Source organism: Macrotis lagotis, chromosome 1 (assembly GCF_037893015.1).
Source record: "Macrotis lagotis isolate mMagLag1 chromosome 1, bilby.v1.9.chrom.fasta, whole genome shotgun sequence".
In the NCBI taxonomy this organism is placed as follows: Eukaryota; Metazoa; Chordata; class Mammalia; order Peramelemorphia; family Peramelidae; genus Macrotis; species Macrotis lagotis.
The window spans coordinates 148,402,435-148,546,613 of NC_133658.1; the positions used below are offsets into that span (position 1 = coordinate 148,402,435).

The window sequence follows — 144,179 nt, forward strand, 5'->3', positions numbered from 1 at the left end:
GATTTTGAATTGCCTTGATTTTCTAGCTTTTGACCTTCTTCCACCTAGTTTTTCTAATTATCCTTTTTTGAAGTAGAGACAGGCCTAATCATCTCTGGTCAAGCCCCATGGGCTTTGCCTACTCTTGGTATTTCTTAAAGGATGGCTGCTCATCCTGATATCCACAGTGGCTATCATAACCTTCACCCCAATTATACAGTTTTAAGCTATTAAAATGATTAAAACTATTAAGAAATTTTAGTTTAAAACTGCATGAGACTTTTGGGGACATTCTGTTTTTCCACCCTTTGAAAATCAATTCTGTCATGCCACAGGTGTCCTGGGTAGTTGAATCATTCAGGTGAGGAGATTCAGGTTTGGCTATTTGCAAACACTAACTGGTCAGCTTATTTGATGTCATTCCCCTTCCCCTCCCCCATCCCCACACACCTATCCCCTACTCCCTATTTAAGGTTGTTGCTAGCAAAGCCTCCCATGGGAAGTTTTATTACCCACTGTGTCCCTTCCCCATCTCCTCCTATGTATACTCCCTCCCTATCTTGTGTTTTTTTTTTTTCATTTCTATTTTTGGGGGAGGGAGAGAAGAGACTGGACCCTGAAAGATTTAGTAGTCTTCTGCTGCAAGTGATTTTGTTTTCCACATCTAACCAGATCTTTCTAGTTTTTCCTTAATAGTAAGGTGAAGCTAGTGGACTGAAAGTAGCCCAGAAACTGTTGTCAGTGAATTAATTGGACTTAGAAGACAAAATGTCATTCTTTTGGCCTCTGTTGAAAATATTGAGCTGCTGTCGACTAATTTTCCCAGGTTGTGTATCTCTTTGGATATATTGAGTCTGTGAGGTATTTTCTACCAGGTTATCTTTTAAATGGGAGTGGTTCAAGTCGGGGTATGCCCTCTTAGAAGAGGGATGTGAAAAAAGAGAGTCAAACTTATCTTCTTAGGCTAAACTTTTAAGTCCCCTGAGGGGCTCTTCTAAGAGGTTTAATACTGTGTTCCTTCTCTTCTCCATCTCTTCATTCTAACTGGGATTCCATCGTCCCTTTAACTTTGAAGCAATGTGATATCATAGGACATATGGGTTATGAGATGTTCATGAGATAATCAAACCAGAGATCAAATTTTGGTGATGTTAATAATGGCACCTTTGTGGGCAAGTTATTTAACTTCTCTGAACTGAGAATATGATCTGTTAAATGTGGGAGTTATCTAGATAATATCTAATATTCCTTCCAGCTCTAATGGGGTTCTTGTCTCCATTATTTTGACCAAAATTAGTATTTCCTCTTCTTTCCTTCAGTTTTGGGCTAAAGGATCAGAAATCTTCATTAAAATATTAAGCCATTTATAGTCATGGGTCAAACTTTAGATCTTGACTAAAAGAACTTCAAAAAAGAATTGTCTATCCCCATTTTGTTGGGCTTCTTATTCCCTCTGTGAAATGCGGATACATAGATCTTGAGTTTATTGTTCTGAGACCAGAAAGCCTAAATGGTAGGGAAAGAAGAAAAAAGCTACCTGCTAGATAGTATGGTTATATTTTTCCTATATACATATATACAAGTGTTTCTTTCTCTAACTTTTTCCCTTGTGTTTCCTAGTGCAAAATAAATTTTCAAGTCAATCTTTGAACCAGCCAAATAACACTGATGAGCCACATCCTGTTTTTGAAGCCATTGGTCTCAATGAGGTACGAGAAGCTGCTTAAGTGGGGAAAAACCTTTATCAGAATTGGATTTTTCCCCCCCAGAGACTCTAAAATTTGAGCGTGTGAGTGTGACACTTTGACCACTCTGGCATTAAATTGGTTCTAAGATGGTGTGAAGCACAAGGCTTGAACCTCTGAAGAGGCTCCAGACTCTTGCAACACACCCAAGTGTATTGGGTAGTGGAAATTCAGTGCTTTGATTCCATAGAGCTGCAAGACTCTACAGTGGCCACCAGGTGGAAGTATTGTCTTGCAGCTGATCAGGCCAAAACTAGGAATGGAAGGGAGGAGAAAGATGGCAGATCTTGGAGAATTATTTGCTAGCTTAGAAGGGTACTGATCTCCTGGTCTTCCAACCCTCTTTGCAAGAGATGAATATGACTTCCTCTCCCACCCTCCAAACTCAGAATAATCACTAGGTCTTTGACAGGTCCATTTGCCTCATTGGAGTTTGGAGAACTGGAAAGGAAATTGGAATGACTTCCCTGACATAGTATGAAACCTAGATGTTGCCTGTCAAGCAAGATTGACCCTGGGGCACCGTAGGGCTATTTTAGAAGGATGTGAGGAGAGGGGGTAAAATATATTCCTGTTCTACAGGTGAAATAGATGGAGAGAAAACATTTGGGTCATCTAGTCAAGGCAATAGGGTTAAGTGGCTTGCCCAAGGCCACATAGCTAGATAATTATTAAGTGTCTGAGGTCGGATTTGAAATCAGGTACTCCTGACTCAAGGGCCGGTGCTCTATCCACTGTGCCACCTGGTTGCCCCCTGAAATCTTTTTAAAAAAAAAAATTTCCCTTTTGCATTGGTGCTCTTGAGATTGAGATAAAGAATCAGTATATATAAACATTAATTTTTTTTGCATGGGATACTGTTTATTTTAGAAGGTGAGGCAAAGTTGTAAGGGCATGTCTTTGAGATTAATATGGATATGAGTTTAACAGTTATCCTGTATAATCTAAACTAGATTATTACTTTCTTGAAGGGGGAAGGAAAAAATGTGAAACTCAAAACCTTATAAAAAATGATTGCTGAAAACCACCTTTGCTTGTAGTTGGAAAAATAAATAATAAAATATTAAGAGTAGTTTGTGGGATAATTTGCTGTATTTTGTTGGATTCCTCTTTCCTAAGTTTAGCAGTTCTTACAGGAGAAAAGACTCAGTTCCTTCAATTCATTGAATCCTAGAGTTCTAGAGGGGTTCTTTTCCTAACTATAGGGGAGAAGAAATGAGGTTATTTTGCTTTGGTTTTTGGCAGGGAATGAGAGTAGAAAGGGGGCAGTTAAGTGTGGTCCTGAAAAGGAGTTAGAACTTCTGATTGATAATAACTTTTCTTTCACCCATTTCTTTTGCCTTAGAACTCCAATATGGAATCACAGTTGAGCAGAAGACCTCAGAACTTGTCTAACAACCTCAGTAAGTAATACCCCATGACCTTCAGGGCTGTGCTGTCTTGAATCCTGGCTATGAGTAGCATAGGTGAGAGCATGTTACCCTTAGAGTCAGGAAGATCTGAGTCCAAATTATACCTAAATTATTTGCTAGCTCTGATGTTGAGCAAGACACTGAGTTTCTCTTGGACTCATTTTCTTCATCTGTTAAGAAAGGAAAACTAATAGATCTCCTCACAGACTTCATGGGAGGAGGCAGTATTGAGGAAGGAGAATATTTCAGATGGGGGCAACCAGTAGAATTACCAATTTTTAGGAAATGTCTAGTTTGGGGACCAGCAAGGAGGAAAGGAAAGAAGTTTTAGACAGTATAGGGTAGTTCTGTGCTTAATAGTTCATAAATATTCATAACAACCCCAGGAGGTAGGTGCCATAATTAACTTCATTTAATGGTGGAGAAAAAATGAGGTAGAAATTAAGTGACTTGCTCAGGGTCACACAGCTAGGAAGTGTCTAAAGCTGGATTTGAAAGTTCAAGCCACTACTTTAAAAACATCACCTAGCTGATTCCAAAGAAGACCATGGTAAGGGTGAGAAGTGGTGGTAGTTGTGAAAGACTTTGAATGATAAATGGGATTTCATATTTGGTCCTGGAGGTGACAAGGAGCCCTGTACTGTACTTAATGGGGGATGTATCGGAATGAAGAGACACTTAGGACAGCAAACTATTAGTGTAATAGGGACAAAAACAGAGTGGTATTTGTATTGAGAGAACAGTATACATATATATACACACACACTTGAGAGATGTTGCAAAAATGAAATCAATAGGTCTTGGCAACTGATTAAATATGGAACAATGTGTGTGAACAGTAGTGGGGGAAAAAAAAAGGAAAATGAAACTTATGTTGTGTGTTTGGGTGCCGGAGATGATGGTGATATCTTTAAAGTTAATGGGGAATTTCAGAAAGGGGAAATTTGAGAAGAAAGTTAAATTTTGTTTAGGACATGTTGGGTTTAAGATGTCAATTAAATATCTGCTTGAAATGTCTGATAAGCATTTGGAGATGAGATGATAATTGAATCCTTGGATGTTGATCAGAACACCAAGTGAAACATATGGAAGAGAAGAGACCCCAGAGGACTGGGAACTCACATTAGTGGGCATAAAGGAAAAAACCCAAACTTTCAAAGGAGACTAAACAAGTCAGAGAGATAGGAGAAGAACCAGGAGAGAGTAGTACTCATAAAATCTAGAGATGAGAGTATCAAGGGAAGAGGATGTTCAACTCTGGCAATGGCTGTAAAAAATTCAAGGGTAAGAATTTGATGACTAAGATCATTGCTAACCTTGGAGAAAGCAGTTTTGGTGGAATGAGGTAGGAAGTGCAAGGGAGAGAAGATATAGATGTAGATGGACTTCTCAAGGAATTTGACACAGTCTCAGAAATGGAATTTCCTTTCTAGTCTACAATTGTTGTTGACCTTGACACCATAAATCAGGTTGGTTCTAGTATGGTGATCATGACCTATCACCATTCTGGCTGCCTTCCTCAAACGATGACCTTTAGATTATTGATGCCTTTCCAAAAATATATCCAGAATTAAGCATAGCACTTTAGATATGACCAGACTAAGGTAAAAATCTATAGTCCAAATTAAAAACATTTTTTATTCATTATATCATACTGGCTTTTATTGAGCTTACAATCTACTACAACACCTAGAGTTTTTTCTTGCTATTGCTATCAGTTTTGCCTAATACTTGTGAAACTGATTTTTTTCTTTTAAAATCTGTGTAGGGCCTTACATGTTATCTGTATGCTTCATCTTATTGGATTCTACCTAGTGCTCTGGACTGTTTAGATCTTGATAGTCCTGGGGTTAGTTCTTTCCATGAAGTTTTGTATTCTCTGAAAATTTAATAAGTATGTCATCTAGGCCATAGATAAACTTGATCAACATTCATCCCCCTGCTTGACAAATCAGACAATGCAGGACTACCCAAACAAGAGAAATTAAGTCTGTTGTGACCTATTTGTGATGAAGCTATGTTGGAGCTTCATAATTACTTTCCTTTTTTCACTGTCTTTTAAATGATCAATTCTAAATTCTTTCAAGGAATCTATCATTCCATTGGCTTATGATATAAAGAATATTTTTAAGGGTGAGAGGGAAGTAAGAGGGGAAATCCATCCAGCTTTTGCCTTTCTCTAGTTCTGTAGAATCTAACACTTTCTAATTTGTAATTCAATTTTACTTGTTTAAAATATAAAGAATTTTTCCCACATCTTTCCAGAAAAAAGAAAAACACAACTCTTGTAACAAATAATAGTAAGACTTTTTCTACATTTGCACATTAAAAAAAAATCTTATTCTGCGTATTTAATTCCTTGCATATCATACGTGAATGAGGTGGGGGTAGCATGTTTCCTCAACTAGTTCTCTGGAATCACATCCACAATCTTTCAAAGATAACTGACAATGGATTAGTAATTATCTCTGCCATAATGGCATTCCAGGATTTAACTTTTCTAGGTTTGGTAACTCCAAGTTGCTGATGCTAGTTTAATGTTCTCCCTCTTGCTCCTTTGGGGATCAATTCCCTCTGTTGTAGTTGTTTTTCTGTTCTTTCCAGTTCCAAGAACATTCTTGGGTAGAGAAGATTCATAATATAAATCATAAGACCAATGGCTCAACTTCCCTGTGCCATTGATGTCCATTCTATCACTGAAAGGCAATCTCATCCCTTTTGGAATTCTGATGGGATTTAAAACTCCAGACAGCTTTGCTTCACTGGCATCTGTTCTCTATGAACTTTAGCATAATTCTTTTGAGATGGCCTTGTGCCTTTATAGTCTTCCTCTTGATTCTGTTTTTTTCAATGTGAGATTAGAAAACTTGAAATTGAAAGAAGTTATTTGATGACTCAGGGGATAGTGGGCTGAACTTCAGGTTAGGAAGACCCTCTCAAATCATGTCTCAGATACTCAGCTATGTGATTAGCCTCAGTTTCCCCATCTAAAATGGAGATAATAATAGCAGTTCACTTCTACTGAGATTTCTATCATTTTTCTCCCAGAAAATGGGCCCATCTTCATTTTTTCCCCTTTCAGTTCAATAGTTTCAACACAATGTCATGACCACTACCTCTACTTTCTGCATTTGTTCCCAGTTCATGCTTCTTGCTACTACTATAGTCTCCTTATCTCTCCTATTACTTTTGTATAAAGACTAACCTTACACAATGATGGGATCAGGAATTCCATCCCACAAACTCTGATACCTAAAGTATTTTGTTGGACTCTACATTAGGATCTCTAGCTCATCTTACTTAGCTAAGTTTGTACTAAACCCCAAATGTTACTAAAGGTGGAATACTGAGTATTTTGGAGAATTATGTGACTACAACTGAGCTGAAACAAGAGCTAGATGTTCTTATTGACATTCAGAATATGGTTAAGTCTGCTGACAGTAGTATACTTGGTGGTTGTAGGAGTGGTAAGGTGAGGTTAGAGAAGTCTTTGGAAATAAGATCACAGAACTCATTAGGGAATGACAATAGATGTTTGGGATATGTAAAAGGTATTTGCCATTATGTTCTACCTGACAAAACATCATCCAACTTCTGGTAGCCCTCTGGTGAAAGGCAACCCACTACCTTCCAAGGCATCCTGTTCTACTCTTGGATGGCTTTAATTATTGGGAAGTTTTTCTTAACATCAAGTTTAACTCTATTTTTGTGACTTTCTAACTGAATAATTATGAACTGGGCAGTTCATCAGACATCTGGTCTATTAGCTCTATATAATAGTAGCAATGGGAGTGGGGGGGTGGGGTTGAGAGGGAGGAGCAGATGAGAAAGAAAACTAAGATTGAACAAGTACTTCAAACTGAGTGAGTTTAGGCAAATCATTACTTTAATGGGCCTCCTCTGTTAAATGGGGGGATAAAACTTGGCTCACTTTATAGTGTCAAATGAGACTATATCAGAAATATTTTGCAACCAAAAGGAATTCACAAATATTAGTAAATAGTAGTTTTTTTCCTTAGCATTGTAAAGATATTGTTCAACCTTCAGTGGGTCAAAGTGAATAAAGAAGACTAAATATTGTACTTAAGGGAAGAATTTTTCTTTCACCTCACTTAAATCACTTGTAGATCTCTAGCCTGCACTTCATCAGACTTAATCATTTCTAGGACTATAGGATTTTAAGCTGGAAAATACTTTAGTTTATTAAATCTAGCCATTCCTCCTTTCCTTCCTCTATTCTTTTGCATATATATATATATGTATATATATTATATATATATGGTGTTCAAATATATATGTTCCCATTGGATGCTTTGAAGTTCTTTCCTAACCTCTGTCTATGAGAGTAGGCTTTAAGAAATATCCCTTTTTACATATCATTCTATGTACTGTGCCCCACTTTTGTTCCCCAACTCTTTCTTTTTCCTTATAGCCTTAGTGCCCCTTCCTATTTGAAAACTTAAGAAGAATAAAAAAAAGCACAATCTAGAAGTCCACATGTCATATGATTTCTGGGATTGTCCAACAATGGGTGTATACTGAAGGTCATTCCTTATGTTAGAAAAGGGATCAAAGGAAAATGAACATGATATTGTATAACACAAAAAGTCTCACTCTGGATGTTATGATAGCTAATCCTTTCTCAGCATGTGTTGAAGTACTTTTTTCTTTGGAATTCTATGTAACTTGTAGACCTTGTCAAATTTTTTTCCCCCATTAACCACCCCAAAGCTTAAATTTACTGGTGAGGTGTTCTATGATTATAATCTAGTTAATTCTGAGACCTGAAAAAGACTGTTCCTTCAAAATTATTTTAAAGAAAAACCAGACAAGATAGTTGTGAATGGCTTAAAGAATGTCTAAGAATGTCCCCTTTTAGGAAAAGGTAAGGTTATGATTTCTAAGTAAAATGTACTGGACATAGAATAAGAATTCCTTCTCCCTCCCTCTTACTTTGCCCTCCCCCTCTCCTTTTCTTTCATACTTATCCTTAGTTCTTTCTTCTAAGAATTTCTTACCATACACAGATATGGCCAAGCACTAATTGATATTAGACCTCTGTGGCTACTCTTACAAAGTATTAGAGCAGCTTCTAAAATAGAAGGGTAAAAGGTACTGAAATCTCTTGTTGCTAGTTTTTCAGCATGAAGGTATATTTTCTCTTCATCCCACACTAGTATCCAAATTTACATCATATTCCCTTTCTCCTTCCCTCTTTCCCTCTCAATTCCTTTAATTTCCAATTCTTTGACCCTACAAAAAGAGCTGCCATAAATATTTGTGTTCTTTTCTCCTTTTTTATGATCTCTTTGTATTACAAACACAATCTTTTTGTTCTAATCCAAGACTTAGTAAAAGAACCAACAGAAGAAATGAGGAATATAGTTTTAGTCAGCTTTGTGTTTCTTCCAGATATTGCAAATGTCTCTACTTCTCCTGATAGATGGTAAGTATCTAATCTGTCTCCTGTGACCAGGTAGGTAGGTGGGCAGACTGTCCTTTACTCTGATCTTAACTTCTTGGCTCCTGGGGTTTCTCCTACTTCCACACACTTAAGGCATATAAAATGGGGTGTTTGGGAGAGAAGATGAGGTATATCTCAAACACAGACTCAAGGACTGAAAAGTCAGCAGGCCAACTCTGCATTTGAGTAGTTATGTATGTAGAGAATGTTTAGTGTTAAGGTATAAAAAGACTGATGTCTTGATTTTTAAATTTTTTTTCATGTTCCATATAGGAATTCTCTAAATGTATCACTTCTGCAGGAGGTACAAACAGATAGTCCCCCCCGAATTGATCTTTGTTTTTTAACATTTTTATCTAAAGTTTTGAGTTCCAAATCCTATACCTCCTCTCTCTCTTCTTCCCTGAGACAGTAAGCAATCAGATAGAGGTTATACGTGTGCAATTATGTAAAACATTTCAAAAAATAATTTTGTACAAGAAGACTCAGATTAAAGAAAAAAAGTGGGTGGGGAGAAAAATGGCATATTCAGTTTATATTCAGCTCCATCAGTTATGTCTCTGTCTGGAAATGGATAGCAGTTGTCTCATAAATCCTTCAGAATTGTCTTGGGTCATTGGGAGAACAGCTAATTTATTCACAATTGATATCATAAAATATTACTTTTATTGTGTATAACATTCTCCTGATTCTGCTTACTTTACTTTGCATGAGATCATATAAGTCTTTCCAGGTTTTTCTAAAAGTGTGCTGCTTGTCATCTCTTGTAATACAAAAGTATTCTGTGATGATCATAGACTACAATTTGTCCAGCCATTTCCCAGTTGATGGGCATCCCCTCATTTTCCAATTTTTACCACTACAAAAACATTTCTATAAATATTTTTTGTACATCTAAGTAATTTTCCTTTATTAGCTTCCCCCTCCCCCCCTTTATCTCTTTGGGATACCTAGTGGTAGTATTGCTGAGTCAAAAGATATGCACAGATATGCCTTTTGGGTAAGGTTCCAAATTGCTCTCTAGAATGGTTGAATCTCAACTCTACCAATAATGCATTAGTTCCCCAATTTTTCCACATCCCTTCCAGCATTTATTATTTTCCTTTTCTGTTATAGTAACCAACCTGCTAAGTATGAGGCAGCATCACAAACTCAAGAGGTTTCTGAGACAGACTCAGAGAATCAGCAAGAGGAGGTCCCTGAGCAAAGTGGCATGGATGACTCAAGACAGAACCTTGGAAATCACAGTCAAGAATCTTATAATTTTCTGGTCCCTAAAAGAAGGTAAAGTCCTTTTACTATGCCTTTCTTTGTAGAGTTTCTTAAGGTCAGCTATTTTGCATTTCTCTAATCAATAGTAATTTAGAGCATTTTTTAAATATAATTTTGATTCTTTTTCTCAAAACTGCCTGTTCATGTCCTTTGACCATTTATCAGTTGGGAAATGACTTGTTTTTTTGACTTGGTTCTGGGCAATGAATTCTTTATTAGAGAAACTTGCTGTAAAAGATTTTCCCCTTAGATTTCTGCTTTCCTTCTAATTTTGACTGCATTAGATTTGTTTGTGCAAAAACTTCTTAATGTCGTCAAAATTATTCATTTTATTTCCTGGAATGCTTTCTGTCTCGTTTTGTCCCTTATCCACAGATCTATCAGGTGAAGTCCATTTTCCCCTAATTTGTTTATAATATTGCCTTTTGTGTCTAAATTTTATGCCTATTTTGACCCTATTTTGGTATACATTGTGAGATATTGATCTACTCTTGGCTTCTGCCAGATTGCTTTTCATCCCCCCCCCCCCCAAATTTTTGTCAAATAATGAATTCTTGGAGGACATCTTCTTAATGGAAGGGAATGACAGATCTGGCAAAGGAGACTAAGAAAGAAAGATGGAACTAAGAGTATAGCATGAGTGAAACCTAGGGAGGAGGAAGTAACTAGCAGGAAGGGGGAGGTTGAAAAAAAACTCTAAAGAAAAAACTTCTTCCCAAAGGACAAAACAAATGCTAATTTGAGGATTCTTTTTTTAGGTCAGTGACTTGGCCTTAGAGCAACTTTGAAAAACCTATTTTCTATATACTCTTGGTAAGTAGAATGTAACTGGCCCTTATGACAGTCTGTTTTTGACATATAGACCCCGGCATATTTAAGCTACAACCTCTTCAAGAGCAATCGCAACACAGATACATGGGGAAGAGGAAAGAAGCTTGTATATGTAATCTAGAAGTACTTGCCCTACACTGGGAAGATCAAAGCCAAAGTAATCAATATAAATATGGCCTCTACATTTGGCCCAAGTTTTTTGATCCAGACACAAATACATATTTGAATATCTATTTTCCTGACCTACAAGTTTAATTATGCATAGAGTCTATTCTAAGACATGGCAAAGGTTGGCATTTGTCAGCAATAGTTTGCCTAGTTTTATAATATTTTAACAAAGGGACCCTCTAATAGCTCAATCTGGACCAGGCAGTTGGTCTTCAACTTGCTTCTTGGCTCTTCTTCTCTAGGACCAATGGACTACTAAGAATAGCTTGTTCCTAAAGCTGTTCAAAAGTAGGGCTAGGTTCCCTCAAGATGTTTTCCCCTCCTTGGAGGTCTTAAAACAGGAGTTGGGTGACAGTTTGTTAGATATGTTAGAATAAGACTGCCATTTAAGGTATTGGTTAAAGTGGCTCTTGATTTTTTTTTTCCCCTGACTTTTACATTCTGTAATTTCATTTTCCAGGAGGCCGCTTTCACTTTTCATGCTGAAAACTCTTGCTGGTCATGTTGATGTCTTCAGGAGCAAGAAGAAAAGTCATCCAGGCTGGACTTTGTTCAGATTTCAAAAGAACTAACACCTTCAAATAAGATTGGGACTTAGCCTTGAGGGGTCTATGAAGAATGCTGATTCTGTTCCAGATATGATAGTAATCATAACATTCACAGGTCAATGTGACTATAATTGCAGTCAAGAATTTAGTTGTCTTCTAGTTTTAACTCCTATATCAGGCAAATAACTTTGCTGGCAACATTCTGGGTCCCCTAGATAGATCCCATACATAAAATACAAAATCTATTCAACTGCTCCAGTGGGGAGATACTAAGTCAATTTAAAGTATTTTATCTGGATACCAGAGAGAGAGAGAGAGAGAGAGAGAGATGAAAGTATCCTAAAAGGAAGGGCTAAACCCAGAATAGCTTACAGCTGCAAGGAACTTCAGATTTAGGTCCCTAACTCGGGGGCCATATAGATTATCTGAGTAATTTTAGTGTATTGAAAAATTTGCCTGCATGTAGTTTTCTTTCTTGGGTGGTGGAGCAGGATAGTGGTAGGTACTGGTGGTAGGTAAATATTCATACATAACCTTTGCTTTATAGAACAGGATTAATGTGCATTAGTTTTTCTGTTTTTTTAAACTATGAAGCTAATTATCTTAATGATTTTAAGGAGTCTTTTTAATTTGGACATATTGTAATTCCTTGTATTTTAATCTACTTGCTGAATGGGAGTGGAGAAGCAAAGAACTCGGACCTTTAACTGTCTATTTTTGTAAATTTGCTTTACAACTAACCTCTTAAATAAATAAATTTCAACTTGATAACCTTAACTTGTCCATTCATTGCTGCCTGAGTCAGTATGGGCTTTCTTACTTTTCTCCATATTAGATCAGGACAGTAAGCCTATTTAAGGTACTATCTATTGAAGTTCAAAGTCTTTATTGACTTTTAAAAATTTGTAAAAAAAAAAAAAAATGACTAACCTAAATGCCTATTGGGGCTCTTCTAGATCAGTGATTTTCAAAGGGTATTCCACAAACTTCCCCATCTCTAGTCCAGCCTACTCTGAACAACTTGATGTTGAGATGAAAGTTGCAGTTCTGTGAGGTGAAAAGTGACTTCTCCACTGAGACTTCAGTAGAAGTGAGATAATGAATGATTGTATCATCATCAATCAACATCAAATAACTTGGGAATCCTAGGTAAGTCCTAACCTCTCTGGACTCAAACCACTAAGGTCCTTTCCAGATCTATGATCTTAGAATCCTTTCTTGTTGCCATCTTAGATGGGTATTGTGCTACATTTCTTATAACAAAGGAAACTGGCCCATGAGAAAAAATTCTGAACTCTGCTGTAGACCCTACCAGGTTGTATACCACCCAGGTCAGATTGGATCAGGTCATCAAGCCCTACCCATGCTTCAGTAACAATTTCTATTCCCCATTTCCATGATATAACTCACAGGGAGTCATATAGTTTTATGTGGAAGACTCCAGTATACAGAAATTTATCACTTTAGGACAACAATTATGATGAACTACTTCAATCCCTACTAAATTAGTCTTTTTTTCAATTTCTACGCATGACTCCGACCTCTGTCTTCTGATCTTCCAGTGAACAAGCATATATTATGTGCCAGTCTAGAGATACAAAGGGAAAACTAACAAAAAACACCTCTCTGTCCTCAAAGAATTTATATTCTCTCATCTCATTGGGGAGATGGCATGCAAATAGTTACATAAAAGCAAGATTTATATAGGATAAATTTGGGATACTCTCCAAGAGAAAGCACTAAAACTGGAAGGGATCTCAAGAGTCCATCTGGTTCTACCCTGCCATTTTACAAATGAGAAATCAGACCTAGGGAAGTGAAGTGACTTCGTCTTGTATAGGCATACATGCATCAGTGGGGGAAATCCATACCATCACCCCCCCCCCCCCATAATTACCAAGAATTATTATGTCTCTCTTCTTTCTATTCCCTCATTCCATCCAGGGAAATAAAGTTTTTAAAAAGTGAAATGATCATGCCTATTGACTCTAGCTTTTAATCCACTGTGTAAGTTTCTTAAAATACTAATAGTATTAAAAATTTGCTTTTAAATTTATCTCAAAATAGGAAAGAAATTAAATGTTGCCCTTTTGCTATATAGAATGACATTTATATTCTAATCTTATCTATGTCAGTCATGGAATATATAATATGACATGGAATACATGAAGCTTTTAAATGATAGCATAGTGATAGGGGTAATCAAAAAGAGTTTGGAGGTGACTGGTATCTGGTCTCAGAACAATGGTAAGAATTAATTTATTGGGGCAGCTAGGTGGCTTAGTGGATAAAGCACTGGCCCTGGAGTCAGGAGTACCAGGGTTCAAATCTGGTCTCAGACACTTAATAATTACCTAGCTGTGTGGCCTTGGGCAAGCCACTTAACCCCGTTTGCCTTACAAAAACCTAAAAAAAAAAAAGGAATTAATTTATCTAAGCTAATCAAGGTTAAGGAAAGCATAGTCTCTTTAAAACCCTCCAAATGTTATTTTAGTCATTATATTAAATTCTTTTTATCAGGTATACTAAAAACAGAGCAAAATAATTCAGTCTCTTCCCACAATGTCAGTTGATAAGTAAATTTTTTTTAGGTTTGAACACTTTTATTGCATGAAATTGAAGCTGTAGAGCTGTAGAATTAAAATTGTCAGCCACTATAACACTCTAGGAACCATCTGAAAGAAAAATCTCCCCTCCCCTAGTTTCTAGCCTTCAATTAGGCACTCTTCATGACTGGGTGTTCTTTGAAGGTCACCCATTCCTAATTTATTTCCTTTTTTTAAAAATCAGTTTTATTTTATTTTTATATATTTTCTTTCTCCCTTTTTTCCTATTTTCACCCCTTTGAGAAAGCAATGAAAAATCTTTGTCATTCAAAATAAATTCCTGATTTGCCAAGTCCCAAAAAACAAGGAACAAGAAAGAGAAGATAATATTTGCACTCTGAGTTCATCATCTACCAGGATGTGACCAGCATATTTCATCATGAGTCCTTTGGAATTGTAGATGGTCATTTTGTTGATCAGTAATTAAGTCTTTCAAAGTTGATTGTATGTGCAATATTGATGCTATTGTATAAATTATGCACCTGACTCTGCTCACTTGATTTTGTAGCAGTTCATGTAAGTCTTCCCAGGCTTTTCTGAAGTCATCCTCTTCATCATTCTTTTTCAGCATATTTGTATACCATAACCTGTTCAACCATTTCCCAACTGAAGGTTACTCCCTCAGGTTTGAATTCTTTCCAATTCTACTTCCAGTTTCTTAGTTCCAGTTCTTTGCCATCACAAAAAAGAACTGCTAGAAATATTTTTGTATATATTGATCCTCTTTCTTTGATCTTTTTGGGTTATATACCTAATAGAAATATTGCTGGATCAAAGGATATGCATAGTTTAATGGCTTTTTGGAAGTAGTTCCAAATAGTTTGTTGGACTACAATTCCAACAGAGAATCAGTTTATTTCTTCTACATTGCTTCCAGCATTTGTCGTTTTTCTTTAGTCATTTTATACTTTCTCAGATGGAGTGATCTTTACCACCAGAGAATGGTGGTAATTCACAGTTGATCATTGGACAATATTATTGTTTCTGTGTACAGTATTTTCCTGATTTTCCTGATTTTACTTTGCATCAGTACATGTAAGCCTTTTCAGGTTTTTCTGAGAGCATCCTGCTTGTCATGTCTTATAGCACAATAATATTCCATCACAATTCTATATCACAGATTGTTCAGTCATTCCCCAATTGATAGGCATTCCCTCAATGTCTAATAACTTGCCACCACAAAAAGAGTTACTACAACTATTTTTATATACATGGGTTCCTTCATCTTATTTCCTCCCATTCATCCTTTACTCCCATTTATCCTACTCTCTTCTTTCACTCTCTCCATCCTATTTTGCTTCTACCACCTCCTCTAATCTGTTCTCCCTTTTATCAGTCCTTCTCATAACCCCATAACTCCTACTTTCCTATAGAGTAAGATATATCTTATACCCCACTGAAGGTGTAAATTGTTCCTTCTTTGAGCCAATTCTGCTGAGAATAAGGTTCAAGGGCTCCCCACACCATATTTCTCATTTTCTCCTCTATTGTAAAATTTCTTTTTTGGTTCTTTTATGTGAAATAATTTACCCCATTTTATTTCTCCTTTCTCCCTTCTCCCAATTCCTCTCACCCCTTAATTTAATTTTAGATATCATTCTATTATATTCAATTCATACCTGTGTCTGCTATGTATTCCCCTTCTAACTTCCCTACTACTGATAGTTTCTTGGAGTTATAGTATCACCTTCCTATGTAAGAATCAAACAGTTTAACTTTATTGATTCCCTTATGATTTGTGTATCTTTTTATGTTTCTCTTGTACTTGAAGAACAAGTTTTCTGTTCATCTCTGGTCTTTTCAGGAAAATTTGAAAGTCCTCTATTTCACTGAATGTCCATATATTCTCCTGAAAGATTATACTCAATTTTGCTAGGTAGCTGATTCTAGGTAGTTGATTCTTGGTTGTAATCTAAGCTCCTTTGTTTTCTAGAATATCATGTTCTAAAACTTCCTATCCTTGAATGTAAGTTGCTAAGCCCTGTGAAATCCTGATTATTGCTCCTTGAAATTTGAATTGTTTTTTTTCTGACTGCTTGCAATATTTTCTCTTTGATATTATAGTTCTAGAATTTGGCTAAAATATTCTTTGGGGTTTTCATGTTGGCATCTCTTTCAGGAAGTGATCAGTGAATTCTTCCAGTGCCTATGCTGCCTTCTGGTTCTAGGATAGCAAGGCAATTTTTCTTGATAATTTCTTAAAAGATTCTGTCATTATCATTATTATTATTGTTATTATCATTCTTGACCATGATTTTCAAGTTGTCCAATAATTTTTTTTGCAAGGCAAATAGGGTTAAGTGGCTTGCCTAAGGTCACACAGCTAGGTAATTAGTATCTAAGGCCAGATTTGAACTCAGGCACTCCTGACTCCAGGGTCAGTACTCTATCCACTGTGCCACCTAGCTGCCCCATCCAATCATTCTTAAGTTATTTCACCTGATCTAATTTCTGGATCAGCTGCTTTTCCAATGAGGCATTTTATATTTTCTTCTATTTTTTTCATTCTTTTGATTTTATTTAACTGATTCTTAATATCTCATAGAATCAGTAGCTTCCATTTGGTTAATTCTTATTTATTTTTATTTTTATTATTGTTGTTGTTATTTAGTTTTTGCAAGGCAATGGGGTTAAGTGACTTACCCAAGATAACACAGCTAAGTCATTATTAAGTGTCTGAGGCTGGATTTGAACTCGGGTCATCCTGATTCCAGGGCTGGTGCTCTGTCTACTGTGCCACCTAGCTGCCCCTAATTCTTATTTTTAAAGAATTATTTTCTTCAGTTAACTTTTGTGCTTCCTTTTCCATCTGACAAATTCTACTTTTAAAGGAGTTGTTTTCTTTAGTGATATTCCCCCCATCTTTAACCAATTGTATTTTTTAATGAGTTTTTCTTCAGTCAATTTTTGTGCTTCCTTTTTGAGTCTATTGACTTTTTCCTTAATTATCTTGCATAACTCTTGTTTCTTTTCCCATTTTCCCATTTTCTTCTGCTTCTCTTACTTGATTTTTGAAATAATTTTGAACTCTTTCAGAGGACTTTTTGGTCTTGTGAACAATTCAAAATCCCTTTTTGGGGTTTTTCATGTAGCCATTTTGATATGGTTGTCCTTTCCTGGGTTTGTGTTTTAATCTTCCCTGGTACCATAATATCTTTCAATGGTCAGGACTCTTTTTTTTGGTTTTTGCTCATTTTTAAAAGTTGAGCTCTCCTCCTGTGGTACAGGGGGCACTGTCGCAAGCTTCCTACTCTAGAGGCCTGGAGCCTGGACTCTGGCTTTCTGCACCAGGGTCTGCTGTACCACTAGTCTACTGAGCCACAGCTGTCAAGCTTTGGTTGCTAATCTAGAATGTGACTAAGAACTTCACTGGTTTGCCTGGACACTGACTGCACCGGATGCTGTTCCCCTTTTGCCCAAGTGATTCTTTTTAGAGTTTTGATATATTATTATTTCCAGTAGAAACTGGGGAGAGCTTGGGCAATTTTCTGACTTTTCTCCACCATCTTGGCTCTACCCCTACCTATGATAACTTAGTAAAATGTAGTCTATTTATCTTTTTAAATTAAGGTTTTTTTTGCTTTTGCTTTGTCTGAGATCATGCCTGCCATACCTCCCTGTTTTATTTTAGTTGAAACATTTTTATTTTATTTGTGTGTATTTTATTTTATTTTACTGTATGTATTTTAGTTGTGTGTATCCTTCTGTTTCAAGTATATTTTTTATAAACAACATATTGTTGGATTCTGGTTTCTAATCCATTCTGCCATAATCTCCCCCCATATTATGGGTGCATTCATTCCATTCACATTCACAGTTATGATTGCTATTTCCTTCTATCCTATTTTCTTATAGTTATCCTTTTCTTCCTCATTCCTTGCCCCCCTCTTTAAAAGTTTGTTATGCTTTTGAATAATGTCTCTCTTAGTCTAACCTCCCTCTTATTTCTCCTTTCCCCTTAACTCCTTTTGTATTTGTCTTTTGGAAAAGTTTATTCCATACCCACCTGAGTATGTATGTATTCTTCCTTTAACCAGTTTATGTAAAAGTGATATTCATGTGTTATCTGCTCCACTTTTTACTGCATTATTTTTATTGTATAAAATCCTTTTTTGTATATATTGAAGATAATTTTTCCTAATCTTTTTCTTCCCCCCCCCAGTACATTCTACTTCATCACTCTTTCCATTCTTGTTTTGAGATCTTTCAGATAATAGAATCACACCGAGGCCCTTTATCTAATTATATACAAGGGATGATAGAGTTCTGAGGAGTCACATATTTCATTACCCTATATAACAAGAATGTAAGAAGTTTGATTTTGTTTAGTCCTTTATGATTTCTTATTCATGTTTACCTTTGTAAGCTTCTCTTGAGTCCTGTGTTTGTATACCAAATTTTCTATTGATCTCTGATCTTTTCTTCACAAATACTTGAAAATCCTCAATTTCAAAGGACAATTGTATCCCTATAGGATTATACTTAATTTTACTGTGTTATTTATTTTTGGGTGGTAAGCCTAGATCTCTTGCTTTTTGGAATATCATTTTTCAAGCTCTCTATTCTTTTAGTAATGCTAGATATTGTATAACCCAATTGTGGCTTCTCAGTACTTGAATTCTTTTGGAATACTTTCAGTCTATTTTTCCCTTGACTTAGATACTCTGAATTTTGGCAATAAATATTCTTGAGAATTTTCATTTGGAATTTTTTTTAGCAGGTGACTGAATTCTTCTACTTTCTCATTTGGCTACTGGTTCTAAGATATCTTGTCAAGTTTTCTTTTATACGTTTTTTTGAAATATGACTTTTAGGCTCTTTTTGATTCTTGTTATTCTTATATTATCTTTTCTTCTTTTCGGGTCAATTATTATTTCTATGTGACTTCAATTTCTTTTTAGTCAATCTTTTGACTTTCTTTTATTTCTTGAGGATTCATGGAGTCATTAATTTCAATTTGGTCAATTATAATTTTAAAAGTTATTTTCTTCAGACAGTTTTATACTTCTTTTCCAATATGTTAATTTTCTTTTAAATCTTTTTCCCTTAGCTCTTGCTTCCTTGCCCATTCTTTCTTCTATTGCACTCTTTCATTTAAAAAAAAAGCATCTTTAGCTCTTTAACTCATGTAATGAATTCTTTTTGGACTTGTGTTCAAGCAACATTAATCTTTGAATTTTTACTGGTAGATTTTTTTTTTTGAGTCATCTTCTGTATTTTTTTGTCTTGAACTTCCCCGCCACCACAATAACTCTTTATGGTCAATTTTTTTATTTGTTTACTTGTTATTCTAGCCTACTTCTTGACTTACAATGTTCAGTTTACTGGGCTATGTGCACCTCTGGGTCAGGGCAAAGGGGATATCTTGTTTAAGTTTCTGTCCTCTTAGAGCCTTTCACTACTTTAACTTCCCTGGTTGGGTACCTAGAGGCTGTCAGCGCTCCCAAAATGATATGATCCTAGGAGAATTGGAAAGAGGAAAGGGTTTGGAAGTAAAGATAATGAGTCAAGTTTTAGACATTTGTCTGTAGAATATACAGCTTAAGATGTTCAACAGGTAGTTGGAGATATGAGTCTGGAGATTTGGAGAGAGAGTAGAGATTGATAAGTAGATTTGAGAATCATTAGTATCATGAGATCATAAAGCAAAATAATATGACAGGAGAAGAGAAGTGAAGAGTTCTGTAAACTGGACAAAGGTTTAGCAAAGAAGACCAAGAAGGATTATTCAGATATATCGGAGGAAAACCAGGTGAGAGTAGTATCATGGAAACCCAGAAAGAAGAAAGGTGTTTGGCAGTATCAAAGCCTAAAGAAAAGTCAAAAGGATGATAATTGAGAAAAAGTCTAGTATGTTAGGCAATTAAGAGATCACTGGTAACTTTAGAAAGTGAAATTTCCCTTATGAGGTTAGAAGTCAGATTGTAAAGAATTAAAAAGACAGTCAAAGCAAAGGAAGTAGAGGGATTGATGATAGATCTCCTTCCCTAATTTAGCTACAAAAGGGAGGAGATATGGGATGAAGTATATATATCAAGAGTGTTTTGTGAATGGGATGATATGGGCATGTTTATAAGTAAAAGGGAAGCAGTTTTAGACAAGGAGAGTAGGAAGATAAGTAAGAGAATAGGGATGGTTGAGGGGACAAACTGTTGGAGAAGACTGAATATAATGGAATCATTTGTGCATGTAAAGGATTTAGCCTTGGCAAGAAGAAAGTTTGCCTCATGTGACACAGATCAAATAGGATCAAGGCCTATGAATGTTGTCAGATGAAGAGGAGAGGAGAAAGGAGCTCTTGGTTAATGGTCTCTCTCTCTTTTTTTTTCAATGAAATATGAGACAAGACTCTTAACTGAGAGGGTCAGGTGTTAGGGAGTTATGGCAAGTTTGAGGAGAAATGGAAAAACAATGGTTGGGGGAAAATTACTGTGATGAATGGGACAGTGAATTAATTACGGAAATATAAAAGAGTTGTCTTGCTTTAAAGTGCCCAGTTGAGATTATGTAGCAAACAGTTATAATGGATTCAGCATGGTTTTATGATTACCTCTAGCTTTTTTCAACAGTATAGGAGGAGTGAAGGAAAAAGACAGTGGGTATAATTCACATCTCACTGTCTCTCCCTCAGAAGGAACATATTCTCCAGATGAGGAATGGATACAAACCTCCCCAGACAATCCTTATTACCTCATCCTCTGCTAGTTACAAAGCACACCACTTAGGGGAAAGGAGTCCTTTCCTCTGGGGTGCTATGTTCTCCCACTTTCTTAACATGAATTTTATACATTAAACTCTGTGTTAAATATGGCTATGAGCTGCCAGAGAGATGACATCTCATTTCTTTTAAATCTCTTTGGTGTACTTGGATACTCACTTTAGGCACTCAAAAACTGACATTGGGGATTGACTATGGGAGAAGGGTCTTGTCTGAATCATCTGTTGCTCTATCTCCCAGTCTATTTCATCTCTACATGTCTTCCTTTTCCCCCTTGGGTGCCCTATTCCCTTTCCAGTTATACACCAGTGGATGAAACTACCGTGAGTCCTACTTAATAATTGGTTAGCTCTTGTCTGAAACTTCAAACTGTGAGAAGGTTGAGCCTCATTGCTCATTCTTCTCTACATTCTAGCTTGCCTCACCTTCACACAGCTGCCTAACCTCCTGGAGACCTGATGATAACTTCTCTGAATTTATTTCTCAGTGATAAAAACATACTCTCCCCCTTCCCCTATTATGCCCTCCCCTTCCCAACCTTTGATATACAAGCGATCTTATCTCCTCCCACCATCCATTCCCTTTTTCCTTTCTCTCAAGTTGACCCCACCTACTCTAAAAAACACGTCATATCTCCCACTCTTTCTACTCTTGATACCAAGGAAATACTAGTCAAAGTCCAAATAGTTCAATTTTGTGTCTTTCTTTTCTGACCTTGTATATCTTAAGAAATTAGATTATAGAAAAACTTTATTTCACCATCCCTGAGAAAAGTTTCCTCCCTACTAGATATTGGAACTATCTTGGGTACCCTGTGTCTAGAAAGTTCACCTGACCCTGCTACTGGGAAGGTCCTACAAGGTCAGAGAGGTAGAAGCTAGAGCCCAGTGAGATAATAAACTATTAACCAAAATGAACCTGGGCTCAGTGGTAAAGTGGAGGAGTTAAAAATACTCTTTACTCCTCATTGTCATTCCTAGGTCTATTCTGATTCACCATCAATTTCTCCTGATGTGAGGTTGATTCAATTCAGGTTTGTCCATCAAAATTCTGCTAGTTGTTTTTTAACCAATATCCAGTACACCTTCCTTTCTTCCTAAAAACTTCTCATCTTCTGCTTTCTTTCCATAAGAATGGATTTCAATAAACATATTGATAATTCTTCATTCAACTAGTTCTAACAATTCCATCCCCACCCTACTTATCCATTCCTACCATCATCCCTACCAGCTAAGCACAGAAATGACAAAACTTTTGCTATTAGTATCTTTTTATATTTAAAGAAATTGAGGAAAACTTCTCTTTATCTCTTTATCCTTAAAATTTGCTGTATTCTTGTTAATCCTCCTCCTCCAGAAGAGCAGGGACTATCCATTGTTTGTAAAGTGCCTGTGGTGGCACAAAAGATAGAGCACTGGCCTTGGAATCAAGAGGATAGGAGCTCGACTCCAGCCTCTAACACTAGCTGTGTGACCTTGGGTAAGTTGCTTAACCCTGATTGCCTTGCATCCAGGGCCATCTCCAGTCCTCCTGATTCACATCTGTCCACTCCCAGATGATTCTGGAGGAGAAGGTGATACTTAGTACAGCACCCCTTCACTCAAATCTAATGCATCACCTTGCCTGCCGTGGCATCACCTCCCTGAACAAAGGACAAAGACCATCAGTGTCTGACCAAATGCGGGTTGATTTCAAGCACCTTGAAACAAATAAAACCCTTTGTCAAGTGTTTAGTGTGATGCAAAAGCGAGATAATCCCTGTCCTTAAGGACCATTGGAGGAAAGGAAATGGTGGGAGAATCAATGGCAAGATGACAAACTGGGTCAAGGGGAGAACTTTTGGCTATATACAGTAGGCAAGTTGACTTTGTGCCTACCCACTAACCAATCAAGCCATCTCAGAGCCTTTGGCAGGAGATCCAAGACTGAGTTGTTTGATTCCCCCAGAGAATGAGAACATTATTTTTTTTTTTCTCCAGTGGTTTGGTCAGGAGAGGCTGATTGGAGTGGGAGAATTGGAATAGGGGTAGAGAGTGATCTCAGAAGCTTCTAGTTTAGATCTAGAAGTGACTTTAGAAGTCATCTCATTCAACTTCTTCAATTTAAAGGTAGGTAAACCTGAAAGCTTATCTAAAATTTTCAAGTTGAAAGTGGCTGAGTCCATATTTAAACCCAATTTTAACTCTAAGTTTGGCACCCATTCATTCTGCTTTTCTGGGTTCACTCGTTGGGATTCACCTCTTTCCTATCCCATCCAACCTTAGACACTTTTTGGTTATGTGACCCTGGGCAAGTGATTGAACCATTTTATACCTCAGGTTCCTCCATTGTAAAATGAGGGACCTACCTCACAGGGTTGTTGTGAAGGTCAAATGTGTTATTTATAAACACACAATAGGTGCATAATAAATGACTATTCTCTTTCCTATCTTATTTCCCTTTAGAACTTCTCTCCTTTCCATCCCCAAGAGGCAGCAAAAGGCAATCTGCCTTAGATTAAAATTAAAAGTCACTTTCTCTAACTAGGCTGAGTGGAAGCCCAGTGTGTTAACTTTCACCTCCAAAGAGTGTAAAAGCAGCCAGGGATCTAAGGGGGTGGAGAATTGGGTGCATAACTCACTCCCAGTGACTTAATCTGGATTTGTTCTGAGGGAAAATCAAAAATCCACTGTCTGCCCCAAATCCCAGGAGTGGGGAACTATAGGGGAACCTCCCTTTTGAAGTGCAAATAACCTGCCATTTCTAATAGGTCTGCTGCCCTCCAGGGCTGAATAATCACTGCGGCTTCACATCTGCCAGGCCTAGGCTGGCCCCTAGAGGAATAGAGGGAGGGACTCCTGGCTAATGTTTGTTCTGTCCGGGCCGGAAGCAGGGAGCTGACAGCTGCTCTCAGCCTCTCCAAGGGACCCCAAGAGCTGAAGTCAGGTGGCTAGAAGGGATCAGGTCCCTGGCAGGCTTCATTAATCACCACTTAAGGGGGTGGGGGGTGGCAAATTAAGAAAGCAGGAGTGTTTAATATGCTAGGGAAGCAGCTGGGGAGCCAGCCTGTCCCCTTTTCTCCTTTTCCTTGTTACCTGCTTCCTCCTGCCTAAAGAAATGGGGACTGGTTATTTTGTCTGAACTTCTCTTTTCACTCATTCTTTCTATCCTTTGTTATGTTTAGTCCTTGCATTTCCCTTATTAGGAAATCTAGAAGTGACCTTCCTTAAAGATCACTGTCTTTGTATTTTCTTTATATCTTCTGTGTCTTGCTAGCAGAAACAGAAAAAATTGGTTTGTTTGAACTACATTGAGCTCTTTAGAAAGTAGTATCCCATTCACTATATTCTGACTAAGGTATATTAATAACACAAATGGAAATAGGATTTATAATATGATTGGGGAGCTAGGTGGCACAATGGATGGACTGCTGAACCTAGAGTCAGGAAAAGACTCAACTTCCTGAGTTCAAATCTATCTTCAGACACTAGCTGTGTGACCCTGGGCAAGTCACTTAACTCTGTTTGCATCAGTTTCCTCTTCTGTAAAATGAACTGGAGAAGAAAATGTCAAAACCATTCCAGTATCTTTGCCAAATCCAAACTGCTAAACATCAATTAAATGAAAACAAAATTATGATCAAAAGCTGGAAGGACCTTCAAGATAATTGGTCAGACCTTACCCTTTCATAGATGAGGGAATTAATGTCCAGAGAGAGAGAGTGACTTGTTTGATGTAAGTAGCTAGGGAGTAGCAAAATTAGGATTTAGGACATTAGACTTCCTTCTAGTGTTCCCTTCTAAAAGAACCTTATCCCAATTATCCTTAATCTTTTCTTAGAACCTATCCTCCTGGGGTGGCTAGGTGGCTTAGTGGATAAAACACTGGCCCTGGAGTCAGAAGTACCTGGGTTCAAATCCCGTCTCAAACACTTAATAATTACTTAGCTGTGTGGCCTTGGGCAAGCCACTTATAACCCTGTTTGCCTTGCAAAAACCAAAACCAAAACAAAAACAAAAACCAAAAAACAAACCTATCCTCCAGCAATTAGTTCCAAATAATCCTGTAGCATATAGCTTGCTTGTACATGGCTATTTATTGTCTCTTTTATTAGACTGTGAACTCCTCGAGGAAAGGGACTGGATTTTTTTCTCCCTTTTCTTTATATCTCCAGAACTTAGTATTGCACCTGGTACATAGTAGATGCTTAATAAAAGCCCCTTGTCTCATCTTTGGAATTCTAGACTAAAACTCTCTAATGCTACTGAAATTGCTCTGAAGCTATTGGTGACCTAATAGTCAAATCTAATAGCCAAAAAAGTTGCCTTTTCTTATCCCTCATTCTCCTTGTCTTCTTCTACAAGATTGTTCACCACTAACCTCCTGTTTGATATTTTCTCCTAATTTGACTTTTGTGACCCCTACTTCTGGTCTTGTATTTCTTTGTTTCCTTTGGCTAATCACCATCACTATCACCATCATCATCATCATCACAATCCCAACTTCATCTCTACTACCACCAATTTCATCACTACCATCATCATCACCCCCCCACTCATCATCATCATCATCATTAACAGCAAGCATTGATAAAGCATCTATTATGTACCAGACATTGTATAAATTCTCTGAAAACAAAGAAAGGCAAAAATGGTCCCTGACCTCCAGGAGTGCACATTCTAAAGGAGGAAACAATATGTACATAAAAAGGTGTAAACAGGAATTAATCTCACTAGCAGTTGTGAGTCTAGGTGGAGGGGACAAGGAAAAAGCTCCTGCAAAAGATGAGATCTGAGATAAATCTTAAAGTAAGGAATTTTATTTACTGGCACAATTTCAACTCTTCCTATGTGGATAGGTGTTCTAAATTTGAATCACTACTAGTCTTTGCTGTAGGGTCACATTTCATTTTTCTTCAGTTTTCAAAAGTCATTTTTTGGTGAGGTTTTGAGTTTCACTCCCTTCTTTCTCTCCCTGCTCCCCTAGACAAGGAGTAGGGTCACATTTCTAACCACTTTTTGAGAACCTCAAACTAAAAGTCCTGTCTGTACCTTAAGCTTACCACATCTGAAACACTTTCTCCATTTAAAAAACTATACTTCATCCTGGCTTCTCTCTTAGAATCTTTACATTACCCAAAAGGTCAGGGTCCACACTGGGACTTCCCTCATACTTCTGCTGCATTGTCTCTATTTAGAAAATCTGGATACTATTGGATACCACTCAACATGTAGTTATCAGCTTCCCCTTTTAAGCACCCTGCTCACAAAGCTAAGAGAAGGATTAAGAGTGTTGTTTACAATTCAGAGAAAATAAATAGGGTTCACAACAGAGTTCATGAAATGTTACAGTCCCAGACCTAAGAGAAACCACTCTTTAGTGGCCTATATTTACTTAGGGTCAAGCTCTGTATAGGATTCTATACAGGTTTTGCCTTTGGTGAATTGAGGATGAATACAGCTTTAAGGAGTGGTATACTTATTGGTCTTCCCTTCCACTGATCTTTAAGATTTCCTGGGCAATTCATCAGTTCACCCTGCCCATAGCACCCACAGCTTCTAGCAGATGGCATCAATAGTTAGATGCTTTGTCTTGCTAAATTCTGGCCTAATTTGCTAGTGGAATACGATACTTCAGAACTCTGCTGATTGTCCAAGAGACTTCTTCCTTATGTAAAGCTCTAATTGTATTAAGCATTGGACCCAGTTCTGAATCTCTCTCTTGTATAGTCTTTAGATTCATGTGAATATATGTGCCTAGTCATCGAGAATACACACACTACTTTTTTTTTTTTTTTTTTTTTTTTTTTTTTTTAGGATTTTGCAAGGCAATGGGGTTAAGTGGCTTGCCCAAGGCCACACAACTAGGTAATTATTAAAGTGTCTGAGGCCGGATTTGAACTCAGGTACTCCTGACTGCAGAGCCTGTGCTCTATCCACTGTGCCACCTAGCTGCCCCCCACACACTACTTTCAAGAACTCTTATCACCCAATCCACTGAGTTGAGTCAGAGTGACTTTACAATCCAACAATCCAACATTCCCCACATCCCCTAAACCAGTGGTATCAATCACAAGCAATTGCAGAATACTCAAGTGGGGTCAAAGTAGATTAAAATATAATTGGGAAATGTTTAATAACAAAAATTAAAATATAATATAGATAATATAAATGTGTGAATTTTTAAACCTCAACATGCAGTTTGTAGGGATCAGTTTCTATTTGAATTGGAAAACACTCCACTTTCCTTTTTTGACAAGGTTAATGGATTAGTAGATTGATCCATTAACCTTGTCAAAAAAAATCATTTAGTTTCCTAGCACAGCATATGATAAGGTCCTGGTCAGAAATACTTAGGTGTGTGACCCTGGGCAAATCACTTAACCCCCAATTGCCTCAAAAATAAAATAAAAAATCTCTGGCCTTTTTGGTTTACAGAAAAAAATGTTCATTTTATCAAGAACAGTGAAAGTGTCAAAGACTAGAATTAGACATCAAGAGATGAACCTCCACCAATTCCTGATATTAAATCAACCATGTGGCCTTGGTCAAATCCTACTAATTTTCTGAACCTCAGTTGCCCAATCTGTGGAATCTAAAATAATATTTGCAAGGTTATTATGAATAAAGTGCTTTGTAAACCTTAAAACATTATATAAATATAAGCTATCATTCTCATACTGTGAATCAATAACAAATATGGCTATAATAATTTACAGCACAATAAAGATTCCAGGCTTACTTAACACCTGTATGACTCTGGGCTAGTCAACAAAATCTCTGCTCCTGAAGTTTTTTTCATCTGTAAAATGGGGGAAGAGAAGTTAGAGTAGAAGACCTTCAAGGTTCTTCCAACTCTAAATATATGATCCTCTAATCCTTTTACTGATGCAGATTCAGTCTTAGTAAATGGTCTTCGAGAATTGCTATGACTTGAAAAATACATTATCTAGGTCTGGTGATGAAAATGACAAGAAAAGCAGCAGCAGCAGCAAAACAATAATGAAAATTTTAGATGATGCAGAATGTGGTATCACATTCAAATAGAAATGAAACCACAGAATCATATATTAAGGAGGTTATTACTATATTTTTGTTAATTTTGTTAAATATTTCCCAATTCCATTTTAATCTGGTTTAGCTGTTGTGGATTACTATGGCCACATGTAGCCTTCAGGTTATAATTTTGACAACTGCTTAGATGAAGAGCTGGGGACAGGGAGACCTGAGTTCAAATCTTGTCTCAGATACTTACCAGCTGTTTGGTCCTAGGCAAATCCTTTAACTTCTCTTATCTGTAGTTTCCCTGTCTGTATAAAGGAAATAACATCCCATTGTGAGGATCAAGTGAGATGACATATGCAAAGCATTTTGCAAAACCTAAAGCCATATATACAAATACATAAATCCTAGCTATTATTATTATTATTGATATGTTCCTATGCATTGCTCTGTTTGAGTCTGGGCATCTCCTTCATACCAAACATGTTACTGTGAATCTCAGCCTACATACTACAAGAGGGAATTTCAGAACCAGTTTCCTATAGAGTACCAAGTAAGACCACTTTTGCCTAGCTCCATCTTTCAGGGCTGAAGCATCCTTTAATGATCTCCACTTGCCTAATTAAGGCAGCTTAATAGAGAGCCTTCCAGTCTCCCCCTTGTCTTTGTCTGAGTCCAATTGTCTCCTCTCACAGTTCTCTTTGTGTTGTTACAGAACTGAAGGGCCTCTTCTGTGGGCAAGACAATGGGGCTGGAAAAGACCAGTTCTTCCTCCCTGTGTCCTGCTGGCATGGTGGGGCCTCACTTCACAGTCCTGTGTCCATCCATCCATTCACTGAGGGGTTATTCAGATCAGCCTGCTGCATCAGAAGGAGGCAATGGGATGTCATAGATTTGGAGTCAAAGAGACCCATATCTGAATCCTAGATGACCTACTTTCTTCTCTACAACCTGTACAAGTCACCTTGCTTCTCTTTAGACCTTGGTTACATTAACCTCTTTCTAGAATTCATTCTGGTTTGAAATCTATGATCCTAGACTTTTTCCTTTTATATTCTTTCCATCTTTTAGATTCTGAGGCTGACTACTCCTTCTCATGTACTTACTAGAATCCAGGACCAGTAGGAATTGAATGTGTCTGCTTCCTAGGGCCATCCTGGGAAAGTTCACCACATACTGTCCAGATCCTTGTTGCCAGCATTTAGGGACTTTGGGATCTGCATTCTCCCCAATAATTTCAGTTCATTTCATATATACATATACATATATATGTATATACATATATATTTAGCTCTACCCCTCAACTTGAACTCAAGCTCAATCCTTATCCTTTCCAGAGTACTTCAACCACAGAACTGGTCAAAGCTTCAACCTCCTCCCACCTTCCCTAGCCCTCCCTCCTCAGCTCAGTTTGCTTCAAACTCTAGAATTCCTGGTTATTGCTTTGATCAACTTCCTCATCTGCGACTGTAACTTTTCTATATTTATGTGTCCAATGGACCCCTTTGTTGGTCTGAAGAATTCCTTCTCAGAATAAAGTTTTTTAAGATCCCAAATAAAAAATAGAATACCAAAAATTTCAAAGAAATTAAAAAACAAAATACAGGCCAGTCTTGTGTTCATTTTATACCAAGATCCTTATCACTCTCCTTTCAGGGCCCAGCTGTGCTTCTCCAGACTTATTGGTTCAGAAACACATTTTTAGGTTTGAATCATATATAAGAAAATCCATAAATACTAGTTTGGGATTATAGGTTTGAACTTGCATCTCAGACTATAGAGACCATAAAATCTAGTTCTGTCATTTTACAGATGAGAAACCTGAGGCACAGAGAAGTTAACTATTTTTTCCAAATTTCCCTAATTTTCCTACAACTACAAAGTGTCTGGAATAGGATTTGAACTCAGGTCTTCCTGATTCCATTTCTAGTATTCTATTTGAGATTGTCATGGGGGTCAGACTAACTTTGAAACATTATAGGAGACATTAAACTTAAAATTATGGGATGAAAAGAAGGGAAAGATCTTAGAGAAGTCATTTGGTCCAAACCCTACCATGGGCAGATGAGAAGTGATTTACCCAAAGTCATGTAGGCAATAAGTAGCAAAAACTCCCTGAACACAGATCTTTCTGCCCCCAATCCAAGAGATCTCTCCGTTATACCAAGATATATATCTAGGTTCATATTTATATTTTCCAAATTTCTATGTATACAAATATTTTTGTGCATCACAGATAATTTATGAGAAACCAGAGATAGTCTCAAAATTCTCTGATTAAGCCTCTATCCTAATGGAGCAACAGGATTCCCCTTCAAAGAACCATTTGAGAATTGATGTTTTGGTGCAATATTGGACACCACCACCCATTACCAGACCATTTTGTTCATAAGAGACCTGGCTGGTTGGCATTTGGATTAATATTCCTCAAATAGGAAGGGGGTAGATTTTAAGAGCAGTAAACAGTAGAGAAAAGTAGAATGAATCAATTCTATCTAACCATCTCAACTGTTCTTTTGAGAGTGAAGAAAAAGGAAACATAATAAGGATTTAGGAGACTGCCTAAAGATATCTAGGTGGTATATTGGACCTCAAGTCAGGAAGCCCTGAGTTCAAATTAAACCTCAGATTTTTACTAGCTGTGTGACCCCGGGCAAGTCATTTTACCTTCTCTGCTTCAGTTTCTGTAAAATGGGAATAATAATGACATTAACCATCCAAGGTTGTTGTGAAGGTCAAATGAGGTAATATTTGTAAAGTATTTGGTATATAGTGCCTGGTACATTTGTTGTTTAGTTGTTTGAGTAGTTATCTGGCTCTTTGTGACCACATTTAGGGCTTTCTAGGCAAAGACAATAGAGTGTTTTTGCCATTTCCTTATCCAGCGCATTTTACAGATGAAGAAATGGAGGCAAAAAGGGTAAAGTGACTTGCCCAGGATCACACAGCTAGGAAATAACTTGCCCAAGGTCACACAGCTAGTAACTATGAGAGGCTGAATTGAACTTCCATCATCCTATTTCCAAGACCAGAATTCTATCCACTATGCCTTGGAATCAGGAAGATGGGAGTTCAAATCCTCTGATACTTACTAGCTTCTGACCTTGGGCAAGTTACTTAACATTGATCGCCCCACATCCAGGGCCATCTCTTGTCGTCCTGATTCATATCTGGTCACTGGACCCAGATGGCTCTGGGTCTGGTGACAGCACAGTACCCCCTCACTCAAATCTTATTCATGTACTTGTCATGGCATCACTTCCTTGATGTCATGGTCTTCTTTGAAAATGAAGGACAAAAACATTAGTTCAACCTCCTTTTTTGATAAAAAAAAAAAGGAAAATGAGATCTGGAGATATTAAGTGCTTTGCTCAAGGTCACATCAGTAATATATGAATCAGTATTAAAAACCCAGATACTCTGACTTTTCCATTGCTCTTTTCAATATCTCTCCCTCTTGCTTCACAGAGACAGATACTGACAGATAATAAGTAATGAATAAGGACTGAACTTTCTGATAAGTGTAAGTAGGAAAAATGTCCTACTTAAAGGAAATATTAGATTGAGCGACTTCTTCTACAGGCGGAGACAAAACATGGTAAAGATGGGGAGGGAGAATCAATACACACACACACACACACACACACACACACACAAAACAGGCTTGGTCTTTGGGTCTCTATGTGAGGAGGAAGAAAGGGAGGAAATTTATTTTTGGGTTTGATTTTAAGCTGTATCTATTCATAATGCCAGATTTCATTAACAGGTGGCCAACTGGCATCCCTCTGGCCAGTCCCCACATTTCTAAATATAGCTCTTGAGGTTGAGCCAAAAGAATGGAGCCAGAGTTTCCCTGGAAAGTGTCTGTTTCTGTAGGGAAAGAAAGAGGAAAGCTTGATAAATAAGCAATTTAGGACTGAGAACTTTTGTGTTAGGGTGATGGGCCTCTTCTCTCTCTCTGCCAATAGGACTGAACTTTCTCAATACCTTCACCTCATCCTATAGATTCTTTTTAAAAAATTTATTTTATTTTTAATTTATGGAATAAAACAAGGATTTCCATAACATAGTATAATAAAATAAGATGATCGCACACAGCTTAAATACGGTCTGTACTATACCTAAACATCAACCTCTGCTTTAAAATCTCTTACAAGTGTTCATACAGCCTCTAGCAAGGTTGCCCATTATTTTTGGATAGGTCTAATGTTTAAAAAGTTCTTCTTTACTTAGGCAGCTAGATGGTAGAGAAGATAGAAAAGTGGGAAACAGAGCCAGGGAGATTTGTGTTCAAATTCCACCTCAGACACTTATTGGCTATGTGACCTTGGACAGGTCACTTAACCTTTCTCAATTTTGTGATTTATAAAACAGCTTTACTTAACATCTACTGAAAAGATAAGTAAGATATCCAAGGAAATTCTTTTGCAATCCTTAGCTATTATCATTGTTATTGTTGCTAAGTATTCAAATGGATCTATTATTTCATCTATTCCTTTCAGTGATGCAAATTGTAACTCACTTTTGAGTGACCATCCCATTTGATTGAAGGGGTCAGCTAATGTAGACCTTTCTTAATTTCTCCTTACATGCCAATGGAACACCTGGGATGTTCATCCATTTATCCTCTGTTGTCCCCACTACATGACAAGAACAATCTCCTTTTCCTCTTTTGCTTTTCCTTGACAACACCTTTCCTTTTCATTTTCCATTGGTCATAGGTTGTGAATTGCTTTATATCTACCACAAGCTTCTCCACTGGCCTCTGTGTGGTACTCATGCTATTGCAATTACTGGATTTCATGTCTCCCTATTATATACTAACATTTGAAATTTTGGTATTAGAAAGATGAATCTTTGTTTATGGGAAATAATTGGCAACATTAAAAGAACTGCAATTCCCTGAAAGCAATCCAGTCACTCTTTTTCCCTCTTTAATTCTGGGTTCTAGTGTGCATTTGTAATAATAGTGGACATTTCTATGTATTTTAAAGTTTGCAAAGTGTTTTACAAATTTTATCTCATTTTATCCTAAGAACAGTACTAGAAAATATTTTATATATAAAGAAATAGAGTCAGGAAGAGGTTGAGTGACTTGCATAGAGAGTAAATGTCTAAGGACGAATTTGAACTGACATCTTTCTGACTCCAGGTCCAGTGCTCTATCCATTCTACTACCTAGCTACATGTTAGATATTGATATGAAGGAACAAACTTTTTAGAGTTATAATCTATCAGTCTGGGTTATCAACATTCTTCATCCATTTGTATTTTCTGTGTGCCTAGTCAGTTTAAAGTTTTAAAGATAGTCATGGATGTTTTTTAGGTGGGGTTCACAATGATCCAAGGCTTGCTATCACCAACACAATGATAAATAGGAGCATCTGAAGGACTTCATAATTCATAAGAAATTACTCCTCAGTTTGAACTCTGTCTGATTTCCAGCATGATGGTGATCCTATTTAGCAAGTGCATATTTCCTCATTCTATGCCTCATCTTTATGATCAATATTGAATAAGAATGCTAATATGGCCATATTTTTCATGGAATCTTGAATGATTTGAATGTTTGGAGGTGAGATGGATTGTTGAAAAGTATCTTTAAGGAAATATTTTGTTCTGCATCAAATGCTTTTTCATCTTTAACAAACTGTGAGTAGAGTGGGATCTTATGTTTCCACATCATTCAGGCAAATTGTTTGTTGACAAAGATATAGTTCATTATAGAATATTGTTTTTGAAAGCTTACTAACACCCTCATTAAGGATGCTTTTGAAGTGTGTGTATGTAGAGGAATCTCATAATGATTTTGTATGGATGGGAAAATATATAAATTTATAGCTATTGATGTTCTCTCAGGCTCCTTTCTTGAAGGGTCAAGGATTTATTCCCTTGGCATCTTCCCATCCTTCAGATACCTTGTCAATTGATCCCTCAAAGCCCTCACAATTGTGTTTCCTCAAACATGGAGGATATGGTCCATCTGGCTACTTTCTCTGCCTTTGTTCTTTTTTTTTTTTTTTTTTTACCTTTCCACACTCTTCCTATTTCTTCTATAGAATATGCAGGGCCATAATGTTGTCATCAAAATATGATAATTTCCTTGTCATTGATAGTAAAAACAGTTAGTTAACAAATCATTTCCATTTTTTCTTTTATTTATTTATCCTTCCATTTTTATTCTTAAATCTCTTCTGGATGACTTTGCTAGTTGGGCCTCTTATTAATTCTCCTTTATTTTCTACTACTTTTTAAAAGTACATTCCAGATATGATGCCAAGAACTCAGTCAGGATGTAAAGGTATACTCTGACTTTGGCAGGGTATAATTAGGCCATCATCTTACTTGCACTGTATACTTTTCCTACTGTGGTCTATGTTGTTCAGATGTTTCAGTAATATCTAAATCTTTTTTACCCCATTTGGGGTTTTCTTGGCAAAAACACTGGAGTGATTTGTCATTTCCTTCTCTAGCTAATTTTATAGATGAGGAAATTGAGCCAAACTGAATTAAATGACTTGCCTTAGATCACACTGGGCATATATATTTGAAGCTGGATTTGAACTCAGCTTTTTCGGACTCTAGATGAGGCCATCTATTCACTGTACCATCTTGCTGTCCAATCTAAGTCAATCTTATTCAAAAAGCATTTATGATGTAGCTACCATATGCAAGGCACTGTGCTAGTCTCTGAAGATACAGAAACAAATGAAAAACAAGTCATTCATCTCAAGTAGCTTAGATTCTACTAGGGACATATCACACGTAAACACTTAAAATATAGTAACAATTTGAGGAATGTTTGGTTATGTGAAAGGATGAACATATGGAATTCAGAAAAGCAAGATTTGTATAAACTGATACAGAGAGGAAAAATGCAAAGCTGACAAATATATATAATTTTAACAATACACATGATAATGTGAATAATCAGATAAACTCTGATTAAGTATATTAATCCTAATCTCTGTTTAAGAGATAGATGATGAAACCTAACTTTATCTTCTCAGCAGAGAGGTGGTGGGTGGCTATAGATTTGAAATGTTGCATGCCATGTAGACTGAGATAAATATGTTCATTGGTTTTTCTTAACTATTTTTCACTTTTTACAATGGAGGTCTTGTGTTTGAATCCTGGCTTTGTTATATGCCACTAAACATTTTGGGGGTCTCAGTTTCTATAGCTGAAAAAATAGAAAAGATATATATATACCATAATTTGTTAATCCATTCCCAATTTATGGGCACCCCCATAGATTCTTTTTCTTTTTCATCTCAAAAAGGACTACAAATATTTCTGTTCATTCTTCTAATTTGTTTTCCTTAGAACTAATCCCTCCCTCCTTCTAATTCTTCCTTCTCCTTTCTTCTCTTTCCCATTTCCATGTTGAATGAAATGTCTATTTGAACACCCTAATTATTGCAAATAATTTTCCCTAATCTTCCTTTCCATCTCTCTCTTCCCTCTATATTTTTCTTCTCTTTTTCCATTCTTTTTTTAAGATCATCAAAATAGAACCATTCCAAAGTCTTGACTCCCTCTTTGAACTCTGAGGATGATGGGGTTTAGAGCATACACATATTCAAATGTAAGCAGTTTATCCTTGTTTCATTGTTCATTCATATGTACTCTTTTCTATTTCTCTTCATTTCAGCAGTTGATGTTCGATATTTTTCCATAGTTCTGATATTTTTATCAAGAATATTTGAAAGTACTCTGCTTCATTAAAAATCAATTTTTCCCCTTGTAGCATCATATTCAGTTTTTCTGGTTAAGCTTTTCTAAGTCATTTCCTTGGCCTTTTGGAATTTTATATTCTAAAGTCTCGGCTTCTTTATAGCGGTGGCTGCTAAATCATGTGTGATTATTAACTATGGCTTCTCTGCACTTGATTTCTTTCTTTCTAGTTGCTTGCAGTATTTTTTTCCTTTTACCTAAATGCTCTGGATTTTGACTAGATGGTTCTTTAAGTTTTCATTTTGGGGTTCCTCTCAGAAGATGACTAATGGATTCTTTCTATTTCTTAACTTTTTTTTTATACAGCAATTTACCTCTAGTTCTAAGAGATCAAGACAGATCTTTTCATGTATCTTGAAATATGATGTCTAATATCTTTTCTTTAATCATAGATTTCAAGTAGTCCAATGATTCTTAATTTTTTCTCCTTGACCTGTTTTCTAGGTTCATTGCCTTTCCTATTTTTTTTAAGCTTTTGTCTTTGTTTTAGCATTTCTTGTTGTCTTATGGAGTCATTGACTTCTAGTTGGTCCATTCTAATTTTCAGGGAATTAGTTCTTTGGGCAAAGTTTTCTATCTCTTGTGGAAGGCTATCGATTCCTTTTCTAATTCTTCCTTCTACAACTCATATTTCTTTTATATTTTTCCTCTCAAGTGCTTTTATTTCATTTATCAAAAAAAATACATTGTTAAACTTATTTTATCTCTTACAGAAATTCTAGTTTAATGTGCATAGCTGTGTTTTTCTCTGAGGCATTATTTGTAAATTCTTTTCATTTGTACTTGTGTCATAACTGTCTTTGTCATCATAGCAGCACAAGATAGTATGTGCCTTTTTTGTCTGCCCATTCCACCAGCCTACATCCTGCCTTTGGATTTGATGTTATGACTGGTCCCTGCTACATTTCTGGAGATCTGATCCTGTTCCTGCTTATTTTGCATATTGAATGATGAGATGATATTCTCAGATCTCAGGGACAGGCTGAATTCTACAAGCTTTCAAGGATCCCAAAGTAGTCTGAACCAGGACAAAGTCTCATTGCTCCCCTTCCTCTAACCCATTTGAACTCTGCAAGTTCCTCATATAAGTTTGAGTTTATGCAAGAATAGAAAGCTGCAGCATTCCACACCATCCACTATTTGGAAAGCTCTTTTGCTTCATAGTGGTAGAATTGTAGATTTCTTATTGATCTAGGCTTCCTGGTTTAGTTATTCCTTTTCAGGTAGGGGTAAATGCTGGAAGTGAAACTTTGATCTGATCTTGGGTTCTGAACTGGACCAATGCTGCTAGTGGCTTCTGAACTTACCCTTCCTTCATACATAATCCAGTTACTCCCTCCTCAGGAATGTTAGTTCCATGAGCACATCCCTCTCTCAGTCTACACTGGATCTCTGGCATTGAATTTAGTAGTAAGCAACAAAAGGTGCCAGTTCACTCTTGTCCCCATCATAGTGCCACATGGGTCTGAGAAGTATGCATATGGGATCTTGCCCACTGAGTGTAAGTACTCTCTATGCAGCATGCTCCTAACCAATCCTGTCCTCAGTGACTATAAATCTGTCTTCCTTTATCGAGTTGGACTGGACAAAGGACTCTGGTAATTTTTCCAGATTTTCCCATCAGGATTCTGTTTGTTACATTTTTCTAACTGTTTGGAAGAGTTTGTGGCTCAGTACACTGAAGTCTATCACCCCAGGAACATTGCTGAGATACATCCTTATAGGCAAATAATAACAGCAATGACACTCAATATTTCTGTACACTTACACTTTCCTCCTTTACCCTAGTCTGTGATGAAGAGGTGACCCTTCTCACTATTTGCACCTGAATCTTTGTTCTCTTCCTACTTTCCCTTTTCTTCCTGATGATTGCCTGGAAAGTCATCCCTACCTTTACCAGGAATATTTAAACTCTCCTTATATTCTGGTTCCATCAGTGCTGCTACAAACATACTCAACTTTGCTCCATCCTATTTAAAATAATAATAACAGCAACAATAATAAAAACCCTTCACCTAACTCTACCATTCTCTCCAACTGTGCTCCTATTGTTCTCCTCATTTTCATGGCCAAATTCCTATAAGAAAAAAAATAAGCTTTCCATATAGTTTTTTTCTACTTCCTTTCCCTCTCCTACATTCTATTGGAGTACCAGTGCTTTATCCACTGCGCCACCTAGCCGCCCCTTATTGGAGTACTTCTTATCAGCTTTCTTTTCTCTTCATTCTTATCGTGCTCCTTTGCTGAAATGGACCCCCCCAAACTCTATCTTGGGCCTTCTTCTCTAATAACCTCTCTATTAGTGATCTAATTTGCTTCCATGATTTCAAGAGTCACTTCTAAAGCCGATGAGCCCTAAGTTTATTTATGGAAACCTGGCCTTGCTCCCAAATTCCAAGTGTATACTGTAGACTACCAATTGGCCATCTCTTACTGAATTTCTTTTAGGCATCCCAAATTTAAATGTCCAAATGTAACTCATTATCTTTGTATGTCCTTCTCCCTAACTTCTGTTTTTGTTGAGAACACCAGGAGTGTGCTAGAAAATTTTAGGAAGCAGTTCTCTGAAGAGAAAAAAATAAGAGACACACCCAACACACTTTGAAGGTTAATCTATAGCTACATGACACAGATGATAGAGCACCCAGACAAAGAAGATGGGAAGACCTGAGTTCAAATGTGACTTCAAGACCCTTCTTAGTTGTGTGACCCTGAGAAAGTCACTTTCCTTTTTTGCCTCAGTTTCTTTATCTATAAAATGGAACTGGAGAAGAAAATGGCAAACCACTCCAGTATCTTTTCTAAAAAACCCCAAATTGAGATCCTTGAAGCATCAGATACAACTGATCACTAACTTGTATGGTACGCTCTTTCTCTGGCTAGATGGCAAGCACTTTGAGAGCAGGACTGTCATAGTTTCTGTCATAGCCTAACTTATTCTGAGAACTGTGCCTGATGCATAATAATAATAGGTTTAATTTTTATTGATTGATTGATGCTATAAGGTTTTTCAGATGGAAAGAACAAGCTGGGAGGATCCAATTATTCCTTATTGTTTATTGAACCCAAGCCTACTAAGCCCTCTCTCCTACCTCTTTTCCTGCCCCTCCCCTAAATACAGATCTTTTCTTCCCTTTCCTCCACCTGCCCCTAGCAACTCAAGAGGAGGGCCATTGGAGTGACAGATCATGGCAGGCAAATTGTGCTGTTATTTTTGGTGTGAGGAATTTAATTTGTTTCACCTGTCACTGATTACCAAGGTTGTCGTGAGCCTGCTTAAGGCTCAATTACCCATAATTGAGGCAGCAGGGGGAAACAGAAGGGAGGGCAGTTGAAGGGGGGAGAGGAACAGAGGGAAAGCAGGAGATATCAGAGGGGGAGGATGCCATGGGCATTGGGTAGGGGCAGGGACTTGGTCTGGGATTTGGCTTTTGTCCAGATGACTGTTGTCGAATTTGGGTCCTAATTGGCTTCTGCTTGTGGGCTTGTTAGTCTTCTGGTGTCTTTATTTCCAGGCTCTCTCCAAACTCTTTCTGGAGTCAAATACTTTATTCTCCTCTCTACCTTTTTGTTCCCCTCCATCCAATACTCCCCCCCCTCTCTCTTAGGATCAGTCTCAGCATTAGGAGGGACTTTAGAAATGACCAAATACAATCCCTACCTGAATAGAAATCTTCTCCCTCTCAGGTTTCCTGTCTGGTCTTTGCTTGAATATTCCCAGTAATGGGTCTATCCTTACTGATCTGGTAGTTCATATTATACCAGGGTAGAGATTTGTGTGTGTGTGTGTGTGTGTGTGTGTGTGTGTGTTTAGAGAATTAGAATTCCTTTCTTCTCTGAACCACGAACTCTAGGATCTATAAAAATAGTTTTTGGGAAGGGAGGAAGCTAATTGCATCTTGTAGGGAAGAAGTAAAGCATTATTGACCTAAGAGGCAAAGTTTTGTCTAGGGGTTGTTGAATTTGAGGTTGGACTTTGTTCCTTTATCCAAATGGACCTTGACAGCCACTTAAAACTCTGCTTTGACAAAATACTAGACCCTTTTAGGTGCCCAGTCCTTGTAGGGAAGCCCATGTAAGGATAGTATTGACTGACAAGAAGAATAACTATTTTACATGGCTCTTATTGTACAAATTAAGATTTTTTGGGGGGTAGGACATGATATGATCAAGAATGATCAGTACATCTGAATATTTATGCTCAGTACAATAGGCTTCAGATCAAACTGTCAGTTCAGGATCTTTGAGTTATTCATATTTCTTCAAGAAACTGAATAAGCTCTATTCACAAGATTTCAAGGTGATTGGACAAATTTGACTTCCAGACACTTACTAGTTGTATGACCCTGGGCAAGTCACTTAACCTTCATTGCGTCAGTTTCCTCATCTGTAAGATGAGCTGGAAAAGGAATTGACAGCCACTCTAGTATCATTGCGAAGAAAACCCCCCAAATAGGTCATGTTTCTTCATGAGACTGAATAGTCTCTATTCTCAAGATTACAAGATGCTTGGAGGGGTGAGAGGTCTCCTTGGACAAAATATACCCTTATCCACACACTTGGTAGAGAGATTTGATTAGCCAATGCTAGATTTCATGCTCTTTGAGGTCAGGGATCAGGTTTCTAAGACCATTGAAACCTTCTCTTAATTTCTTTTACATATCCCCACAACCATGGAGTGCCCTCTACACAGAAGAGCTATTAAAGAGATGAAGAAGCAGAAAGATAGGTGAAGGGGTGAGTAGTACTTTTTCAGGTGACTCTATTCAATTTAATTCAGTTTAACAGATCTCTCAAGTACCTGCTATCTAAGTACCAGAGAGAGGGAATACAAACATGAAATATTGCAACTGTCCTTGCCTTCAGAGATTAGATACTCCTGGGGGGGGGGGGTTGTGGGAGGAATGGCATATGTACAATAAGTACATTTGTGTAATAAGAAGAGAGAGAAAGAACCAAAAACTGAGAATAGGGAGGGAAATTAGGCAAAGCTTCAGAAAGGATGTGGTACCTGAAATGAATTTCTAGAGCAGCTTCAAGGACTGGTAGATTGTGAGCTTTTTGAGGACAAGGATTTTGGGGGGGGGTTGTAAAGGCAGATGGGGTTAAGTGGCTTGCCCAAGGCCACACAGCTAGGTAATTAGTAAGTATTTGAGACCGGATTTGAACCCAGGTACTCCTGACTCCAGGGCCAGTATTTTATCCACTAAGCCACCTAGCTGCCCTGACAAGGATTTTCTTTTACCTTTCTTTGTATCCCTAACAGTTGACATAGTGTCTTGACTACCTTAGGTACTTAATATTTATTGATTGTTAGATAAGGCCAAATCTCCTTGACCAAGAAGGGTACTCCAGGTTCTCCTAGAGATGGTAGTAGGGAGTGACTGTTTTTAAGTAAAATTCTCTATATCCTTTATAGGAGAATATTCTCTTTCCTTTTGAGATGGTAACTGATGGAGATAGATTAAGGAGAAATCTAATAGCCAGGGCCCAATCAAAATCTTAAGTAAAGTTAGTGGTCTCCAATCATTTTATCAGGAGACCTGTCCCTGACTTCATCTATCATTTGTTGAGTTAACCTTCCCAGAGCACATGCATATTTTAATAGGAGCTTTTATAGGATCATAGATTTAAAAGTCAATTTAGAATTCAGAAGTCAATGAGTTTGCCCTCCTTGTCATATAGATGAAGAAACTGAACTCCAGGAAGATTACTAAATATATGAGGTAGATACTTGTTGGCTCCTACTCAAAGGGAGGATGAAGTTGTAAAAGAGTCTACCGCTGGGATGGTAGACTTTCTTACATCTTAATACCTGATTTTAGACAGTTTTAGAGACAGGGAGACTTCCCAGAGATCATTCAAGTAACACCACCAAGAAGATTATGTGTGTATTCAGCCTCTTGGTTTGGACAGTGATGACATGACTCTATAAAATGCAAAAACAAAAAAACCAAAAAAGCCCAAGCCCTACTGTAATCATATACTTCCAATTCTAGCAAAGAGTGAGAATGGACTATTCCTTATTGGGGAATTTTTTTTCTTTTTCTCTTGTTCCCCCTCCTCCTTCCCTCAATCCCACTCTGACACTTCTCCAGTTCCAAATTAATAAGCAGGTTTGGGGAATTCCATTGAAAGCTTGTATCTTTACTAGCATACACTATCATTAAAAGCAATAGGTTTTAAATATAGATCTGGGAAGAACAGTCTTCTCTGATGAAGCAAAGGGGAAGCCTTCTGCCCATTAGCCCTTTTAGCCTTGGAGAGGGAGACAAAATTTGGGATCTGACTCTGGGGAAAAATACATACACACACACATATAAACATACTTACATATATGCACACATATGTGTGCATGAATATATTCTATATTACTAACATTTTATCCATCACTTTCTTAAGCCTAGATAATTGACAAGGCAAAAATTAAGCCCTGTTTTGTAGCATCTGCTAATCTCCAACATCTAAAATTAAATGTTCACACTGAAAATTAAACAAGTGGCTCTCACTAGCCAGTCCCAGCTGGCTCCCACACACCCTTGGAACTTGGATCATAGATCTATAGTTAAAAGTGACCAAAAAGGTCATCTAGTCCAACCTCTTCATTTTACAAAAAAGGAAAATAGTCTTAATGATGTTTGAATGACCTGAGTGACCAGGAGGTGGTGTTTCCTATGCCCAGGGTTTAAAACTGGAATAACCATCTTCTTTTCTTCTTACAACCCTCTCTCCCTTTCCCACCCCCACCTCTCTGCTATGTTCCCCCAAATCAGATAGGAAGGGAAGGGAAGAGAAAAGGAAAGGGGAAGGATATCAGCTAAGTGCCAGTTAAGTTCTTCCAGTGAAGGAAGAATTAGATACCAGTTAAGAAAGAAGGCAGCAGAATTAAGACTGTCAACTGATGTCCAGATAGGAATGCTATCATATTGTTCCCCCAAACATGCCTGGCTTCTGATCTTTCCCTTTCCTGGGTATATATGACACCCTTTTATTTGAATCCTACACATTTCTCCAAATCTCTGGTCCTCTGTGAAACTTTCCATGGTTACCTCAGCCCACATCAGCTGCCTCCAAGATCCCACTACACCCTTCTCTTCCCCACTTTCCATCTCCATCTGAGCTCTGACCTTGGTTAGAATTAGGTTCTAGCTCTACTCCCATTGTTTACCCACAGTGTGATCCTTGCCTTAAATGGTGATATTTAGTCCTGGTTCATGTGTTAAATGAATTACACGGTATAGTGAAAAGTGTATTTAGTTTGTGTAACATTTTAAGTAGATAACTAGTCCCATTACAATGTCCACTCTCTCTAACCCAATTAACTCCAAATAGCTCCCTATCATCTCTAGGATCAAATATAAAATTCTCTCTTTGGTGCTTGAAGCCTTTCATAAACTGCTCCTTCTCCTTCCTTTCCAATCTTCTTACACATTACACTGTATCATGGACTATGCAATCCAGTGATTTTGGCTTCCTTGATGTTTCTCAAACAAGATACTCCATTTTTGAACTTTGAATAATTTTACTGAATGTCCCCCATGACTGGAATATTCTTTTTCCTCATCTCTGTCTCCTGGCTTTCCTGGCTTCCTTTAAGTCACAACTAAGATTCCACCTTCTCTGAGAAATCTTCCCAATCCCTTCTTAATTTTAGTACTTTCCCTCTGTTAATTATCTTTAAATTATCCTTTATATAACTTGTTTATACAATGTGCCAACATTGTCTTTTCCATTAGATTGTAAATTCCTTGAGGACAGGGACTATCTTTTGCCTTTCTAGTGCCTGGAATACAGTAGATTTAATATATGCTTATTGACTCACTGACTCTATCCTTGTATCCCTTTTCTTTCTTTTTTTGGTCCATATATTCGTCAATATGGGAAATTGCTTACACAGATATAAATCAGCAACTCTTCTGCAGTTTATAGTATAAACCCGGGCCAGTACATGACTTACCCATTAACACATTGAGTGTAACAAAGATAGAACTTAAATCCTTCAAGTAACACCACCCCTAAGAGCAGCTACATGGCAGGGTAATAGAGTGCTAGATCTGAAGTTGGGAAGAATCATGTTTCTGAGTTCAGATTTGGCCTCTAGACACTGTGTGACCTTGGGCAAGTCACTCAACCCTGATTGACTCAGTTTCCTCATCTGTAAAATGAGCTAGAGAAGGAAATGGCAACCACTCTGGTATCTTTGTCATGAAAACCCCAAATGGGATCACTAAGAGTTGGCTACAACTGAACAACAGTATACACACATATGCATCCATACACATATACATAAACATATACATATGCACACACACATATATATATATATACTCATATAAATACCTTGATTCTTATATACATCATATTTATATATATTTATCTATGTAGATAGATAGTTATAGATATACTCTCCCTATGGGCAAAGTCAGTGGTAATATTTCCAAGGTCATCATTGGCAAAGTAGACCTTTGTATGCACTGAGATCTTTCTACCACTAAGGTTAATCCAAAATTTACCATAGCCATGTTGCTTCTACATTCACTATTGGAAGGGGTCTTGGAACTAGTCTAGTCCAGCCTGTCACTAAACAGTAATCTTATTTACATCACCCTTGACAAAAGGTCAGCCAACCTCTCCTAGAAACCCTCCCTAATCCACTTTAAGCAATTTTTCCTTATATGGAGCTGAAATCTGCCTCTGGGCAGACTCACCCCATTGCTCCTGGGTTCTGCCTTCTGGGGCCAAGGAGAATAAATCCAATCCCTCTCCCACATGAGAAAGCTCTTTAAATTCTGGAAGACATCTATCATGTGCTCAGCTGTAAAGTGAAGGGGTTAGGCTAGATGACCTCAGAAGTCCCTTCCAGATCTAATTTTATAGCTCTATCATCCTCCCTAAATCTATTTATCTGCAGACTAACATGGCCAGTTCCTTTAAATAACATTTTTACAGGATGACTTTCAATCCTCTCAATATCTTGATCATTCTCTTCTCTAAACATGCTCCAGCCCACCAATGTCCTTCCTCAAATGAGATGCCAAGAATTAAACAACCCAGGTAAAAAAACAGCAAGTCTGTGCTATACTATGGTCTAACCATTTCTTCCCCTTACTGTATTTGTGAAATGCAGAACTTTTATCTAGAAAGACATAATCATTTATTAAGTATCTACCATGTAACAAGCATCATTCTAAGGAGGTAGGTGCTATTAGTATTTTTTAGAGGTAATGGAGTTAAGTGACTTATACAGGGTCATATAGTGAGTAAATGTCTAAGGCTGATTTTGAACTCAGGTCTTATTAATCCTTAATTTCATTGCTCTACTTCCACTTAACAGTCTGTGTGCTGGTAAATTAGTCTTTCCATTACTCTTGAAATCTCCAGAGGCAGCATGATAAAATAGGAGAATAGGACCTTGGTCCAGAGCCCTGGGTTCAAATGCTAACTCTCCCACTTAATTCACACAAGATATTGAACTGACTGTCTCCCATCTTGGGGGTTTATGTATACAATAAAGAAGTTGGATTAATACCTTTTGGGTCCCTTCCAGTTCTGATAATTTATAATTATTGTCATGAATTGTTCTCAAGGCTTGTAATCTCTTTGTTTATCCAAATCTTTATTCTCTCAGACCTAGGTCAAATTCCACTTTAATAGAAATAATAAAAGTTGGTATTTAGATAGCATTTTTAAAGCACTAGAAATGGTGTGGGACAGTGAGAAGAATGCAGTGTTAAATGCTGTCTTTGCTACTTAATACTTCTGTGACTAAGTCTAAGTCACAACCTCTCCGGGCTTCAATTTGTTATTGCACAGTTGTTTCACTTGTATTTGACTCTCCATGATTCCCTTTTGAGTTTTTTTGGCAAAGATGCCAGAGTTGTTGGCCATTTTCTTTCCCAACTCATTTTACTGAGTCAAATAGGGTAAGTGACTGCCCAGGATCATGCAGTTATTAGGTGTCTGAAGCTAGATTTGAATTTAGTTCCTCCTAACTCCAAGGGCTAACTCCACATAAATGTCCCTTGAGCTTCAATTCCTTATTTAAGGGGGAAAAAAGAAGCTGGACTAGATGCCTCTTGAGATTCCTTCCAGATCCAAACCGATTATTTCACTTAATCCTCACTACTACTCTGTGTAATACATATTATTACCATTCCCATTTTATAGATGAAGAAACTGAATCAACATCCCATAGGATTACAACCCAGGCCTTCCTGCCTATCAAGCCAGGATTCTATCCCCAAGGTCAAGCCACCTCTTGATAGAGAATGCACTGATCCAAAGGGACAGCTTCCTTCTCCAATAAAATTACTGTCTATTACTATGTTTAGGGTCTCATGACATCCTGAACTTATTTATTTTAACTTATGTCCATACTGTATTTTCCAATTAGATTCTGAGCTCCTTAAAGTCAGAGCTTATTTCTTGGCTCTCTGCACCCCCACACAGCTGAGCCTGGGCCCTGGTGCAGGAGCAGGTGCTCAGGAGATGGAACAAAGACAGAGTTGGCCAGGCAGTTCAGTTAGAAAGGCAGGACAGATGGCTTCTGCAGTTACCTCCCTCCCTCCCCCAGACACCTCTATTCCCTTCCAGGACAAAGGGGTTTTGGCTAAGGGAAGGACCAGAAGCCTCTGGCTAAAGGGGTAGTGTTTTCTCATGCAAATAGTCCCACAAGTTGGCCAAGAAGGTGAGAAATCAGTATGCTTTGAGTGTTGAGCTAAGGTTGAGAGGAAGGAGGTTGGGAACCTCTAAAATCATTTTGTATGCCCCGCTTCTTTCATTTTTCTTTTATCTTGCTCCAGATAAACACACAGGTCTGTGTTAAAAGGAACAAACCAAAATAAAACAAAATAGTTTAACCCTTTGAGTGCTAATTATCAGAGGAATTATTCCAAACTCTTTCTAAACCATTAGGAAAGAATGTCTCTTCCCTACCTCCCCACAACATAGTTTTATTTCTCTTCCTGAGAGAATGAAAATATATAGTTTTCATGAGGTACCCCAAAGACAGGCTTCTTCAGAAAAGGGAAGAATTCTTATGTCCCAGTTATATTGCAGCAAGACCCTTGGGGTAGCCATGCCACACTGAAGGGGTAGGGAAAGGTAGAGGAAGGGTAAAAATCAGGTCTTACAGCTTTCTTCATTTCTGTCAATAAATGACTTTTTACTGTCTTTATGACTATTTACTATCTCCAGGGCAGAAAACTCAGGAACAACTTCAGAAAGGGGAAGCAGGAATAGAAACTAGAAAATGTGAGGAGCAGACACATCCTTGAAGGAGATATGGCATTCTTTATTTATAAATTAAAACATAAAATTACAAGGAACCATTTACATGACCGGAAAAAGACATGAAAAATAGAATAAAATAGAGTTGCCAAAACCCCCCCAAAACAACGAAGGGAACAAAGTCTATTTACATGGCCAACAAAACATGGGCCTCCAGAAGCTGGAGGTGGGGATGGGGAGAGGGGGAATGTCCTACTGGGAGGGTCCCTCCGCATAGTATGCAGTGACAGCAGCAGTCATAAGCCAGTGCTGCCAGGGCATATTCAAAGGGTACCCCATAGGCACTGCCCATACAGCTCTGGGGCATTGGCTCAGATTACAGTTGTTGGGCAGGCAGGAGATCCTGCACCCAGGTGCCTTCTCTAGGGACAGTTCCAATTCTTTCTGCCTGTTGTCTCACCAGGTTCCTGGAGAGAACTTTAAGGAAGGAATGGCTTCTTGAGCATATGTCATAGACATTCACTTAGATACTTCCCGATCTGCAGCTGGGGCTGGCCTGAGGGACCTTCTAGTTCCCAACCCCTGGATCTTGGAGCAAAGACAGCCTCCTGAAACATCACATTTCAAGTTTAACATATAGGTTTGGGGCCTGTTGGAGCCAGGTACCCAGAACTGCAGGTCACAAGGGAGAGGGCAAGACATTCAGGAAAGACATCCAATCATTGCAGTGAAGACAGAGTCTGCAGTTAAGTTTTCAAAGCAGACAGGCAAAGTACCCTTCTTGGTGAGAGGATGGGCATTCTGGGTTATGGCTTTGCTAATCTTCATTCCTCTGGGAGTATAGGGAATGACTTGGAGAAAATAAGCAAGCAGTGGGGGATAGGAGAAGCAAGAATTCTGCCAAAGAACAAGGCCATGGGGTGAACATATCACACTATAAAAGGAACTAGAAGAATTAATCCTCTTTACCTCCTCCCATCCTCGACTTCCCAAAGGACAGGATGCTTGCCCACCTCTATCAATTCTCCCTATTTTAGAGGTGCCCAGGTTGACACAGTCCAAGTTCATCAAGGACTTTTCATCCAGTGCCAAGGAAAGGAAAACCAATTCCATCTGACCTAGCAATGTTACAACAAGCAGCAGCACCCTTGTCAAGACCTTAGCACTGGGCTATGTCCTCAGGGAAAGGCATCTTTGTACCTAAAAATGTTGGCTCTAAAGGCCTCAAAGATCATCCAGTTAGGGCCTCCCTCCACTCAAAGGCCCAAATCCCTAGTATAGCCTCAGGTATGGCTGTTGGTTAGATTGAGAGAGCTCTCTTATTTGTTGAGGGTTTGTTAACATATTAGTCTTTGGGTTCAGAGAAACCTTTTTCAAGGCTGTGAAGCATCCCCCTCTTCTTTGTATTTGTACCCCTAGGGTCTAGGATGATGCCTGTCACAAAGTAAGTGCTAATAAATACTTATTAGTGGATGAGATGAGATCTTGTACAAAGAACCCTTGTGTTGGGGGGGGGGCTGCTTTCTCTTGAGTAGGCCTCAGTCCAAGGGGGAAATGCTGACTCCCTCTTTCTGCCCATTTCTTTTGTTTGTTTTTTGTTATGATAGAATGGGAAGATTTGGAATCATAAAAGGCACAGGCTGGCTTGAAAGGGTTTGGGGTTGGGAAAGTGAGGTCTTTTACTTACTGGTTGGGACTTGGATGCTCTCGTAGCAAAGGAAGAACATTTGGTCTTGGAATTCTAGATTCAATTGGAGTCCCAAACCAGCCATGACTATCAAAGACAGTAAGAATTGAGTTCTTGAGCAAATTCTTCTATGTCAAGGAGCCCTATTGTGTGTAGGCTTGGGGAAGGGGATTCTTTCTTCTTCTAGCAGGTAACTCCCTCAGAGCCCTAATACACTTGCTCTGATTTATGGTACTTGTCACCAGAGATTCAAAGGAGTCATGGGGACTCCATGGACAGACCATGGGGAACTAGGCTTTTAATCTTCCATCCTGGACTGAGGATTGAGGGAGGAAGTCCCTAAAAGCAAAGAGAAAACTGTGAGAGGCATTGGGGAAGAAGCAGGTCAATAGTGAGGAAATGAGGGAGTAGGGACAGCTGCCTAACCTCAAAATTTCCAGAATTTCAGTTGCTACCTCTCTACTGTTTTCCTAGGAAACTTCTCCCTGGGAAGTGTTGGGTATACAGTTCTGAGATTTGGAGGGAGATGGTTGTTACAAGTACAGCATCTGCAGCTAGAGGCAAAAATAGACTGGGGAACAGCCGGCTGCTTGCTAGATCTGCTGTTTGCTTCTGAGAGGGGGAAAATATTCTTTAACAACTTCCAAACCAAGTAATTCAATGTCCTAGAAACTGAAGGGGTGGGGGTGAAACAACTCACAGATTTTTAAAGCTGGAAATTACCTATTCCATTCCTTTCATTTTACGGAAGAGGAAATTGAAGTCCATAAGAAGGGAAATAATTTCTCCAAGAAGAGAAATAATTTCTCCAAGGTCACCCAGCTAGTTAGCAGCAGTACTGGAACCAGAACCCATTTTCTGATTTCCAGGTCTCTTGGATTCTGACTGATTCTGGTGGCCTGACTTTTTGGTCTCCATGTTTCTGTAGGGTGGAGGGAGGATCAGGGGAGTGTTTTGGATTTATTCAAGGGACTGGGGGATGGTGGATGTGAAGTTGACTTCCACCTTCAGCTCCAGCATCATTGACCCAATGGCATTTTGGGCATGATACTGAAACTTGTTTAGAATTGGCACTGAAGATACTACCCAACATTTGGGTTGGATTGGGTGTAGAAGAATGAATAAGGCCAGGGGATCAGGAGCCAGCAGTTACATGGGAAATGGCGGTATCCATTGATGAATCTGGACACTAAGGGAATACTTCCAACTTGGGTTGAAAGAATGGTCAAAGGCAGCAAGTTTCTAGCTTGGAACCAGTAAGGAAATTCACTCTCCTGGTCTGCCTAGAAAAACATTGGCAGCTCTCCTAAGGGAGAGTGGGAAATCAATAAAAAATCCCTGCTGCAGAATACCTGGGAAGATACCAACTCCAGAAATTTGTTTTTCCTCTCTGAAGTCCAGTCCTTTGACCTCCAGAACTTTGGGGAGGCTGGTCACTGAGGTCAAAGTATAGCAGTCATCTTTGGAGATAGACTAACCAAATCTCTGACCAGCTAGAGTCAGCATGAGTAAGCCCCTGGCTTTAGTTTTGTCATGGACTGGTCATTCCTATCATTGCTCCCTGTGTTTGATTCACCTTCATTCCTCTTTCATTCATTTTAGGTTTCCCTAAACTCAGAAGCTTCTTCCCTAATTTTATCTCTGGCATCCTTGGAGCCATTCTCCCTATCCAGTCTTCTTCTTTGGGACAGAGGGTCTGCTGGACTTCAAAAAATTCTGGAACCTCTGAGAAAACTTCTTATTATTTATAAATGAGAAATAATACAGGATATCCTTGAGAGCTTCTCCCTAGCAAGGGTCCAGTTCCAAGGCTCCTGATCTGTAATGGCTTTTCTCCATCCCAAGGCAAATTAGTGTCTTCATGAGATAATTTTTTTTTTTCAGAGCAAGAGGAGAATTCTGGGTATCTGAAAAGGTAGAAGTGAGATATAATACCCCTGGGAGGGCAATCAGGGGTAGGATGACCAGCTCAACTTAGGCTACCCCTCTGATGCAGACATCTTAGGGAAGGTTTGGCCACAGCATCAAGTCTCACTTGTCTCTTCTCTTTTGGAGGAGCTGGCAAATTGCATCCTACCTCTGGTGACTGGGGGAGAGGGAGAAGGGAGATGGGAGTGGCTTGGCCAACAGTGAAGAAGAAAAGGCTTCTCCAAATATAGCAAAGTTAAGCAAGGGCAAGGGAAGTGTGCTTTTGGATGGGTCCAGCATTTCTGCCTCCCCAGCCTCCCACCCCCAGGGCCCTCAGATCTCTGTGGCAATGATATCCTCATAGGGGACATCAGCCCCCTGGATGTCAATCTCCAAGGGCTCAGCACCCCCCTCCCCCCTAGACAACTGCTGCAGGGCCTTCTCCAGCCTCTGATTACGTTGGTACATGGCCAGGTAACTCTGCTGCAGCTGCTTCTGATAATGAATCACCTTCTCCTTCTCCTCCCTCCACACCAGCCGCTCATGCTGGAAGCCGGAGGACATCTGGTCGTGGCCCTGCCGCTCCTCCTTCAGCTCCACCCGAAGCCTCTCCAGCTCCCTCTGCAAGGCCGGGATGTCCTCTGGGCCAGCGGCCGCCGGGGAGGCGCTCTCCCACTCCCCCTCAGCCCTGCGGCCGCGCTCCTGGCGGAGGAGCCCCGCCTCAGTCCGCAGCTCCAGGAGCTCCTGTTCCAGCAGGTTCACCTTCTCCCGCAGCAGCTCCGCCTCGTTCTTTTTGCGCTGCAGCTCATTCTCACAGACCTCCAGCTCCAGGCTCTTGGTCCGTAAGGCGCTTTCCAGGTCTTGGTTCTTCAGCTCCATCCCTTCAAGCTTCCCCCGCGTGTCCTTCAGTTGGGCCTTAAGGCTGAGGATCTCGCTGGCCTTGGCATTGACCTCTGTCTGCGACTCCTTCAGCTGCTGCTTCAGGAGGGAGATCTCACCGGACTTCTGGCAGACCTGCCAAGAGAGAGGAAAACCATAAGAGGAATCGCATCCGCTCAGCTCACGGAGCCGTCCCTGCTTTCTGAGGCGTAGCAGCCTTATCCAAAGGGAAGGAAACCAACAAGAATTTATAAAACAGGCCCTCTGCTTTATGAATATTCTCTAGTATTATCTTCATTTTATAGTTAAGGAAACTGAGTCGGGGGTTAAGTGACTTCCCCAGAGTCACACAACTACTCAGTGAATTTGAACTCAGGTCTATCCTGTCTTCTGACTGAGGATCTGAACGTTGCTGTCTAGGTCGTTTCAAGGGCTAGAGCTGATGTTCCCCAGCTTTTTTTGGGACAAATAGGGAATTCATTCAGCTTTCAGACTCAGGCATAGATATATCCATATGCCTATTTCATCCCCAACCAAATCTTTTTCTGTAAAGTCAAAGACTGGAGGGAAACTCTTTTTGGAGGGCAACCAGGGTTAAGTGACTTGCTCAGGGTCATACAACTAAGGCTGGATTTGACCTTGGATCCTCCTGACTCCAGAACCTATGCTCACTCCACTAGAGAGGGCTTCCCTAAATGATTTCTAAGGTTACTTATATGGCATTATGGGAGAGGGCTGGCCTCCTTGCTGCTCTAGATGGTTTCCAAGGTTTCTAAGGTTATTTAGCATAGGGGAGAGACAACTGGTCTCAGAATCATAAAGGCCTAGGATCTAATCCAAATTCATTGCTTAAAAACTAAGTGTGCCTAGTGACACATCATGTAATTGCTTGAATCACATAGCATTAATTTCTTCATCTGTAAAATGGAGGTCACACTTAGAAAGTTCCCACCTCATAGGGTCATTGTCTAGATCAAATGAGATAAAAAAGTGTAAAACGCCTTACAGGACTTAAAGCTCTATGTAAATTTCAGTTGTCATCATTAAGTTTAACACCTCTGTGTATAGATCTATGACCTCTATCTGTATGGATAGCTATGACAAATATTAGGATTAGGATAAAACTTGGATTTGAATCACTGTTCTGACTCTTATTAACTACTGAGCTACACCTAGAAAGTTGAACTTGATGATCTTAAAGGTTCCATAATCTAATAATAGCAGTTCATCTGGTACTAAAAGGTAGGAGTGGTGATGTAGTCACCTCCAACAGGAAAACTGGTGGTTAAATTTTTAAAGTGAGTGTTTATATTTTGGAAATTGGCAAATGTTGCAAATCACAGTTTGATTTATTATTTTGAAAGTTGCCTAGACATGAAAATGATGGATAAAATGTTACTAATGAAGATTCAACTTAGAAGAGTATGTTATGCAGCTGATTGTTAAACTTTGACCAACATAGATTTAAGATTTACAAAATGCTACATGTTTGTTATTGCATTGAATCTTCACAACAATCATGTGTCTATTATTATAACTCCATTTTAGAGGTGAAGAAACTGAGGCTGAAAAGGTGAAGTGATTAATCTAGGGTCAAATATAGCTAGCCAGTGTCTGTATCAGGTCTTCAGAGAAGTCCAGTGTTCTATTCATTATACCATTTAACTGTTTCTTTTATATCTTTAGATAGGCTTAAATGTTTATCATCTATACACAGATCTATAGGATTATACCAGTAGCTATATCTAAATGCAGTTCTATCTCTAGATATTTTACATTATCTATTTATTACATTATGTATTAAAAGATACCTTTTATGGTCATAGAGTATAGAGATAAAAGGGATCTTTGAGAACATCTAGACAATAGGGTCCACAGACTGTGAATTTTTAAGGAGTCCATTGACTAGGATGGGAAAAACCATGCTGATTTCAATTATTACTTTTCCTTTGAAATCCCATCTATTTAATGTAATTAAAAATATTACTCTGAAAAAAGGTGTCTTCAGGCTTTTTTAGACTGCTAAGGGGTCCATGATATACAAAATAAAAAAAACTAAGAACCTTTCATGTTGTCCAACCTCATTTTACAAATGAGGAAAAGATACCTATAATGAGGGATATTTTTATTACTTCAGTTCACTTTAAGGATCTCTCTCTCTCTCTCTCTCTCTCTCCCTCTCTCTCTCCCTCCCTCCCTCCCTCCCTCTCCCCCCCACCCCCCACCACTCCCATCATTCTACAGCAAACCCTGCTGATTGGCCTCTCAGAATTTAGTTTGATCTTCAAATAACAAGTAAAGAATCTAACTAAATACCAATATACTCAAAATGCTTCTCAGCCCAAAAGGGTCTGTCACAGCTTATGTTCTAATGGAAGACTGCCACTAATCTTTAAGACTAAACTAGAACAGCTCTGAAATACCACCTCACACCTATCAGACTGACTAATATGGCAAAAGAGGAAAATGACAAATGTTGGAGAGGATGTGGGAAGATTTGTACTTAATGCACTGCTAGTGGAGTTGTGAAATGATCCACCTATTCTGGAGAGCAATTTGGAATTATTCCCAAAGGGCTATAAAATTATAGATCCAGCAGGGGCTGTTTTCCAAAGAAATCATGAAAAAAGGTAAAGGACTTAAATGTGCAGAAATGTTTATGGCAGACTCTTCATGGGGGGCAAAATATTGGAAATTGAGGGGATGCCCATCAATTGGGAAATGACTGGATAAGCTATGATTTATGAATGTAATAGAGTACTATTTTGTCCCCAAGAAATGATGTTCAGGTAGATTTCAGAAACACTTGGAAAGATTTATATGAACATGAAAACTTAAAAGCAAAGTGAAACCTGTAGAACTTGAAAAGCATTGTATATACTGTATTGTATATTGTATACGTTGTATACGCTGTGAATGACTCAGTTTTTCTTAGCAACATTTAGGCAACTTAGAAACAATAATCCAAGACAAGTTAAAAGGACTCATGATGGAAACTGTTATCTATATACAGATAAAGAAGTGATGGACTCAGAGTGCAGATTGAAGAATACTTTTTTATTTTATTCTTTTTTTGTTTTTTCTTCTTTCAGGACTGTGACTAATACTGGAAATATGTTTTACATGATAACCCATGTAAAACCTATATCAAAATGCCTACTGTTTTCATAAAAGGAGGGAGGAAGGGAAAGAAATTTGAACTTAAAATCTTGTAAAAATGAATTCTAAGAATATTGCAGGGTGATCAGCTGTGAATGACTTAGCTTTTCTCAGCAATTCTGTGATACAAGAGAACTCTGAAGAACTTATGATAAAGAAAACTATCCACCTCAAAATGGTGTCTGAATAGAGATTGAAGCATGCTTTTTTTTTCATTCTCTGTTTCTTGATGTTTCTCTTTTTTTGGGGGGGGGTTATGTTTCCTTTTACAACATGACTAGTAATGTTTTCCATGACTACACATTTTAATCTATATCAAGTAACTTGCCTTCTCAATGAGAGGGAGTGGGTTGGAAGGATGGGAGAGAATCTGAAACTCAAGGTTTTGGAAATAAATGTGGAAATTTGTTTTTGCATGTAACTGGAGGGAAATAAAATAAAATATTAAAAAGTGAATACTAAAAATTTGCTTGATATGTAATTGGGGAAACAATGACATACTATTCAATAATGAAGTAAATATTTTAAAAATAAAATAACATCCTAAAAAAAGTCAACACAGCTTAGTACACCACAGACATCTTTGGACACTAGTGGGAAAAAGAAATCTGTCTAGGCAATGCTATTTTGTGTAGGAAAAAGAAAGAGGGCATACCTCAATCAATAGGCAACCTGGAGAAAGCAAGAGAGATTTTCTCTCCCAGACCATATCTTTGCATTAAGATTCTTTGTCTTTTAGTTCTTACCTTCATTTCCTTCCACTTCTAGGGAAAGGATCCTATTGCTGGGTCATTGGAAGTCTAGAGGTACCCCTCCCTGAAGGATTGATGACCTCTTGGGATTCTTTGGTTTGGAGATATCATAAAGTTGCCATTTGTCTTTCTACCACCCTCCACTACATAGTCTTCTCCAGTACTGAATATAGATATGCTTAGTGGGTTGCTTAGGGTGTGGCTGTAGCTCAAGATGATATGGGAAGCAGTTAGGTGATAGAGTGAATGGTGGAGTCAGAAAAACCTGAATTTGAATTCTGCCTCAGATACTAGTTGTGTGTGTGTGACTTTGGGCAAATCATATAACCCCTCTCTGACTCAGTTTCCTCATTTGTAAAATGAGGGGATTGGTCTTGATGACCTCAAAATATCCCTCAAAGGGAGCGGCTAGGTGGCACAGTGGTTAGAGCACCAGCCCTGGAGTCAGGAGTACCTGAGTTCAAATCTGGCCTCAGACACTTAATAATTACCTAGCTGTGAGGCCTTGGGCAAGTCACTTAACCCCGTTTGCCTTGCAAAAACCTAAAAAACAATGTTCCTCAGAGCCCTAAGTCTATGATGTATAGCTCTATGATTGGATAACTTCTAGATGGGTATTGATAGGGTGCTGGTGGATAGAATGCCAGGAAGATCTGAGTTCACTTGTGACCACTAGAAAAACTAGTGGTTGACTTTTCAGCAAGTGATTTAACTTCGTTTGTCTCAGTTCCCCAGTCTATAAACTGAGCTGGAGAAGAAATGGCAGACCATTACAGTATCTTTGTTAAGAAAACACCAAATGGGATCATGAAGAGTAAGACACAACTGAAAAAAGACTGAACCACATTTTTAACCCCTGCTTGCCTCAGGTTCCTCAACTGAAATGTAAGAATAATAATAGCATCTGCCTCTGAGGATTGTTGTAAAGACCAAATAAGTTAATAAATATAGAATAAGGTCTGATACATAGTAAGTAAAATACAAATATTAGCTATTATTATTAAAATGAGAATAATAATAGAGTTTACCTCCCAGAGTTGCTGGGAGAACCAAGTGAGATAATAATTGAAAAGTGCTTAGCACAGTGCCTAACACAAAATAATGCCATATAAACATTAGTTATTGTTATTATTATTATATATTATTATTATTAATCTCATTTGATCTTCATAGAAGGTCTCATTGAGGAAGGGGAACTCGAGATGGATTCCAAAAGTCCTTTTTTGCTTGAAATATGTGATTGTGATCCTTGGGTTTTTAGGCAAGACCAACTCCCTGGTAAAAAAAAAAGACCATTTCCCTCCTCTTCTTTCCTCTCTCTCCTTCCCTCCTCTTCCTCCTTTCTCTTCTCCCCTCCTCCCCCTCCTCTCCCTCCCCCCCTTTTCTCTTCCCTCTCCCTCCTCCCCTTTTTCTCTTCCCTCCCCTCCCCCTTTCTCCTCCCCTCCTCCTTTTCTCTTCCCCATCTCCCCCTTCTCCTCCCCTCCCCTTTTTCTCTTCCCTCCCCTCCCCTTTTCTCTCCCCTTTCTCCTCCCCATCTCCCCTCCTCCTCCCCTCCCCTTTTTCTCTTCCCTCCCCTCCCCCTTTTCTCTCCCCTTCTCCTCCCCTCCCCTTTTCTCTTCCCTCCCCTCCCCCTTTTCTCTCCCCTTCTCCTCCCCTCCCCTTTTTCTCTTCCCCTCTCCGTCCCCCCTCTTCTCCCCCCTCCTCAGGCACGGCCACCTGACCCCACCTCACCTCCCACTGGGTCTCCTCCAGGGCAGGCGCAAAGTTGGTCTTCTCCTTCTCGTAGGACCTCAGCTTGGTCTCCAGCAGGTCCTGCTCCTTCAGCAGGTTCTCCAGCTCCCCGCGGAGCTGCTTCTTCTCCTGCTGCAGCTGCAACACCTGAAGCTGCAGCGCCTGCTGCGTGCGCTGGCTCTTCTGGGAGGCCTGCCTCAGCTTGCTGCTGCACTTCTGCTTGAGCCCATCCAGCTCCTCCTGGCAGCGCCGCTGCTTCTCCTCGTAGGCCTGGCTGGAGGCCAGCTCCTTCTCCTCCAGGCTGCACTGCAGCTTCTGCAGCTCGCCCTCTCTCTCCAGCAGCTTCTGCTCCAGCTCCTGGATGGTGCACTCATCCGTGGACAGGGGCGAGCGGATGCAGGCGGCTTTGTCCGCTTTGTTGGGGTTGCCGATATTGCTGCCTCCATCAGAAAAGGACAGGGCCTTCAGGCTCATCATGTTGCTGTCCTGAAGCATGGCCCCCTGGGTGATGTTGTGGGCGGAGCCCCCAAAGCGATTGATGGGCCCCACAGGGGTGACCAGGGGGTCCAGTTGGTAGCTGCTGCTGGTGCTGTGAGTGGGGAGGCTGGACATGGAGTTCCGGCCCGAGTCAGACAGAGCCCCCGAGCACAGGGCCGGTTTCAGCTCCTGGTCCTTGGCTTTCTCCAGAGGAGCTGGGTGCAGTTGGTGGTTGGCATTTTCCGGGGGGGAGGAGTGGAGAATGGCTCCTGATCGTGGCAATACAGGCTTGAATGCTGTTGGCCTTGCGATGCTCTTTTCTGAGCCCTAGGAAAGAGAAAGAACCAGATTCCTTAATAGTTTCTTCCTTCAATAGTTCTCTTTCCTTCCTACCCTTCAGGCTCAAAATAATAATGATGATGGAACTGGGGCATCTGGGATAATGAGAAACATCAAGGTATAGTAGACAGAGGGTTGTTTTTGGATTATACAAGTTGATGTGTGGGGTGGCTAGGTGGTGCAGTGGATAGAGCACCAGCCTTGGAGTCAGGAGTACCTGGGTTCAAGTCCGATCTCAGACACTTAATAATTACCTAGCTGTGTGGCCTTGGGCAAGCCACTTAACTCCACTGCCTTGCAAAAACTAAAAAAACAAAACAAAACAAAAAGTTGATGTGGTTCAGTCCTGTCCAATTCAACATGACCCCATGGACATGGAGTGCTCTTGGCAAAGATTCAGGAGTGGTCTCCCTTACAGATGAAGACCTGAGATAAATAAGACTTAACTGACACAAGTAAGTGTCCACAGTCAAATTTGGATTCATATCTTCCTGACTTCAGGGCAGATACTCTATTCACTACTTCACCCATTATTCATTCTCAAAGATGACTAATGGCATCACTAGGGTGATCCTAATTAGTAAGTGAATTGAATTTAAGTGAGATAGAGGTGCTCAAAATCATCAGCCTAGTTTATCTTCACAAAAATATCAATCTGAGAGGGGAAGACTTGAAAAGTTTCTGAGTTGACCTTTTAGAGAAAGAGGGATATTTCAAGAAGGGTATGTCACAGGATCCTAGACCAGAAGGATTATGATCATAGATTGAGAGTAAGAAGAAATCTTTTAATCCAACTTTCTCATTTTAAAGGTGAGGAAACTGAGGTTCATGGAATTAAGTGATTTGTCCAAGGTCACACAGGTAGTAAATGTCAGTGGTGGTACTTAAAGCCAGGTCTTCCAACCCAGGCCAATTACTCTTTCTTTGGTACCATAATAATTCCTAGATTAAGGTTTCATTGCAAGTGCCATCACCTTCCAGGTAACTGTAGATGAAATAGCTTGCCATATAGGAGGGGTCATATTTTCCAAGACTGTCTCAAGAGGAAAAAGTTATTTTGTCCAGAAGGACTTGGTAATATCCATCCTGTGAGATTTTACCTATCATCACCTTCCTGTTTGGGAATCAAGGGATGAAGCTTGAAAACCCTGACCTTATCTCTCTTTCTGTCCTTGGACAATTTCACCTTTCTGGGTCTCAAGTTTCCTTTCTGTAAAATGTTAAGGAGTAGGAGTAAATCTTTTGCATTGTGTTCTTCATAGAACCTTCTAAGGCTGCCATGTTTGTTAACTTTTTCTCAGAAATATCCCGGAACTTATTCTCCACTTCTCACTGAGGATCACATTTGAAATTTTCAAGAGTTATAACCTTGTTCATTGATATGATGGAGACCTGTTTTCTCAGCATTTGTTCCTTATTAGCCAGATGGTAAATATATTCTATTTCCTAGGAAATTCAGGTTCAAATCTCAAGATCATTTTAAGAGTATTCTTTTTTTCCTCATGGGAATGGGGTATCCCTAACTTCCAGATAGGGCATACCTCTAGATTGCCCTTCTATAGCACTTCCCTCTTGGATTGGGTAGACTATGAACCTTACCCATGTGGCATTTCAAGCAACAGATGCTGTGTATGGGATGGAAGCGATGGAAGTTTGTCATCCTATCTACCAAGAATCATGGACTTGGGGTGGGGGGACCATATCATTTTAGGATGCTGAACATCAGGAACAAGTCCTAGGTGACATAATGATTCACAGTTGTGAAAGGTGATCAAGGCTTTAATTTTGGAAATTTAAATGAAAAATCAATCAAATTGTGATTTGTGGAGTGTAGCATGATACCAACCACCTCATAATCCTAAAAAGCAAACCCTCCCAATCACCTATCCTTTGCCCTTTGGAGACTTCTACTTACCAGTTCAAGCTGATTGGAGAAAGGCATAAGCTTTGGGGGTGTGCCAAAGTCCATTCCAGATTGACCTCCCATCTCCCCACTGGACAATGAGGTGTAGTCTGTTCGGTGGGAGCCCCGGGCCTTCTGACTGACCTTGATATAGAAGAAATCCTCACTCTTGCCGATTTTTGAACTTGATTTGCCATGACCTGAGTCCTGGGAGAAGCCAAATCTCAACAATCCGTCTGAATACCTATTGAGTTTCTTTAGATGGGAGGATTTACGAAGTTTGTACTGGGAGGCCCGACAGTGCTTGCCCTGGAAGCTATGGCCTGAGATGAGACTGCTGACACTGCCCATGGTCACTTGGGGCCAAAGGCCAGGAGGGCAGGAAATTGATTGGGTTGTGAGGGCACGTCTTGGCTCTGTGGGAAGGCTTCAGTCATAGCAAAAGTCTCAGAACTGCAGGGGAACACAGGGAGAGACAGAAGGTAGGATTTAAATTGGTGCAGTCATAGGCAATGAGTTTTTTCATCTATAAAATGAGTGCAACATTATTTGTACTATCTATCTCATAGAATTGTTGCAAGGGTAGTGTTTAGCAAATGGCAAAGGAATAGAGATTGAAATTGGTGATGGACCTATGGAGTTAGGAAGATCTGAGTTTGAATTTTGCCCCCATCCCTTACTGACATTACTTAGTTACTACAAATTACTTAGTTACTTCTCTCTCCAGAAAATGGAAATAATATTAACACAGGGTTGTTGTAGGAATCAACTGGCATAATATACACAAAGCACTTAAACTTTGCATATTAACTAACGTTATATAAAGAGAACTCCTGGCTAAGGATACTCCCTTAACCAACGCAGGCTTTGATACCTTCTCTGCAACATAAAAGATAAGAGTTGTTTAGTATCCTCTGAGGTGAAGAGACGTTCCTAAATTCATACAGTCTCTATATATTTGGATTTGAACCCAAATTCTTCTGGTTCTAAGGTCAGGTCTCATTCTGCCACAAGTCTTTTATTTCTATACTGGCTTTCAGTTACAAATAGCAGACCATTACATAAATGAACTATTTAAATGAACATTTATTTCAATTTAAGGTCTGCCTAGAGGCAGAGCAGTGACCTAAATGTATTTCCATCTGCCTTTGTTGGGCTTCCCTTCCCCACTCAATATTGGACCTTCTCCCTACCCCACCCAACCCCTACCCTCTGGCTGCTCACAGCCCATATTCAAGACCTAACTGTTCACTTTAAACCTTTTCATCCTGGCACTCACTAATGCCTATCGACTGGTCCTATGCCCTATACCAATAGTCCTTCATCAAGAGCTAAGAGCAAAAGTGATCTCTAGTAGGTGAATGTGCTATCCACATCCCAGAAAATAAAGCATAATTTTACCTCAGGGCATCAATACCTTCCCTGAATGATGATTAATTGTGAATATGAGGCTCTGTGGAAAGATGGTGGGGGAGAGATACCTGGCAGAATAGTCTATTAGGGTTACATCACAGAAGCAGCCGCCTCCTCATTTGTTCATTCATTCACTAAGAGCCTACTAAGTGGATGCAGGGCTTTGGGAGAAGGCAGAGGAGAGGAAGACAGTGCCTCCCTGCAGAGATCCAATGAGATAAGAGGGAACTGATCTCCTGAGCCTGGGGTGTTTAAAATACCATTAGAGGACTATTGGGTGGCATGGCAGTTCACAGAGGAGTGGTCAAGGGTAACCTTATGGAGGAGGTGAAAATGGACTGGGACCTTGAAGAAGGTCCACAGCAAACCAGCATTAGCCAGTGCAAAATGACCATTGGATACAACCTGATTTTCCACTATGCTTATTCATTCTGGAAGTTCAGACAATGTTGGTTATCCCCCTCCCCCAATCTTTTCCAGCAGAGGATCAGAGCCAAGGAGAACAGCGAAATGCCCTATGGGCTGTGCACCAGGAAACTAGAACATCCAAGCTGCCTAACTTACTCCCACACTGGCAAACTGTTCCAAGAAAAGCTGAGGTGGCGGAGTTCTGAGCTGTCACCTAGGTGAGGTCTCCTTCAGCCTTACAGCCTCCTAGGTAGGAGGAGCATGTGGAAGGACAATTCTTCTTTGATTAGAAATCTCAGGTCCTTGTCTCTACTCATTCTGCCATCTCCCAAGTGTGGCACTGACAAGGACATGGGGGGGTAGGTGGGACTCTAATCACAGAACCATAATAACAATTCATTTTTATATTGTTGAACATATATTATGTCATTTGAACCTCATGTTAATTCTTTGAAATTCCATTTGGTCTCTGTTTTGTAGACGAAGAAACTGAGGCACAGAGATATTAAAGTGCTTTATCCATAATTACACAGCTGGCAATTTTAAGAATTAAGATTTGAAGTAGAATCTTCCAGGTTCTAAGTCTAGCTTTCTACTTATTACTCTATCTATTCTTGAAAATAGGATTATAGATTCAGAGGTGAAAAGGAATTTAGAGATCATCTGGTTTGATCCCTTGATCTTGCATATATGGTAACCCAGGTTAGATTTGTTTTTTTTTTTTTTTTTTAGATTTTTCAAGGCAATGGGGTTAAGTGGCTTGCCCAAGGCCACATTGCTAGGTAATTATTAAGTGTCTGAGGTCAGATTTGAACCCAGGTACTCCTGACTCCAAGGCTGGTGCTCTATCCACTGCACCACCTAGCCGCCCCAGGTTAGATTTGCTGAAGTTCACATAGGCAGGAAGCAGCAGAGCTAAGTTAGGAGTCAAATTCAAGGTGGTACAGTGGGGCAAAAAATACTGGATGTCAGGTTAGTGACCTTGGGTTCAAATCTTGCCTCTGATACTTACTATCTCTGTGATCTTGGGAAAGTCACTTACCTTTATTTCAGCTTCCTCGTCTATAAAATGAAAGAATTGGGGCAGATGACCTTCAAATTTCTTTCCAGATCTAAGTCTGATGACTCTGTATGTAACATCAAATCTACTGTTCTTGTACCATGGTGGGGGGGGGGGAATAATGGGAGAGGGAATGAGAGAATTTATATGAAAATTACTTCTGACTTCCAGAGAGAGGGGAATGTCTCTAAGATTCCCCCTTGTTCCCCTGAGCTCATCTATCTCTGATGACATAAAAACTTTGAAGATAAGCCTTATTTTGCAATGCACTGGAAAGCTAACTGTCTCCATGAGTCTCCAAACCAACTTCCTCCCCAGTCTGCTGAGTGATATAGTTCACTGAACCATCTAGCCCAGATGTGTAACGTGATATCAAACACTGATGCTTCATGACCCGTGTTCTCTCTCCCTGACCCCAATACCCTTCTTTCTGGCAGTTAGAAAGGAGTTATGCAATATCTGAGCACTAACAAAAGAATGAGGAAAAATAAAAGAAAGACCAATATAAGGAAAGAAATAAAAAGAATGCTATACCTTGGAGGACACTTCAAAAATCAGCTAATTCAAGTCTTATGGAATTCTTGCGATTCCAAGCCTAGACTGTCACTTTGTACCTATATGACTTAGCCAAGTCACTTCAGACCTTAGTAACTCATCAGTAAAATGGTAAAGTTGAACTAAATGACTTTGATGTTCTCTTCTAGCTCCACATCTTATGATTTTATAAGCTTTCATTTTAATGGATGGGTACACTAAGGTTCTGAGCGGGGGAAGTGACTTAGAATCATAGATTTAAAGGTCAAGAGGAAGTCAATTGGTCTCCAGCTTAGGGCAATGGCCTTTCTTCCTTCCTCTGAGGGAAGGAATAGCCGGAAAGAGTCTAACGATCATCTGACTTCAACCCACATTTTACAGTTGGGGAATCTAAAACTTAGGTGAAATTATTTGTCTAAGGTCATACAGTAACTTAGAAGTGAGGCCAGAACTAGAACTGAGGCCTCTCATTTCCTCTAGGCCAGAGAGAGACAGAGATGGAAAGAATGAGAGAGAGAGAGAGAGAGAGAGAGAGAGAGAGAGAGAGAGAGAGAGAGAGAGAGAGAACTGGAGGGAGCAGGGCAAGATGAGGTGAGGCAAAGGGAGAAGTAAGAATTAGAGATAATGCATATAACTATTACAGGGGCATCTGTCTTGTGTCTTATTTACTTCAATCATTGGATACCCCAAGAAGATCAAGGAGATGATATATTGCAGGGACCAGAATATTCCGAAAACTTCCTTAGAATTTGTTTTCATCATGATTTTTCAGCCTCTTTATCCCTAACCTAAACAGTGTGAGCTTCTCTAATGAATGATAAGTCAAGTTCTCACCTTGGAACTTCTAATACTCTAAAAAAAGGGATATTGATGGTGATCGGAAACAACTCCTCCTACCTTCATTCCCTCTAAACTTCCTAAGGGCTTTAGGATACATCTCTATCTTCTATATTGGCTTTCCAACTCATCACTAGTTTTACATAGGGAACTGAGCAATTCATTAAAATGATATGCTCCCTTGAGCTGCCCATTATTTAGAAAAAGGATATCTCACAATAGAGTTGGACAGAAAAGTGAGTGGTCTGATTTTTTCTTTCCACTTTTAATAAAGAAAATGAGAGGCCAGATATTTCTTTTTTTTTCCCATTCTTTGTGAGTTCAAATCTAGTTTCAGACATTTAATAACTGTGACCTTGGTCAGTCACATCACCCTCTTTGCCTCAGTTTCCTCATTTGTAAAATGAGTTGGAGAAGGAAATGGCAAACTATTCCACTGTCTTTGCCCAGAAAATCCCAAATGAGGTCCCAAAGAATTATATACCCCTCAAAATGACTGAAAAACAATATTTTTTTAAACAAAGAGTTGACACTCCAGAAAGCGGACCTTCTTTCTGAGCTCTCTATCTCCACTGTCCATTCTTCTCTGAAGGCAGTGGAGAAGCAGAAACAATGACTGAGCTTAATTCCATTATGTGTCCCAGGTCATGGAAGCAGTACAGTTCTCGTTCCTTCTATTGAAACAATTCTGGATCTCTGGTGCACCCAATATACAGAGGAGCTGACCTAAGTCCAGTCTCTTATCCCACACTCTTCTTCATCTCTCTTCCAACTATCTCTTTGTCTCTTTCTTTGTGTTTCTTCTACTTCCTCTCTTCTTTCCCTCCTCTTACTTATTCCCACTCTTCTTTAAGTCTATGAGAGTGGAGAGATAGCCTAGCCATAGTTGTCACAAGTGACTGCTACACTCTGTCTTTCTTCCCTTCCTGGCACTCCTGCTTGCTTGCATCCATCATTGCCTCCCTCTTGCCTTTGCTGTTCTTGTCATCCCTGCTGTTGCTGCAGCCACTGCCACATGGGAAAGCAAGAGCCAACAAAAATGCTGAATTCCAACCCTATCAGATACCTGAGAAAAGAGACCAAGAGAAGAGGAAGGGAATGGCCAATTCCCCACCTTTCCCCACTCACCTGCATTGGTTTTATACTGCTTCTCTCTCAGCTTTGTCTTTTTCACACACACACACACACACACACACACACACACACACACACACACACACACACACACACATTGTCCATCAGAATTTTGCTTTATAACTGTCATGAAAAGTAGCCTGTAGGAAAATCCATGTTTCCTAGGTTGCTTCCCATTACTTTAATTCTATGATGATGTCTCCAACTCTGGTTAAGCAATACAAGAGCCAAAGGTCTCCGTGGTTCTAATCCTATTTCTGTCACTTGCCTCTTGAGCAAATCTCTTAAATTCTAAGTGCCTCAGTTTTCTCATCTTTTAAAAGGGGATAATATTGGCCCTTCTTGCCTCACAGGGCTACTATGAAGCTAAAAGAAAGATTTATATGAGGCACTTTGAAAAGTTTCAAGTGTCATATAGTAATAACTTATTATTAATGGTATTTTTCATGTTTTTAAGTGAATTTACCCAAATGGCATTATAGAGTCAATTTCTTTTATATATATCTGGAACTACATTTGGAAGGAGACAATATTGCCTTGGCAATAAAGAGTCCTTGAGGCTGATCACAATTACTTCTCTGAAATCAGGATTCCTGAGATCTAGTTTGTATTTGACACTGATTAGGGTTCAGGGGGTGACTTTTTTTTATTTTTTTAGGTTTTTTTGCTAGGCAATGGGGTTAAGTGGCTTACCCAAGGCCACACAGCTAGGTAATTATTAAGTATCTGAGGTCGGATTTGAACTCAGGTACTCCTGACTCCAGGGTCAGTGCTCTATCCACTGCACCACCTAGCCGCCCCCAGGGGGGTGACTTTTGACATGTCATCCCCTAAATGCTAATTTTCTCATCTGTGAAATTGGAGGAGGTGGGATTAGGCTAAATCAGAGCCTGAAGAACAAAAACTTGGATAGAGAAAAAAATAACAAAACAAAAAAAACATGTTTATATTTGACAAATCTTTAACTGAATTTAACTGAATTTAACATTTCTTTCAATTATGAATTTAAAAATTCATTCTGTAAATGGGCCCCCAGGTTTCATGAGGCAATCATAGGGGTCCATGACATAAAAGGAGGAAGCCTCCATGGATGAGATGATCTTTAAATATTCCATTTGGGATCTGAGAATTTTACAGTTTCTTCAGCTTTAAAAGTTGATGATTTGATAGCATCCCCCCACCGTGTTTAATCAGCCCTTGAACTCTGTGGCCCCCTGGAGAGGCACAAAGAATCTGCATTTAAGTTGTTGATCTAACCATTGATTTGACCCTAATGACTCCCAGGTTCTTTCTAGAGATGAAGGGAGGGAATTGAGGGAGGGGAGAAGGGTCATGGACACAAGAGAGAGCTTCTCAAACCAGACCTCTTCATTTTACCAGATAGATACCACAAAGTTCCAACTTCTCAAGATCATCTTAATCTCCTGCCTCAACTGCCATATCTTGCTATACTTGGGTCCAATGGATCTCTATTGATTTCCTGATCTCTATGAAATAGCAGAATATTTCAGGTAGTAGAAAAAATTAGAGGTGTTAAACAAACAAGGGACCTGAATTGGATTAAAATGGAATTGGGAAATATTTAACCAAATAAATAAAATTACTGTTAATATATTTAATGATTTTTCCATGTCAAGTTGCACTATCAGAGAACCAACTTCCTTTCCACTGCAGAGAAGTCTGTGTAGTCTTCAACCTGTGTGATCTTGGGAAAAGCAACTTAACATCACTGCACCTATTTCTTCATCTAAAAAATGTGAGGGACAACACTAGATCAATACTTTTAAACTCAAATAGAATTTGGAGCCTGTGCATCATAATAAGGATCACAAAGTTTATCTCTGCTTTCCCCTAAAGTTGATAGTAACATGTATTCCCCTCCCAACAGGTTCATTGTAAGAAAAGTGTTTTGCAAACCAGAAGGTTTTATATAAGCATGAATTATTTATGTAGTTATTATTATTATTGTTATAGAAGCATAGATTTAGAATTACACAGTGGTGTGCTGGAACCACCTAAGAAGTTATTACATTTATACCATAGAACACTTATACCATAGAAATTAGCAAAAGCTAAAAATCAGGACTAGATTTATTACTGTGTTGATTGATTTATGAAAATGATGGAGAAAATGTTGATTATACAGATGAAACTTAAAAGTCTGTCATGAGTACATATTTTTTCCACCAGAGAGTTGATGGTTAAACATTTACTAGCATACCCCTAACTAGAGGGGATTTAGAGATTTATCTAGATAAATTGACCTTACAGATGAGGAAACTGAGGCCTGGAGAGGAGAAATGATTGGTCTAATGTCACCAGAGAAACGGTAAGTTCAGGAATAAAAGAAAAGGGGGTAATAATATTGACTCAAGTTTTCTGATGCCAAACTAGTGCTTTTTAAAAAATTTATGAAGTAAAATAAGCATTTTCCTAACATAGTAGAATAAATAAAAGATGATTATATATGAAACTGCAGATTTATTATATATAACTTGCTATTCATTTTGAATATATAATGAAGTTATCATGTAAATTTTTCCTTTTTCCTTTCCTTCCATCCTAGAAATAGCTACTATTATACACAAATAATGTCTGCATATGCATATATATGTATGAATATATATGTGTGCATATATACATATATAGGTATATGCATATAGATCTATCTATCAAATCATTCCATATATCTATTTATCAATTCTTTCTCTGGATACAAATAGCATCTTCTTTCATATATCTTTTGTAGTTAATTAGGGTCAACTGATGCTCTTTCTGCTATACCACATCCCTAATAGTTCCATTAAGTCCCTTTTCTATTCAATATTCTTGGGAAAAGTATTAAATCTGTGTTTGAATATTGGTTCTGTTCCTATTTGTGTGACCATAGACATGATATTTTAGTTCTCAGATATTTCTTCATTAATAAGATGAAGCAATTTAATTAGATAAACTTTGAATTCCCCTCTGACCTCTAGCTAGGATTCATTATCAGCTATTACCTTAGGAGTAATTTGCTTCTTTTGGGGGAGGGGTATGTCTAAAGAGTAAAGGTAGGATATCAGGAGAGGGTCAGAGGGAAAGGAAGAAGTTCTAAAGAAAACTCACTTAATTAACAATTTTATCCAAGATCATTCCTGGGTGAAACAAAAAGGGAGAATGAAGGGTAGCTTGGCAGAACTGATCAGGAAGACCTGGCTGAGCCCCTGTGCAGAGTGAGATCCAGTGATTTTGCAATGTGGCTTGAAGGAATTTTGCATATATCTCCTGGAGCACATATAGGGAAGACTTGTTCAAGAAAACAAAACAAAATAAAAGTTCTTAATAATTCAAGTTGTTTGGGTGGGATGGTTTAAGTGGAATGAGGTCAGAGAGAGAAGTTGTGGTAGATCCCCCTTATGTAGGCTTTAAAGTAAAGCCTGTAGATCAGGAGCTGGGAATGTCTGACTGGTCAATCATAAAGATGGGTGAAATCATTTGGCCTGAGGCAGCCAAGGAAAGTGCAAGCAGGCCTGGAAATTCAATAAATCTAGGAGTGAGTTTTTAGGGGTGAATTAGTTAAATGGTTGACTAGATATAGGAAGCTAATTTTGAAGTTTTGGCCCTTGACAGAAAAAAAGTTTCCCTATCCCTGCTGTAGAGCAAGTTGTTAGTAAAGTTGGATTGAGTCTCCCTTACAGAGTTCTGTTGAGTTTGTGTGTGTGTGTGTGTGTGTGTGTGTGTGTGTGTGTGTGAGAGAGAGAGAGAGAGAGAGAGAATGTCTTTGAGAGGTCTATGAAGAGAATAGCCCTTGGAATTACCAGCAGATCTACAAGGGAAAACCACTAGCAATGAGATAGATGACTTTCCTACCCTGCAGAAACTATGGTGGCATAAAGAATAGAGTACTGGGGCTGGAGCAGGAAGATCTGAGTTCAAATCCAATTTCAGACACTTTCTAGCTGTTTTAATCTTGGCAAAGTCACTTAAAAAAAATCTTTGCCTCAGTTTCCTCAACTGTTAAATGGGGATAAGACAAGACACACTGCAGGGTTGTTGTAGATTAAATGAGATATTTTAAAGCAAATGCCTGGTACTAAATAAAAGTTTATTTCCTTTCTTCCTTTCATTACTGAATTTTCAGAAAAATAAGTCCTAGAGCCACTAAAAAAGGCAGCCCAGTGAATTGAATGTTGGACTGAAAGAAGTCCTGGACATGGGAATTCAAAACTCTCCTCAGATAGAATCTGACCTTGGAGAATCTTCACTTTTTTGCCTCAGTTTCCTCATCAGTAAAATGAGGACAATTATTATGTTTATCTCACAGTCTTATTGTGAAGGTCAAATGAGAAAACATATGTAAGGTGGTTTGTAAACCATAAAATATCATACAATGCTGGTGACATAACTATGAGGGATCAGAGTCAGGATGAATTCATCATGGCAGAGGAGAGTCAGTTACCTAATATAGAGGAAATGGGTGGCAGGGACTTTGTGTTTGTGTGTGTGTGTGTGTGTGTGTGTGTGTGTGTGTGTGTGTGTGTGTGTGTGTGTGTGTGTGTGTGTGTGTGTGTGTGAGATATGCTGTGAGATACACTATCATCCTGCAAAGTTTACTGTACCTGGGATTCTCAGTGTGTGTTTCCAGGTTTGTTGAATTCTTCACAGATTAATTATTGTTTTACTTGAATTCTCTAGCTTCTAGCAGGAAAATATCATTTGGCTACCTGGAAAGATGAGGCAGTAGTTAGGTAAGTCCAGGGACCAGCATTCACCTTCCTCTGGGTGGTCTTTCAGGGCTGTTCCCCCCAGTGTAGGGGGTAGGTAGAGTGCTGGTTATGGAATCAGGAAGAATCATCCTTCTGACTTCAAATCTGGTCTCAGACACTTTGTAACTGTGGGACCCTGAACAAATCACTTAACCCTACTTGCCTCAGTTTCTTCATCTGTAAATGAACTGGAGACAGAAATGACAAACCATGCCTGCATCCTTTGCCAAGAAAACCCCAAATAGGATCAGGAAGAATTAAACACAACTGAACAGCAAAAAGCCCAATAAACTCCTAATATTATCAATAGTATGATGGCACTTTAAGGGTTACAAAACCTTTTTTTTTTTTAATAGTAGTCCTGGGAAGCCAGTGAGAAGTAATTTGGCAGATTGAAGGATGTGCTGGACTTGGAGTCAGGCAATTTTACTAGCTGTGTGATTATGGGCAAATGAAATAAACTTTCAGAGATTCAGCTTCTCCAATGGCAAAAGAGTATTATAATAATACCTGAACTTCACAGAACTTTTGTGAGTAAGGTACTTTGGCAAATCTTAAAGCACTACAGAAATGTGATTATTTATTATTATTAATTCTTGTTATTTATGTTCATATAACACCTTTTTTTCTGCAGTGCTCAGGGACATCTGGTATACATCTTATCACCAACCTCCACCCCCCCCCATTCATATCCTACCCATTCTTTATTTTATTTTTTTTAGATTTTTCAAGGCAGTGGGGTTAAGTGGCTTGCCCAAGGCCACACAGCTAGGTAATTATTAAGTGCCTGAGACTGGATTTGAACCCAAGTACTCCTGACTCCAAGGCCTGTTCTCTATTCACTGTGCCACCTAGCCGCCCCTTATCCTACCTATTCTTAAAGGTTTAGCTCCCAGGGATCCTTCCCGGGCTACCCAGCTCCACAGTGATCTATCCCTTCTCCAGGGCAGATCTCTTCTTTTTTTCCCTTACTGCCTGAATTACTCATTAAGCAGTTAAATGACAATACCAGTCACATAATTAAACCAACCAAGATTTAACTTTTCAAATATATAGTGTATGTTAATTCTGAATCAAATTTTAAAGTCTTTCTGGCTTGGAACTGTGTTTTCATCATATCCTCCATAGTACCTAACTCAGTGGTGGATTCTCAGTAATTATTGGCTGAATGAATCCTCGCATAGGGAATCATTCATTCAGTCATTCAACATCTTACACACTCTGTTTTGTGCAGAAATGTGTTTAGTATAAGGAGGAGATGAAAAGTAAAGATAATGGATTCTTGCTCTCAAGGAGTTTACATTCTAGTTGAAAATTACCACTATTTTATGAAAAGAGAATAATAGGCAGCGTATAGCAGACTTGCCCAAAGTCAGGTGGGAGCTAAGTCCATGTCCAGACTCAGCACTAGAATCTAAGTCTCCTAATTCTTAGTTTAAGACTCAGTCCTTTAGACTGAATTTGGACCAGTCATACCTAGGGATGACTGCCTTTCTCCCCAACCCTGACCTGGCCTTGGAGAAGATTGCAACATGGCATCAATCAGGAAGAATTTATTAAACCTACTGTATGATAAGCCTAGTGCTAAGATATGAGACTATTAAAAGAAAAGGGAAAGACCCTGCCCTCAAGGATCTTATAGTTTAAGGGAATGCAGCAGTCAGCACAAAAAGATACATATGAAATATGCAAAATGAATGCAAAGTAGTTATGAAAGACAAAGCACTAGCAGGTGGTAGGATAAGGAAAGACTTCATTTAAAGGTTTTCCTTGTGTTGACTCTTGAAGGGATGGGGTAGGCAATAGTTTCTTCTTATCATTAGTCATTTCATTTTGTCAGACTCTTTGTGACCCCATTTGGGGTTTTCCTGGCAGAGGTACTGAAGTGGTTTGTCACTCTCTTCTCATTCATTCTAGCTTATTTTCTAGATGAGAAAACTGAGGCAGAATTAAGTGACTTGTCCAAGGTCACATAGCTAGTCTGTGTCTGTGATCAGAATTGAACTCAGGTCTTCCTGATTCCAGGCCCAGCACTATCTACTGTGCCACCTAGTTGTGCCATCTCAAAGGCATAAAGATAGGAGATGGCATCATGCTTGTGAAATTGCAAGGAGGTCAGTAGAGCTAGGCCATAAAGAATCTAGAGGAGAGTTATGTATGGGACCAGATTGTAAAATGATTTAAATACCAAATAGGGAAATTTATATTTTGATTTCAAGAAATAATGGAGAATCAGTGGAGGTAATTAATTGGGCAAAAGGGGAGTAAACACAATGAGGCTTGAGTTATTGGATAAAAACTGTGGGGTATATCTTGATTTAGGGACATTTAATAGGCTATTACAATAATCTTGATGATGAGACCCTGAGCTATCATGATGATTGAAGAGGGACTTTAAAGGAGAGATATTGTAGAGATAAAAATGATGAGATATGACAACTGAGAGGAAAGGGATAATCTTTTTTTGTTTATTTTTTTGGCAAGGCAGTAGGATTAAGTGATTTGCCCAAGGTCACACAGCTAAGTAATTATTAAGTGTCTAAGACTGGATGTGAACTCAGGTCCTCTTGACTCCAAGGCCGGTGTTCTATCCTAGAAAGTGTTAATCTTTATAGTAATGGGGAAATTTGGAAGATGAGTGGGTTCTGGGGAAAGTTCTGTTTTGGATATATTTATTTTGAGATGACTAAATGTGTGCATATGTGTCTGTCTGTCATCTATCTACTATTTATTTATCTATCCATCCATCTAGAGAGAGACCTCTTTCTATATATATATATATATATATATACATATATATATGTATGAATATACCATATACATATATAAATATATCTGCAGAAAGCTATCAAACCTTAAGCGACTCATGGATAGAGGGAATTCTATGGATGATGAATCAGCAAAAGAGACTGAAGGGTGATTAGACAGTAGGAGGAGGACGATGAGAGAGATTTGTTAATAACATTTTTATTTTTGTTTATTTTAAGGCATCAGGATTATTCTAGTAGTCATTTGTGATGTGATCTCTCCCCAACTCCCTCTGCTTTGGACTAGATGTTAGGAGCCCTAGATTCTGGTCCTGGCTCCACCACCTGTTCTTGAAATGGTAACAAGAAGATTCAGAGGTCATAGGACCTTAGATTGAAAACTAGAAAGGATTTCACAAGGAATCAGATGATGATTTTGAAGATGAGAAAACTCAGGCCCAGAAAGATTGAATGACAGGTCTAAAGTCACAGAGGCAATAATTAGAATATAATCAGTTCTGCTGTATCACTTGTTTTGAAAATGAGTGGTATATTAGGGAACGCTTTTTAGCATAACTCAATTTGTGAGTTTACTTATGTGTTTTTGTCCCTTAATGATAACTCACTAGTAGCCACCCTTCTGACTCCCATTTCCAAGAGCACACTTCAGGTATTTTTCATGGCAAGTTTCCATGTTTATTATATATCTTTTGGTATAGTAGGAGCTGTGAGTAGAAGAGAGCTGATCTGTACATTTCAACCCCTTGTCTATTGACTTGTGGATGCTGTTACTATTTAAATTATGTATTTATATATTTCTTAATTTTTTACATATTTAAAAATTTTCTATCATTTTTATTAGGTTCCTGGTTTTTTTTTTTTTATGTGGAGGCACCTAGGTGGTTCAGTGGATAGAGTGATGTGCCCAGAAGACCTGAGTTCAAATTTATTCTCAGACACTCTTAATCCAACGAAGAAGAAAATGGCAAACTACCTTAGTATCTTTGCCAAGAAAACCCCAAGCACTGTTATGAAGAGTCATACAATACTCAACAGCAATAACTTTTTAATGTGTTAGTGATGAAGTAGTTGTTTTTGCCAAAGCAATCAGAGCTAAATGACTTGTCCAGGATCACACAGCAAGTAAGTGTCAAGTATCTGAGGCCGTATTTGAAGCTCCTCCTGACTCCAGGACTAGTGCTCTATCCACTGCTCCACCTAGCTGCCCTTTACTGATGAAGTTTTTGAGTGTCATGCCCCAAAATCATTTTTCTTCTAAACTGATTAAGTTGTGGTTCTTATTGTGTGATTTTGCATATCAATGTGATTTTTCAGGATGCATAAATTGCCTTATAGCAGAACTGACTGTCCATGGGATTTGGCTAAGTTTCTTTGACTAAATTTATTTAGTCTTATTTCACTGTACTATCCTCCCTCCAAGGTTCCCCTTCATTGAAGAATTTAGACAAAGGTTGTGGCCTCTTGTCAGGTATTTTGTAGAAGGGTTTGTATGGTTTTTTTGGGCCCTGACATCCTGTGATTCTGGTGCCCCTGCTTTAAGTTTTCTCTCCTTGCTTTGCTCTAAACCTAATTATCTTTTCTCCTTCATTGTTCTGTTACTTCAAATAAGCTTGTAAACTGTTCTCAGTTCTACTGACCCAGATGATTTTGGGGAGCTCTAAATTATATGACTATAATTCCAAGATTTTCCTGTAGAGACCCTGTTAGTAAAATGTTGGCATTGAACCAGGCCTTAGTCAAGGCCCCCTCAGAGGACTGAAAGGGAGTCTTACCCAGGGCTAATTAACTGCTATCTGGATGACTCTCCTCATGAACTCTTCCTTTCCCTTGAAACTGGCCAAGCTTTCTGGCTTTCCCTATTTAGCAATCCTCTCCCAGCACCTTCTGTTGCTTATATTGCTCATCTTTGCCTTGACCATTATCTCACTTGACTTGAGAATAGGGTATTTTTAGGGAAATGATGATTAAAGGGGGGAGACTGGTCACATGGCAAGTCATGAGGGATAATAGGCCCAAGAGCCCAAGGACTGCTTTGGGCTATTGGTGGTGTCAAGAGAAAAGGAAGTAGGCTCCAACCATCTCAAGTGAGCCGCCTGGACAAGCAGGGATGGCAGGATTGTGAGTTTCATCATGAGAGAAAATAGCCAAACAAATAAGAGAATCAAATGATTAGAACTGGAAGGTCCCATAAAAACCATCTAGTTTAGCCTCTTAATTTTAATGAGAGAAAAACTGATGGTTAGAAAGGCAAACTGATTTTCTCAAAGCAACACCACTAGAAGGGCACATCCTAGGTCATTTGACTCCAAATTCAATTTTCTTTTCATTACACTATGGTGTAAACTTAGCTGCAGTACTGCTTAGAGCCCAGGGGGATTTGGGGGATATACAAGAGCACTAGTTAATAATTGCAGATGACATCCACATCCACTCACCCACCCACATACAGACACAAACTTCCACTTTTCCCCCACCCACTCAATGATGGCAGATCAGAGCAACTTGGTTGTCTGGATCCAGAATGGTTTACCAGGTGGGGTGGGGAAGGAGGGGAAACAAGAAAAGTGAAAACAAGAACAGTGAAGAGATGAAAAGGAGAAATAGAGAAAGGGCAGAACCAGGGATGAATACAGAATATAGAGATGGAAAGAGTGAATTGATTGTAGGGGCAGTATTATGGGGCAGAGAATGGAGTCTGGGTAGAGCAGAGATAGTGAGAGTCAGTGACAGAGTAGAGGAAGGCAACAGGAGATAAAAGAGTACAGATCAAGAGCATAGTACAGGCAGTTCAAGGAGCAAGGGCAGAGCAGAAGCAGAGAAAGAGGGGTGCCGAATTCAAACTTCATCAAGGGATCCAGGTTGCTGGTGAGTTGGCAGCTTGGCCCATTCACTCAGTTCACTTTTAAGTACTGTTGGAGAGGCAGAAAGTGAAAGAGAAAATGGTCCATGGCTGAGTCATCCCATTGAGGTGAATAATCGGAAGCCCTTTTGCCTCCCACTGTTTCAGAGAACACGGAGCCAGACGTTGCCAGCCCATCTTTGTGTGTCAGTCCTCATCAATTTTCATGCTGTGAATGGCCCTGGATGCCAGGTCTCTCAGCTCCCATCCCTCAAGCATCTGTGAACTCTTCCTGCTTTTCTTGTACTGATTGACATCTGCCAAAGAACAAGTTTTATCACCCAATCTTAACCCCACCCCCCCACTCTTTCCAAAAATAAAGCTGCAATTGCTGCAAAGCTCATGAAAATTCAACCCCTGCTGCTCCCCCCTCCTTTCACCCTCCCTCTACCTCCATCACCTGTCAAGGAGACCAGAAGGCAACTGCTCAGGCCCAAGGCAATGCTGTGGACTAGCCAGCCGTTGCTGTACAGCATCAGGCAGCTTAATTAAAAAGCAGAGCACCCCCTTTTGTCCAACTATTTATAGGCCAAGGATTCAGACTTTAGGGAAAGAGTGTAGTGTCACAGGAAGGGATCCCCCTATTCCCAAACTGTTCATTTTAACAGAGGAAAGAATAGAAGCCCAGCATCTCAAATACATGTCCAAGATGGAACTCCTCATCTTTTTTCCCAAAACATCCCCTCTTCCCAATTTTCCTGTTGCTGTCAAAGGCATTCATTCTTCCAGCAGGCATGCAGCCTCAATGTTATCCTTGACTCTTCCTTTACACTCACCCCACATTAACCATCTGTTATCAAGTCTTGTTTCTGCCTTTATTCTACCTTTGTTCTCTTTCCTTGCACCACTCTAATGCAGGCCCTCATCATCTCTCACCTGGACCACTGCAATAACCAACTTCCCTGACTCAAAAATCTTCCCATTCCAATTCATCCTCTACTCAGCAATAAAGGTGATTTTTTTAAAGCGTAGGTCCTGATCTTGTCCCTACACCAATCAATAAATTCCATTGGTGTTCTAATACCTCCAGGATCCAATAGCAAATCCTTGGGCATTTAAAGCTCTATGCAATTGCCCCTTCCTGCTTTCTGGTCTTCCCTTCATTCTCACCAGGAACTCTACAATTTCATTCTCCTGCTAGCTGTTTCTAACTACATAACACTCCATCTCTCATCTATTGAAATGGGCCTTCCTATTGATCATCTCTCATTCCTGGAATGTTTCCTTTAAGTCTCAGTCTCAACTCATCTTTCTGTAAGAAGCCTTCTCCTCCCCCCCCAGCCTTCCCCTTTGAGGTTACCTTCCATTAAATGCCATAAATATTTCTTATGTTATATCTCCCATTAAAATGGGCAGCTGGGTGGCACAGTAGATAGAGCATCAACCCTGGAGTCAGGAAGACCTGAGTTCAAATCCAGTCTCAGAAACTTAATAATTACCTAGCTGTATGACCTTGGGCAAGTCATTTAACCCCATTCCAGTGCCAAAAAAGGAAGGGATTTCCTTGAAGGGTAGGGTTGGTTGCCTTTCCTTTCTTTGTATCCTGGCACTTCCTTACTACAGTGCAGGCTACAGTGATTATAAATGCTTGTTGGTTGAATGACAGTGGTTGGGCTAAACTAGCAGGTCTCTAAATTTTTGGTCTCAGGACCACTTTTCTGTTGTTCAGGTTTGGAGTCAGGAAGACATGTTCAAATTCACTTTTAGATAATAACTAACTTTATGAACTTGAAAAAGTCCCTTAACCTCTGTCTGCCTTAGTTTCCTCAGTTGTAAAATGTTCTGAATATCAAATAAGATATTGATATAGTATTCAACATAAAGTCTAAAATATAGTAGTACTTAATAAATATTTATTTTAAAAAATCAAGGATATATAAAGGAAGGCTTGGATAAAATGATAATACAGCATGAAGTAATGCCAAGAAAATAAGCTACACAACTCCTAAAACAATATCAGCTGAAATCAAATAACAACAACAAAACCACACAAGAACTTGAATATGATTCAATTTTCATGACCAAGCTTGGCTCTGAATAAAAACTAAGAAAGCGCACCTCTATCCCTTCTTTGAAGAAGATATAGAAAAGTGCATCCACTGACAGATAATAATGGATGTGATGGCTGACTTTATAGAATGACTTTTTTGTCTTTTTGAATTTTTCTTTAAAAAAGAAACAACAGGATGGCTTACTGATAGGGGAAGGGGCATTCCATTAGGAAATGAAGATGATATGATCAGGCAATTAGTTTTTAAAAAAAAGGAATGTAAAGGAAATGTTCCTATTAATCTGTCAAATCACAGGAGAACAATGAACTTGAGTAAGGTGAACTTTGGTCTCCAAGTCTCAGTGGTCTCTTTTCTTTCCTTCCCACCAGGTGTTTAGCCTGTTTTGGATTTAAAAAGCACCAATAGCCAATAAAATCTCTACAGGGTGGTATTTTTCCATGAGATCTTAATGAGAAATTGGGGCTTTGCAAAAATTTTGTGTGTGTGTGTGTGTGTGTGTGTGTGTGTGTGTGTGTGTGTATTCTGCCTACTAAGGAGCAGGTATAGCAGACAGCCTCTCCCGCCCACACCACCCATTCTACCCCAGTGAGGCAGCAGCTTTGGGGGAGTGAAAGAAAAGAGGAAAAAAAAACCAAGGAAACAACTCAGTGAAATGACTCTGGGGGTGGAGAGGGGGAGGGATGAGAAAGGGAAGAAATCACTGAAGACCCTTCATCTTAACTCCCAAATAATCAAGAACTTCTCAGTCACAGCCTACCATAAGGAAGAGAGTGGTGGAGTTCGAAGGTAGCAGGACTTTGAAAGCCCTCTCTTCCCTTCAATTTGTTTTACAGGCATTTTACAGGCCTGAAGATAGGAAGCCCTGGGTTCAAATTCAGATTTTCTAACCATGTGAATCTGGGTAAGAGGCTTAATTTTTGTCTGCCTCAGTTTTCTCAACTGTTAAATGGGAATAATAATAGACCTACCTTCCAGAATTGTTATGAGGATCAAATGAGATATTTGTAAAAGGCTTGGCATATCTTAATCATTTAATAATTATTGATTTTCTCCTTTATAAATGAGGAAACTGAGGAACAGAGAAGGGAAGTAATTTGTTCAAGATTTGTTGCTGTTCAGTCATTTTCTTGGCAAAGGATATGGGAGTGGTTTGCCTTTTTCTTTTCCAGCCCCTTTTATGATCAGGGGAACTGAGGCAAACAGGGTTAGACTTACCCAAGGTCACATAACTAGTAAGTATTAGAGATTAGATTTGAACTCAGATCTTCCTGATTTGAATCAAGTCTACTAATCCATCATCCACTAGCCACCCAACCTTACTACAATCCTTATTACAAAGTCAGTAATCAGCAGTGCTTAGATCTGAATACTGTCTTCAAATGTTAAGTAGCATGTTGCTATATTTTCCATCTTCCTTTTGTATCTCTACCATTTAATAAGGGAAAAAATGATTTTTCAGTTTAAGGGTGGGTTTCAAGATAAGGAATTTGGAGGTGAGAGTCAACCTGAATTCCTTGCAACAGGTAATAGGAAGCTATTTCCACATGTGGACTGACACTTTTCAATTACGTGTACCTGTGCATGCATGGACCTGGTCCTCTTTTTCTTGGTGGGGGGAGGGGGGTCTGTATATTGGATACCCATGTGTCTGCTCTGAGAGTGGTTCTACAGTGTCTGGCTGTCTCTGAAGTATGTGTGTGCATGCCTGAGTTCCTTGGAGGTCTCTGGTTGATCCCTGCTTGCCCTAGTTAATCCATCCTTACCAAAGAGGGTTTCCTTCTAGACTCACTGCTATTTAATGTGTCTATCTGGGTGCTTTGAATGCCTCCATTACTCACTGTCCTGAATTCTCACCCTTCTGGCTTCATGTTGGAGTGTGAAGCCATTGACTCTATTCCTGTCCTCCCCCTTGCTTAGTAAAATAGAACTCTCAGACTTAATGGAGCTCCCTGTAGACATTAACTAATGCCTTTAACCTCCCTGCCTGTAGCCCCAGTCACCCCCTGGGGAAGATGAGAAGCAAGATAATTAGGTTATTTCCTGAAGCCAGAACTGACCCACTCTCCAGTTCCTTTAAGACACCAGAAATTGCCTATCGTTTTCTTCCTCTGAATCCTGTGTTCATTTAGCTTAAATTTTTCTCTCCATATAGTACACATGTCCAAGATAAGAGTCATAACTAGAACTTCAGAAGCAGTTGAATGGCTCAATGAAAAGAGCTCAGAAAGACCTGAGTTCAAATCCAGTCTCATTCACTCACTAGCTGTGTGACCCTGGGCAAGTCATTTAATCTTTATTTGTCTTAAAACACTGGAAGAAGAAATGATAAGCCATTCAAGTACCTTCCCCACCATGGACAATATTGGACTGCTTATGGTCCATGGGGATCATGAAAAGTGAAATTCAGTACACTCACAGGTATTGAACAGAAGTAAAATTTTTTTTTTTTTAGGTTTTTGCAAGGCAAATTAGGTTAAGTGGTTTGCCCAAGGCCACACAGCTAGGTAATTATTAAGTGTCTGAGGCCGGATTTGAACTCAGGTACTTCTGACTCCAGGGCAGGTGCTCAATCCACTGCACCACCCACCTGCCCCCCAGAAGTAAATTCCTAGGATTTATCAAAAAGGAGTTTCTATTCAGCATATCTGAAAGGGAAAAAGTCATCCTTGTAGCTCTGTAAAAGATCCCACTTTGGGTTTATAGCTGATCTGGCTAAGACTTCTTCATAGTGATGATGGAGAATGAGTTTGGGGAGATGGGAATGAAAGAGCATTTAGACTTAGAAGTCAATAACCTAAATTTCTGGACTCAAGGCAGCCAGGTAGTAGAGTGGATGGAGCACTGGGCTTAGAGTCAGGAAGATCTGATTTCAAATCTGTCCTCAGACACTTACTACTTGTGTGAGACCCTGGGCAAGTCACTTAATCTAAGCCTATCCTTGGTTTCCTCATCTATAAAATAGGAATCATAATATAGCATCTACCTCCCAGGGTTGTGAAAATCAAATAAAGTAAGGTTTGTAAAGTACTTAGCACATAGTAGACATTTAATAAATGATTGTTTCCTTCCTTCTGGATGTAATACTACACATGTGACCTTGAGCAAGTTATTTACCTCTTAGTCTTCCAATTTCCTCACTTTTAAGACAAGGGGAGTTGTAATAGCTAGGTCTCAAAATTCCATTCAATTGTAAAGTCATGATCCACGTGCAATGAGGAATAGACCAGAATCAAAAGAACTCTGTTTCAGATACAAACCTTAATATTTACCAACTGAGTGGTTCCCTCCTGTAAAATGGAGGTAATAATACTTGAATTGCATATACCAGGATGGGAATGGGGGAGGTTATGAAGAAAAATATTTGATACATGTGAGTTATTATTCCAAAGCTCATAGATCACAGGATCTAGGAGCTAGAAGATCATTGAATTCAATTCTCTTGTTCCTTTTGATGAAGGAAATTTATACCCCAGATAGGTCCCCTAATCACTCTTTCCACTATACAAAAGATGCCTCCTGAAAAAAAAAAAGATCTGAATCAGGGATGCAATGGATGGTGGATTGGGTGAAAAGCTGTGAGTTGAATTGATAACCACATGCAAGAGTACCTAGATAGTCTACCCATTGGTTCATGTATTCAAGGGAGAGTGACATAAACTCAAAGGAGAAATCCAGGAAAAATGGAATGAGAAATTTTGGGAGGGATTAATCACTTTCTCTGTTTGCATAAGGTTTGCTGCAGGGAGAGCTAAACTTTGGAGCAGGAATTTTAAAGGAAGGTAATGAAACAAGAGAAAGGTAATACTTCTCTTGGCTACCTAGTTTGCCTAGAGGCTCAGTGGATAGATGTCTGGACCTGAGTCAGGAAAAATGTCTTCTGATCTGACTTTAGACACTTCATTAATTTAATAAAATAACCTACTTCACAAAGTTATAAGCATCAAATGAGATAACAAATGTGAAAATGCTTTGGAAACCTTAAAGAACTATACAATATTATTATTTATCTTTTGTGTGTGAATATATATATATATATATAGGAATACATATATATCTTATATTTCCAACTGTAAGCCAACAAGTCTCTACAAGTTGTAGCTATTATTTATCTTTTTTTATATGTATATGTCTTATCTCCCCAACTAGATCTTAAATCACAGAAGATGGTTTATTTTGCCTTGTTTCCACCCCCCGACAAAATGGCTTGCAAATAGTAGGTGCTCACTAACCATTTGATATTTTACTTAGACCAGTTCATTTAAAAATCCTATCTTATGAGGACCTTACCTAAAAGGCATTCTCTTCTTTCTGTTCTGACCATATCCCAGAGTAGTTAGTTTTCTGTCATGAGGTTTACTACCTACAAAATGGCTTAATATTCCAGTACTTGTCTGTGAGTGTGCATACCTTGGGTCTGAATGTTTGGCTCTACAGTTATACTGGATTATGTTGAAGTATCTGTATGTGGAGGGGACTGCCTGACAAGAGATAAGATTGCAAGTGAATGACAAAAAGGGTTGGATGTAAGCAGGGATACTGGATTAAATTTCCCTTCAGTCATTAACCTTTTCTAGCACTGGAGTTATTAGTCATCACCACTAGCAGCCTATGCAGTGAAAGGAGTTGGGGGGGGCAGGAGGCTGTCATTTGTATTAAATGGATAGCATTAATATGCCATGATGCCTTGTCATTCTGCTACTGACAAGCCCCCTGGGGTTCTGTTATTGGAAGCAAAGAAAAGATGCCGGAGCTTATTTGTTCTATTGTGTGTCATCTTTGGTTTGCTTGAAGGCCAGGGATGAGCTTTGGGAGTAGTCCTGGGATGGATAAAGAGCGAAGCTTGCACTTACCCAACAGAATTGGTGGTTGGTTTCCCAGAGTCTAGCTTCATATCAGAGTGGAGAAAGTAGATAAAAGAGAGCAAAGGCAGAGGGAGAGGGAGAGAGACAGACAGAGAGAAAGGCAGACAGAGACAGACTGAATAGACTGAAAAAAAGAAAAAGGAAAAAAAGAAAAACAAGATAGAACCAAAAGAGAATTAGGGAAGATAAGACAGAGACAGAGCAAAGACAAAGTGATACTGAGAAGGAGAATAGGGAAAAAAGGGGAGAAGGACAAAGAAATGGAGAGGGTGGAGAAAAGGAGGTTGGGGGTGGGGTTGTGGGTATGTGGGGGCAAGAGATTAGAATGGGACCTAGGGGGAAAAACACTCTCAATTATGATGCAAATGAAATGACTGGAGAGGTGGGGAGGAGAGGAGTACATGGAGGAAGGGGGTGAAGGGTAAACTGTAAGAACCGTGGTGTGAGCTGAATGTAGAGAAGATTATATCATAGCTGGTGGTTATGGAGACCCGAGTTCTCCTTTTGTGTGTATGCCACAAAGAAGGGTGAGCCCATTATTAACTGGAAAAAGTCAGAGTTTGGAAGCAAGGATGTGTGTGGCTGTGTTCTTTTAGTATAGTTTAAGAAGCTGTTCATTCTTGCTGAGATGAGTTTAATCACAAGAGTGGGGACTTCTTGGAGCCAGAATTATATTTTATTGGGAAGATGATTTCAGGTATTTCTGGAGTTGGGGATGGGGAGAGTTTTGGAAATATTAAATCGGTGGGAATGTAGGACTAAGGAGTCATCACTTTATTTAATTCATTTAAAATGAAAGCCCCTCACATATTTGAAGTTTTTAGGGGGCATTTCTAATATTCTAATATCCTAGTGCCTAGCTTTGAAGAATGAAGAGACAGGAAGTAATTAATATTTGTTTGTTGATAGTGCTTAATTATTTCACATCTAGTGAGAGGATGAGTCCACATATCAACTACTTGAGATAAGGAAAAAGATAGTTGACTAAAGAACAAATTGGAAAAGGCTCAGTTCAGCTCAGTGTTTGAAAATAGTGGGAATAGGAATAGGCAACCTACTCTAAAAACTCATTTTATCTGTTACCAGCCCAAAGCCAAGAATCAAACATGTTGGCATCCTGGCAGTGCCCCAGCATAGCCCCACGAGGGCCAGTGTCTGGCATGGGGTTGGGAATTCCATCATTCAAGTGGAGATTGGCAGGGGTGGGGATCAGGCAGCTGATCTTTGAAGATCAAAGAAGAAAGGGATAAAGGTTGTCCTAATATGACAGATTATTAGTGGCAGGATCAGAATTCAGGTGTCTTCACCCTCAGTCCAACTCAGGGTTCTTTCCACTGAGGTTTGATAACTCTCAATAGAGATTATCCCATAGAAATGCCACCTGAACACAAGTAGAGAAACATGAAGGGGAAAAGTACATAGGACAATAGATTTAGATCTGAAAGAGACTTCAGGTCATATAGATAGCAAGCTCATAATTGTAGAGATGGAAGTTCCACCTTTCCTGCCCCCCTTTCCCCCCCATCATTTTTCAGTTGAGGAAACTAAGATTCAGGTAGGTTAAACATTTCACTCAAGTAATGGTCCTATGATTCTTGATCCAGTCTCTATTCTACTCCACCATAGTAATTCACTATATTATCTTATTTTTTTATTTTACTATCTCTGACTAAAGACTTAGATAGTGAGAGAGGAAGAAGGGAAAAACACAAAAAGAGTGTGCGAGAGGGAGATGGGGAGAAAGGGAGACAGGGATAAGGAAGAGAGAGGGAGATAGAGACAGAGAGACAGAGACCAAGAGTGACACAGAGAAAAAGAGAGACACACTCACACAGACACAGAGAAAAAGACAGTGAGATAGATAGACAGAGAGGTTGGGAGGGAGATGGGGAGAAAGGGAAAAGAGAGGAAAAGAGACAAAGAGACAGCAGAGATAGTGATAGGAAAAAAGAAACAGAAACAGAGAAAAGAGATACAGAAAGAGATAGAGGAAAAAAGAAAGAGACAGAACAAAAGAGACAAAGAAGAGAAACAGAGAGGCACAGAGAAAAATGACAGACAGAAAGAGACAGAAAGAGGGGTGGGAAATAGGGAGAAAGGGAGAAAAAATAGGGATAGGGAGACAGGAAGAGAGACAGAGACAAAGGAGATGAGAGTGAGAGAGGATGAGAACTGTGAGCATGGTAGACTTCAAAGAATGCTGCAGGAATGGGAATCGAGTACCTGCCTTCAAATTCTAGCTCTGCTATTATTACAAGAATCTATGAATGTGTAGGAGGGCTTGACAATTTGTCTGAGTACTTGGGATTTATGTCCATTACAGATGCTCTTAGAATTCCCTTGTTCTGATTCAACTTTCTCTCCAGACTGAGGGTGGGTGGGTGGTTCTGTTGGAGGGAATAGATCTGGAAGAACCCAAACTGACCTTTCTCCCTGAGGCTTTCTCCATCCCCTCTAGCCCCAGAAGGATGATGATTCTTTTCTTTTATACTACTTCCTCCTCTTTCCCAGACCTGAAAGACTATTTCAGAGTAGAAATGGGATTGGAGATTGCTTGTCTGACTCACTGGAAAATGCAAGCTGAACTCTCTGGAGCTGGCTATTTTCAGTCCCCACCTAGAAGCCCACAATACAGCTCAGATCCATAGATCTCTTCTCCCTCCTCCCCTACCCCCCAACTTGCCTCCCCCTTATCCCAATCTACACAAGTAATGGCTCTAATTGGAGGGGCTTCAGCTACTTCTGCCATGCATGGTCTTTTCTCAGGCCAAGACCTAGCCTAATTTTCTGGTTGTAGATAATGTCATTGCCTCTCTCTTCCAAGGGAGTTCAATTGTCATTCAGCCCCAGCAAAAGGCCCCATTACAACACATTCATTCACTGTAATGCATTGTCCTTGTCCATTCATTGACATTCATTGGGATAATTCCCCTGCCACGAGTACATTGAGGCCCCATCCACCAGGCGCGTGCACATGTGTTTAGTCCTGATTTCCTATTAGTGGAGAGGACCCTTCAGATAAAGGCCAGCCTGGCATGAATTGTGCAGGCGGTCACTTCCCTCCAAGTGCAGGAGCTCAATGGATGTTAATGGCATTTTTGGACGTGCCAAGAGAGTTTGTTAAAATTGTTTCTCTTTCCAATCTGCTGATGGGGGGAAGGAGAAAGGGAAAGAGAGAAGGGGGTGGGTAGGGTCCTGTGGTACTGGGTACCAGGTCAGTGGTAATTCAGTTCATTAGGTTTCCTTCAAATCTTAACCTCCACCCAGAGCCAAGAAATAGATGGATACAACTCTTCTATTTCTTATAAGCCACTAGATTCAAGTCAGACCATCTCTGATTTTTTCAGTTCAACTTTCTTCTTTTTTTTGGGGGGGGGGTGTTATTTAATCATATTTTATTTTTTCTAATTACATATAAAGATAGTTTTCAACATTCATTTCTGTAAGATTTTGAGTTCCAATTTTGATCTGTCTGCAAAGGAGAGTGCCATCTGTATCCAGTTAAGGAGCTGTGGAGTTTGAACAAAGTTCAAGGACTATTCCCTTTAATTAAAAAAAAAATAGATATCTTATTGTCTGATCTTGTCACCTCTTAGAATTCTTGTCTCTTCTCTAAGGATGTGATTTCTCTCTCATCACACCCAATTTGGATCAAGGTACAACACGGAAACAAAGTAAAGACTGACAGACTGCTTTCCGTGGGGGGAGGGAAGTAAGATTGAGGGGAAAATTATAAAACTCAAATAGTATCTTTAATAAAAATTAATTAAAAAAAGATTTTGAGTTCCAAATTTTTCTCTATTCTCTCACCTAGATCTTGATTGTCCTTGCTTATGTCTTATCAGGGTCTTTCTTATAATGACTGAACTAAGCTCAATATTCCAGAGATAAAGTAATAAAAATAGCTAATATTTATAAAGCATTCACTATGTTCTGCTTAGCACTTATGATGATTATCTCATTTGATTCTCACAACTACCTTGGTCGGTTGGTGCTATTACAGATGAGGAAACTGAGGAAATTGAGGCAAAAACTGAGGTTAAGTGACTTGTGCAGGGTCACACAGCTAGATACTTGGCATTTGAACTCAGATCCTCTGATTCCAGGCCCAGAACCCTAGAGATTTGGCCTGACCAAGACAGAGTACAGGAGTATTATCTCTTCTGTTCTGCATATTGTGACTCCTAGTAACACAGAAAAAGATCATTTTAGTGTCTTTGGTTAACCTATAATTGATAACTTTTTTAAAAAACTTGTTTAGATTTGTGAGCTTGGTATAATGCCCTCCCCCAAAATAGTATCAGTTAGAGTCAGAGGACATGATCAAGCCGTAGTTCAATCATATACCAAGGCCCAGGTTGTTGTTATTCAGTCATTTCATTTTCTTCGTGACCCCATTCAGAAGCTTCTTGGCAAAGATATTGGAATGGTTGTCATTTCCTTCTCCAGCTCATTTTACAGATGAGGAAACTTAGGTAAATAAAGTTAAGTGATTTGCCTAGGATCACACAGCTAAGAAATATCTCTGAGGCTGGATGTGAACTCTGGTCTTTCTGACTCCAGGCCTGTTGTTCTATCCACTGTACCACCTAACTGCCCCTGTTATAGAAGGGGCAAGACACTTAGTCTTTCTCTGGGCTTCGGTTTCTCTATGGGAAAATTAATGGACAATACAACTTGTTTTTAAAACAAAACAAAATCTTATTTTTAGATCATATAAAAACAGGAATACATCAGCTGCTTGCAGATCATTTGCCTAATCTTGGACTTGTTCTCCTGGTTTCTCTCTTATTCTTTAAATCTCAATTTCATCTTCTATAAGTAATCTTTTCCAAGCCCTTTTAATTCTAGTGCCTTTCCTCTTTTACTTACCTCCTACTTATCCTGTATATAGCTTGTTTGTTTGTTGTCTCCCTCATTAGACTGTGGGATCCTTAAGATCAGGAACTATCTTATGTCTCTTTGTATCCTTAGTCTTTTGTACAGTGCCTGAGAAGGTGTTTAATGTTGTTGCTGAGACCAATGACATCAAAGGGTGATATCTTAACTCCCACATGAATTGAATTTAAGTGAGACAGAGTTGGGAAAAGTCACTCTCTTCCAGTCATCAAAGTCCAGTCACAGGATAAAAGTCAAGACAACTGAGAATGGCTAGGAATATATGGATGACCTTGGTGTCTTTAATGTTTCACCAAGCTCTTAAGTGTTCCACAATGTCTGCTTCAACCTCCTACATGGCTATTGTTCTAATTTGGTCATTTGCCTGGGGCAATTTTCACAGACTTGGGCTAGACCTCTACCCTAACTCACTCATGGGTTTAGCCCATCTGCTGAAATGGTTTTACTAGGCTGTGACACTGCAAATGCTTTAGCTTCTTGGAGGCATAGTAAGAATTGGTGAAAGTTGGTGACAACAAAGGTGCTTGAGCATCCCTGAAAAGAAGTCAGCAAGCCCTCACACCAGAGATGTTAGTCCTCCTTGAAGACCCCACATTCCCCATGTGCTTTAACATTTATTGAAAATGCTTTTTGACTTTATTTGAAATTTGCTGCTAGTCCATAAGTTTCAGTCTTATTGACTTGGCTAGTCCTTTTTCTCTAGCCCTAACAGCTCAAGGCTTTCATTCAGTCCCTCCTAGCAATACTGCTGCATTTTGTTCAACCATGACAATTTGTCTGAGAGCAAATTTCTCCTGGTACTTATTTCTGCTTATAGATTTATAACTGGAGCACAAGGAAAACCTGAGGGAGAGTAGATATTCTCTCTTTCTCTCTCTTTTTTAAGATTTTTGCAAGGCAATGGGGTTAAGTGACTTGCCCAAGGCCACACAGCTAGGTAATTATTAAGTGTCTGAGGCCAGATTTGAACTCAGGTACTCCTGACTCCAGGGCCGGTGCTCTATACACTGTACCACCTAGCTGCCCCTATTCTCTTTATTTTCAATAAATAATTTTTGTGGGTCTATTAAGGACAAGGCAATATGGTAGATTCAGAGATGACTGTGTGACAATATCACAGAACCCTGGAGTTGGAAGAGACACAATAATCATTAGACCACCTCATACCTGAACCAGAAACCTGTTTACCATACATACTCTATAAATAATAATTTAAGTTTTCCTTAAAGAACTTCAGTGAGGGAGAAATTTTACTCCTGAGGCAGTCCATATCACTTTTTTTAGTTTTTTTTTTTTTAAAGCAAGGCAATGGGGTTAAGTGACTTGCCCAAGGCCACAACAGCTAGGTAATTATTAAGTATCTGAGGCCGGATTTGAACTCAGGTATTCCTGACTCCAGGGCTGGTACTCTATCCATTGTACCACCTAGCCACCGCCTAGTCCATATTACTTTTGACTGGTTTTTACTGTTAATATTAGGGTTTTTTACCAAAAAAAGCAGGAAATAGCAAATTACTACAGTATCTTTTCCAAGAACCCCCCCCCCCCAATGGGATCATGAAGAGTTGGGACCCTACTGAATAACAATCACAAAATCATTGTTATTATCCCTATGTTCCCTGGTTGCCTCAAGACAATATTTCTGTGCAAATGTTTGACTTAATTTCTATAAAAGACATGCTCTACCAAAAAATAAAATAATTTATTGACTGATTATGTTCAATCATTCAATCAGTTCTGAATCTACCTGACTGTACAATATTTCCATCTAGTTCACAAAGATATCACAGAAGACTGTGTTGAATATCTTGCTACAATCCAGGTATGCTACATTTATAACATTTCCCTAATTTAGCAGTCTAATAACAGAGAACAAAAAAGGGAATATGCAAACAACTATATACAAAACAAGCTTTATATAAGATAATTATAAAATAATTAGCAGAGGAAAGGCACTAAAATTAAGAGATTGGGGAAGGTTTCTTGTAGAAGATGTGATCTTAGTTGCCACATAAAGAAGGTGAGGGAGGTCTGTAATTGGAGTAGAAGTGGGACAGCATTCTAGGGTTGAGGGACAGGTGCTTAATAAACATTTGCTGATTGATCCTGCTATGCTTTAGGCACTTGGAATTTGACTTTTTCTTAAGATGTTATTATTGTTGATGATACTGTTGTTAATAGACTAAAGAGAAGCATGTGAAGCTTGATTTTGACCTAGGGTAAGAGAACACTTTGGGTAAATCTTGAGTCATCAGGGCCAATGATTTAACTAGAATGAGAGAATTTCTCTCCACAGGTTCCCCTTTTCCTTTTTTCCATTTTTATATATACTATAGAGTTCCCTTGAGCAATGAATGGAAGAAATCAGTTCTAATGAAATAGATCTTTATCATCTTTGACATTTCTAGAAATAGTCTATGCAAATAGTATGCAAAACATAGATAATCTTTTCAGTGATTTCACTTGTACAGGGTTTGCCTCTACTAAGATTTCAAAGAAGCCACACCAGTATCAGAAAGCAAAGATCTTGAGGGAGTTGAGGGTGGTGAACTTGTTAAGTTAGAGAAAAGAAGTTTTCTCTTTTATTTTCCATTTTTCCTCCCTGTAGGCCCCAGGGAGATGTGGAGGTGTGTTTTGTTCATTGTGGAAGAGCATCATTTATAGAGCAACAGTTTAGAGTTTTATTAGAGTCAGAGGTTCAGGGCTGAGATTTAGGGGCTAGGGCAGTTTTTGTAAAATGGGGGTTCAATTATTGAAATCCAGATACAAGATAGTGCAAATAGGCTGCTTGCCCATCTCCTAATAGCAACCCTATGGCTCTGAAAACTGTTCCTTCTGTTTGCCCCAAGCCTAACACACTTATCTGCATATGTCAGTGCAGCAATACATACCTACATTTGTGGATATCTGTGCCTGAACCATTTATGCATGGGGAGAATACATAAAGTAAGGAAAAGGAGAATGTTCTGGTACCCATCCAATGCTTCTTCTGCAACAGTTTCTATATCCATGTTCTCTTCTCTAATTCTGTAGCTAGCATCTTAGTCCAAACCTTTATGATCTTATCTTTTTTTTCTTTTTTAGTTTTTGCTAGGCAATGGGGTTAAGTAGCTTGCCCAAGGCCACACAGCTAGGTAATTATTAAGTGTCTGAGACCAGATTTGAACCCAGGTACTCCTGACTCCAAGGCCAGTATTTTATCCACTACGCCACCTAGCCGCCCCTATGATCTTATCTTTTATGTGAATTATTATAGATTATAACTATCTTTAGATTCTCTCCTCCTCTATCTTTCCCCTTCTTATACCTTCCCTCTCTAACTCTGTCTCTGACTCTCTCTCTCTCTCTTCCTCCGTCTGTCTTTCTTCTTCCTGTGTCTTCCTAATTGGACCTTATTTCCTTCTTAGAGCTTACATTATTCTTCAGCATGGGCTAGTTTATTGCTTCTTTCTTTCCTTCTTGTTTTTGTAAGGCAAACAAGGTCACATAGGGAAATATTAAATGTCTGAGGTCAGATTTGAACTCAGGTCCCCTTGACTCCAAGGCTGGTACTCTATCCACTGTGCCATTTAGCTGCCCTATTCACCACTCCTTCAAAGCAACCTTGGTCCCCAGATCCTTGAGGGTCACCATATTAATTGGCTTAGTTCATTACAACTCAGAATGCTTGAACTCATCATTACATCAGTCAGCCTTCCATCTCATAGGTGACCACACTTGGCCAGCTGGTTCCCTTTCCAAGAATACTCCACCTACCTACCACAGGAATCTTCCTAAAACATGACTTTGATCATTTTACTTTCCCTTTCAACAACCCATGATGACTCAAGTTGCTTATTGCCTTAAATATACCTAAAATATTCTTTTCTTGGAACCTTACCCCCTCTCCAACTGCTAGGGTGTCTTCTCTTCTAAAACTGTTATATTTTGTGTATTTTTGTATACATTCAAGTTTGCCTTTCCCAATAGAATGAGAAATTCTTTAAATTTTTTTTGTCTTTCTGCCTCTAGCACCTAGGACAGTGCCTGGCACTTCTAGGTTTATTAAATAATTGTTGACAAGCTGATTAATAACTGTGCAGCCTCATCCCTAAATACTGAATCTACTAAGCTTGGTCCCATTATTTTTTGGTTCATAAAGAGTTACAAGGAGAGAAAAGGAAAGGAAAGGAAAAGAAAAAAGAGAACATTGGAGGGAGGTGGGGTAATGAGACTGTACTATTTCTCTGAAAATGGTTGGGCTGAGCTCTTGACTTCCCGCTTACTGCCTCCCCCACACAGCTGAGCTGGGGAATTGTTCAATCACATCCTCACAAAGGAATCAGGACCTGATTGTTGTCAGCAGCCTCCTCTGAAAAGCCCTGATCACAGTCTCTCCTCCCAAGCAGTCAGGGAGCCCAAGCCTTGGAGAAGGTCCACCCCCTCACTAAGTGTTAGCAGCAGGTGCATTGGCCTGCTAGGTTGATATGACCACCCCTCACAAAGCTTGGCCATCAGGTAAGAACCCCTGTGGTACAGAATTTCTGAGGTCATAGCAGATCATTGTTACTCACAGTTTCCTTTGCTTAAAAAGAGCCTCCCTCTTGTCACTTCCAGCACTGACTTATCCAATAGAACTTTTCTGATTTCCTAGCATTCTAGACAGAAGCCTAAAACCAAGCTGAATCCTTGTCATGGGATTTAAATCTAGGAAGGACATTAGCATCCACTTTCCTTATTTAAACTGAGGTCCGAAGAGTAAACTCAATGAGTATTTATTAAATACTGAAAAAACTGCCAAGGTATAGAGAGCACAGAGTCAAAGATGAAGCAGTCTTTGCCTTCAATGAAATTATTATCATATGGGGGGAACAATATCTACATACACATATCAAAAATAAATACCAGTTTATGAAGTGAGGTATGGGTGGTACTAGGACTTCAGGACTTCAGGAAAAGACTCATGAAGAAGGTGACTTTTGAGTTGATTTTTCAAGGAAATTTGAAGGGATTCTAAAATTTTGAGTTGTGTGACCTTGTACAAGCCATTTTACTACAGATGGGTAATTGAGATTTTATTCATCAGGTTAATTCCCTTTCAAGACTTTGTGCAAACAAAACTAACATCTATGAGGTGTGTTCTGGCTGTTATACTTTAAGGTGCAGAACTCATCTTTCTGTCAGTACTTCTCAGAGACCCTTTAAGATTACAGTTGTTCATTTGTGGCTGACTGATTCATTCATTCATGGTCATTTCATATAGTAAAGACCTGGGACTTTTAAAAGGACAGCTGGGAAACAGCAGACAGAGAGATGAAGAAAAAATAGAAATGAGCCAGAATGAAGATGGCTAGACACACATGGACTCTGGTTCCTTAGAGAGAAGCCAACACAGTCCCATGACACCTCTAGGGAACAATGTACATAAGAGATTCCATGTGCTCCCAATAGAAGATGAACCACATGGGCTCAGAGATAGCAGCAGGAAACAATGATGGAAGGGTAAAGAATTCCTCTGTCAAGCCAGAAAAAACCAGTATGTGGAGAGGAGTATCCTTGGTAGAACAGTGGAGGGATTCCTGGATTGGAACCTGCCCATATGGCTTTGAACTTTGGAGGGTCAAAGTGCTAGCCCTGGAAGAATATTTGTGGCAGAGAGAAGACAAGTACCTGGTAGAAGACCTCCAAGACAATGTCAAGTTTCCTGAACCAAGGGAGAAATGGGGATCATCCTTCAAGGGGATAGGGGAAGGGAAGAGCATATATTGATCATCTAGCAATCTCATATGCTTTCCCCTCTGAAGAGGTGCCTCAACTTTCAAGGCAGAGGTGTCAAACACACAACCCACCAGCAGCCTGCCTAGTTCCACCAAATCAGATTAAAATACAATAGGAAAGTATTTAACAAAAAATAAAAATAGAACAGAACATAGATAATGTTAATACTATATATTATTTAATGGTCCACACTTCTATTTTAACTTGACATTACTACTCAAGGAATGCATTATAAGTCAAGATAACTGTTTGGGTTTCTTGGGGAGTTGGATCACATCTGATTGAATGAATGATTGCTTTACTCTTTAGCATTCCTTTTTTGGGTAGGGGAGTAGAGGGCAGAGGGAAGAAGAGTTGCTCATAGTCTTCAAATTAAATAGTGATCCACCAGAAAAGACTGGTTTATGGACTCAGTTGTGAGTCTTCTCAATTTTCTTTTTATTAAATTTGATTTAATAAAGTCTTTCACATAATGTAAAAAGTTATGTTAGCCAGATTACTCAAGTTAAATTTTTATGTCCCTTGGAAAACCACTTTAGGTAAAGTGTAAAACAATCCAAAACATGAGGTTCCCAGGATAATGTCTTTGGAATGGGAGAAGGGGTAAAATAGAGATATTAGAAATTCATAACCTGAACTCAGTTTGTGTAAAGTCCAACTTCAGTTTTGAGTCATGGATTACAAAATAATAATTCTTATTTATATAAGGCTTCAAGGATTAAAAAGAGCTTTCCCTATAACAACCCTGTGAAGTTGATGACATAATTATTATTATTCCCATTTTACAAATATGGAAACTGAAGCTCAGAGGGATTAAGTGACTTGTGCTAGGTAACCAACAGTTAGGATTCAAATCCAAGTCTCCTAATCTGGAGACCTTAATTTGAACTCAAATCAAGATTATCTTTTTTTTTTAATTTTGGGTTTTTGCAAGGCAAATGGGGTTAAGTGGTTTGCCCAAAGCCACACAGCTAGGTAATTATTAAGTGTTTGAGACTGGATTTGAACCCAGGTACTCCTGACTCCAGGGCTGGTGCTTTATCCACTGTGCCACCTAGCTGCCCCTATCTTTTTTTTTTTTTAACAGAACATTGTACTTCTACATTTTCTCTTTGGCTCTCAGGTGTTTCTCATCTTCAGAATGGCAGACAAAGGCAGAGGAGCTGTTTTAGGATGACCTCTAAGGTCCTTCAAAATTCTAAATCTTTAAGTGACTTGGCCAAGGTCAGTTAGGTAGGTAAGTAGAATATACTCCTGCCCTTTCAACTCTTGGTTGTCTCTTGGTTCTTGCTGTACAGCACTTATCACCTTCCTTCCCAGGTTGCCATTCCACTCTGCCAAGGTTGGCCCAGTCTAACTTCTCATCTCCACTTTGGTCCTGCAAGTAGTCATGTAGAACTGTTCAGTTTTTGGAATTGGTGCCCCCTGGTGGCCCAAACACAAGACCAATCAGATGGGTTACCACCCTAGATTAGTTGACTTTCATTGCTCACAACCTTGGAACATGTCTTCATCTTTCTTGTGAATTGATTTAAGTGTAGTTCTCTCTCTCTCTCTCTCTCTCTCTCTCTCTCTCTCTCTCTCTCTCTCTCTCTCTCTCTCTCTCTCTCTCTCTCTCTCTCTCTCTCTCTGTCTCTCTCTCTCTATATATATACATATATATACACACCAAACCTTAGTTTTAAAAAATGTAACATATATAATAGGTTACTCAACATGTTCAAATAGAGGACCTTTGGGAAGTGCTTTAGTAAACAGATGGGAGCAGGCTAGATGGTTCAGTGGTAGAGTTCAAACTTGGCCTGAGTTCAAATCTTACCTCAGACATGGGCAAATCACTTAATCTTGGTTGCCTCAGTTTCCTTCTCAGTAAAATAAGCTAGAGAAGGACATAGCAAACTATTCTAGTAACTTTGCCATATGAACACCAAATGGAATCACAAAAAGTCTCACATCTCTGAAAAAAACTGACTGAATTAGTGAATAGATAAAAGTGATGTGTAATTAGCACATTTTACCACTGCCTCCAACTTTTAGAAATGCCCTTGTCTCTTTTAAGTGGACTTCAAGCTTCCAGAAAACAATGATCAAGTCTAATATGTCTATGTACAGATTCCTTGATTAAACTTTGCTTGTTCTTTGAGATGGGGATAATAATGAACTTGGGTCAGTCATCCAGAAATAATCAGGTCATAACACCTGTACACAGTGAACTTAATGGAAGCAGCAATTACATTGCACTATTGTCCTTCTGGACTCTGACCCCAACAAGTTAATCAAAATTAGGTTAAAATAAGCATCAAAAGTAGCAAGGAGGGAGAAAAGGAGAGAAGAGAAGAGGAAGAAAACCCAACATTTGGAAGCTCATTGTGTATAGATAGATATGGATAGAACTTGACAAATCTCTCTCTCTCCCCCCCATCTATCTCTGTATGTATGTATGTATGTATATATATATATTATATATATATATTATATATATATACACACACACATATATACATGTTTTACATGCTATACAAGCCACAACTATATGCTCAAATACTTTTCAAAACACCAACTGGTTAGCTCCTCCCTTTTCTCTCTCACATCAGTTTTCTCCCTCCAAAGCCCAGGAATGAAGTCAAAATTTCATCCAAACTTTAAGTGACTTGGCCAAGATCAGATAGGTAGTTAAGTAAAACAAACTCCTGCCCCCTTTGCTCAGAGTCTTGTGTAGTATTCTCACCCTTCTTGGAAAGATTCTGTCTGTCTCTTTCCCTATCCCTGTACTCAATGGACTGTCATTATATTTCTAGAAGTAACTTATTTCTAGTCTGTGTTTTTGAGACCCTGTTCTCTGCTCCCTCAACTTCCTTACTTTAACCACCATATCACTTCCTACCATCTCCTTGATCTGAATGAGTTGACAGGGCAGTGGGCAGGTAGCAGTTACTTTTGGAAACAGCTTGACAGATGAATAGAGGAGAGGAGAATAGGATAGAAGGAGGCCAAAGTATCAAGTCATCTTTGAAGCTGAGGGGGAGGAAGGAGAGAGTCAGGATGGTATAATAAAAAGCATTGGCCTTGGAGTCAGGAAACCTGAGTCTCAGTCCAGCTCCACCATATAATAGCTATGTGGTCTTCAGCAAGTCATTTAGCTTCTATGATCAGTCAAGGCCCTTGGGTTCTGGTGCCTTCTAAACCTCCATTTTCTCCTCTATAAAATGAAGGGGTTGGACAATGTGGGTTCTGAGGTTCCTTTGGCTCCAAAGGTCTGTGTCTTTAAGATATGATCTCTATTTGACAACATTTCAACCCAGCTTTAATTTCAATCTGGGATCCTGGATCAAGTTATTTGCTCTTTGTGGGATCTCAGGTTACTCCTCTATAAAATAAAGAAGTATATTTTATTATTTACTGAAAGAACTTCAATAAACTTCAATTTCTTAAAGAATACATTTTGACTTTTTATATTTAAAAAAGGAAATGGGACTTTATCCTGTACTTTGAAGGTTTGGGCAGGACTGCCTCTAAGCCCTAACTTAAACTCTTTTCCCAAACCATCTGGTCGCTGACAGGGTTACCACTCCTCTCTTGATAGACAAGCTTCTTGGAATCTAAGTGTGAAGAAACAACTGCCCTTAACACCTAGTTATCAAGAAGAGTTAGTTAAAATAGGAAACTACCAGATGGCTCACTTCCTCTCTCTGAATTGGCCTCCCTAGCAGCAGACAGGGTGTTATGGAATCTGTCATTCAGTCAATGAGCATTTATCCAATGCCTACTATGCCCCAGGAACTGCACTAGGTGATGGGGATATAAAGAAAGGCAAAAATACTCTGTCTTCAAGAGGTTCCCATTCTAATGGAGAAGACAACCTGGAAAGGTTGGACTCAATGTCACATTAATGTACTTTATATCTTTAATCAAGTCTCTTAAGATTCTGTGAGTTAGCAGAGCCAGAGATCAGTATTGCTTTTGGTGGTTCCTGATGTGGGAGGGAGTTGAAGCCTGAAATCTCTAAAGAACTTCCATTCTTGTCCAATGAGTCCAAACTTGTTTGTCTTGCTTCTAAGGATGAAGGTCACTTAACAGAAGCTAGTAAGAATATACTTTCCTAAAATATTTCAAATATAATTTAAAAAGCTTCAAACTGAAAAGGAAAAAGGAAGATTAAAATCTTTGTGTTGTTTCATAGCAAGTTAGATGCCACAGAGGATAGTTATGCTATAGGAAGAGTAACAGCCGAGAAATCTGGAAGTTCACAGGAGACAAAATTCAAGAAAAGAGCAAGTAATAAAACTCATGACCTCAAATATCTTTACACAAACACCCCAAGCTTAGTAGAGTAGATAAAAATTATACAAGGGGCCAGGAGAATCTAAGTTCAAATCCAGTCTCAGACACTTACTAGATGTGTGACCCTAGGGGAGTCACTTACCCCTACTAGTCTATTTTCTTATCTATAAAATGAGCTCCAGAAGGAAATGGCAAACCACTATTGCTATCTTCACCAAGAAAATTTCAAATAGGGTCGTGAAGTTGTGCATGACTGAATGAATTCAAGTAACTAGGTCCAGATGAAAAGCATTCTGAGTTACTGAAAGAAATGGGAGATGAAATTATTGTGATACACAGTGGTATTTGAAAGACTTTGTTGAATAGGAAAGATACCATAGAACTGGAGAAAGACAAATGCCTTCATTTTCAAAAAAGGGATTGAGAATGGTATCTACAAACTATAGGTCAATTAGCTTGATATTTCCAGCAAAATTCTATAATATATATTTAATAAATGACTTAATGAACATTTGAAAAAGGAAGCAGTGATCACAAATAGCTGATGAAGTTTCATTAAGCATAATTAGCTTATGAAGACCCTTTTCTTTTTTTTCGCAAGGTTACTAAAACTAATAGGTCAGAGGAAAATATAGTTGTACCAAAAAACTGGATCGTGCTACTCCTGAAGGAAAGATGAAGAGGTGGAGGGAGGAGGAAAAATATTTTAGAGCTGACCACATGCTACTCTGCTAAACACTTTTCAAATATTATCTTATTTGATCTTCATTATAGTTCTGGGAGGTATGTACTATCATTATCCCCATTTTATAGTTGAGAAAACTAAGGCTGACAGAAGTTAAGTGACTTTCCTAGGGTCACAGGTAGTAAGTATCTCAGGTTTTACTAACTCCAGAGACAGTAATCTGTCACTTAGTTATAGGCTAGATGGTAATACAATTATCTGGATTTGGAACTGGTTGAGTGGATGGCCTAAAAAAAGTAGTCATTAATGGTTCTACATCAACTTGGGAGCATCCAGGGGAGTGCCTTAGGTTCTTGGCTCTGTAATTTTTTTTTTTATCAATGATGTAGACTAAGGCACAGATAACTCAACATATCAACAAGTATTTAATAAGCCCCTACTATGCTCCTGGCACCAATCTAGGCTCTGGGGAAATGAAACAATCTATTGCCAATCACACCAAATTTACATTTTCATGGAACTTTATCATGCCAGGTGAAATAATGAAATGGATAATTTCAAAGGAAAATGGGAAGACCTCTAAAGCGAGCAGAACTAGGAGAATGATTTATACAGTGACAACAATATTATACAGAGACATTTTGAAAAAGTTTAAAATTCTGATGCAATGACATACCAGGATTTCAGAGGACCAAAAATGATATATATGACCCACTTCTTTCCAGAGAGGCAATGGAGCTAAAATGCAGAATGAGACATATGTTTGGGAACATGTTGACGTGGGAATTTGTTTTGTTTAAGTATGCATATTTAATATGAAAGTCTTCTTTCTCTCTCTTAATTGTTCAGTGGTGAAGACGGGGGAGAGTAGAAAGAAGAGAAAATAAAATCTGGTTTAAAAAATCAATGAACTTGCATACTAATGGAAGAAACAACAGTATGTACACATATTGATGATATACTTACCAAATTTGTGGATTAGGTAAGTCTTTGAGACATAGCAACTAAATGACACAGTCAATATTGAAAAAATTGTTGATGGGATAAAATATAAACCCATGAATAAGATGAAATTTAAATGGACTAAATGCAAAGTCTTACACTTAGGTGTACAAAAATGAATATCACAAGTCCAAGATGAATAAGGCATGGTTAGCTGACTGACTATTAACTCCTGTCACCTTCTATATCTGGTCTTTCTTTATCCCTTCCAACTCCTATTGATCTCCCCGAGTCACCTTCTTTCTATTTTTTTATATACCTATATTCCTATACACATAAACCCTTTCCCTCCTTCTCTCTTCCCCAAATTGCCTTTTCCGAATGAACATTTTCAATGTTCCTTTCTGGAAAGAGATAAGCAGAAGCCCTTTGAACAGTATATCTCATGGTCTCAGTTCATCTTTCAAAGGTTTTATCACCTCTGTTAATTCTGTGATAGAGCAGTACAGAACTGAGCTTCACCAAGCATCTTCAAAACATGAATACTTCAAGAAAATGTTGAACATTCCCAATCTCGGAAGAAAATATGGATACTGATTTGACAACAGCACAGAAAGGAGGCAGTCTATAAGTTGAGTGGGAAAGAAAGTAAGCTGTCAGACATTTCAATTTTGGAAATTTTTTATTAATCAAAAGATCTCATCCCAAGGAGACATGGTATTGTCCTTTGTGTGAGAGAGAGTGTGTGTGTGTGTTTATGTATGCACATGTATGTGGTGATATGGTGAAGCACCATATTCTTTTGGATCTGCTCTGGTTGCTACTCTCATCATAATTTTGTCAAATTGACAATTAGGAACTCTAAAAGCCTTTTCAATTTTCAAGCAAAATTGTTTTATGTTTTATGGCAAAGAGCCAGACTAAGCCTGTTTCACATCTGGGTAATTTTCCTTAAACTCTTCCCCTATAGAATAGAGAAAGAGGAATCTTCTTGTTATCCTTCTTCTTTCATTACTGACAGAATATAACTGTCTGGAGAAATGAACTAGGGTGAAGAAAGACCAAGTACAAAAATATCTTAATAAATGTTTGAATTGAACTGTACTAACCTGGGTTTGTGGTTGGGTAGAAGGAAGAAAGAGGAAATTATTTATCATTCCTCCCATTAACCAGCAGGAATATATTCTCTGCTACATCTGCCTATAATGTGGTTTATGACAGTCCCATCTGGGGGTAGATTGATGTATCTCATTCCTAAGACACTCAGGAATTACTTCCATCCTAGCTTGCTGTATTGAGAAGAGTCAGGAGAGTGATACTCATTCTTATTTTAGAAAGGTTAGAATATTAAATGAAATTGGAATTATTTTGTTTTGTAAGAAAAAGAGCAGAATCAGACCCCATCTTTATCAGAAGAGAAAAACTCATTCGTTAATTCGTTCTTTTACAGAATTATAAAATCAAAAGAAAAGAACCTTTAAAGATAATCTAACCCAGCCCCTTCATATTAAAGTTGAAGAAACTAAGAGAAAGAGAGGTTAATAGAGCTTGATCAAAGGTCAGAACTAACATTGAAAATTCAGTTTTCCTAATTCTGTACCCAATGGACACATCACTATATTAAATTCATTAAGAAGTTTGTGGAATTTCTCTTGGTACCACTCCTGAGCCCTGATTTCATTAAAAAAAAATATAAACTCACTTTTCTGTATTTAGTTTATCAGTTAATAACTACCCTGTGGGGTCAGGGTTAGGTCTGGTCAGGGTCTATATCTGAGAGGGTTTTGTGAGCTGGTTGAGAGATGTAAGGACATCACAGACTGGACAAGACAGAAGTTCTAGAAGGACCAGAAATAAGCATTAGGTCATTCGAGACAAAAGGGTCAGCTCTATTGAGGTAATAATTAGGTAGAGGATAGGGAAAGGAGATCTGGATAAGCAAGATGGCAATGTGGCAATCAGAATCCAGAAGATAAAACAAGAAAACATGAATGAGGGATGAAAAAACATTTATGAAACTGGATGTTTAAAAGATGTTTGAGCTCCTCCAAAAGATGACTCTCTCATTACAGTGATGGTGTTGACATTCTGGTGAAATAGGATTTTTAACCTATTTTGAGTTACTGATTCCTTTGTTAAGCTCGTAAAATCTATAGATCCCATTCTCAGAATCAGATTCTTAAATGCATAAAATAAAATTCAAAGGACAACAAAGGAAACAAATTATATTGACGCTGAGTTCTTAAAAAAAACATGAGTTCATGAACCCTGGGTTGAGAACCCTGGCTTAAACCTTAGTGTTTGGTACTAAACCTGCTCACTTCTGGATCTTCTGAATGGACTTCAACTGAGGGCAGCTCCACATAATTACAGACATAAGAATCTATAGAAATATTAAGTGATAATATTAATGAAACTACTTATTTAAGTCAGATTTAGGTCAATTAAGAATAGAATTCTATCTTTTCCATTAGATTGCCCCCCCCCATTTTGTTCAAGTATTAGGGGAAAATGAGAAAATAAATTAATAAACATCCATAAGTTGATCTATGGAAATCCCTAAAATGCCAAGCCACTGTGCCTGAGAAGGGGCAGACATGATTACTTCTCTTCTGTAACCCCTAAAACATGGACGCTTATCAATGAAAGCTTTTTGGTCACTGAGCCAGTTTCCAGTTGCCCTCAGAGATAGCCCTTAAAAATACTGTTGACAAACTTCAACAAGCCTCATTTCTTGCTTTCTGCCTCTCTAATATTATCTGCTATCTATGAAAAAAACAAGAAAATCATCCAGAGAATTACTTCAAGGTAAAGTTTAGTTAGCCTTTCTGGGATTCTTAGGGAACTTGAACTTATAGTAAAACTTTGTCCATATTTGAGGAGCTTTTCTTGAAAGAAATCCTTTATCTTCAACACTACCCTGTGACTATCCAAAGAGGAAACAAGCCATTCTGTTCAGGGCACAGAAACCACTGTAGCTACTGCCTCACTTGGCTGTTTGCTCCCCATCAAATAGGGAAAAAAAATTGGCTCCACTGTCAACTTCCTGGTAAAGGAACTGGCAGTTTCCTATGAGGACTGTTTCAACCAGCTTCCTACCCAGATATGTAGGTGGGAGCTCCAGAAATCCTTCTTGTCTATGGCTATGGGACCTCCCTGAATGGTTGGTCCTCAGCTAAATCATCTCTCCTGCTCCTTCTGTCCTGTAACCACCTGCCTGGCAGTTGAATCAGTCATCTGTCTCTTGTCTGGGAACCTCTCTCTCACTGGCATCAGTAGATCCTGGCTGGTTAGTGCCAACTGTCACATGGTAAAATTTCCCTTTTTTGTTTTTACTTTTATTTTTATTTTTTCATGAGCTCATGGAGAAGACTTTTTTTATTCTCTTTTTTCTTTTCCTTTAAAGTCTCTTCCAGAGAAACTGAAGGCAACCACAAAGTGACAAGGTAAATGTTACTTGTCACATTAATTAGGCTGCTGGTTACTTTAAGCTTCTTAGAACCCCTGGGAGGAAGTAAAAGGAAGAGAGACAGAGGGATATAACATGACTAAAATGTTCAGGAAAGGAAGGAAAAAGAAAAGGAAGTAGGGCTCTCTAGTTATTAGCACTAAAGAGTACAATCTGAGGATCTCCTTGGAGGGAGATCCACTGAGAGGTCTTCAAGAGTTCCCTACCAGCTCTATAAAGGTATTTATAAAATCACAGAATCAAAGAACTTTGGAGTTAGAAGGGATGTAGCCATCCAATGGGAACCATACCCTAAAAGGAACAGCCAGTTTGCCAAATACCCAGTCTTGACTTTTAAACCACTTTCAACTCCCATTTTACTTTGTTGTTCTTGTCCCTGGGGCCAAATAGGATAAATTTAATCCTTCTTTTGTATGACACCATGGTGTAGTAGGTCTTCTCTCCTCAGACTAATTAAACATCCTCAGTTCCTTCAGCTAATCTTTATATGATATAGACCTAAGGCCCTTTACACCTTCTTGATTACTCTTTTCTGGACAGCATCAGACTTATTGATGAGCTCCAGCAGCTAGGTAGAATAGCTGATAAAGAACTAGGGCTGAAGTCAGGAAAATCTGAGTTCAAATCTCACCTCAGATTCTTACAAGTCATGTTACCCTGGACAAGTCACTTAAGTAAGTCAACCTCAGTTTCCTAGTTTGCCAAAAGTGATGTATCTACTTCCCAGAATTATTGTGTGTTTAAAATTATATATTTGTAAAAATGTTAAAGTACTAAGTAAATGAGAGCCATTATCATTATAAATATTTTGATCATTACCATTCTTAAACTATGGCATCTAGTAATGAACAAATATAGGGCAGATTGTGGTCTAAGCAGACTGAGTAGGGGCTTATAATCTTTACTTCTGAAACTTAAGACTTTCTATAACAACCTATGATAGTATTAGATTTGTTGACTGTACTATCATTACACTGTCTCATGTTGAGTTTTCAGCCTACTGAAATTCTCCAGATACTTTCAGACAAACTGCCATCTAGTCATGCCTCATCTCTGTTATAATTCTGAAATTAATTTTCTGAACCCAAGTGTAAGACTTTCTTTTTTTTCTTTATTGAAGTCATCTTCTTAGATTCAGATCAATATTGTTGCCTAGGGGTTTTTTTTAACATTTTTAAAGCACAAAAAACATTTTATTGAAAATGCAAAAAAAAAAAAAAAATCAGGTGACAGTGAGCTTGCTGAACTCCACTTTAGCCAGCAAAGAGATTTTTGGATCCTGATTCTATCATCATGTAAGTTAACTATTCCTCCTAACTTTGTATTATTTGCAGATTTAATAAGAATCCCTTTTAAAAATGAAATACTTAAAAAGTACTTTACAATTGTTACAGCACTATATAACTCATACCTACTATGGTTCAGTTTTTCTACTGCTCTCTCTACTGTCATTGTGTTCAAGTGTATGAAGGCAACTGATTCTCAAGGGAAAAACAACATACTTCTCAGTTTAATCTGCTTTATTAATATTTTCTCCATCATTTCCTTAGGCTAGGTCTCTAGATAATCAACCACATAAGCCTTTATTTGTAGTATTTGTTGATTTCCAATATACAAATATTCACATACAAAATTTAACCAACAACTCTTTAGCATTATGTAGATTATGTGGATCCTAGAGATCTACTAAATTATATCTTGGGTTCAGTAGATAATTTAGCCAATCTAGAGTTTAGGAGATCTCCTTAGAGATCTCCTGTCCACAAATTGTGTAAGCTTATTCAAAAGGGTGATAAGGTTTGTCTAGTGTACCATTCTTGAAGAAGCCATGCTGGTCCATTGTAATCACTGTTTTCCTTGTCTAGTTGCTTATGTGATATCTTTTCTAAAGGGACCATTTCTAAAACTTCCCGAGGAATCAAAGTCAAACTCTTGAGAACTTCAACTCTTTGCTTCTGTCAAAAATCTGACCATTTGCCCTTCTTCAGTCTTTGTCCCATCCTCTACAATCTTTCCAGTATCATTAATCACAATTGTTAATTCTTTTAATACCAAAACATGCATTGACCTAATTATAAGTTTGATTCAGCAATTCCATAACTGTCCATACAGCTCTAGGAGGTCAAAGATATAAAGAAATGTTCTATGGTGATGTCAAAGTATTCATGGCAGCACTTTTTGTGTATGTTAGCAAAAAAAAAAATGGCAAAGGACACCATCACCTGAACAAATTTGGTGCTATTGTAATTAAAGATTATTGCATCACAAGAAACAACAGATATGAAGAATTCAAATGAGCAAATCCATAGTAGAGAATTCACCTAGACTTCAATAATGCAGATGAAAGCAATTCTAAAAAATAGGCAAACTTATGAGTTTCAAGAATAAGCAGAAATCCCTCCCCTCTTCCCCAGGCCAATTCTATTAATAAGTTATAACATCTGTTAGCCTCTATACTACAATATGGACATTGGTCAGCTTGTTCCTTTTTCATGTCTTTTTCTACTGCTTATTACTGTATCAAAGAGAACAAACTAGCTAAATGAATAGCTGCTGTTTTTCCACCTTGAATATTGAACTTTCCTATTTGCTTAGGCTGGAAATCCAATAGCTACTCACAGACCTGACCCCACTGCTGATCAGAACAAAAGCTCTAACCTGTTCCATTTCCATCTGGGGCTAGTTTGACCCTTGTCAGACAGTCTGGTGGTCTTCTCCTCACTTCCCTCTCACCATATTGGTGTTGAATTGAGCTTGGATGCCCATTTGACTTTTGCCCCCAGAACTCCCAGACTCAAGCAATCTACCACTACTTCAGACTACAAGAAATCAGTCTAAATAGTTGGCATTTCTAAATACTCTTAAGGTTCATGAAGTATCGTCCTCCCAATGACCCTATGAGAGTTGAAGTACACATATTCTTATCCCCATTTTTTAGATGATGAAATGGCTCCAAAAAGTAGAAGTTACAATTAAGATCACTCACAGCATCCCTATCAACACACTAGAACTACATATTCTAAAGCCAAGGTTAAATAAATAGAGCACTTGAGTTCCACATCAGTCAATCAACAAACATTTATTAAACCAGTACTATGCTCCAGTCAAAGTACTAAATAAACCCTGAGGATACAAAGAACATAAACAATCAAGCAACAGTCCCTGATTTCAAGGATACAAAGAAAATAAACACTCAAACTGTCAGTCTCTGCTCTCAAGAAGTGTACAATCCAATGAGGGAAGAGAGTACATAATAAATATCTTGGTAAATATCAGGTGATCACAGAGAAAACATCTCAAAATTTCTCTTATAATCTCTGTATGTCTCTCTCTTTCTCTGGGTTTCTTTATCTTTTTTTTTTTTTTTTTTTTTTTTTAGATTTTTGCAAGGCAAATGGGGTTAAGTGGCTTGTCCAAGGCTACACAGCTAGGTTAATATTAAATGTCTGAGACCGGATTTGAACCCAGGTAATCCTGACTCCAGGGCCGGTGCTTTATCCACTGCACCACCCAGCCACCCTCTTTATCTTTTTTTATCTCTCTTACCTCCAAAACACTAATTCTCCAGATGCTAAAAGGAACTTCCTAATACCTAACATTTGTTTAGCACATAATATTTTTTCCTAATTTTTTTTATACTTGGTTGTCAAGATTGTACTAAGGTTCAAGAAAGATGAGGTACCACATGTGTAGGGAAAAAACACTTGGTCCTAGACTCTGTTACTAACTTCCTGGGAACTTAGGCAAGTCATTTTTCCCTTTCTGCACCTCTGTTCCTCATTGAAACAACATGAAAGTTGGGCTCAAAAAACTTTAAGAAGTCGTCTAGAGATTTTCTTTCCATTTTTCCTCCCTCCTTCCCTCCTTCCTTCCCTTCTTTCCTCCCTTCCTTCCTTCCTCCCTTTCTCTCTGTCTCTCCCTCTGTCTCTTTGTCTCTCTTTTTCAAGAAGACTTAATTACACTAAGGGGAGACATGTTGAGATATGTAAGGCTGACACCATATGGGTATTCCCTATATTCCCACTCAGGAGTTTCAAAGGGATGTGGTGAGTGGTGGGGGATATGGAATGCTTCATAACCTGCATTTCATCTTTACTCACAGGCCATGTTCATCTCTTTATCTTTCCAATTTTAGTAGTATGTGCTGCCAAAGCAAGCATGAATTCATAGATTTTTCACAGCATTCCTGTAAGGTAGATGGAGAAAGTCTTATCTCCATTTAATAGATGGAGAAACCAAGGTCCAGAAAAGTTAAGCGATTTGCTCAAAGAAAATAAGATCATTTAAGACTAAAATAGTTTCTATTCAGGAGCAGCACAGTATCCCTCTCTGAACCCGTCTTAAGGATAGTTTAGTCTTAAGGATAGTTTAGGATAAGTCTAGGTTTCTGGGCTGAGCCACAGCACAAAACTCACAAAGTCAGGAAAGTTCCATGTAAATGCTCTAAGATATGAGTATTATCAGGAAGGTTCAGATAGTTTGGTAACTTAATAATGTTGACCTGCCTCAAAAGAGAACCAGTCTCTTGAGAACAGATGATTCTATCCATACCCTTAGCCCCTCTCCCCCTTCCCCCATTCCCCCCTCTCAACCTGGGTCTTCAACTGGGTATTTCTGACCTGTGTATTTTCATACTGTGGTTGTCCAAGTTGTGTTTTTTTCTTTTTTTCTTTTTATTAAGCAGGGCCAACTGCAGGTAGGGCAGGAGAGGAGTAGAAAATGATTACAGATGGGACTCTTCTAAAAGCAGAGAGCTCACCTTACAAGCCAGGTGGAGGGTAGGGGAGCCCTCTTTAGAGGGACACCTCTTCTCTTGTTTTCTTCACCTTCTTGTTAGGATTGGAGGAATCTGATCTGAGAGGAGGGATACCTCCCTAGAACTGGCAAATGCTCCGTCGTTCAAATGCCTTGCCTCCCTGCTCCCCAATATGTGGGATTTGTCTTTCTAATGTCTTCCCATGAGCCTGGAGTTTTGCGTAAATAAGGAGATGGGATTATTAGGTCCTAAGCCAACATATAATAGGCTCTCCTTTCTTCTCCTACCCTCTTCTCTGGAGGCCAAGTGAACCTTATCAGTGACTGAGAAAACCTCTAGTCAAGGTCACTGCATTCTGCCAGATGATACCAGGTCAACTCCCAGCAGCAGATTCCTCCCCCCCACTGTCTGAAATATGAAATTATCTCTGCTCTTATACAAGGCCAGATGGCTGGACTAGGTGGCCATGAACCAAAAGGGTGGAGATTACCATACAGAAATGGAATAACTTGGGAAAGTTTGCCAGATCTCTGTCTTCTTCAGAGAAGAAATCCTGATTCATTCATTCCTCCCAGATATCTTCTCAGCATCCCGCCCCCCCCCCCCAGCCCTTACCTAAAAGGACACCTTAAACTGGTGCAATTTCTGTTTTCCTAAAGGCTTAATAGAGAGATGGAAAATGGGAGTAACCACAGAAGTTTTCTTCTTGTTCTCCTTTCTCTCTGCTGCCTGAATCTTTTAGCTTTAGGAAGGCTTCTGCTTTTGACCACTGGGTCAGGGTGGGGCTGTTGAAATGGAAAGAGGAGCATGGTCACAGGGAATCCCTCTCATTGAAAAAACAAAAACAAAAACCCAAAACCCTAACTATTCCTTAAATATACACTGCATAGAATGCTATGTTAGTCCTTGGGGATAAAACAAGGGAATGAGACCTCTTCCTTCAAAGAGCTTACAATGCCACTCTGGAAATAGGATGTATTACCCCATATTCTTAATCTTGCCAAATGATGGCAAGACTTATAGACAGTAAGTGCTAAGGGAATCCAAGTTGGGAAAGATCATGAAAAGACAGAATTCTCAAGGGGAAACCTTCCCTCTCCCTAAGAATTGATCCCTATTCTTTGCTCTGAACTATAATGAACTAACACCCTTCATTTATGGAGGCAAACTGGTATGACAAAGCACAGATCTGAGATTGGGATACCTGATTGTGAATTCTGGTTCTCACTCTTCCTGACTGTGTGACCCCAAGAAGGGGTCTGAGCCTCAGGTCCTTCACCTGGTAGGTGGAGATCATAGTATCATAAGATCACCAGTTTAGAGACAGAAGGGACTTTATAGATCATCTTACTCAACCCACTCATTTTGGAGTTGAGGAAACTGAGGCCCCACAAATGATTTATTCAAAGATTCAGAAGGTAGAACATAGAAGAGCTGAGAGAATACAACTCTACCTGTCTCACAGGATATTGATGGGTATCAGTGCTTTATAAACCTTCAGATATGCCATGAATGTGACCTGGGATTAGTGAAATGATTTGTTTTGGTAACCTTTATTCACTTTTCCCCCTAAACAGAAAATTTACCAGTCTGTAAAAGGTTCCTCAGTTTTCATCCTCAGTTTTCATCCTTGGATGGTATAAGCACTTCTCTTTCCCCATACTGAGTCAGATCTCTTTGATTTTCTCCTCTTTCTCCTCTCTCCATGGATGTGGGCTCTCTCTCTCTCTCTCTCTCTCTCTCTCTCTCTCTCTCTCTCTCTCTCTTTCCTTCTCTCATTCTCTTTTTCAGCAGGAATATAATGTTCGGCTGCCTTACACCCACTCTCCTAACTCTGCCAGCGAATAATGACTAAGGTGGTGGGTGGAAATACAGCAAGTTGAGACCAATTTAGCAGTCCAGGGTGCCAAGGGGAGGGTGATTTAGCAGCAAATGAGTTTGCAACAGCAGGGAGAATTGAAATGCTCCCAAAGCTAACAGCTGACAATAACTGAGGGCACAGGTCTGACCACATATCCCTCTGGGCCCAGTTATGAATTACAAGTTACCTGGGGATCCATATGACTGGGACAGTATGTGTGTTTAGGTATGAAGCTGTTCACATGTATTTGTGTGCTAATGAGAGGTTCTCTGCAGCAAGAGTGTGCATATTCAGGATGGCTCCTGGGCAAAACAGTGAAATTACCCCAGAGACCATCTGGTATAAACTGTTTTATAGGAAACAGATCTGGAATTCCTCCCATTGGTGTATGAGGAAACTGAGGCCCAGGGAAGTCAAATCACTTAGCCCAGAGCACACAGATAGGAAGCATAGGAGATGTTTCCTAGAATCTGGGAAAGGGAAAATGTCTTGTGCAAGATCATGTAGGTATAGCGAGTGGCTGAGCTGAGTCTTCTAACTCAAAATCTAGACTTCTTTTCCCCTGCTTCAGACTACTCAAGCCTGTCTTTGATGATCATCAATTCCACCCCCCCATCCTCCCTAAACTCCCTAAAACTGCCAACCAAGGCTCCAAAACCATATAGACTTTCCTGTGGTGAAAGTAAGCAAACTGATAAACTAATTCACATTATGGTGATAGTTATTTTGTTACCCTTCCCAGGGGGTTTCTTACATTTCAAAAGAAGAACAAAAGGGAGTTGGGGGAGCAAAGGTGGATTTCCCGTATGGTGGTACCTGCATGTGGGAGAGCTTTAGAGTGAGGGTATGAATGTGTTCCTGGTGGTTCTAATACCATGTCTCTTTGGTTTTATGATTGGTAGTCTATGGCCTCGAGGAATGCCACAATCATTTGACTGTCTCTGAAACAGCAAAGATGTTGTGAGTATGTGAGAGATTGTCTATGAGGTCATATGTGTGTCCTTATGTCTTGGCTTCCGTTTATCTTTTACCACTTTGGAACTATTCAATTGGTGATCTGGGCAGAGAGGCTCTTTATTGCTTTTGTTTCAGGTACTAGACTTCACCCACATCACATCTGTTCAGAATTCAATTTACTCTTATTAAGAAAAATCACCTATTTGGCCTAATTGGAATAATTAGCTGGGTGGGCTACTAACTACCCTCTGTCTGTTTTTATCTCTTCTGTCTCTTCACACCTTTCCCATCCTCCCCCTCTCTCTCTTTTCTCATCTCTTCCTTTCCCTTCCCTAGGTATCCTTTCCACTATTGAGTAATAGATTCTATCAATGCTCTGCCATCTCTTTAAATTGATCTTAAACACTAGCTCATGAAGGGGAAAAAAAACACTGACCAAATGATTTTAGGAATTAATTGGGCATTAGAAATCAGGAATTTGTTTTGGTATTAGAAAAGTAGAAGAAAAAACTGAGAATGAAGTAAACTATTATTTTGGTAAAACTTCAATTAGAAATGCATAGGCTCAATATTTTGGATGTGGACTATTGGACAGTTTGTTTTTCTTCAAGAGCTAAATAATGTTTAAGAATATATTTGAAGAAATGACAGAGCATGGATACATTCCACTGCTCACATAGGGAAAGGGTACTTGAGGGAAAGGAAAGAAAGAGAAGAGAAAAGAGGGAAGCATTGAATTAGTTGAGGAGAAAGTGCTAAAGAAATCTAGGGACTAAATGAGATTTCAAAGAGGAAATGCTTAACCTACTTAAGAGACTGAGTCCATCTTTAAACTGTAAAGGAGCAATCCCTCACTACCACTTTAGTATGCTAATTTAAAATCTTGCTTATCTGCCTACTTGGATAAAGTTGGTTAGCCTATTTTCTCTATTCAAATTATCATCTGGGTGATTAACTAACTACCTGCAAGAAGGCTAGACACTGTCCTTGTGCTCTAGGAGTTTATAATCTAGTAGAGCCTGTGAAAGTATAAAGGTCTTTTAAATCCAATTTTTAATCTAATTTTTTCCTCTGATGTCATGATATTAGTTAGTCCACATGCATTACTTAAGCTCTAACTGCCTGGCACATTACTAGGCACTGGGGATAAAAAAATAAAAATGAAAGGCAAAAATCCTGTCCCTGCCCTTAAAATGTTCATATTCTAATGGAGGAATGAACATGTAAATAAATCAGTTAGAAGTATCCCAATATGTATGATTAATGGGGAGAAGAGGAATGAAGCCAGGAGAGGCCTCTTGCAGAAGGTGGGATTTGAGCTGAGGACGAAAAGAAGCCATGAAAGTCTTGAAGTGAAAGTGAATAAGAGGATCAACAAGCATAGTTTTGAGGGATGCAAAGGCAAGGAGTCTGAAAAAAAGCAAGGGGAGTCCAGGAAAATCACAAGGAGTCCAGAAAACCAGTGAATCCAGTGTAGCTGTATCATAGAATATAGAGGGGAGCAAAATATGTGAAACCTGGAAATGTAGGAAGAGGCCAGGTTGTGGCCTTTAAATACCTGAGGGCTTTCTATTTGCTCCTTAGATTATAAGGAGCTACAGGATTTTATTGGCAGTTGAATGAAGGATGGGTTGGAGTGGGGAAAACCATTTAGAGTTAGATAAAACCAATGTCATGCAAGTGGTGATGAGGACCCAAACTCCAATGGGGAGGTGACATAAATTAGAAATTTTGTGAAGGCAGAAATAAGATTTGAAAATAAATTAGGGAGTGGCTAGGTGGCATAGTGGATAAAGCACTGGCCTTGGAGTCAGGAGTACCTGGGTTCAAATCTGGTCTCAGATACTTAATAATTACCTAGCTGTGTGGCCTTGGGCAAACCACTTAACCCTGTTTACCTTGCAAAAACCTAAAAAAAAAATTAGTTATGTGGAGTAAGTATGAGTGTCTGAGTGACTGGGAGAATGTTGGTGCCTTCAACAGTAATAGTAATGTTTGGGCAAAAAAGGAAAGTTTGGCGGGGGGGGGGGGGGGGGAATGAGTTTTGTTTTGGAAATGCTGATTTTGAAATGTCTACAATGTGTTCACTGGATTCTACAAGGCTATGAAAGTAACAAGAGCTCTGGTAGATCCTACCACATCTTCATGAATAAGTTTGAGGATGGGCTGATGGAACACTGAAATGCTAATCACCAATATGGCCCTGGGGGATGAAATTTTTGACTACAGCAACACAGGAAAACTTAATAAATTATAGAGGAGTTTTTTTAAGTTATTGCTGTTTATTTTTTCCAATTACACATAGAAATAGTTTACAACATTCATTTTTGTAAAATTCTCTCTCTCTCTCTCTCTCTCTCTCTCTCTCTCTCTCTCTCTCTCTCCCCTCCTTAAGATAGCAAGCAACCTGATATAGTCCAAAGTACACTGTTGAAGGGAATACTTACACACCAAGGACATCATAAATGAATGGAGTAGGTGAGATTTTTACATATTTAATATTACCTAAATTCACTTGAATCCAGGTTGAGCAGTTTTGCTAGACAGAATGGAAATCAAAATATGACTCCAAAGGTAACCTGAAGGAGCAAGGACCTTTGTTGTCCCAGTGCCCATCTAGATCATTTTTTGCTTTCAGCAGGCGAGTCTGAATCCTTTAACTCTCATAGAAGACTCCTATGATATCCTAAGTAATTAGTTGCTGCCCTCACCTCTAGGTAGCTACTTCAGAATCAAGAGGTTGAATAGAACAAATTTGAGATCTGTCTTCATGTGGTGGGAAGAAAACAGAGACTTTCTTCCTTGGAGAAAAATTCCTACCTCAACACAATCAGGATGGATTTCCTCCTTGACTATCCATATGTATTGAGCATCTAGTATATTCTCTACTGTCAAGGAACTTACAATTCAGTTGAGTCAATAGGTTGATCGATTTGCATGGAAAGTGAGCCTTTCCTATGCCTCTAGGACCATTCTTCCCATTCTTCAAAGCCCAACTCCTCTATGAAGGTTTCTCCCATTACTCATCCTTCAGGAAGTGTTTGTGTGTGTGGAGTGGTTTTAAAAGTGCTTTCCTCACAATTATCCATCTACTTAGTGTCATTTTTAGCACCCCCATTTTATGGACAAGGAAACCAAAGTTCAAAGAGTGCTTTGTGTAGGATCAAGAAGTAAATGTCAGAGTCAAGACTTAAAAGCAAATCCTTATCTTGGAATCAGAAACTGGAGTTCAAGTTCAGCTAACTGTATGAATTTCAGTTTCTAAGGGTCTTAATTTTTCATTCTTAAAAATGGGGATGATAATGCTTTACTATCTGCCTTCCAGGATGAAGTGAAATTACATATGCAAAGCAGTTATAAACACACAGATTATGTAGATATCGATACTACTACTTAAGGTCATACAGACTTTTCCCTTCAATGAACTACCAATTTCTATCATTTTTTTTTATTGTCCCAAAAGAATTCTAAGTTTCTTGACAACAGGGACTATCTTACATGTTCAATATACATTGATTAGTCAAGAGAGATAGAGTCAAAACTCTAATATCTCATCTGTCTCAATTTTTGCAAATAAGGAAATTGAAGAGGTTATATAACTCCTAGTCTCATAGTAATTAAGGGTTAAATTTCATCAAAATCTGATACAAAAGTCCAGTAGATTTTCCATTATACCATCCTACCTTTTAAGAATTGGGAAGTACAAGACCAGGAAGATGGATATGAAACACTTCTTTCCCCCTGATATTCTTTCTATTTATTAAAGGCTGGAATTTTGATACAGATAAGTTTGTTTTGGTTAAGGACTACTGTCTGCATTCAGATATCAGGGAGAAATAAGTACAGTGTTAGCTCTGTAGATTGAGGGAAACCTACAGCTGTTCACCATTTTTTTTAATGAGGCAGTAGGGTTAAGTGACTTGCCCAAGATCACACAGCTAGTAAGTATCAAGTGTCTGAGGCCAAATTTGAATTCAGGTCCTTCTGACTCCAGGGCCAGTACTCTATCTACTCCACCACTCTCTGACCTCCACAAGTACACAATTCTTCCAGGTCCTTTCTTACTTATTTACCCTCCTTTCCAGTAACATAGTAATAGTGCCTTGCATATTGGAGTTGCTTAATAAGTTTCTGGTGATTGACACTATATCTATAGCACCCCAACAAAAATAGAGAATAGGAATAAGAATAGGACCTGTGACTTCATTAGTACAGGAAACTCTCCACCATTATAGGCTAGCACTTAGAGAATGGCCTAGGGCACTGAGAGGTTAAGTGGACTTTTCTAGGGTCATGTGGCCAATACTTCTTAGGGTGGTCTTCCTCACCTAATGGTGCCTTCCAAGGAAATTGATATTATTCCTCCCAACTAAAAAAAACTCAATTCCACTTATAGCTATATGTAGAATGTGTCCTACTTGGTAGTTGCTAGGTGACCCTGAACAAGTAATTTTCCTTCCTGCCCCCCCCCCCCCGCAGTTCTTGCATCTATAGAATGAGGGTGTTCTCAAACCTATTTTTCCTGGACATTGTAAGATGGAGATAGCAAATGAAATAGCAGCTAAGGAGTGCCCTGAGTTGCCCCATCAATAAGGTGTTCCTGCTAATTATTACATGTGCCCATCATCCATAGAATTCCAGCCACAGAATATATTGTCTTCTTCCTTTGAGGCAAAACCCTTCTTTCCATACCCTGTTCTAAGAACTCTGATGTTAGTGATCCATTTCTTTTTTGTGTCTTTCTATAGCTCATTCTCTCTTTTTCTTTTCTCTTTCAGTCTGTCCCTCCTCTGTCTCTTTTTTGTCTCTGTCTCTCTCCCTCCTCTCTTTCTCTCTCACACACACTAAAGGCCATTTGCATACTTATATCCCTAGTCTTCCTATATGCACATCTGTATCTCCAGAACATAGAATTTGTTCTGTCCAGAAAGCTCCAGTTAAAAACACCCCTTTCTTCTCTCAAAAACAACCAAAAAACCAAAAGCAACAACAAGACCCAATCCTTCTCAAAAAGCCAAGTGAGAAGTTAGCAAACTGAAAGATTCATCTTGCTTTGGCTGTACATTCCCACAATTTGCCTACATGTTGGGCTGATCAGGAGACCCTTATCTAACGATGTTGCCTGCCAAGGACTCTTGAGAACTCAGCCCTCTTCCAAGAAAGTTTTCTGAGACTCCAGAACAAAGGCATTTTTGGGGAGTGAGAAGAAATGGATAGGGATAGGGTTGGAGAGGATAGAGAAGTAGTACACCCAGATATTCAGATGACAAAGGAAATCAGCCCTTCTACCTGGGAGGCTGAGGGCTCTGAAGCAAACAGCCACTGGCAGTTTCTTCAAGGGTCTGAGACAACCGTGGGTGAGGGAAAGTGTGGGCGAGTTTTACAGCAAATGGGTGTACGCCAGCCAGTCAGCCCCCACTCTCCAACCTTTGCATTTGGAGCAAGAAACTGGAATATCTCCACCTGTCTTGGTTTTTGCTTCCCTCCTCTCTGCTCCCCCTAGGTCTCCCCTACCCCACCCCCTTCTGTGGAGGGTTATTGTATTGTCTGTCTGATGTATGAGAGGGAAGCATGTGGTAGGGAGTGTGCGCCTCAGGGCTGCGTGTGTGAGAGAGAAAAGGAACGTGGCTTTGCGCTTATTTCGGGTCTCCGGCACCCCACTCCACCCCCCGCCCGCCTTTCTTTCTGTGTGTCTCCCTTCTCCCCGCTTCCCCCCTCTGTCTCCGTCTCTGACTCTTCTCTTTCTCCGCGTCTCTGTGTGCCTGTCTCTGTCTCCTCTCTCTCTCCCCGTCTGTGTGTGTGTGTGTGTGTGTGTGTGTGTGTCTGTCTATCTGTCTGTCCCTCCTTCCCTCCCGTTCCCCCACTCCACTAGTGCTTTGCCTCCGCTGTCGGCCCTAGATAGCCTGAAGCTCTGGGGAAGTCATCCCGAAGCCTCCGGTTCCTTGCCCTTTCTCTTCGCTTCATTCTCCCGTAATTCAGTGTCTGGGAAGAGCCAAGTTCGCCCCCAGCCCCTGCGCCCGCTCGCCAGGCAGCCCTGGTCCCGATGACAGTCCTGTCCAACCCGTAACGCTCCAGGCACTTGGCCCCGCGGCCGCCCTCGGCTCCTTCTGCAGCTGGCTGCCACCCTGGGCAGCCAGTGCTTGAGCTCCGGCCGCTGCTGCCAGTGTCACTCCGGGACTTTCAGGGACCCGGGAAGAGTCTCGGGACTGGAAAGAGAGGGAGCCCACCCGGGCAGGCGCACAGATGGGCACTGACAGATGGACAGACACACAGATAGGACAGGTCGGGGAGACGCACAGACAGACGGAGAGGAGCGCCCTGCCCTCAGAGGCAGGGAGATGGCTGCTATGAGCAGCAGCAGCCAAAGACTTAACAGAAGGTAACTAGATCCCGCACTGCCCAGACCTTACCCCCCCCCCCCCCAACCTCGACTTCGCCTTGGGGCTGATGAGGATTTTTGTTTAGGCTTTTCATTTCTGTCCTCAAGAGCAGCGGTCAGCGCTGGTGCCCAGCCTACCTGCTGGGATCCGTCCGCTGGTCACCTCTCTGACCCCTGGAGTAAAGAGCAGAAAAACTTTCAGTGTCTTCTCTAGCCCAGCCTCCCCGGACTCGGGCGCCGCCAGCCAGCCAGCACTGAGGGAAGCTTTCCCAGGGACCCAGCTCCTACAGGCAACTTGGCTCGCAGCCCAGCCTCTGTTCCTCAATCCATCCCCAGCTAGAGGAACCCCAGCCAGGCAGGCGGAGGTGGGGCTACCTCGCCGTACTGCCCGCTCATTGGCTAGGGCGGCAGCAGCGGCAGAGGTCCGGGAGCCCTTCCAGAAAGCCTTTGTTTCCTGCTTGACAGCTGTACATTTGTCAGGAATCCCCCCCCCCCCCAACTCTTCCCCTCCCTCCCCTCATCTCAAATATGCACCAACTCCATCCGCGCTCGCTCCCGTTTCCTTGCCCCAATGTCCCACTGCCACCCTCTGTAGTCTCCTCTCTTCATTCCGCTTTCTCCCTTTCACTTTCTTTGTGACCGTTTCTTTCTTACCCCCCCAGTCCCTTTCGCCAGCCCTTCTTCTTTCCTTCTTTTATAACTCCTTTTTTCACTTCCCCTTCCCCCACCCCATTTTCTAGTCATCTCTCTTACAGTTCTCTCTTTTCTCCTTACCTCATATCCCTCCAGGAAAAATGTTGAATTTTTCTGCTTATTGCCAAAACATCTCACCCTTTACCTTTTTGGATGGGGGACACCTTGGATATCAACAGAGCTGCTTCCTAACCCATTCTTCTCAGAGGCTAAGTTCTGGGTGAAAGGTCAAGACACAAGGAAAATCCCCATTTGGTTCCCTTCTCTTCTATTTTATTTAATTTACATATTTAATATAGAACTTTATTAAGCCCCCATGGCAAAGTGAATTTTTAATATCCGGGTTCTCAATGAGCTCATAATTTAATGGGAAGGAAAGAAATACAAAGGGGTGACCCAGGCAAAAGGCAAGAAGAAATTAGTGGAATTTTTTTTTCCTGGGGAGGTCATGGAGGGCTTCATGGAAGAGGTAACAGTCGAATTGAGCCTCGAAGGAAGGGAAAGACTTCAGGAAAAGAGAGAGGGACCCATTCCAAACAATGGGAAAAATTCATGCCAAAAGCTGAAAGGAGAAGAACGAACATTGGAGATAAAGCTATAAAGTAGAAAGGTTTGAATAACATGATAAAGATTTTATACTTTACTTTGGTGGGGTATGGGGAATCAATAAAGATTTTAAAGAAGAGGAGTGAATGATTATAGCAACACATTAGGAAGACTACTTGAATTAAGTGGTGTGAAGAATAGATTCCAAAAAGAAAAGACAGGAAGAGCAGTTAGGTAATTACACTAGTTTAAGTAAAAAGAGATGAGGGCTGGAAATAGGGTGGTTGTGATTAGAGTGGTATTATAAAGGTAAAAATGACAGAATTAAATTGAATCCAATTAATTGGCTGTATGTGGTAAAGGGGAAAGGAAAAAGCTGAGTGGTTATAAACCTGGGTTACTGGAAAATCAATCAACAATCAAAAAGTCATTTGTTAAGCACCTACTATGTGGCACAGGAGCTATACTAAGCACAGAGGATGTAAAGATAGAAGCGAATTAGTTCCTGATCTTAAAGACATTATAGCATCAACAGAAATAGAGAAGTTGATGAGTTTGATTTGGGGAATGTTAAATTTAAAATGCTAATAGACAATCTATTATGCTTTATAGAGAATTCTGCATATTTCACTTTATTTCATCCTAACAACAAATCTATGAAGGAAGTCCTATTATTCCCATTTGGCAGATGGAAAAACTAAGGCTTAAAGCAGATAAGTGACTAATTCATGGTCTAGAAACAGAATTTGAACCTGGGTTCTTCTCTTTCCAAGTCTATGATTCTTTTCACAACAACATGTTGCTTTTCTAAGTAAAGATATGAACAGGCATTTGTAAACATGAGCCTGGAGTTTCTGGGGAGATGCTGGAAATGAAGACATAGATTTATGAGTCATCTGCAAAGAAGTGATCATTGAAACCATGAGAGTGGGTGAGATCATCAAGAGAGAGGGTGTAGAGAGAAAAAAAGTGCTAAGGACAGAGATTTGGGGGAGGGAGGTTGGAGAAGTTATACATTGCTGAACCAGCAAAAGACAGAGGAATAGTCAAAAAGGAAGAAGATGAACCATGAGAAAATGTATTATCACAGAAGCCAAGGGGAGAGAGAGGACATTAAGGAAGGCATAGTCTACAGTATTAAATACTATAGAAAGTACGGAAAATTATATTTTAGAGCTAGAAGGGACCTTAGTCCAACCTTTTCAATTTAAAGTAGACAAGAATAGAAAACAAAGAGAGACAAACATACAGAGACACACACATAGAGACAGAAATAGAAGATTTATTAAATACTTACTTTGGGTTAGGTACTATGCTAAATACAAGTAAGCAAGACAATCCCTCTGCCTTTGAGGAATTTATATTCTAATGAGGAAAAAAATAACATACAAAGAGGAGAGGGAGGTGGAGACTAAGGGAGGGACCTTCAGGCTGTGGGGTGGCATGTAAATGACCTGGAAGTGTTATAGATAAGTGTTGCAAGATAAGCCAAATCTGGCTTTGAAGCCCCTGTATTTCTGGGGTGGTGGTGGTGGAATTCTAAGGATCCAGGGGAAAGAGGTAGTGCAGATAGATCAAGTGGAAATCACAAACCATGGAGATGATTGGGTTCAACATACCTGGGAAGACTAGAATAAAGGACCAAATTCATAAAAGATGAAATTTACTGTTGAAAATTATAAAGTCCTACCCTTGGATTAAAAAACTCAAGGGCATAAATATAGTATGGGGGAGATATAGCTAGTTAGTAATTCATATGGAAAAGAACTACAGAATTCAGTAGAATGCAAATTCAATCAATATGAGACAGCCACCCAAAAAGTTAACATGATTCTAGACTGCATTAATAATAGTTGACATTTATATATAGCTTTAAAGTTGGCAATTTGTTTTATATACCTTATGTCATTTAATTCATATTACAACCCTGTGAGGTAGGGACTCACATCCTCATTTTACAGATGACTCAAGCTCAAAGAGGTTATCACTGGTCCAGGGTCATACAGCTAGCAAGGGTTAGGGGTAGGATTCTAAAACCACTTCTCTACTGACTCTAAGTTCTGTTCATTTCTCACTGTAACTCACTGTCTTACACAATAGAAGCATAGCATTCAAAATGTGAGGGTTATCAAACTGCCATTCTCTGCCATTAGGTGGCTCAGTCAATAGAGTGCTGAGCCTGGAGTAGAGAAATCTTGAGTTTAAATCCAGCCTCAGATCCTTCCTAGCTGTGTGATTCTGGACAAGCCACTTAACCGCTACTTGCCTCAGTTTACTCATTTGTAAAATGAGCATCTAGCTCTCAGGGGGCATTGTGAGGATCGAATGAGATCATATTTATTGTTTGGCACATAGTAGGCACATAATAAATTCTTTTTACCTTCCCCTTCTTCCTTGTCCCTATTGATTGAACCATAGCTAGGGTACTACATTCAGTTCTGTGTGTGCCATATTTCAGGAAGGATATTGATAGACTGGAACACTTGCAGAGAAGAATGACCAGGGTGGGGACGAGTTTCAAGATTATGCCACCATATATATTCTGAGTGAGAAACCAGGAATATTTAAACCAGAGAATAGAAGATATGTCTTCAAGTATTTGAAGGCCTGCCATCTGGAAGAGGGATTAGACTTGTTTTCTTTCATCCCAGATGGCAAAACAAGGAGCAATGGTGGGAGTTGTGAAGAGGCAGATTGTGGTTCAATATAAGGAAGAAAAAAAATCAAAAAACTTGCTAACAATGAGAGCTGTCCAAAAGGAGATGGAGTTGCTTCATGAAGTAGTGAATTCCACATTCCTGGAGGTCTTAGAATGGAAGCTGAATCAACCCTTGGCAGTGTTCATTATTTTATGTTATGATATATTATATATCAAATACCATTATTTTATTATCAATTTTTCCTGACTAGGGTGGGATAGATGAGAAGACTTCTGAGATCCATTCAAATTTTGAGATTCCATGGTAAGTTTGCTGATGTTATTTTTACCTATTCCCTTTATATGTTGTTTTTTCTATCTCCTCTAGCTTCTATTAGTACAGGATCATAGAATTTCAGAATTTAGATTTTGGAAAAGGACACTGAGATCATCTAGTCCATGGGTTCTTAATCTTTTTTGTGTCCTGGACCCCTTTTACAGTCAGTCTGGTGAAATCTGCAGACCTCTTCTTAGAATCATGTTCTTAAATGCCTAAAATAGAACACATAGATTTATACACATACACACACACACACACACACACACACACACAGAGTTATTTTGAAATAAAGATATAATTCTTTTCCTCAATTCAAGTTTATAGACTTTCTGACGTCTATCCTTGAGCCCCAGGTTAATGATCTCTTTTCTAGTCTAACTGTATCATTTTATAGATGAAGAAACTGATTGATTAAATGACTTCTTCAAGGCCCCACAGGAAGTAAGTAAGTAATAAAGTGAAATTTGACATCATATCCTTTGATTTGAACTCTGTTGCCCCTTGCTACAAGAACTCTGGGACCTGAATTCCGAAGATCTGACCTGGTTCAAATCCACGTAGGAAATCACTAAATAATGGAGACTGGAGCTGAGATGGAGGCCAAAAATACTGGAGGAATTTATAGCGTACCACAATCCTGAGATAGTACTTTGACATCTGTGAGTCTTACTGAGATGCATCTGGAGGATGAAGAGGTGGGTTAGTGATAGAGATTTATAGACTTAGCTTGACTCCTGAAAAAGTTAGATTTCCTCAGGGAATATAATCATTGGGTCCTGGTCTAGATTTGGCTCTTTAGAAATGATGAGAGGATAACATTACTTTGCTAGGGCTTTCATCCCCCCCCGCCCCCCACACACATCTTTGCTCATACCTTTCCCTTTGACTAGAATGCTTTCCCTTGCCTTGTTCACTTAACATAAGGTAGAAGGTACTTCAAGAACTATTTCAAATGTTACTCCAGCTTAAAAATGATGTTCTTGTTTGTACTGCTCATATGCTAATTATTATTTAGGTATTAATGCCCTAACCACAATTTTTTATGTATGTCTTTCCTTTCCACGTGATTACAAAATCCTTTAGAATAGGGACTTGCACCTTGCATAAACATTTTTTGAATGCATTTTAAAAACTGAATTGAATTTTATACCACTTTGAGAAAGGAACAGGGATAAAGAATTATTTTATGTTTTTGGAGGAAACAAAAAGAGGTCCAGGGTTCTCATTTAATACAAAAACTGAGCCTACCTCAATGATAGATCTTCCTTAGATACAAGATTCCATTGAAGAGAAGAGTGGAAAAAACATTGAACTGATAATTTGGGGATTTTGATTCTACTTTCTTCTGTAACATTGACTATATGACTTTAAGCAAATCATTTCCCTTCTCTCAGTCTCACTCAGTTTTCTTATCTTTGAAATGAAAGGGTTGAGCTAGATGACCTCCCATGATCCAACTCCATCATTCTATGAATCTATGTCAGATACATGCCAAGTAGGCTACTGGGAGAGGTATATAATCTTTTGGTAATATCTTTTTTAGATAGTAAGTTTGGACAGTATCTGTGATTGGTGGTCCATTGAAACCAAATCAAACTTCCATATATAATACTATGCATTAATGATAATTAGGAGACAGATGAGGTAGGGGGCAGAGGGGGTGATATATAAGCAGAAGGGCACATGATGGTACATGCATATGGCGGTGTTGTTTGTAAAAGCCTCAGGAATGTGTGTTCCAGCAGGTGGGAGGCAAAGCCATAATTAGTTCCCTGATTCAGTGGTTGGATGTGCCAATGTAATGGCTGGGTGTGTCTACCCCATCACCCTGGTGGCTCCAAGGCAGCCCTTCCTTCTCTTTGTTTGGGGCAGGAGAGCTGCCCTTTCTCCTGTTTTCTGTTTGCAGACAGAAGTCTCCACATTGACTGTCTGCTCTACCTTAGGATCTACCTGGCCTGACTTAAGACTGAAATTCTAGATAGCCACAAAAGTGTTTTTGTAGAATTCTTTTCTTAGTTCTCTACTCCTTTGTCTGAGATTTTGGGAGGGATGGAGGAAGTTTATAATAAATTTCACAAATGGGGCGGCTAGGTGGTGTAGTGGATAAAGCACCGGCCCTGGAGTCAGGAGTACCTGGGTTCAAATCCAGTCTCAGACACTTAATAATTACCTAGCTGTGTGGCCTTGGGCAAGCCACTTAACTCTGTTTGCCTTGCAAAAAGCTAAAAAAAAAAATTCACAAATGAAGAGCAATAAAGACATAGCAGATCACTTTCATGGACCAGTCAACCTTGGTATATTAAATATGATAACAAGAATTATATTAGGTACACTGAAGCCTGGTGTAGTGTAATGGAATCAAAGATAGGAAACATGGAAGATAAAGAGATAAGAGTTAGAGAGACAAACAAGGAGAAGTCATTTTGCTAAGTACTAGGGGTGTAAAAACACAGAATTAAGAAGATCCCTCTTTGCAAAGAGTTTACATTTTAAAGGAAGAAGACAAAAATATGAAGGAGAACTAAAAAGTAGAGGGGGGTGGGGAGAAAGCAGAAGGAAAAGGAAGCCCTATGGAAAGCATAGGTATTCAAGAGGTGAAACAATCTGTAGAATAAATTGAATAGGGAGTAAAGAAAGCATGACTAGAGCCCCTCATGAAATGATATCGGGCCAGTGAGTCACCAGTCAGGAGAACTGGTTCAGATCTGTCATTAGACAGTTGTGTAACCTTAAGGAAACCACTTAATTTCAGTTTCTGTGCTTTCCTTACCTGTAAATTCGATAATGATTTCAGTCCTATCTACTTCCCTGGATTATCCTGAGTATTAAATAAGATCATAGATGAAGAAAGTCATATAAACACAAGGCACTGGAAAAATATAATGGATTATTATTATTATTTCAATCCCATTAGCACAAGAATCTAAGTTGGAAACTAATAGAGGGCCTTGTGCTTGTCCATTGTCCAGTATTGGACACTGGGGAGTAAATATATGGAAGAAATTCTCATATTTCCAGACAGGATCTAGAGGATGACAGAACAACTTTCTTTTTCCACATACCCTAGAAAAAAGTTCAAGGAATGCAACCCTTGGGCTAATGTATCATTACCGCAGGTAAGGGACACTCAATCTATCCTCTTTTTAGACTGTATGAATCTCCAGGGTGCCCTTGCTAGAGTGGCCTATTGAGTCATTGTGTGACTCTAGCCACAAAACATCTTATATTCTCCAGATTTTAATTTACCTGCCTATAAAATAGGAAGAAATTTCCCTGCCCTCTTCTTTGAATCCCAAGGGTGTCTTAAGGATAAATGAGATAAAAAACAAGAAACATTTATACTTCCTAAGAAGAAAGATACTTCATAACCTCAAGGGGTTATTAATTATTGTCATTACTAGGGTTATAAATAGCTGTATCATACTAGTTGTATGCTTCACCCATGGTTAGGCTTTGGTAGTTGGAGTGGAAACACCCTCAGATTTACTGGGAAGAGTTTTCATACAATGATTCACCTCCTGCCATTCCTCTTCTACCTCCCAGACATCATCATCTTACCTTGACTTTGGGGAACAACTACTCTAAGGAATAGAGTCAGTATAGAAAATAAGATCACTCTATCTACTTTTTCACAAGACAACCAAGCCAGAGAATCGGGAGGGAAAGGATTTATCTGATGTTTCATAGATAAGAAAGGAACTCTGCACTGTGTCCTGGGAGGACATATAAATGGCATGATGTCTATACATTGGATGTGACATCAATGGCATAGAATCCACTCCTTGACCTCAGAGAAGGCCAGACAGCAACAATGGTTGGTGGAGGGTAAGGATGGGATGGAACTATCCCTTCTATGGAGCATGTTATCCATCCCAGCCAATTGGTGCAAGGCCCATAATCTAAATGGTCCTTTTCATAGAAGAGCAACCCTGAAGTAGATATAGAAACAGAAAGGACTTTTTGGCATCTGACTTTATTTTCCAATTAGCTCCTCAAAAATTCATCTTTCCAACCTTTTTTTGTATATTCATCTCCTCGCATACTCCATGGCATAGTTAAATTGGAATTTTTGATATTTCTCATATATTACATGCCATATTCATTACTGGCAATCTCTCCTTCCTAGGAAGGAAATAAACAAATATTTATTAAGCACCTACTATGTGCCAAACAGTATATACTACATGCCTTACAGATATCTCTTACTCAGAGATATCTGTTTGACATGTTGCAATTTCCACCCATCATCCTTAGTTCTGTCTTCTTGGATTAAGCAGAAAATCCATCTTCAAACACTTAAAGACAGCTAACACAGCCTCCTTGTTCTCTTCTCCACAATAAACACCCACCCTATCAGTTTTCTTTTACAAGCTAGAGAAATGTGCTTTTTTTTATAAGGAGAGAACTCAACACTATTGCTTTTCAAGGAATTTTAGATTTGAGAGGGACTTTGGAGGCTATCTAGTCTAATCCATACTTGACATATGGGATACCATCTTTAGCATCCTCAACAAATGGTCCTCAGTTTCCAGGTGAAGAGCTCTAATGAGAGAGAGCTCATTAATTACCAGAGTTATAATATAAGAAGTCAAGGGTGAGTGGTCAAAGAGCACAATATTGACCCTGCAGACATGAGAAGAATGACTTTGGGCTCTTTCTGGGGAGGTTGATAATAAAGATAAGGCAGTCAGTGCTTATATTTTTCTCATATTATACATCTGCCACCAACCACTCCTGGTACAGGCTGCCATTGTTCCTCCACAGGTTTGGGAAAGTTGGAAGAAGGTATCTTTTCCTCTGTAGCAATCTGGGCTCCAACATTCAAGTGGATGCTGGAGGTAGAGGAGTTAGAAGATAGAAATGACAAGTGAAAAAAACTTTAATCCTTTAGACAAGCTGGGTACCTGGCCATAACTGGAGTTCCACAGTTTTTTATATGGTGTTAAAATGACCTTAGTGCCTGGCTACATTCCATGATTCCTTCCCCTCTGGGGATAAGACTAGATTTCCAAAGCAGTGGAACCAATGTAATTTCTCAAGGAAAGGCAGGAGGTGGTATCCTATTGACACTGGGACCAGCTACCATAAACTCTTATTCCCCTCCTTCAGGAGAAGGAGTTTGCTGTGTTTATGAACTGGGTGAGGGGAACCACCTGTAATCCAGCAATTACACATTCCTTTCTGCTATTCTCTTACCCCAAAACATGAAAAAATGAATTTATTTGGTCATATGTCTGCTTGACCTGGGTTAGGTGGGAAGATAACTCAGTCTTACTTAGCATCAATGCACACACAAGGTCTGCTGGGGGGGGGATCTGAGTGCATTTGAGAAGGTTATTAGAACTCCCTACCTGGTTTGAATCAGTCACAAACAACCTAAGTACTATCTTGTTATTTACCAAGAGTAACTGGTTAAAATAAGAAGCTTTCATCTGTTTCTATTCTCCGCTTTATAGCCCAACTCTTAGAAACAACCTTCTATGCTCCTTGTCTCTATATCCTCTCCTCCCACTTACTTGTCAACCCCTTGCAATATGGTTTTCAATTTTGATGCTCAACTGAAGCAGCTCTCTCCAAGGTTACTAATAATCTCTTATTTACTAAATTCTAAAGCCTGTTCTCATTCCTTATCCTTTTTCAGTTTTTAACACTGCCTAACTCCCAACTCCCCCTGACTCTTTCTATTTTGGTTTTCATGATATTGTTCTCTCTTGGTTCTCTTCCTACCTTTGGATCGCTTCTCCCTGAATCTCCTGTCCTCTCAGCATGGGTATATACCAAATTTCTGTTCTCTGCCTTCTTTCTTTCCAGTTCTAGATTTATGGTCCTATAAGTTTTCTCTCTTGATCTCAACTTCTAATGATTGAAATGCCACCTGTTGGAGGTGACTCTGAGATCAATATTCTAAGTGTTTTGCCTGAATTCCTGGCATCTAGATTCTATCCTTCCCAATCTGTCCTACACAATTCTCAAAGTAATCATCATAAAACACATGTTAGACCATGCTAGTCCCTTGCTCAAAATCTGTCAGTGGCTCCCTATTACTTTTAATTTAAAAGAAAAGTTTCTCAGGTTAGCACTTAAAAACAAATAATAATCTGACTCCGGACTACCTTCTCAGGATTATTGCATAATACATTTTTTCATATACTCTACTTTCCAGTCAAACCGGTCTACTTACTATTTTAACTCAATATTATGTCTTCTCCTTCCATGTCTTTTCAGAGGCAGTCCCTCATGCCTGGAATTTATTTCCTCCCTCTTCTCCTAACTTCTTACAATCCCTAACTTCCTTCATTGATCAATTTATATGCCACCTTCTGTGGCAATAATGTTCTCTCTTTCCCCTTCAAATTTGCTTACACATATAGTATTTATATACACATTATATGTGTGAATGTATATATGTATAGGCTCTCACTCTCCTGCTCTGTCTGTCTCTGTCTCTCTGCCTCTCTGTCTCTCTGCCTCTTTCTGCCTCTCTCTCTCTCTCTCTCTCTCTCTCTCTCTCTCTGTCTCTCTCTCTCTCTGTCTCTCTGTCTCTCTCTGTCTCTCTCTCTCTCTCTCTCTCTGTCTGTCTGTCTGTCTCTGTCTCAATTTTTAAATCTCTCTAATAGAATGTAAACTTAAGGGGATGTAGATTCATGAAAAGGAAGCTATACTTCCACTATACTTGATGTGTGATCATCTACTTTCAGCCTGACAAAGTCAATTGTGGGGCAAATTACCACCTCCAGAGTCAGCCCCTTCGACTTTGGGATTGCTCTAATTCTTCTTACTCTTGCAGTTTCTGCTCATTTTTCTTGGTTCTATCAACTGGAACCAAATAGCACAAGCTCCATCTTCTCTTCTACATGAATGATCTTCACTATTAGAAGAAAGTTAACATTCTCACCTAGACCCCTCTAGTCCCAATCTTTTCTTTCATCTAAACGTCTGAATTTCCTTTGATCAGTCTTCATAGGACCTTCACCATCTTGGTTGCCCTCCTCTGGGAACTCTACAGCTAATTGCTAATATCCTTCTTAAACTCTAATAGCCCCCAAAGCCTATAATACTTAAAATATAGTCTGGTAAGGGCAGGATATAGAAAGATTATTACTTCCTTCTTTCTGTTACATTAGATTGCTTTTAATTGAAATGAATATCCCATTAGCTTTTTTTTTGATGGGCACATCACATTGCCCACTCTGTATCCATAGCACTTAACATGCAGTCTTGAACTTATACATATTTAACAAATGCTTGTAAAATAAATAAATGAATTAAAATAATTTATTAAGCACTTATTAAGTGCCTAGTGCTATGTGAAGCACCGGGGATACAAAAACAAAAGCAATTCATCAGCAATAATATTCAGTATTATCTTAGACTACCTAGACAATATACCTAGACAATTAAAGATATCTGAGTATAAATCTGCCAAAGAAGACTCAGGAGCTATATGAATATAAACATAAAACATTTTTATGTAAATAAACTCAGATCTAAATAATTGAAGCAATATTTATTGTTCATGAGTAGGTAAAGTCAACATAATTTTTTTTAGTTTTTTGCAAGGCAATGGAGTTAAGTGACTTGTCCAGGCTCATACAGCTAGGTAATTATTAAGTGCCTGAGGCTGGATTTGAACTCAAGTCCTCCTGACTCAGGGCTGGTGCTCTATTCACTGTGCCATCTAGTTGCCCCAATATAATTTTTTAAATGATGATTTTGTCTCAATTATCTATTTCAATGCCATCCCAATTACATTGCTAAAAATTATTTTACTGAGAAAAAATAGTAACAAAGTTCATTTGGAAGAAAAAAAAGGTCAGGGACCTCAAAGAAACAAGGGAAAATATGTAAAGAATGTAGATTCAGCAGTATCAGATATTAAATTGTATTATAAAGCAAGTGTGTTGTTAAAATGTAAAAAGAATTAAATTAAAATTTTCTTGTATATATAAAATGCAGAAAATTGGGAAAGAACTTTCATAGACAATATCTCAGACAAGATGTGATCATGTTAGATAATTGCTGTGGCAAAGGAAAATGATGAGCTGGTTGATTTAGAAAAACATGAGAAGACTTGGATTTATGAAGGAAGATATCTACCTTCAGAGAAACAGATGATAGGAGGAAATAAGCATTTTATATGTATATATATAATATATATATACACTATGTATTTGTATATATATATATATATATATACTATTATTTTATGTGTATAGAACCATATATGTATGAGTATAAATGTATAAATATATACATATCCACACTTAATTATAGCCTTCTTTAGAATGGAGGGAAGAGGAGGGAGGAGAAAAATAAGGTAAAAAATGCATAGCAGAGAACAAAAGAAAAGCAACAAGGTAGCAAAGAAAAAGTTGGGCAGCTTTGAAAATCATGTGCTATGTTTATTATTTAGGTTTTTCTTGTAATGGAAATTTATTGTTTTATATTGCATCCTGTCTTTTGGTCTGCTGTGTACATGGCAATGTTATTTTTTTGTTTGTTTCTTATTTTGTATTTAAGTTTAAAACAAAAACAAACAAACAAAAAAGTAATTCAATACTTGCCCTCAGTATTGATTCTGATATAATACACATGAGGGAGTGGGTTGTCAAGGGTACTTAAGTTTGGAAAGTCACAGAGATGGTGAATAGAAACAAAAAGGAATTGATTCACTTGTGCTTTCCATAAGCAACAATAATATGAATTTGATTATTGTTCTCAGAGAAAGAGGTGGAATGAAAGATAGATAAAAAGGAAACCACTGGGAGGAAAGATTTAATAGCATGCTCTAGGGACTGGACCTGGTTATATATATATATGTGCTTTTCTGTCTGTTGATTCACCAAGAAACACAGAAGGCTTCATCCAGATCAATTATTACAATATTTCAATCCTCTTATTCTGGATAAAATAATTTTTAGTTTTAAGTCTTTGCCAGTCCTCCAAGCACTATCTACTTTTTTTTTAAATAGCTTTAGAAGAAAGTTTTTCCTGAGGATCACAAAGCTGTACAAAACAATAGAGATCATCTAGTCCAACCTTCTCATTTTACAGATGAAGAAAATCTGTACTATCAAGGCTAAATGATTTGAGCTAAGCAACAAGAGCACAAAATAAGTACATATTGATTGGGGAATGAATTAACAAATTACAATATATGAATTTAGCAACAAAGTATAGCACTGTAATGAAGGATGGATATGAGAAATTCAGAGAATATCAGAAGTTCTGTATGATTGGATTGTTTGTTTTTCTTTCTTGAAAAGGACCATGACAAGAGGGAAGTAATGTCATGACTTGCTAATGAACTGAATTAAGAGGAGTATTGTGCAAGTCAAAGTTACTTTTTCTTTTGGGGACCAGTGGCCAAATATGGATCAGAATGATTGGAGATAGCCTGGATATAAATGGATGAAAAGTGAAGAAAGACAAATGAGGAGAATAATATACTCAATGACCACAGTAACACTTTTAAAAAAAAACCCTAAACATTAAAGGCAACTGAACTCAGATCATTGCTTCCAGAAGATAGATAATGAAACAAACTTTCCTCTTCCATGTAAGGGGAAGAGAGAGCTGGAAATGGCCTGTATTAGTTGGTTTTGGTTCAGTTTTTCCTTCTCATAAAGGAGGGTTATATGGATGGTAGTTGTTTATGGGGGCTTGGATTAGGAAATGAGGATGGCATAAAAGCAAAATACAACAATAAAATTTAAAAGAAAATGAGGATCAACCAGTTCTATCAATTCTATTTTTTCTTGGAACTCTAAATTCATTTAAGCAAATAAAACAGGAGATGGGAGCTCTGGGAAATGATTGATTTCTCCTGTGAGAAAATTTGTATTGTTCATTTTTTCCCCACCTGCTCCCATTTCCTCCCTTGGGGAAGGGCAGGGGAAATCAGGAACAAATGGACGTGAATTTTGTCTCAGGATGCTAAAATTTAATTTACAAGTTCTCTTTATTCAGGTAATTCTCTCTTCCCTTCCTGCCCCTCCTCCCAACACCACACACACACACACACACACACACACACACACACAGAAAATTGCTCTGGGGATTTTATGTTAGAAAGGTTGACCTGGGAGCTGAGAGAAATCAGGTCTTAGCTCTGTCACTTATTAGCTTTGTAATCCTGGGCAAATCATTTCATTTCATGAGGACTCAATGTTAACATTTGAAAAACAGGAATGATAACATATACATTACCCTCCTTATAAGATTTTTTTTGGGGGGGGAGAAATTGATCTCTAAACTTGAATAAGGTTTTCCTATAGAAATGAAAACTTTATGGGCTTAAAAGGATTCTTTTTCCCAGCCACAGAATCTCAGGGAATTGTCTCAGGGATCTACTAGTTCAGTGGTTTTATCAAATTTCAAGTTTATATCTTCAAATACCTATAAGACAACTCTTTTGGGAATACCACAATAGCATCTCAACCATAGCTTGTCTAAAAATGAGCTTATTTACTTTCATCCTAAACCTTCTTCTCCTTCTGGCTAAATTTATTATTTGTGGAGACAACGTGGTATAGTGAACCTGCACTGAACATGGAGTCAAGAAAACCTGGATTCAAATGGCCTCTCTTTCCTTTTAAGTAAGATGATGGGGATGGACTTGATGACCAGTAAAATCTAACTCTAAATCAAAAGTCCTATGATTCTGTTATTTCTGTGAGTGATGCCACTATTGACCCAGTATCCCATGTTCAATAGCCAAGCTATTTTGAACCTTTCATACTCCCTCACTTCTCATATCCATTTAGTTATTTAGTCCACAACATCACTTTCAGGCCACTCATATCTATTTCTATGGTTACCACCTTAGGATAAACCTTCATTGCCATCCACCTTGAACTAATATAATATCCTCATAATAGTCTTTCTTCTCTAGACCAACCTTCATAATAGTCAGAATAATCTTTCTGCATAGAAAGAGTCATATCTCTCTGATGCTTAAAAAAATCTTCAATGGCTTCAAATTGTCCCCTCAGAAGAAGTTAAACTCTCTTGTCTGTTGTTCAAATCTTCCACAGTTAGACTGCTACCCTACCTTCCTAGTTTTAACCTGCATCACTCTCCCCCATGTCCTTTAGGTCCTAATAAAAGTGGATGAGTTTTGATCATTTGAATTCCTGAACTTTTAAAAATTCAACTCAATTGGATAGAACAATGGCTCTGGAGTCAGGAGTACCTGAGTTCAAATCTGGCCTCAGACACTTAATAATTACCTAGCTGTGTGACCTTAGGCAAGCCACTTAACCCCACTTAACTTGCAAAAAAATAAAAAATCAACTCAAATGAAACTTCCCAAGTTTCTTCCCAATTTTCTCCCCAAGTCAATTGATCTTCCCCTTAGACCTTGAACCTTATTTTTATTTCTTTAATATAGTCAGTTAATATCATTTATTGAAATGATCTGTATTTTGTCTTATTTTCTTATAAGAGAGTAGATTTCCTCAAAGTCAAGAGATTCTTAACTTTGTATTCAAACCATCTCAGGTCTTAGCAGCATGCTCTGCACACTATTTAATAGATGTTTGCTGAAATTTGAATGAATGCATGAATGTATCTAGAATCTAGAATAGGTAAAAGACAGTGGGTCTTTTATCAGAAGACTGATCCTGCTACAGGATTTCCTTCTCCCTGACTTTGATATTCTCTCTGATTAATGTAATTGGTTTGCTAAGAAACTCTCTCTCAATAATACATATATATATATATATATATATATAAAATATCATATATATGATATACAATTCATAGGTTTTAATTCTAACAGCCACACTGTTGCTCTTCCCCTTTCTCAATGGAGATATACAGCACCTGGAACATCTATTACAGTTCTCTTCCTATCCTCAAACTTTTCCTTTTGCTTTTCCTCTTTTAGGAAATTCTCCTATTTTCCCATCTTCTACTTGTTAATCTTTGTTAAGTTCAGAATTGAGTTAGAAGGTCAAAGTAAGGAGGCATTTACCAAGAGCAGGTAGGGTAAGAGAGCCAGTTCAAGATAATATCTGAAAGGTGGCTAATATTCTTGGTAGACTGCAAGCTTAGTGAGTCAGTAGTGTGATGCAGTAAATAAACAAACAAAAATTTATTGTGATCATGAATTGCATCAAGAAGGCTGTAGAGAGATGTATTACACTCTGCCCTGGCCATCCTTATCTAGAGTATGGTACCAAGAAGGGCATTGTCAAGCTAGAGGGTGAGCAGACCAGGAATCAACCAACTAGTGTTCATTAAATTCCTACAATGTGACAAATACTGTGTTAAGTATTGGAGATAGAAAGGCAAGACAGTCCCTATTCTCAAGGGGATCAGAGGGTAAAGGGGTTGATTCTTGTCCTTTACTATTGAAGAAAACCAGTATGACATCACTATGTTCAAGATGTGTGCCTAGCTTGGAATGTTCTACCACAGGTTGGGCACAAATAGTCCATGTGAACACCTGTGGTGAGTACTCTAAACTTACAGATGTCATGTTTTCTTTGAGTTGCTGCAATTCTGCCTTCCTCACAGAGTGCAGCACCCTCACTGATGAGGGCACACCATGCTGGGCAGTCATGTGCCAGTGTTTCCCATGATGTACATTTCCAAAGTTCTTCAATAAGACCTTCAGGGTGTATTGGTAGTGCTTCTTCTGACCACTCTGTGAGCACTTACCCTATACATCTGGCTTTCTAACAATGTGTCCAGCCCATCATAGTTGTACTCTCTGTAGTAATGATGGAATGCAGTTTAGCTCAAGAAAAGACTTCAGTGTGTGGTACCTTTTCCTGCCAGGTGATCTTCAGAATTTTCCTCAGACAATTTAAATGGAAGTGATACAGTTTCCTGACATAGCACTGGTAGACTGTCCAGGTTTCACAGACACATAGCAATGATGTCAATACAATGGCTCTGTAGACCTTCGGTTTGATAGTCTAATATCTACCTCTTCTCTCCCATACTTTCTTTTGGAGACTCCCCAAAACTGAGATAGCTCTAGCAATGTGTGTTTCAGCCTCATTGTTAATGTGTACCTCCTTGGAAAGAAAGTGCCAAGGTAGGTGAACTTGTCCACAGTACTCAAAACTTCTCCATTTGTTGTAATCAATGATCCCACATATGGATGGTATGATGCTGGCTGATGGAGTTAATTGTTAGACCAAGATTAGCACAAGCAGCACAGAATTGATTCATGCTTTGTTGCATTTCAACATCAGAGGCTGCATTGAGAGCACAATATGCAAAAAGAAAAATCATGCACCAACACTGCCTCCACTTTGGTCTTGGCTTGTAGTCTTTTCCAAGACTTGAAAAATTTGCCATTAGTGGGGTAGCTGACCTTGAGGCCATGTTCATCCTCAGTGAAGGGATTTGATAACATGGATGAAAATATCCTGCTAAAAAGTATGGGAGCATTCCATTGGTGACTGGGAAATCTCAAAAGTATCATCCACTATCCAGAATCTGGGCTAGCATGCCATCATGGAATTGATGCATAATTCTGATGAACTTCTCCAGGCAACCAAATTCTGACAGAATTTTCCATATATCCTTATGACTGAAGTTTTCAAAGATGGCCAGATCTACAAATGTGGTATACAGACCTCTTTCTGTTCCTGGCATTTTTCCTGGAGTTGTCAGGCATATTGAATGTTCTTCTACCCTTTCTGAAGCTACACTGGCTCTCAGGGAGGTGACCATCTTCCAGGTGAAGGATCAACTTATTGAGGAGGATTCTAGCAGTAATCTTTTTTTTTAAGGTTTTTGTAAGGCAAATAGGGTTAAGTGGCTTGCCCAAAGCCACACAGCTAGGTAATTATTAAGTGTCTGAGACCAGATTTGAACCCAGGTACTCCTGACTCCAGGGCTGGTGCTTTATCCACTGAGCCACCTAGCCGCCCCATCTGGCAGTAATCTTAACCAGGATTGACTAAAAAAGAAATACTCCTGTGATTGTCACAGGGGAATCTATTCCCTTCACCTTTATAGAGATGGACAACAGAGGCATCCTTGAATTCTTGGGGGATAATCTCATCATCCCATATAACCTGGAAAATTTCAGTCAGTTTTTGGGTGAGCAATGGACCCCCTACCTTTTATATCTCAGATGGAATAGAATAAGCTCCAGGTGCTTTGCCACTTGAAAGGAACCTAATGGCATTCAAAAACCTCTTCTTGAGTTGAAACTTCAGCTAGGGCCTGATTGACTTCAACTTGAGGTAACTGGTTTCTATATTGATTGCTGTGATCAAAGAGAGGATATAGTTTGGTAATCAACTTGGAATTGAGGATGATTGGAAAAGGGCTCTTGTAAAAAATGGAGTTTTTGTTGGGTTGTGAGAGAAGCCAGGAGATGGAGATGATGAAGTAGAATTTTCTAGGCATGGACAACAGTCATTGAAAATGTCTAGAGTTGGGAAATGGAGTATCTACTGTGTGAAGAACAGAGGATGGATAATCAGGTTAGTGAAGGGCCTAGAGTGAGTCCATTTTAGATCAGGATTATGTTTAACCTGGAGAAGAGAAGCCTGTGTGGGTGGGAACATGATTGGAGTGCTATCTTCAAGTATTTAAAGAATTGTCAAATAAAGAGGATTAAACTTAATCCTGTTCTGCTCCAGAGAGCAGATCCAGAAGCAATGTGTGGAAGTTATAAAGAGTAGGCAGTTTGGGCTTTGATATGAGGGGAAAACTTTCAAAGAATTAGAACTGTCCCACAGCAGAAATGGGTTGAAAAGCAGTAGATTTTCCCTCCTGGAGACTTTCAAGCAGAGGCCAAATTTACTTAAGTGGGTAAATAAAAAGGGCAGTTAGCTAGAGTACCAGACTTGGAAGGAAGATCCATTTTTCTGAGTTCAAATCTGCCCTTAAACACTTAACTGTTTTAGTAAACACTTATATGAGCCTGGGTAAGTTCCTTACCCCTGCTTGCCTCAGTTTCCTCATTTCTCAAATCATCTGGAGAAGGAAATGGCAAACCATTCTAGTATCTTAGCTGAGAAAACCCCAAATGAGGTCATGAAAAGTTGAATCTGACTGATGAGCAACAACAACAAAACAGTGCAGAGCCCCACAGATTCTTGGAAGGGTTGGGTCAGGTTGTTAATGAGATCTCTTCCAACTCTCAACTTTTGTGTTTCTTGTATGCTTTGAGGGGCTCAGAGCAATGTTTAGTGTTCTCCCTCATTAATCCTATTTAAAGCCCTGGCTGGCTGATGGAGAGGGGGAGGTTGAGAGTCCTGTTGTAACTTGCAGGTTCTTTGCTAAGGATGAGAAACTTTCTCTGGGCTATAATAGACTGTGGGGAAGGCAGGAGGGGCTCCCTTTCTGAGTTCACTTAGCTCAAGCTTGCCTAAGACAAGATCATAGCCCAACCCAGATATTCCATGAAATTTCTTGGGTCTGTCTGTTATTTTCAGTCTATCTCCTTTCTTCTTTCTGCTATTTCCCTCTCAGTCCTTCTCCCACCCCCTCATCACCACCTGAAAAGTTCATTGCCCGAACCCAGCAAGCTGAAGACTAATTAGATAATGGAGTGAATAAAAACCAAATTTTGCACTGACAGAAGTGACTTTATCTCAAGTTTGAGGGTTTGAGGAAAGGACAGATAAATAAGAAAGGAAGAAAGGATAAATAAGGAAGGATGTCCTTCTTCAGGATACAAGTTCTCATATGGAGATTTCCATTTGATTTTAAAAGCTAGTCTGGTAATAGAATCACTAATAAATAAATAAAATGTCAGAAAGCTGCAGGAAAGCTTTGGAAGCTTTGAAAGCTAATGAGAAACCTTCAGTATGGTTTGTTTTCCATTCATTTTCAGATGTATCCAATTCTCCATGATCCCATTTGGGGTTTTCTTGGCAAGGGCAATGCAGTGGTTTGCCATTTCCTTTACAAACTCATTTTACAGATGAGGGCCCTCTTATCTCAGAGCAAAGAGATGCTGTTGAAACTTGAAAATGACAGACAGAACAGACCTTTCATATAAATAAAATAGGGACTGCTAGTATAGTGGCATTTCAGGGGTCCCAGGAAGTGTTTGCTGCTGCCCAAATGTGAATTCTCACTCTTTTCTATGTTTGAGCTTAATTCCTTTACTTTAGGACCCAATGAAGATGTAAATGTGCTTCGTAAGCTCTTGGTTTTTCCTTATATCCAGGAAAGTGTTCCCTGATATTAAAATAATATCTTACTTTAAAAACAAACATCCTTTGTGGTTGTCAAATGCTTTATGATAAGTATCTTTCTTTCTGTCTTTCCCCCTTCTTTTACAATTCAGGAGACTGAGACTAAGAAAGGTCATGAAGCCAGAAAATGCTAGTACTAAAACCCAGATCTGGCTGCAAGTCTAGAGTTGTTCCTACTGTTCAAATCTGTGTCAATCCATTTGCTCTAAGAGCCAAACCAAAGTCTCCAAAGCCTGTACATCACTTATCTCATCCTCTTCTCTTCTGGAACTTGACAGCACTGCCTGCTGATAAAGATCATTTGTTGTAGTTTTTCTCTTTTTTGGGGGGCTAGACAACAAATGGAAGACTTCTGTATTAGATGAAAAGATAGAAAGACCACTAGATCTGGAATGGAGAGAAGTGAATCACAGGCCCAGCTTCTCCACTGGCAGGCAGACTATCAGTATATGCAAGGGAAAGAACATTATATTTTCTTACTGAGCTTAGTATAATACCATATTCCTGACTTTGTCAATTATAGCTGGATGGCACAGTGGATAAAGCTCTGGGCCTAGATTCAGAAGACTTATCTTTCTGAGTTCAAATCTAGCCTTAGATACTTACTGGATGTATGATCCTGGGCAAGTCTCTTAACTCTGTGTGCCTCTGTTTCCTCATATGTAAAATGAGCTGTAAAAGGAAATGGCAAACCATTTTATCTCTGTCAAGAAAATCTCAAATAGAGTCATGAAGAGTTAGGCATGACTGAAACTACTAAACAATAACTGCAACAATCTATATGACCTTCACATGCCTGGGCCTCAGTTTCTTGATATATAAAATTTTTGGTAGGGAAAGTAGGGTCAAACTAGCTGAGGTCCTTTCTAGCTTCAACTCTAGGTCAGTCATTTAATTATTCCCCTCCCCACCCATTTGGAAATTGAGGATTAAATTATCAGTTCTACATACTTCATGAGGTTAGTGGTTTAAAAAAATGGATGTTAAAGTGTTTTGGAAAGTAAAAGAGGCTATACCAAAATAATTCAGGTACTTATAATGATCAGGCTGGTCTTGTAAAGATTCTTAGGAGGTGAAAGGTGGGGAGAGGGAGTTCTCTTACTAAAGTGCATCCAACTTCCCCAGCAATTTGCATAAAAGCTCCCACAATGCCAAGTTCTAAGCTTGTTGCTTTTAAAATGGCAAAGTAATTGTGTGGAATATGCTATTTTTAGGCCTTAAAGCTGAAGAGCAAAAAAAATAAATAAAATAGTGTGAGCATAAAAGAATAATTTAAAAGGATTGCACTCATGGGGAATGAGAAGAAACATTATGTATTAGCTTCCAGTTAAGTGGAACTTGACATTTCTGCAATAAGTGAAGTCATCACAACCTGCTGCCACCTCAACCCCAATCACTAATAGTTCAATTATCACCAAGCAGAGGAGCATAGAAATGTGCCAGCTACTTTTAAAATTTCTCCAGGGACTTGAGGAAAAATATTACTTTTTTTTTTCTTTTGGATGATGGAATCTTCATCTGAGAATCAGGAAAGCTCATTCATGTGGATTCTTGTTATTTCTGAGGAGCAGGTCTTGATCCAAAATCCATATCTCTCCTTCTTGAGGTTCATATCTTTCTTGGACTTCCAGACTATAATCCATAGCCTACATATTGGGTACAACTTAGTATCATCCTTCCACACTCTTGAGCTTCCTACCTTATTCTGATTCTGTCACAAAAAACATACTTTCTATTGCAGTTGTTGATAAACGGTAGTGAAGAGAATCACCACTAGAGTCTATGATATAATAGGATTAGAATCTTAGAGATAGAAAGAACCTTAGAGGAATCTTTAGAGGGTTATCAAGTTTAACTTCTTTTCAGTGATGGAATCCTTTCTGATATTTACTCTATACTTGAATTATGAATTTCCAGGTATGAAAGTCTTTATATAGATGTAATGTTTTATTGTGCCATGGGAAATAAGGACAATTTCAGAGAAACCTGGAAAAACTTTTATGAACCAATGCAGAGTGAAATTTATAGAGTTGAGAGGACAATTTATACAATAACATTTTAAAGATAAACTACTTTGATAGATTTAAGAACTCTGATCAATGCAATGATCAACCACAATTCCAGAGAATCAATGATGAAACATGTCAAATACCTTCTTATAGAAATGGACCTGGGGTCCATGGACAAGGTGGGAATTTGTTTTGCTTGACTATATATACATGTATTATATTATAATATAATATAACATATTATAATATATAAATATGTATTATAATAGCTTTTATTTTCTTTTTTTAATAAAGTAGTAGGAAGGAAAGAAAACATTTTTGTTAGCTGAAAAAAATTATAAAAGGAAATGAAAATGATGTAAATACAAAAGACAAACAATAGGGGAAAAAACAAGTACTTATGTTAAGCCAAAAGCTTCCTTGTTGCTACTTTTAATTACTGGTCCTGGTAGAAAAATAAAGTGTAGGACTATATTTTCTTTAATATAACAATCTTGCAGAAAATTAAAGATAGCTGTCATATCATTCTTAAATTTCTTCTTTTTAAAAATAAACATTTCAGTTCCCTCAACTGTTTGTTATATAACTTGACTTCTATACCTTCTATCATTATTATTTCATTTTCTGGATAAACTTAATCTTTCCAATATCTCTTATGTATTGCACATAGAACTGGCTCTATTACTCTATATATGTCCTGACCAGTATAGACACTTGTTTATATATATATATATATATATATATATATATATATTTTTTTTTTTTTTTTTCCTTTTGCAAGGCAAATGGGGTTAAGTGGCTTGCCCAAGGCCACACAGCTAGGTAATTATTAAATGTCTGAGACTGGATTTGAACCCAGGTAATCCTGACTCCAAGGCTGGTGCTTTATCCCCTATGCCACCTAGCTGCCCCTGTTTTATATATTTTGATTCTAATAATGTATTCTAAGATAATATTAGTCTTGTTTTAAAAAGCTAAAAAGTCACACTATTAACTCATGTTAAGCTTGTGGTTGGTTATAAATCTGAGATCTTTTTTATTACTTAAATCTACTTCATTATCAACAAGAAAATAATCAATAGTCATGACTATTTCTACATACAAAATAGGCCAGAAAATAGGGTTATATATAAAACTATGAATTATTTACATATCACTTGCATTTTTAGCATTTATTAAATTTAATATAGTAGTACTAAAATTTCCCTGTGTTTCTGGGTTCCCCTCTGAACTTCCTTTTTTTTGTCTTCTGTACCTTTTAAAATGTTTGTTGTTGCTCTTTTTTCTTTTAGTGTTAATATTACTGCCCCCTCCCATCAATTCCCTAAATCATTTCCCTAAAATATAAACCCTCCCTTGTAAAAAAGTATTGTCAAGGAAAACAAATTTGCAGTGTGTTGTTTTGTCTGAAAAATGTATATATCATTCAGCACCTATAGTCCATTACTATGAAATGAATATCATACTTTTCAACAGTCTTTCTCTGGGTCTTATCCACATGAAAACATTTCTCTCTTCGGTGTATTTAGGTGTTTCTTTGGTTTTAAACTTAAGAACAGGACTTTATATTTATCCCTATTTAATTTAATTTTTTTTTCAATTCAACCTTCAATCCAACCAATTGAAATCTTATAAAATCCTTATTCTGTCAAGCAAGAAATCTCATATCAGTTTTGGGTTGGTGTTCTCACAAAACCCAACGAGAATGCTATGTATCACTCTCAGTTGTTGAAAGAAATATTGAACAGAACTAAGAACAAAAACCTTGAAAGAAGCCAGTTTAAATTTCCTACCAGGTTGACTGTTCCATGAATCAATACTCATTATCTACAGTCATTCAATCAACTACAATTCTACCCAAAGGTACTATTATCTAGTCCACAAAGTTATCATGAAAGATTTTATTATAATCGCTCTTAAAATGAAAATAGACTAGCTTTATAGCATTTCCTGATATACCAGTTTAGTTAGACATTAAACAAAAAAGGAAATAAAATTAGTTTGCCATGACTTATTCTTGGTGAAACCATGGGAACTTCTAGTAACCACTGATTCCTTTTCTAAGTGCTCATAAACAAATGACTTACCAATTTTATCTAGAATGTTCCCTGTAACATCATCAAACTCAATGTTTAATTTTAAGGTCCATCTTTCTCCCCTGCCCCCCCTAGCCCCTTGTGGAAACAGTGCTATATTTTCCTGGCACCTCTGGCATCTCTCCTGTTCTTTATGATTTGTAAAGAATACTAAAAGTGGTTCTATAATTGCATTTGAAAGTTGTTACATAATTTCCTAAGAGAAAATGAAATATTATAGCAAAAAGATCCACATGAAGCCAAAAGATATGAATTTTAATGATGAAAGCCTATTGACCTTGAGTAAGTCTCTCTCTGAGACTCAATTTCCTCAACTATTAAATGGGATGGGGAGAGGCTACTAAATTATCTCTAAGGTCTCTCCCCATCTATATTCTATGACTTAAACTTCTTTAAAATTATGAAATGCATTTTTCTTATTTTATCTTCTATGTTTCCTCTCAACTATGGCATATTCTTTCTGGTATAACGATTTTCCTTTTTGGAAAGGAGAGTGAAAAAAAATTTGGGTTGGATTGTATCTCCAAGGATACAGATTCCTTGGCAGGTTTCGATGCTTATTAATCATCTTCAAAACTATAAATCTTTCTTCTTCGAATTTAATGTTTATGATGAAGTGTGGCATAAGGGAAAGAGGACTGGAATGGAAACTCAAATGCTGGACTTTAGCTTTGACTCTCCCACTACCTAATTCCATGACCTCCATCAAATCCTTGGAACTCAGTTTCCTTATATGAAAAATGAAGGAACTGAACTAAATGTTCTCAAAAGTCCCTTTTATCTCGAATATTTATGATCTTACAATTGAGGAAGAAATTATCTCCTGGTTTCTGCCTCTTTAAGGGATATTATTCTCTATTGCTACTATAGAATGCAAGGAGAGGGAATTTCTCTCCTTTCCAAGCTTCTCTAGCACTCAGATGGATAAAATATTTATTAAGCACTTATTATGTCTATGCTGGGGACTCAGCTAAGTATTTGCTAAGTATTGAATATACAGATAAATAAAAGGAAGCAGCCTATCCACAAAGAGCTTACATAGTTAAAAAAAAATACCTAACAGCCCAGAAGAATGGATTGAAAACTGAAGAAGCTCACAGAACTGTATATCTGGTGTTTTCTATGTGTAGGGCACTTTTCATTTCATCTCTAAAAAAAGTCCATCTAAGTGGCACAGCAGATAGTGACAGGCTTGGAATCTGGAAGACAGTTCAAATGTGACTTCAGACACTTATTAGCTGTTATCCTCATTTTACAGTAGAAGGAATTGAAGCAGACAAAAGTTAAGTGACTTGCCAGAATCACATAGCTAGTAAGTGTCTGAAGCAAAATTGAATTCACCTTGGGGAAGTCACTTATTTCTGCCCTGAATCCAGAGTCATCTCCAGTCCATATATGATCACTGGTCCAGATGGTTCTGGAGGAGAAAATAATGCTGGTGACTTAGCATAGTCACTCAATTCCAATTCCCTTTCTCATCATGGTATCACCTCCCTAATGTCATTTTTTGAGAATGAAGCACAGACAGCAACAGCAGCTGCTGCCTCTAAATAAGAGAACTGTGAGTGTAGGACTTTTAAGATATGGGATTACTCCTGCCACACATATTCAGATGATGGTGAGCAGCTCAGCCTGATTAAAGTATATTTTAATTATAAAGGTAATAGTGTAGATTAGAGCTTGAAATTTAGAGTCATCCAAGAATTACCCACATTTACAACCTAGATTTCTCAATCTATATTTCTTTGTTCTGATCCTGCCATCACCCTGGTGTGTTTGTGTGTGTGTGTGTGTGTGTATGTTTTCTTTTGTGGATGAGAAAACAGAGGCAAACAGGGTTAAATGACTTGTCCAGGGTCACATAGTATGTGACTGAGGCTGGATTTTAATTTAATTTTTAATTTAAGATTTAATTTAATTTAATTTAAGATGAGTCTTACTGGCTCTAGGCCCAGAAGTTCATACACTGAACCTCCATCATCGTCATCATCATCATCATTATCATCATTTCTAGACTATTTCAATAATACTGGTTTCTTGCTGAAATCTCTCCCACTCCAGTCTATTCTCTACTCAACTGTTATAAAGTCTATTTAATAAATTCCATTGGCTCCTAATTACCTCCAGGGTCAAATGTTAAAAATCTTCTGTTTGACTTTTAAAGAACTGGCACCTTTCTACCTTTCCTATCTCCTACTCCCCTCCATATACAGTGACAACTAGCCCCCTTCCATAAAACCCACCATCCCTGAATTCAAGTATATTTATACTGGCTATATCCTGTATTCTTCAACTCTTCCTCTTCATCTCTGTCTTTGGGCTTCTCTAATTCTTTCTTCAGGTCTCAATCTACTTTCATCAAGTAGAACTTTTGGTCCTTCTTAATTTTAGTGCCTTTTCTCTGAAATTACCTCCTGTCTATAGCTTGTTTGTATCCCTCCCCCAACCTCATTAGATTATGGACTTTTCTATAGTCTACTTTCTTTATATTCCTAGAGTTTAGTAGTAGGTGCTTAAGAGATAGTTGTTGGCTGACTCCTTAAAGTAGACTTCATGGAGTAGATGTGACTTAAGCTGGACTTTGAAGGAAAAATACAATTAGTACTGGTAGGCAGGAGTTGGAAGTGCATTATGGCAAGGAAAACTATGGAGGCAAAGGCTAGAAGTAGAAAAGAGTAGGGGTCTGAGTAGAAAACTTTAAGGCTAGTTGGATGAACTCAAGGTTTTAAAATAAATCAAACACACACACATACATATATAGGTACAATATAAACATAACTATATATATATATATATATATAGTTTTATAAATATAATCAGATATAAGAATCAATTGTAAAATTTTCAGTGTGAGGAATAGAACCCCAGAAATAGAAAAATGTTGCAAATCAGGACTTAATTTATTATTTTGTTGATTGTATGGTCTTAAGTTTAATGAAAAAAAAAGTTATATTTAAAAAATGATTTTACATTTACTATTTTTTCCCCAGAGGGATGGTGGTTAAACCTTTACCAACAATTAAGCAGGCAAGTGGGAAAGAAGGCAGAAAAGAATAAAGGAAGGGAGGGAGGGGAAAAAAAGGAAGGAAGGAAAGAAAAAGGAAACAAGCATTACTTAAGAACTTATTATAAGCCAGTGCTAGTATTATTTTTTTTCCCTTGCAATAATAGACTCAGTGGATATAGTTAAGTTTACAATGAATGTGTCCCCAAAATCTTAGTGCAGTCTTAAACTTTAATAGTTTCAATAGCTACATGATGGCTTTTAGAACACACTGGATTGTATATGCTTTAATAAAGTGGTTTTGTCCTAACCCATAAAAAATAAGATAAGTTAAGGTAAAACAACACTCATTCTTGCCTGGCACTGAGAAACAAATGTCTCAACCTAACTTTGGGCTGGTTGCCAAGGCACCTGAGGAGTCAGACTTCGGTGCCCAAAATGGGGTGCTTGCTAACTGCCGGGACTCTCCTGCCTGACAGGTGTTGGCCCA

At 38.8% G+C, this 144,179-nt stretch overlaps 1 protein-coding gene and 1 long non-coding RNA gene across 3 annotated transcripts; one reads left to right on the plus strand and one right to left on the minus strand.

The window, feature by feature from the left end:
* The first annotated feature begins 1,638 nt into the window (after positions 1–1,638).
* Positions 1,639–8,582, plus strand: LOC141514409 (uncharacterized). Its single transcript, XR_012476025.1, has 3 exons — positions 1,639–1,688; positions 3,070–3,127; positions 8,549–8,582. It is a non-coding gene; the product is annotated as an uncharacterized LOC141514409 (long non-coding RNA).
* A 38,168-nt stretch (positions 8,583–46,750) lies between these two features.
* Positions 46,751–116,456, minus strand: LZTS1 (leucine zipper tumor suppressor 1). 2 transcript variants are annotated; one of them, XM_074209098.1, is made up of 4 exons: positions 116,324–116,456; positions 59,537–59,977; positions 56,806–57,609; positions 46,751–51,298 (listed from the first exon to the last, which is right to left on the minus strand). In XM_074209098.1, exons 2-4 carry the CDS (start codon positions 59,873–59,875, stop codon positions 50,618–50,620), a joined length of 1,824 nt encoding a protein of 607 aa, XP_074065199.1. In that variant the 5' UTR covers positions 59,876–59,977; positions 116,324–116,456; the 3' UTR covers positions 46,751–50,617. The 2 variants fall into 2 exon arrangements, with proteins under 2 accessions (XP_074065199.1, XP_074065200.1); XM_074209099.1 differs by lacking the exon at positions 116,324–116,456 and adding an exon at positions 106,992–107,553.
* Between the last annotated feature and the right edge of the window lie 27,723 nt (positions 116,457–144,179).

Coding starts and splice junctions, on each gene's coding strand:
- LZTS1 (XM_074209098.1), bottom strand. CDS start 59,875: ATGGGCAGTGTCAGCAGTCTCATCTCAGGCCATAGCTTCCAGGGCAAG. Junction 57,610..59,536: donor TCTCCAATCAGCTTGAACTG/GTAAGTAGAAGT, acceptor TCTCTTTCCTAG/GGCTCAGAAAAGAGCATCGC. Junction 51,299..56,805: donor TGGAGGAGACCCAGTGGGAG/GTGAGGTGGGGT, acceptor CTCTCTTGGCAG/GTCTGCCAGAAGTCCGGTGA.